At 41.0% G+C, this 144,179-nt stretch overlaps 1 protein-coding gene across 3 annotated transcripts; it reads right to left on the reverse strand.

The window, feature by feature from the left end:
* Positions 1 to 33,650: 33,650 nt before the first annotated feature.
* VAMP7 (vesicle associated membrane protein 7) lies at positions 33,651 to 115,030 on the reverse strand. Of its 3 annotated transcripts, none has more exons than XM_061137908.1 (8): positions 114,895 to 115,030; positions 98,123 to 98,277; positions 91,877 to 91,934; positions 86,408 to 86,545; positions 72,827 to 72,917; positions 56,952 to 57,019; positions 44,501 to 44,593; positions 33,651 to 33,957 (listed from the first exon to the last, which is right to left on the reverse strand). In XM_061137908.1, exons 2-8 carry the CDS (start codon positions 98,266 to 98,268, stop codon positions 33,892 to 33,894), a joined length of 660 nt encoding a protein of 219 aa, XP_060993891.1. In that variant the 5' UTR covers positions 98,269 to 98,277; positions 114,895 to 115,030; the 3' UTR covers positions 33,651 to 33,891. The 3 variants fall into 3 exon arrangements, with proteins under 3 accessions (XP_060993891.1, XP_060993890.1, XP_060993889.1); XM_061137907.1 differs by lacking the exon at positions 33,651 to 33,957 and adding an exon at positions 36,892 to 40,707; XM_061137906.1 differs by lacking the exons at positions 33,651 to 33,957; positions 44,501 to 44,593 and adding an exon at positions 47,716 to 48,759.
* Positions 115,031 to 144,179: the final 29,149 nt, after the last annotated feature.

The raw sequence follows: 144,179 nt of genomic DNA on the forward strand, positions 1-144,179 counted from the left end.
TGCAGCAGATAAGAGTCTCATTGCGGTGACTTCTCTTGTGGCAGAGCACAGGCTCTAGGTGCTCCAGCTTCTATAGTTGCGGCTGTTGGGCTCTAGGGCATAGACTCAGCGGTTGTGGTGCTTGGGCTTAGTGGCATTTCAGCTTGTGGGATCGTCCCTGTGCTCCCTGCATTGGCAGGTATTGTCTCAACCACTGGACAACCAGAGAAGTCCCTGATGAGCTGATATTGAAATTTATGTGAGACCAGAAGCCCGATGATAGCCTGAAGAATTGTGACTATGCGCAAATAAAAAAGACTAACACAGCCTGGTTTCATAGCTTACTGTACATGTTCGGTACTGGAGCTGTGGATCCATGGAACAGGACTGACAGTCCAGAAACATTTCCAGACATTTGTATGTGGTCAATGGATATTCGGTAGAGCAGTTTAGATAATTCAGTGGAGGGAGGATAGTCTTTTGTTGACCAAATGGTTGTGGAATATCCATATGGGGAAAAGACAAACCTCCATTTCCTTGTGTACTTACCGTCCATCATTCACAAAGATTACATTCAAATGCTCAGAGCTCTACATGCAAAAGCTATAAAAGGATAAAAAATTAAGGACTCAGATGAGAACTTTGTGACCTTTCAGTAAGCAAGTCTTTCACGTTTGAAGTCAATATCGATAAGCATGAAGAACAAAAAGAACAATATGAACCCAGACTTCACCAATCAAAATATCAGTCAGATGATATCACTACTCTGTTGATAATTGTATGAGTTTCCTAGGGCTTCCATCCTAAGGTACCACAAAGGAGATACCTTCAGAAAAGAGAAATTTATTCTCTCACGCTTCAGGAGGCCAGGAGGCCTCTGAGAGAGTGATGTTGGCTGGGCTGATTCCCTCTGGTGGCACCGAGGGAGAGTCAGTTCCAGGCCTCTCTGGTAGGTTCTGGTGGTGGCCTGCAGCGCCTGGACTTCTCTGCCTTGTAGACACTTCACTCCAACTCTTCCTCTTTCTTCACACAGCCTCTCTCTGTGTGTGTTCACATGGCTTTCTTATAAGTGCATCCAGTCATTTGATTAGGGCCGCCGTAACACAGTGTGACCACATCTTAACTAAGTATATCTGCAAAACCCTATTTCCAAATCAAGTCACATCCACAGGCTCGAGGGGTTGGGACTGCAACATCTTTTTCAGGTGGACACAATCCAACCCACAGCCACCCTCCACCACCTCACACTTCACTCTCAGCACAAGCCCTCAGCATGTCCCCTGAGGCCTCCACATCCAGTCCCTGTCAACTCTCAGCCCCCTGTCCTGCTGCTCTCCTCTTCTCCCACTCTGCTCTGGCCACGCTAGTCTCCTCACGCTCCCAAACCTCCTCCAGGTTCACTCAGTCTCTGCTTCACAACGAAGACAACCCCGACCACCCGGTTGAAAATGGAAAACCACTCCTCCAAGTGCTCCCTCTCCTTTCTCTTGTTGCACTTCCTACCAGAGTTCTCATCACCTTACCATAGGTTACATAGTGTAGTTGTTTTTTCGTTTCTTTTTTCTCACTTTTTTTTTTAAATTTTATTATTTTTTTCTTGAAGGATAAATGCTTCTGAGCCTGTGCTCTGGAGCCCAATAGCTGCAACTACTGAAGCTGGAGCACCTAGAGCCTGCCAATGCAGGGCACATGGGTTCGATCCCTGGGCCAGGAAGATCCCACATTCCCGGCTCGACTATGCCCGTGTGCCACATCTACTGAGCTCACCACGATCTAGAGTCTGTGCTCCTCGACAATGAGGAGCCTGAGCACAGCAAGTAGAGAGTAGCCCCCGATGGCTGCAAGCACAGAAAAACTGCACACAGTTAACAAGAGGCGGCACAGCCAAAAGTAAACGAATAATTTTCATGAAAAAAAATTTTTTTTAAAGAGTCCTTGTTTCCAGCTATAGCCTTCTCAGACATGGACGATTTCAGTTCATTAAGTTCATCCTACACTAAGATCTGCTCTGGTCCTAAAGAGCCAACCTGAAAAAGTAAGACCCAAAAGGATCAAACTGTTTCCAAGCATCTTAACAGGATTTCACAATAAAGCTCAAGAATAAGTCTAGGAATAGAAAAATATCAAGCATGCAAGGGAAATTCGATAATGCTTGGCATCCAATGTAGAATTACCAGGAGGCAAAGAAGCAGGAAACTCCAATCCATTATAACAGAAATCAGTGTGTTGTTGTTCAGTCGCTCAGTCAAGTGTAACTCTCTGCGACCCCACGGACTGCTCTCGCTAGGCTTCCCTGTCCTTCACCATCTCCCAAAACTTGATCAAATGCATGTCCGTGGAGTCGTGATGCCATCCACCTATCTCGTCTTCTGTCATTCCCTTCTCCTCCCACCTTCAATCTCTCCCAGCATCAGGGTCTTTGGCAATGAGTCGGCTCTTTGCATCAGGTGGCCAAAGTGCCGGGGATTTAATTTTAACAGAAATCAGTTAAAATGCATCAATTAGAAAGGAAGAAAGAAATGTGTATTTCTTTACAGACAAAATGATTGTCTATGTAGGAAGGTCAAAGGGATCGACGAAAGAGCTATTACAATTAGTTAATGAGTTTAGCATGATTTCAGGATACAAGGATACTCTTGAGAGTGCCTTGGACTGCAAGATCCGACCAGTCAATCCTAAAGGAAATCAGTCCTGGATTTCCATTGGGACTGAAGCTGAAGCTGAAGCTTCAACCCTTTGGCCAGCAGATGCAAAAAGCTGACTCACTGGAAAAGACTCTGATGTTGGGGGAGACTGAAGGCAAAAGGAGAATGGGATGACAGAGGATGACATGGTTTGACAGCATAACCCACAGAATGGGCATGAACTTGAGCAAACTCCAGGAGACAGTGGGGACACAGAGCCTGGTTTGCTACAGTCCATGGGGTTGCAAAGAGTTGGACACTAGTTAGAGACTGAGCAACAACAGCGACGTTCTGGTATTATATCTTAATATATAAATGTAACTATAAAACTGACAAAATATTCCAAAATCAATAGTGAATGGCAATACACAACATTCTTATTCTCCCACTTCTTACATTGTCTTCACTTATGTTGTGCTCCTTGAATATCTGGATCTCGGAACCTCCCCTCCAACCGGAAGATGAATGCAGTATTAGGAAGTGAACAAGCTAAAACTAAAGTCAGAGACAGCACAGTAGCTCACTTTTATTTTCTGCAGTTAGCAATCACCAAACAAACCATGTGGACCCTGAGCCCCTCCCCCACCCCCGCCCAAAACAGCACCACAGGCACAAGCTGAAGCCTGATCAGACTACTGCAGAAAGCAATGCCCTCAGGAAGGACACTTGAGGCTAGGGCACATAGGCTAGGTTTAAAGCCCTCTTCTGTGCTGAGGCTGGGCGGGCACAAAGTTCAGCAAGGTCCACATCACCACGGAAAGCTGCTCCTGACAGAAGGCGATGGCCGTCTGGAGCAAGGCTTGGTCTTCAGCAGTCAATCGGCTAAAAGGGAGGGAAAATGAAATTCAGGTTCCCGCCGAGAAGGAAGAAGAGGAGCATGTCCTCCCTCTGTCCCTGCACACCGAGACGCCCAGAGCACCACACTTCTCCTCTAGGCTTAACCCTCCATTATGGCTCCTCCCGGGCCGAGACTGGTCACCACCCACCACTCTGTCCCTCACCCCAGACCCCTTTAGAACTGACAGAACCAACATGCGGCCATGAACGTAGAGCTCCCTCTGAACCGGCCATCGCAGTTGAGTAAGTCGAGTCAGGAGGTAGCGGGCGTTGTCCGCCTCCGCGTACGATGAGAAAGGCACGGCGAGGTTGCTGGTGGAGATACAGTTAAGGCACCATCCACACGAGTCATTTTGCCTGTACGTCAGGCTTCCTGCTCACGGAGACCTGCCTTCTCCCACAAGGCAGCCGCCGGACACCAGGGACATCACCGCCCGATCCTTTGGCTCCCTTCAGATTGTTTTTCCTCACCACCTTCCCCTGGCAGCCAGACCAACTCTGACCCATACCCTCCAGCCCCCCAGAGTACCCTCCTCCTACACTTTAGGCCCCGCTGCCTGCAACCTCCAAACCACCCCTAGCCCACCCCCCACACCCTCAGCCGCCCGGCCCACCAGGGCTCCTGGAATAGGATACAACTGGAAGACTCGGTTACTCAGAACTCCAGCTCCGGGTGCAGTGTCTCCGCCAGGCCCTGGTGCGTGGGGTGCCCCCGGGGTCTGCGGAATGGCAGCGGCTGCGCCACCTGACTCTCCGGCAGTGCTGGGGTCTCTGGGATCAGCCATGTCGCCGGAGCCGGCAGGGACTCCTCGACTGACGGCATCTCCAGGGCCAGCTGGGTCACCAGGGCCATGGCGGCCACCAGCACCACCCGGCACGCCTTGGCCACCATGTGCTGTGCCCGTTGCAGAGGCCACGGCGCCTGCGTCTTCATCGGCTGCCCTCATGGCTCCTCCACCGTGTGCCTCAGGCTCCATCTTGAACCGCTCTCCCCTGCCCTCCGTGGCGGGAAAGTCTGAACCGTCCCTACAGAACCCAGCCCTGTGATGAGACCTGCAATTCAGGATCGGCAGAGCGCCTGAGGAAACACATCCTGGTTCTGCCTCACGATTGGTTCCCACCGACCGTTGGTTCCCGCGATGACTGCAGGCTCTCGGGCAAAACGGCGCCCCCTGCTGAAACGTCACATGTTTGCGCGCCATGTCGCCCCAATGTGCGTGCACAGACGCCCACCCACGTGGTCTGGGCCCTCTGTGTCAGCCCTGCCTCAGGCCTGAAAGCTGGTAAACCACTCAGCCCTGAGGCCTCTGGGTGGCGCTCCACCCTTTAGTGTGGGGGCAGCTTCTCAGTGCGCATGCTCAAACAGACCCCGCCCCACTCCTCAGGCCCCTGACTGTTTCCACTCCAAGCCTGCAAACCCCAAGTGAGCCCCGGTCCCTGTGCACCTCCAAGTCTGTGTTGCTGCCAGCCTGGCGTCGCTCACAGGTGACCATCCTGCTGAGCGCAGGCCCTTGTCATCGACTCCCAGAAGGGAGTCGGGAACCCCTGGGTCAGGGCCGGTCTCTCCCTCTGGTGTCTCACACATAGCTCACGTGCATGTATGTGCGTCTGTGTGCGTGAGCGCATGGGCAGGTGCATGCATATGGGCACGTATACACGTGTGTTTGTGAGAGAGAGCACGTGCCCAGATGCATGCACATAGGTGTGTGTATCTGTGTGTGCGCCCAAGAGAGTGCCCTTAACACAGGTGCCTGCCCGTCGGCGTGTGCGTGGGTGTGTTTCAGAGAGAGAGAGCACAAGCACAGATTCGTGCACATAGGCGTGTGCATGTGTCTGTGTGTGGAGGTGCTTGCACATGGGCAGGTATGTGTGGTCACGAGAGAGCGTGTGGTCAGGTGCATGCACATGGGTCTGTCCCTGTGTGCAGGTGTGTGTGTGTTCGCGTGTCAAAGAGAGCACGGTTGAGTTGCATTCACATGGGCATGTGTGTCTGTGTGCATGCTTGCACAGGTGTCTTCACATGGGAGTGGGGTGGCCTGGCCCTGGAGGCATGATAGCAGGGATGTGGAGCCTGCCGTGCCTGCCTGCCTGGGGAGGGAAGCGGGGACTGCTGTTGGACACACTGGGGACGGCATGGGGCTGGGCTGCCTGGGGCTCCAAGCACACAGACTGCAGGGACTCCAGGCTGGGGGCTTGCCCGGGGCCCCTCAGAAGCACCGGAGGAACCGGATACACTCAAGGACTGGGGGAAGGGCAATGTTCCCCGGGACCCCGCCCAGTCTGTTGCCCTCTCCTGTCCCTGGTCCCCATCCCCTGGGCTGGAGAGTCCTCTCAACCCTCACATCTAAGGCCTGCAGCATTCCCCCTCCACCAGCGCAGGGAGAGAGGCCCCGGGAGTGGCTGCCCAGGGGTGGGGCATCCCTGTCCTGCCTTCCCACCCACCCAGTTTCTCTCCATTCTGGCTCCGAGTCAGTTTTAGGGTGTGGGTAGATCCTGTCTACTGCCTGTGTCTGTGCCCTGCTCCGTGGCCTAGAGGACCCCAGCGGGGAGCCTGGACACATCTCTCCCTCAGGGGCCCACTGTCAGGTTGGGGGGACATTTGTAAGGGCAGTCGTGCTGTAGAAGGGATCTCACAAGACTACGATGGACTAGAGGGCGAGGGGCTAAGCCACATGACCCACCAGTGTCCTCCCTCTGCCCTCTCCACATCTGCACCTGTGCTCTTCATCCATAGTGATAGCTAACACTTGCTACAGTCCATGCACTGTTTCATGTGCTTTCCATGTGTTCGTCCATCAGGTCAGCTTTCAGACAGTATTGCCATGTCGATATCCTGTCTCCCATGATGCAGGTCTCCTCCACACAAATCACACACACCCACTCTCTCCCCAACACCAGTGGCTCAAAGTCTTGGGCATTTTGGTTTCTGCATTTCTCAAAATATGATGACTGTAGTGCTCCAGCAGGCACTGGGCTTAAGTTGGGTCTGAATGGTGAGATCTGCAAATGAAAATGATAGTGCCAATGACAAATAATGTGTGTGACAAGAGAGTGACAGAAGTATGAAGGAAAGACACTGTATGATAGAATGAGTTTCTCAGAGAGTTTACCACTGTGACAGGTGCATGGTTTTGAGTGAGTGTGAGAGAGGGAATGTGTGATTGGGACAGGGATTTAAAAGGACAGAATGCGACGGGAAGAAACTAAGATGCAGTGATAGCAGTAGTGAGCGCCCAAGATGATAGATGATAACTTAACGTGTACGGAGAATGGTGAACAGTGCCGCCGGATTTGTGGTCTCCAAAGGAGAACTTTTAATTCTGGAACCAAGAGACGCAGTTTCAGTCACTCAGTGCTTTGTGTAGTAGAAATTTTATTAAAGTGAAAGGGATAGAAAAGGCTTCTGACATAGATATCAGAATGGAGTAGAAAGAGTACCCGGTTTGTTAGTTTAAGCAGAGCATTATATACGCTTCTGCTAGCTGCTGAGAATAGGTAAAAGGATGACTCAAGGCTACGAAAATGTTGCCGAGACCCTTTCCCATAACATACATCCCAGGATGATATCAGCAGGATATTAACCAGAAGAAATGGGTTAACCCAGAGCTCAAGGCCATGGAAGTTTTACCCAGACCTTCTCCCATAACATAGGTTCTGAGCTCAAAAAAAAAAAAAAAAAAAAATGCATGTCCTTGAGCAAGAGATTCTGCTGCCTACCAGGCCTCCGTGTCTAAGGAAAAAGAATGTGAAAAAGAAAGAATGTTCACCTCCTCCTTAAAGAGCCTTGGTCTCCCTAGCAACCTGACGAAAATAACTCTCTCAGAGATACCGTGAGAGCAGAAGTGTGTGGCCCACAGAGTGTCAGAGAGAGAGAGTCTAGGAGAGATCGGGTGTAGGGTTAGGGTTAGGGATAAGTGTGGTGGAAAAGGCATTATAGAGTGACACGGGAATATGCCAGAAAGAGTGTGTGTGACAGATAATCTGACTCAGTATGAGAAAGCAAATCTGAGAGATAATGTGTACGGAAGAAAATGGGTCTGTCACACATGGCAGAGTGTGACAGGGAATGAAGCGGACCACGGGAGGCAGCAGCCTGGGAAAGTGGATCAATCCTCCGGGCCCATGTTTTCCTGAGGCCGGCCATCCCCAGGTCTCCGCCAGTCTGGAGGAAGTCAGCAACTTGACTTGGCTCAGATGCCCAAGCCACGTTCTTCCCAATCAGCTTCATCAGTAATAAAGCTGATATTTAGGTTGAAACACATGCAAGGGGGGTGTGTCAGAGGCTGCAGATGCTAAGCTGGACCTGTTTGAAAGGAGTGGGAAAGGACTCGCAGCAGGCATGAGTGGGTGGTGTCGGTGAACTTGTCGAGGAAATGATTCAGGTGGCCCAGTTTGTAAGTCATTTCAGTTCAGTCGCTCAGTCGTGTCCTACTCTTTGTGACCCCATGAATCACAGCACGCCAGGCCTCCCTGTCCATCACCAACTCCCAGAGTTTACCCAAACTCATGTCCATCAAGTCGGTGATGCCATCCAACCACCTCATCCTCTGTCATCCCCTTCTCATCCTGCCCTCAATCTTTCCCAAATCAGGGCCCTTTGCAACGAGTCAGCTCTTCGCATCAGGTGGGCAAAGTCTTGGAGTTTCAGCTTCAACATCAGTCCTTCCAATGAATATTCAGGGTTGATTTCCTTTTGGATGGACTAGTTGGATCTCCTAGCAGTCCAAGGGACTCTCAAGAGTCTTCTCCAACACGACAGTTGAAAAGCATCAATTGGCATAAGGCTTTGGTGTAGTCAATAGAGCAGAAGTAGATGATTTTTTGTAACTTTCTTGCTTTTTTGACAATCCAGCAGATATTGGCAATTTGATCTCTGGTTCCTCTGCCTTTTCTAAATGCAGCTTGAACATCTGGACATTCACGGTTCACATACTGTTGAAGCCTGGCTTGGAGAATTTTGATCATTACTTTGCCATGGTGTGAGATGAGTGCGGTTGTGTTATAGTTTGAACATTCTTTGGCATTGCCTCTCTTTGGGATTGGATTGAAAACTGACCTTTTCCAGTCCTGTGGCCACTGTTGAGTTTTCCAACTTTGCTGGCATATTGAGTGCAGCTCTTTCGCAGCATCATCTTTAAGGATTTTAAAAAACTCAACTGGAATAGCATCACCTCCATGAGCTTTGTTTGTAATGATGCTTCCTCAGGCCCACTTGACTTCGCATTCCAGGATGTCCAGCTCTAGGTGAGTGATCTCACCCTCGTGATTATATGGGTCATGAAGATCTTTTTTTGTATAGTTTCTCAGTGTATTCTTGCCACCTCTTCTCAATACCTTCTGCTCCTGTTAGTTCTGTACCATTTCTGTACTTTATTGTTCCCACCTTTGCATGAAATGTTCCCTTGGTATCTCCTATTTTCTTGAAGAGATCTCTAGTCTTTCCCATCCTGTTATTCTCCTCTATTTCTTTGCATTGATCACTGAGGAAGGCTTTCTTATCTCTCTCTCTCTATTGTTTGGAACTCTCCATTCAAATGGGTGTATCTTTCCTTTTTCCTTTGCCTTTAGCTTCTCTGCTTTCCTCAGCTATTTGTAAGACCTCCTCAGACAACCATTTTGCCTTTTTTTGCATTTCTTCTTCTTGGAAGTGGTCTTGATCATTGCCTCCTGCACAATGTCAAGAACCTCGATTCGTAGATCTTCAGGCACTCTCTCTATCAGATCTAATCCCTTGAATCTATTTCTCACTTCCACTGGATAATCATAAGGGATTTGATGTAGGTCATACCTGAATGGTCAAGTGATTTTCCCTACTTTTTCATTTGAAGTCTGAATTTTGCAGTAAAGAGTTCATGACCTGAGCTCCAGTCAGTTCCCATTCTTGTTTTTCCTGACTGTCTAGAGCTTCTCCATCTTTGGCTGCAAAGAATAGAGTCAATCTGATTTCGATTCTGACCATCCAGTGATGTCCCTGTGTAGAGTCTTCTCTTGTGTTGTTGGAAGTGGGTGTTTGCTATGACCAGTGCATTCTCTTGGCAAAACTCTGTTAGCAGGGCAGAGGTGAACAGGAAAAACATCAGGGACTCTGATTCAGCAGCAGGATATTACTTAGGGCCAATAACAAACAGGGCGTTAATTAGAGACAGTGTTAGGACCTCAGAGGTAACTTCATGGCCTGAGTAAGAGATAGTTCAGGCTGGTTAGATGCACTGCAGTGACTTTCTTAGGCACATAGTCAGGGCCTTCGTAATAAGATCAGGGTGTTATTTTTTGACAGCTTAGGCTATAAGGGACAGTATCATGGCCTCAGTTAGGGGCAGTGTCAAGGTTAGGGGCAGGCTTAGGGCCTTCATATAGCATAGTTCATACCTTAGCTAGGGACAGTGTCTGAGGCTTAGTTAAAGACAGTTTCAAGGCTTCAGTTAGAGATAACTTGAGGGCCTTAAAGAAGTTCAGGCTGTTGCTTAATAGCATCTCAGGACCTTAATAGGGCTAGCGTCAGGTCCATAGTTATGACCTATGTTGGGGTGTTAATTTGGGACAGCATCAGAGACCTACTTCAGGACATATTCAGGGCCTTAGTTTTGGACAGGATCATGGTAAAAGTAGGGATTTTGAGGGCTATTAGGGACATCATCAGGGCATTATGATGAGTCTCAGGGTGTTATTTAGAGGCAAAATGAGTATGTTAGTTAGGGAAAGCATCAGAGAATTAGTTACAGACAGTATCAGCCCCTCAGGTAGAGACTTTGTCAAGGCCTTAGTGCCTTGAAGTGAGGGAGTGCATCAGGAGTGCATCTTCAGTGCCTGAGTGAGGGAGGGCATCAGGCCTTCACCTAAAGACAGAGTTAACGGCTTAATTTGGGAGAGTTTCAGGGCCTCAGGGAAAACTCGAAGACCTCAGTTAAAGACATATTAGACCATTTCTCCCAGGGACATTGTCAGGGTGCTCGTTACAACAAGCATCAGGGCCTTAGTTAGGGACAGAGTTAAGAGGACAGTTTTGGAAATCTAAGGCCATCACAGACAACTCAGGGCCTTAGTGTAGGGCCAGAGCCTGGTAGTGAAGTCGAGCAGGAACCTATGGGGCTCCTGGGCCCAGAAGCCTTTCCCATGTCTCCTGTTTCTTTGTTGAGAATAGACTTCCAGCTCCATGACCTACCCTGAGCTCCAAAGGGCAGATTGGAGGAGGTGCTAATCAGGGAAGGGAGGGGATGCAGGGAGAAGGAAAGAGCACTCAAGATAGAGTATTGTGTCTTGGTTCAGGGTCCTGTTTGTGTCAAAAGGGATACACATAAAAAATGTCTCTAAAGTCTTTACCCAACTAAACATCATCTCCAGCAACATGGAAAACTGTAGCATTCTTCATTCCAGAGAAGCTCACCAAGAGACCACCTGAGGACAGATGAAGGGAGTTCAGGCCCTGTACACACCCTAATCCTTCTCAACAGCTCTGCCCTTTAACCATTACTATAAAGTGAAAGTCACTCAGTCTGACTCTTTCTGACCCCGTGGACTATAGAGTCCATGGCATTCTCCAGACCAGAATACTTGAGTGGGTAGCCTATCCCTTCTCCAGGGAATCTCCCCAAGCCAGGAATTGAACCAGAGTCTTCCAGATGTTCAAGCTGGATTTATAAAAGGCAGAGGAACCAGACATTAAATTGCCAACATCTGTTGGATCATGGAAAAATCATGAGAATTCCACAAAATAAAATCTGCTTTGTTGACTACACAAAAGCTTTTGACTGTGTGGATCACAAAAAACTGAGAAACATTCTTACAGATTCATATACCAGACCACCTTACCTGTCTCCTGAGAAACCTGTATGCAGGTCAAGAAGCAACAGCTAGAACTGGACATGAAACAACTGACTGGTTCCAAATTGGGAAAGGAGTATGGCAAGGCTGTATATCATCACCCTGTTTATTTAACTTATATGCAGAGTACATCATGAGAAACCTTGGGCTGGATGAAGCACAAGCTGGAATCAAGATTGCTGGGAGAAATATCAACAACCTCAGATATGCAGATGACACCAGCCTTATGGCAGAAAATTAAGAAGAATTAAAGAGCTTCTTGATGAATGTGAAAGAAAAGAGTGAAAAAGTTGGCTTAAAGCTCAACATTTAGAAAACTAAAATCATGGGATCCAGTCCCATCACTTCATGACAAATAGATTTGGAAACATTGGAAACAGTGAATGACTTTATTTTAGGGGGCTCCAAAAATACTGCAGATGATTACTGCAACCATGAAATTCAATGCAGCTTTCTCCTTGGAAGAAAAGCTATGACCAACCTAGACAGTATATTAAGAAGCAGAAACATTACTTTGCCAATAAAGGTCCGTCTAGTCAAAGCTATGGTTTTTCCAGTAGTCATGTATGGATGTGAGAGTTGGACTATAAAGAAAGCTGAGTGCCAAAGAATTGATGCTTTGGAACTGTGGTGTTGGAGATGACTCTTAAGAGTCACTTGGCCTGCAAGGGGATCCAACTAGTCAATCCTAAAGGAAATCAGTCCTGAATATTCTTTGGAAGTACTGATGCACTATGCCCTGACACTGCCTCTGACTATGCACTGACGTTTTCCTTGCTCTGTGCCCTGAAGCCACATCTCACTATGCCATGATGCTTTTCCTCTCTCTCTGTCCTGGCACTTTTCTGCTATCTATGCCCTGTCACTGCCTCACACGTTGCCCTGCCACCTCTTCTATGTCTTGACACTGCCTCACACTATGCCGTGACGTCTCTCCACTCTCTATGCTGTGATACCATCTGTCACTACACCCTGACACACTTTCTCTCTCTATGCCCTGACACTCTCATTACTATGCCCTGTTTTCCTCTCTCTATGCCTGACTGCCTCACCACAACTAATGCATATTCTTTCTCTATGCCCTGACATTATTTGTCACTATGCCCTGATGTATAACCTCTCTCTATATAGGCCTGACCCTGCCTCTCACTATTAGTTCTCACATTAGCTCTCAATACACACTGACACCTGTCCTCTCACTGTATCCTGACACCTTTCCTCTCTATATACTCTAACTCTTCCTCTCACTACTCACTAACATCTTTCCTCTCTATGCCTGACACTGCCTGTGACTAGCCCTCATAACTTTCCTTTCTCTATGCCCTGAGACTGCCACCTCCCGGGTCTGCTCCACAGACCCCCGCCCTGTCCCCCCAGGTCCTCTCCACAGACCCCGTGCCCCGTTGCCTCATCCAATTCCAATGCCCCTCTTCCAGGTCCACTTGACTGCTTCCCTCAGGTCACCACCCCCACCAGATCCTCTCCATGGACTACCATCCCAGGTTATCTCTGCTAGTGCCCCACTCCCAGGTCCTCTCGTTGGCCAGATTCAGGACCCAAGTCCTCTGCTTGCCTGCTGCTGGTCCTCTCACTGGCCCGTTTCTGGTCTTCAATACATCCAGACTATGAATTCACTACATCCTGACCCTGGTCCTCACTACACCCCAACATTGGTCCTCACTATGGCACATCTCTGGACCTCACTATGATGTGACTATGCTCCTTGCTATGCTCTTACTCTGCACCTGACTACACTTTGATGCTGGTTCTATGTCCTGACAGGTTTCTGCTTAATTTCTGACACTGCTTCTCACTTTTTCCTGACTCTGGGCTCACTACATCCTGAATTAGTTTACTCTACATCCAGACTCAGGCCCCACTGTGTCCCTTATTCTTTGCCTCATGTGGACATGACTCTGACCCTCACTCAACCCTGACTCTCTAACTACAGTCCTGATTCTGATCCTCACTCAACCCTGTGTCTGGTCCTCACTTGGGCCTGGCTCTAAAAGTACTGTTCAGCTCAGTTCAGTTCAGTTGCTCAGTCATGTCCGAATCTGTGACCCATGAACCACAGCATGCCAGGCCTCCCTGTCCACCACCAGCTCCCAGAGCTTACCTAAACTCATGTCCATTGAGTCAGTGATGCCATCCAACCATCTCATCCTCTGTTGTCCCCTTCTCCTCCTGCCTTCAATCTATCCCAGCATCAGGGTCTTTTCAAATGGGTCAGCTCTTCACATCAGGTGACCGAAGTATTGGAGTTTCAGATTCGACATCAGTCCTTCCAATGAACACCCAGGACTGATGTCCTCTAGAATGGACTGGTTGGATCTCCTTGCAGTCCAAGGGACTCTCTAGAGTCTTCTCCAACACCACAGTACAAAAGCATCATTTCTTCAGTGCTCAGCTTTCTTTATAGTCCAACTCTCACACCCATCCATCCAAAATATGCCATACAGTACCTACATAAACAGAGTGAAGAGTTATTTGAAACACAAATGCAGATCACTTCAAAGCAAAGGAATTCAGAAGCACCTACCAGATGAGATTTCCTGGAATGAACAACCACCGAAATGGGAACTAAGATTACCCTAAGTCTACAGAACCACAGAGTGTATGTCGGAGACATCATACACTTAGTTCTCACAACATCTCAAGTGCTACTTTCCTGGTTTCCCAGATTAATCCCTTGGAGTAGGACATTCAGAACAGTACAGGCAGGATTACGAGAGAATCATCCTCAAGGCAAAGTTGGATGTGGCAGCTGCTACGGCAGTCCCTCTTATGCTGTCTGCTCCTGCCCTGGAGTTCCAAATGTCAGATGGGGTATGACTAGGTCTCGATCTTTCCAGGCATGAATGCCAGGGGATCTGCCCTCTAATTGAATTCTCCAACCCTTCACTCCCTTGAAAACGGCTGGCATGGAGAAAACCTTGGAGCATCTGATGAAGTCAGAGCGCCCAGAGGGGCCATCCCCAAGTCAGCCCCACACTGAGCACCAAATCTGATCCCAAAACGCCATCTCTGTGCACCTGTGCTAAACCAAATCCCAGAGACAGAGTTTCAGGTGAAGTAGAAATCCATAGCTTTGCTGCTTTGCCAGCAAAGAGGGACACAGAAAACTCATGCCCTCAAAAACTGTGCCCCAAGGCAGGAGGATTTGCTTAGGAGTTTTATAGCTATAGTTATATAGTTTTCCCTGGTAGCTCAGTTGGTAAAGAATGTGCCTGTAATGCAGGAGACCCTGCTTCAATTCCTGGGCTGGGACAATTCCCTGGCAAAGGGATAGGCTAGCCATTTTAGTATTCTTAAGGCTTCCCTGCTGGCTTAGCTAGTAAAGGATCTACCTGCAATGTGGGAGACCTGGGTTTGATCCCTGGGTTGGGAAGATTCCCTGGAGAAGGGAATGGCTATCCACTCAAGTATTCTGGTCTGGAGAATGCCATGGACTCTATAGTCCACGGGGTCAGAAAGAGTCAGACTGAGTGACTTTCACTTTATAGTAATGGTTAAAGGGCAGAGCTGTTGAGAAGGATTAGGGTGTGTACAGGGCCTGAACTCCCTTCATCTGTCCTCAGGTGGTCTCTTGGTGAGCTTCTCTGGAATGAAGAATGCTACAGTTTTCCATGTTGCTGGAGATGATGTTTAGTTGGGTAAAGACTTTAGAGACATTTTTTATGTGTATCCCTTTTGACACAAACAGGACCCTGAACCAAGACACAATACTCTATCTTGAGTGCTCTTTCCTTCTCCCTGCATCCCCTCCCTTCCCTGATTAGCACCTCCTCCAATCTGCCCTTTGGAGCTCAGGGTAGGTCATGGAGCTGGAAGTCTATTCTCAACAAAGAAACAGGAGACATGGGAAAGGCTTCTGGGCCCAGGAGCCCCATAGGTTCCTGCTCGACTTCACTACCAGGCTCTGGCCCTACACTAAGGCCCTGAGTTGTCTGTGATGGCCTTAGATTTCCAAAACTGTCCTCTTAACTCTGTCCCTAACTAAGGCCCTGATGCTTGTTGTAACGAGCACCCTGACAATGTCCCTGGGAGAAATGGTCTAATATGTCTTTAACTGAGGTCTTCGAGTTTTCCCTGAGGCCCTGAAACTCTCCCAAATTAAGCCGTTAACTCTGTCTTTAGGTGAAGGCCTGATGCCCTCCCTCACTCAGGCACTGAAGATGCACTCCTGATGCACTCCCTCACTTCAAGGCACTAAGGCCTTGACAAAGTCTCTACCTGAGGGGCTGATACTGTCTGTAACTAATTCTCTGATGCTTTCCCTAACTAACATACTCATTTTGCCTCTAAATAACACCCTGAGACTCATCATAATGCCCTGATGATGTCCCTAATAGCCCTCAAAATCCCTACTTTTACCATGATCCTGTCCAAAACTAAGGCCCTGAATATGTCCTGAAGTAGGTCTCTGATGCTGTCCCAAATTAACACCCCAACATAGGTCATAACTATGGACCTGACGCTAGCCCTATTAAGGTCCTGAGATGCTATTAAGCAACAGCCTGAACTTCTTTAAGGCCCTCAAGTTATCTCTAACTGAAGCCTTGAAACTGTCTTTAACTAAGCCTCAGACACTGTCCCTAGCTAAGGTATGAACTATGCTATATGAAGGCCCTAAGCCTGCCCCTAACCTTGACACTGCCCCTAACTGAGGCCATGATACTGTCCCTTATAGCCTAAGCTGTCAAAAAATAACACCCTGATCTTATTACGAAGGCCCTGACTATGTGCCTAAGAAAGTCACTGCAGTGCATCTAACCAGCCTGAACTATCTCTTACTCAGGCCATGAAGTTACCTCTGAGGTCCTAACACTGTCTCTAATTAACGCCCTGTTTGTTATTGGCCCTAAGTAATATCCTGCTGCTGAATCAGAGTCCCTGATGTTTTTCCTGTTCACCTCTGCCCTGCTAACAGAGTTTTGCCAAGAGAATGCACTGGTCATAGCAAACACCCACTTCCAACAACACAAGAGAAGACTCTACACAGGGACATCACTGGATGGTCAGAATCGAAATCAGATTGACTCTATTCTTTGCAGCCAAAGATGGAGAAGCTCTAGACAGTCAGGAAAAACAAGAATGGGAACTGACTGGAGCTCAGGTCATGAACTCTTTACTGCAAAATTCAGACTTCAAATGAAAAAGTAGGGAAAATCACTTGACCATTCAGGTATGACCTACATCAAATCCCTTATGATTATCCAGTGGAAGTGAGAAATAGATTCAAGGGATTAGATCTGATAGAGAGAGTGCCTGAAGATCTACGAATCGAGGTTCTTGACATTGTGCAGGAGGCAATGATCAAGACCACTTCCAAGAAGAAGAAATGCAAAAAAAGGCAAAATGGTTGTCTGAGGAGGTCTTACAAATAGCTGAGGAAAGCAGAGAAGCTAAAGGCAAAGGAAAAAGGAAAGATACACCCATTTGAATGGAGAGTTCCAAACAATAGAGAGAGAGAGATAAGAAAGCCTTCCTCAGTGATCAATGCAAAGAAATAGAGGAGAATAACAGGATGGGAAAGACTAGAGATCTCTTCAAGAAAATAGGAGATACCAAGGGAACATTTCATGCAAAGGTGGGAACAATAAAGTACAGAAATGGTACAGAACTAACAGGAGCAGAAGGTATTGAGAAGAGGTGGCAAGAATACACTGAGAAACTATACAAAAAAAGATCTTCATGACCCATATAATCACGAGGGTGAGATCACTCACCTAGAGCTGGACATCCTGGAATGCGAAGTCAAGTGGGCCTGAGGAAGCATCATTACAAACAAAGCTCATGGAGGTGATGCTATTCCAGTTGAGTTTTTTAAAATCCTTAAAGATGATGCTGCGAAAGAGCTGCACTCAATATGCCAGCAAAGTTGGAAAACTCAACAGTGGCCACAGGACTGGAAAAGGTCAGTTTTCAATCCAATCCCAAAGAGAGGCAATGCCAAAGAATGTTCAAACTATAACACAACCGCACTCATCTCACACCATGGCAAAGTAATGATCAAAATTCTCCAAGCCAGGCTTCAACAGTATGTGAACCGTGAATGTCCAGATGTTCAAGCTGCATTTAGAAAAGGCAGAGGAACCAGAGATCAAATTGCCAATATCTGCTGGATTGTCAAAAAAGCAAGAAAGTTACAAAAAATCATCTACTTCTGCTCTATTGACTACACCAAAGCCTTATGCCAATTGATGCTTTTCAACTGTCGTGTTGGAGAAGACTCTTGAGAGTCCCTTGGACTGCTAGGAGATCCAACTAGTCCATCCAAAAGGAAATCAACCCTGAATATTCATTGGAAGGACTGATGTTGAAGCTGAAACTCCAAGACTTTGCCCACCTGATGCGAAGAGCTGACTCGTTGCAAAGGGCCCTGATTTGGGAAAGATTGAGGGCAGGATGAGAAGGGGATGACAGAGGATGAGGTGGTTGGATGGCATCACCGACTTGATGGACATGAGTTTGGGTAAACTCTGGGAGTTGGTGATGGACAGGGAGGCCTGGCGTGCTGTGATTCATGGGGTCACAAAGAGTAGGACACGACTGAGCGACTGAACTGAAATGACTTACAAACTGGGCCACCTGAATCATTTCCTCGACAAGTTCACCGACACCACCCACTCATGCCTGCTGCGAGTCCTTTCCCACTCCTTTCAAACAGGTCCAGCTTAGCATCTGCAGCCTCTGACACACCCCCCTTGCATGTGTTTCAACCTAAATATCAGCTTTATTACTGATGAAGCTGATTGGGAAGAACGTGGCTTGGGCATCTGAGCCAAGTCAAGTTGCTGACTTCCTCCAGACTGGCGGAGACCTGGGGATGGCCGGCCTCAGGAAAACATGGGCCCGGAGGATTGATCCACTTTCCCAGGCTGCTGCCTCCCGTGGTCCGCTTCATTCCCTGTCACACTCTGCCATGTGTGACAGACCCATTTTCTTCCGTACACATTATCTCTCAGATTTGCTTTCTCATACTGAGTCAGATTATCTGTCACACACACTCTTTCTGGCATATTCCCGTGTCACTCTATAATGCCTTTTCCACCACACTTATCCCTAACCCTAACCCTACACCCGATCTCTCCTAGACTCTCTCTCTCTGACACTCTGTGGGCCACACACTTCTGCTCTCACGGTATCTCTGAGAGAGTTATTTTCGTCAGGTTGCTAGGGAGACCAAGGCTCTTTAAGGAGGAGGTGAACATTCTTTCTTTTTCACATTCTTTTTCCTTAGACACGGAGGCCTGGTAGGCAGCAGAATCTCTTGCTCAAGGACATGCATTTTTTTTTTTTTTTTTTTTTGAGCTCAGAACCTATGTTATGGGAGAAGGTCTGGGTAAAACTTCCATGGCCTTGAGCTCTGGGTTAACCCATTTCTTCTGGTTAATATCCTGCTGATATCATCCTGGGATGTATGTTATGGGAAAGGGTCTCGGCAACATTTTCGTAGCCTTGAGTCATCCTTTTACCTATTCTCAGCAGCTAGCAGAAGCGTATATAATGCTCTGCTTAAACTAACAAACCGGGTACTCTTTCTACTCCATTCTGATATCTATGTCAGAAGCCTTTTCTATCCCTTTCACTTTAATAAAATTTCTACTACACAAAGCACTGAGTGACTGAAACTGCGTCTCTTGGTTCCAGAATTAAAAGTTCTCCTTTGGAGACCACAAATCCGGCGGCACTGTTCACCATTCTCCGTACACGTTAAGTTATCATCTATCATCTTGGGCGCTCACTACTGCTATCACTGCATCTTAGTTTCTTCCCGTCGCATTCTGTCCTTTTAAATCCCTGTCCCAATCACACATTCCCTCTCTCACACTCACTCAAAACCATGCACCTGTCACAGTGGTAAACTCTCTGAGAAACTCATTCTATCATACAGTGTCTTTCCTTCATACTTCTGTCACTCTCTTGTCACACACATTATTTGTCATTGGCACTATCATTTTCATTTGCAGATCTCACCATTCAGACCCAACTTAAGCCCAGTGCCTGCTGGAGCACTACAGTCATCATATTTTGAGAAATGCAGAAACCAAAATGCCCAAGACTTTGAGCCACTGGTGTTGGGGAGAGAGTGGGTGTGTGTGATTTGTGTGGAGGAGACCTGCATCATGGGAGACAGGATATCGACATGGCAATACTGTCTGAAAGCTGACCTGATGGACGAACACATGGAAAGCACATGAAACAGTGCATGGACTGTAGCAAGTGTTAGCTATCACTATGGATGAAGAGCACAGGTGCAGATGTGGAGAGGGCAGAGGGAGGACACTGGTGGGTCATGTGGCTTAGCCCCTCGCCCTCTAGTCCATCGTAGTCTTGTGAGATCCCTTCTACAGCACGACTGCCCTTACAAATGTCCCCCCAACCTGACAGTGGGCCCCTGAGGGAGAGATGTGTCCAGGCTCCCCGCTGGGGTCCTCTAGGCCACGGAGCAGGGCACAGACACAGGCAGTAGACAGGATCTACCCACACCCTAAAACTGACTCGGAGCCAGAATGGAGAGAAACTGGGTGGGTGGGAAGGCAGGACAGGGATGCCCCACCCCTGGGCAGCCACTCCCGGGGCCTCTCTCCCTGCGCTGGTGGAGGGGGAATGCTGCAGGCCTTAGATGTGAGGGTTGAGAGGACTCTCCAGCCCAGGGGATGGGGACCAGGGACGGGAGAGGGCAACAGACTGGGCGGGGTCCCGGGGAACATTGCCCTTCCCCCAGTCCTTGAGTGTATCCGGTTCCTCCGGTGCTTCTGAGGGGCCCCGGGCAAGCCCCCAGCCTGGAGTCCCTGCAGTCTGTGTGCTTGGAGCCCCAGGCAGCCCAGCCCCATGCCGTCCCCAGTGTGTCCAACAGCAGTCCCCGCTTCCCTCCCCAGGCAGGCAGGCACGGCAGGCTCCACATCCCTGCTATCATGCCTCCAGGGCCAGGCCACCCCACTCCCATGTGAAGACACCTGTGCAAGCATGCACACAGACACACATGCCCATGTGAATGCAACTCAACCGTGCTCTCTTTGACACGCGAACACACACACACCTGCACACAGGGACAGACCCATGTGCATGCACCTGACCACACGCTCTCTCGTGACCACACATACCTGCCCATGTGCAAGCACCTCCACACACAGACACATGCACACGCCTATGTGCACGAATCTGTGCTTGTGCTCTCTCTCTCTGAAACACACCCACGCACACGCCGACGGGCAGGCACCTGTGTTAAGGGCACTCTCTTGGGCGCACACACAGATACACACACCTATGTGCATGCATCTGGGCACGTGCTCTCTCTCACAAACACACGTGTATACGTGCCCATATGCATGCACCTGCCCATGCGCTCACGCACACAGACGCACATACATGCACGTGAGCTATGTGTGAGACACCAGAGGGAGAGACCGGCCCTGACCCAGGGGTTCCCGACTCCCTTCTGGGAGTCGATGACAAGGGCCTGCGCTCAGCAGGATGGTCACCTGTGAGCGACGCCAGGCTGGCAGCAACACAGACTTGGAGGTGCACAGGGACCGGGGCTCACTTGGGGTTTGCAGGCTTGGAGTGGAAACAGTCAGGGGCCTGAGGAGTGGGGCGGGGTCTGTTTGAGCATGCGCACTGAGAAGCTGCCCCCACACTAAAGGGTGGAGCGCCACCCAGAGGCCTCAGGGCTGAGTGGTTTACCAGCTTTCAGGCCTGAGGCAGGGCTGACACAGAGGGCCCAGACCACGTGGGTGGGCGTCTGTGCACGCACATTGGGGCGACATGGCGCGCAAACATGTGACGTTTCAGCAGGGGGCGCCGTTTTGCCCGAGAGCCTGCAGTCATCGCGGGAACCAACGGTCGGTGGGAACCAATCGTGAGGCAGAACCAGGATGTGTTTCCTCAGGCGCTCTGCCGATCCTGAATTGCAGGTCTCATCACAGGGCTGGGTTCTGTAGGGACGGTTCAGACTTTCCCGCCACGGAGGGCAGGGGAGAGCGGTTCAAGATGGAGCCTGAGGCACACGGTGGAGGAGCCATGAGGGCAGCCGATGAAGACGCAGGCGCCGTGGCCTCTGCAACGGGCACAGCACATGGTGGCCAAGGCGTGCCGGGTGGTGCTGGTGGCCGCCATGGCCCTGGTGACCCAGCTGGCCCTGGAGATGCCGTCAGTCGAGGAGTCCCTGCCGGCTCCGGCGACATGGCTGATCCCAGAGACCCCAGCACTGCCGGAGAGTCAGGTGGCGCAGCCGCTGCCATTCCGCAGACCCCGGGGGCACCCCACGCACCAGGGCCTGGCGGAGACACTGCACCCGGAGCTGGAGTTCTGAGTAACCGAGTCTTCCAGTTGTATCCTATTCCAGGAGCCCTGGTGGGCCGGGCGGCTGAGGGTGTGGGGGGTGGGCTAGGGGTGGTTTGGAGGTTGCAGGCAGCGGGGCCTAAAGTGTAGGAGGAGGGTACTCTGGGGGGCTGGAGGGTATGGGTCAGAGTTGGTCTGGCTGCCAGGGGAAGGTGGTGAGGAAAAACAATCTGAAGGGAGCCAAAGGATCGGGCGGTGATGTCCCTGGTGTCCGGCGGCTGCCTTGTGGGAGAAGGCAGGTCTCCGTGAGCAGGAAGCCTGACGTACAGGCAAAATGACTCGTGTGGATGGTGCCTTAACTGTATCTCCACCAGCAACCTCGCCGTGCCTTTCTCATCGTACGCGGAGGCGGACAACGCCCGCTACCTCCTGACTCGACTTACTCAACTGCGATGGCCGGTTCAGAGGGAGCTCTACGTTCATGGCCGCATGTTGGTTCTGTCAGTTCTAAAGGGGTCTGGGGTGAGGGACAGAGTGGTGGGTGGTGACCAGTCTCGGCCCGGGAGGAGCCATAATGGAGGGTTAAGCCTAGAGGAGAAGTGTGGTGCTCTGGGCGTCTCGGTGTGCAGGGACAGAGGGAGGACATGCTCCTCTTCTTCCTTCTCGGCGGGAACCTGAATTTCATTTTCCCTCCCTTTTAGCCGATTGACTGCTGAAGACCAAGCCTTGCTCCAGACGGCCATCGCCTTCTGTCAGGAGCAGCTTTCCGTGGTGATGTGGACCTTGCTGAACTTTGTGCCCGCCCAGCCTCAGCACAGAAGAGGGCTTTAAACCTAGCCTATGTGCCCTAGCCTCAAGTGTCCTTCCTGAGGGCATTGCTTTCTGCAGTAGTCTGATCAGGCTTCAGCTTGTGCCTGTGGTGCTGTTTTGGGCGGGGGTGGGGGAGGGGCTCAGGGTCCACATGGTTTGTTTGGTGATTGCTAACTGCAGAAAATAAAAGTGAGCTACTGTGCTGTCTCTGACTTTAGTTTTAGCTTGTTCACTTCCTAATACTGCATTCATCTTCCGGTTGGAGGGGAGGTTCCGAGATCCAGATATTCAAGGAGCACAACATAAGTGAAGACAATGTAAGAAGTGGGAGAATAAGAATGTTGTGTATTGCCATTCACTATTGATTTTGGAATATTTTGTCAGTTTTATAGTTACATTTATATATTAAGATATAATACCAGAACGTCGCTGTTGTTGCTCAGTCTCTAACTAGTGTCCAACTCTTTGCAACCCCATGGACTGTAGCAAACCAGGCTCTGTGTCCCCACTGTCTCCTGGAGTTTGCTCAAGTTCATGCCCATTCTGTGGGTTATGCTGTCAAACCATGTCATCCTCTGTCATCCCATTCTCCTTTTGCCTTCAGTCTCCCCCAACATCAGAGTCTTTTCCAGTGAGTCAGCTTTTTGCATCTGCTGGCCAAAGGGTTGAAGCTTCAGCTTCAGCTTCAGTCCCAATGGAAATCCAGGACTGATTTCCTTTAGGATTGACTGGTCGGATCTTGCAGTCCAAGGCACTCTCAAGAGTATCCTTGTATCCTGAAATCATGCTAAACTCATTAACTAATTGTAATAGCTCTTTCGTCGATCCCTTTGACCTTCCTACATAGACAATCATTTTGTCTGTAAAGAAATACACATTTCTTTCTTCCTTTCTAATTGATGCATTTTAACTGATTTCTGTTAAAATTAAATCCCCGGCACTTTGGCCACCTGATGCAAAGAGCCGACTCATTGCCAAAGACCCTGATGCTGGGAGAGATTGAAGGTGGGAGGAGAAGGGAATGACAGAAGACGAGATAGGTGGATGGCATCACGACTCCACGGACATGCATTTGATCAAGTTTTGGGAGATGGTGAAGGACAGGGAAGCCTAGCGAGAGCAGTCCGTGGGGTCGCAGAGAGTTACACTTGACTGAGCGACTGAACAACAACACACTGATTTCTGTTATAATGGATTGGAGTTTCCTGCTTCTTTGCCTCCTGGTAATTCTACATTGGATGCCAAGCATTATCGAATTTCCCTTGCATGCTTGATATTTTTCTATTCCTAGACTTATTCTTGAGCTTTATTGTGAAATCCTGTTAAGATGCTTGGAAACAGTTTGATCCTTTTGGGTCTTACTTTTTCAGGTTGGCTCTTTAGGACCAGAGCAGATCTTAGTGTAGGATGAACTTAATGAACTGAAATCGTCCATGTCTGAGAAGGCTATAGCTGGAAACAAGGACTCTTTAAAAAAAATTTTTTTTTCATGAAAATTATTTGTTTACTTTTGGCTGTGCCGCCTCTTGTTAACTGTGTGCAGTTTTTCTGTGCTTGCAGCCATCGGGGGCTACTCTCTACTTGCTGTGCTCAGGCTCCTCATTGTCGAGGAGCACAGACTCTAGATCGTGGTGAGCTCAGTAGATGTGGCACACGGGCATAGTCGAGCCGGGAATGTGGGATCTTCCTGGCCCAGGGATCGAACCCATGTGCCCTGCATTGGCAGGCTCTAGGTGCTCCAGCTTCAGTAGTTGCAGCTATTGGGCTCCAGAGCACAGGCTCAGAAGCATTTATCCTTCAAGAAAAAAATAATAAAATTTAAAAAAAAAAGTGAGAAAAAAGAAACGAAAAAACAACTACACTATGTAACCTATGGTAAGGTGATGAGAACTCTGGTAGGAAGTGCAACAAGAGAAAGGAGAGGGAGCACTTGGAGGAGTGGTTTTCCATTTTCAACCGGGTGGTCGGGGTTGTCTTCGTTGTGAAGCAGAGACTGAGTGAACCTGGAGGAGGTTTGGGAGCGTGAGGAGACTAGCGTGGCCAGAGCAGAGTGGGAGAAGAGGAGAGCAGCAGGACAGGGGGCTGAGAGTTGACAGGGACTGGATGTGGAGGCCTCAGGGGACATGCTGAGGGCTTGTGCTGAGAGTGAAGTGTGAGGTGGTGGAGGGTGGCTGTGGGTTGGATTGTGTCCACCTGAAAAAGATGTTGCAGTCCCAACCCCTCGAGCCTGTGGATGTGACTTGATTTGGAAATAGGGTTTTGCAGATATACTTAGTTAAGATGTGGTCACACTGTGTTACGGCGGCCCTAATCAAATGACTGGATGCACTTATAAGAAAGCCATGTGAACACACACAGAGAGAGGCTGTGTGAAGAAAGAGGAAGAGTTGGAGTGAAGTGTCTACAAGGCAGAGAAGTCCAGGCGCTGCAGGCCACCACCAGAACCTACCAGAGAGGCCTGGAACTGACTCTCCCTCGGTGCCACCAGAGGGAATCAGCCCAGCCAACATCACTCTCTCAGAGGCCTCCTGGCCTCCTGAAGCGTGAGAGAATAAATTTCTCTTTTCTGAAGGTATCTCCTTTGTGGTACCTTAGGATGGAAGCCCTAGGAAACTCATACAATTATCAACAGAGTAGTGATATCATCTGACTGATATTTTGATTGGTGAAGTCTGGGTTCATATTGTTCTTTTTGTTCTTCATGCTTATCGATATTGACTTCAAACGTGAAAGACTTGCTTACTGAAAGGTCACAAAGTTCTCATCTGAGTCCTTAATTTTTTATCCTTTTATAGCTTTTGCATGTAGAGCTCTGAGCATTTGAATGTAATCTTTGTGAATGATGGACGGTAAGTACACAAGGAAATGGAGGTTTGTCTTTTCCCCATATGGATATTCCACAACCATTTGGTCAACAAAAGACTATCCTCCCTCCACTGAATTATCTAAACTGCTCTACCGAATATCCATTGACCACATACAAATGTCTGGAAATGTTTCTGGACTGTCAGTCCTGTTCCATGGATCCACAGCTCCAGTACCGAACATGTACAGTAAGCTATGAAACCAGGCTGTGTTAGTCTTTTTTATTTGCGCATAGTCACAATTCTTCAGGCTATCATCGGGCTTCTGGTCTCACATAAATTTCAATATCAGCTCATCAGGGACTTCTCTGGTTGTCCAGTGGTTGAGACAATACCTGCCAATGCAGGGAGCACAGGGACGATCCCACAAGCTGAAATGCCACTAAGCCCAAGCACCACAACCGCTGAGTCTATGCCCTAGAGCCCAACAGCCGCAACTATAGAAGCTGGAGCACCTAGAGCCTGTGCTCTGCCACAAGAGAAGTCACCGCAATGAGAATCTTATCTGCTGCAACTAGAGCATAGCCCCCACTCACCACAACTCAAAAAACCCCGACGGGTGCAGCAGCGAAGACCCAGCCAAGCCAAAATTACATAAACAAACAAACATATCTTTTAAGAAAGAATCTGCCTCACAATGTGGGCAATATCACTTTGATCTCTGGTCTGGGAACTAAGATCCTACATGCAGTGGAGCAACAACTGAGCCTGGGCATCGCCACTGGAGTGTCTGTGCACTGCAACAAAAGACCCCGTGTGACACAATGACGTGTCCACATTCCCCAAATAAGGCCTGATGGATCGAAGTAAAGAAAGAAAGAAAGTATTTGTTTAAGAAATCAGCTCATCAATTTCTACAAAAATGTTTGCTGGCATTTTGAGGCACTCTATAGGTGACTTTTGGGGAAACTGAGCCTTGAGCAATATCAATTCTTCTCATCAGACATGATTGAAGAACATGCATATGATACATCTCTGCATTTTTAGGTCTTCCTTCAATTTCTCCATGGTGGTGTCTGACAAATTTTCTTAAATGTACCCTAATGTTTCATAAAGGGCAAGGAGCCCTGTGTGTCTGGATCCAACTAGGCAAGGGGGTACTGGAAAGGGAAGTTGAGCTTTAAGCCAACTTTTCACTTTCATCAAGAGGCTCTTTAGTTCTTCACTTTATGCCATATGGGTGGTGTCATCTGCATATCTGACTTTATTGATATTTCTCCCAGCAATCTTGCTGCCAGCTTGTGCTTCATCCAGCCCAGCCTTTCTCATGATGTACTCTGCATATAAGTTAAATAAGCAGGGTGACAATATACAGCCTTGACATACTCCTTTTCCTGTTTGGAGCCAGTCTGTTGTTCCATGTCCAGTTATAACTGCTGCTTCCTGACCTGCATGCAGATTTCTCAAGAGGCAGGTCAAGTGGTGGTATTCTCATCTCTTTCAGAATTTTCCAGAGTTTATTGTGATCCACACAGTCAAAGGCTTTGGCATAGTCAATAAAGCAGAAATAGATGTCTTTCTGGAACTCTGTTGCTTTTTTGATGATCCAGCAGATGTTGGCAGTTTTTATCGCTGGTTCCTCTGCCTTTTCTAAAACCACTTGAACATCTGGAATTTCATGGTTCACGTATTGTTGAAGCCTGGCTTGGAGACTTTTCAGCATTACTTTGCTTAGTAAATCTTTAATCCAAAATGACAAAATGGCAGAGTAGAAGGACATGTGCTCAACTTCTTCTGTGAGAACTCCAAAATACAACTCACTGTGAACAACCATCGACAGGACAATGTTGGATCCCACCAAAAAAAGATACCTCACGTTCAAGGGCAAAGGAGAAGCCCCAGCAAGACGGTAGGAGGGGCAAAATAGTGTTTAGAATCAAACCCCATACCTGCCAGAGACACTCAGAGGGCTGAAACAGAACCTTGTGCAACCAGGAGACCCCACAGAGACTGACCAGACCTGCCTTTGAGTGTTTGAGCATCTCCTGTGGAGGGACAGGTCAGCAGTGGCCTGCCACAGGGGCAGGGACTCTGGCTGCAGCAGACCTGGGTGTGGCATAAGCCCTCTTGGAGGAGTTCACCATTAACCCCACCATAGAGACACTAAGCAGATGACCCGCAAACTGCAGAACAATTATACCAAAGAAATTCTCACGCTGTTAGGAAATTTGTAGGACCCACAGCGGATTTCCCAACCTGGGGATCTGGCACAGGGACTGAGAAGTCCCAGGGAATTAGACTTTGGAGCCCAGTGGGATTTGATTACAGAATTTCTACAGGACTGGGGAAACAGACACTTGGAGGGCACAAACAGAACCTTGTGTGCACCAGGACCCAGAAGAAAACAGCAGTGTTCCCAAAAGGGACTGACCCAGACTTGCCCGTGAGTGTCCAGGAGTCTCCAGCGGAGGCGTGGGTCAGTAGTGGCCTGCTGCAGGGTCGGGGGCACTGAGGGCAGCAGTGTGTGCACGGGATCTTTAAAATGAGGTCGCCATTGTCTTCATTACCTCCCCCACAGTTTGGTCTCAGGTCAAACAACAGGGAGAACCACAGCCCCGCCCATCAACAGAAAGCCACGTTATGGGGCATTTAATATTCACAAGGTCCAAGGGTTTCTAAGTAAACAACAGGTTTGCAAGGTCCTCTGGCCACTGTATGTCCCCTAGGCTGGGGTTCCTACCTCCAGCCTCCATCCTTAGGGTCACCCCGCCTACAGATGACAGCACCCTCTGCAGAGTGATCTTCCAAAAAACTGGGATGTGTCCTGGGGACACTGGGGAAGGGGGAAGGAGAAGAGACTCAAGCCTTGGGTGTTTCTTCTGGCACATTCCACTCTAGCTGACAATCCATGAACAGAGTTTTCCATGAGACTCAATGCCTGTGGACCAGAGTGGGGCAGGAAGCAATGCTGCTTCCTTAGGGCCATCTTCCAGAACGACAACGTTAAACCTAGTGCTGTTGGGCTCTTCATACTCACAAGGCCTACGGGACTATAAATGACACCTGCCATCCAGTCATGTCCCAGGGTAAATCATCAGACATGAATTCAAACAGGGCCACCTTTCAAGAAGACAATTTCAAGAGGTAAACTGTTATCACACTGTACAATATCGAAAAGCACCAGGAAAATTCCTCCAGCTCACTATGTATTCAGCTCAGTCTCTCAGTCACATCCTACGCTTCGCAATCCCATGGACTGCAGCACACCACCATGTATTACATCCACGCTAATCAAAACTCCCATGAAAAATCCCCTCACACAGGTCAGAATGGCCACCGTCTAAATATCTACAGAGAATACGGGCTGCAGACGATGGAGGCAAAAGGGAATTCTCCTACACTCTTGGTGGGGTTGAAATGGGTGCAGGAAATATCAAAACAGCAAGGAGGTTCCTTATCAACTAAACATCCAGAAACCACAAGGCCCAACAAGCCCATGTCTGGGCTCAGACCCAGAAAAAATCAGAATTCACAGGGACCCGTGCACCCTTGTTTTCAGGGCAGGTCGACTGACAATGGCCAAACTAGCATTTCTGCTGGTCGAAACCTTGGCTTTCTCTGCCCAGTGAAGCCAAATAAAAAAATACAGAGACAGGGTTGGAAGGAAATACGAAGGTGGCTTTTATTCTCAAGCCAGTGGAGAGGGGAACACAGTAGGGTCATGCCTCAAGGACTGTCCCCCCACCCCACCCGTGAAGAGTCTAAGGGCTTATATAAGGCAAGGGCTCACAGTCAGGAGTCGGTGATGAGGAATAAAGGGGATAGGATCTCCATTTCTTCCCCCTGCATGTTTTCAAAGACAGTCATAGACTGAAGTCAATAACCCAGTAACTGACTGGTAGTTGGGGTGGCTCTGCGGCCTTCTTCCTGATATGTAAGTACAAGGGGAAAGGTGTTGTAAAGGTAAACACCAGATAGGGGATGTATTTAGTATAGAGTCCAAGAAAAAAATGTTAATCGTAGCTCCTGCAGAGTAAGGGGGCAGAAAAGCAAACTTAGTTACAGACATTCAGATTTAAGAGCAGTTAAAGAGAAAAAAAACAAAACAAAACAAAACATAAAACCAAACAAAACTCGGAATATTCAGGCCTGCTCACTGTTCTCTTTATCCCCATTGTTCTCAAAAAAAAAAAAAAGGAAAGAATAAACTCACTCCTCTTTTTTTTTTTTTTCCCCTTTGCACGCATTCTCAGTCACTTCAGTCGTGTCCAACACTTTGTGACCCCATGACCTGTAGCCCACCAGGCTCCTCTGTCCTTGGGATTCTCCAGGCAAGAAGACTGGAGTGGGTTGCCTTTCCCTTCTCCAGAGGATCTTACCCACTCAGGGATTGAACCTGCATCTCCTGCATTGGCAAGCAGATTCTTTATTGGCTGAGCCACCAGGGAAGCCCTTTTTTTCCTTCTCCCTGCAACAAATTCAACCAAGTGATCCATAGACAGGAAAATGAAGACAGAATGGTACACCTCTATACTGCAAAGCTATCCAGCCCTGAATCAGAATGTTATAATGCCAGTGACAACAGCGTGGATGGGTAGAGTGATTACCATACTAAGTAGAGGAAGGCCGAGAGAGAAAGACAAACATCACAAGGTATCACTGACAGATATCTTCTTGAAACTGATGCAAATGTAGGAATTTACGCAGTAGAAACAGACTCACAAACTTAGAAAACCAACTTCTGATTATTAAAAAAAAAAAAGTTAGGGATGTAGGATAAATGAAGAGTTTGCAAGGAACAAACAGACATTAATATACATCAAACAGATCATCAGGAAAAAAGAAACTGTTGAACAGCAAAGGCAGCGTACTGGAGACACTGTAAACCTCTATCTTGGGAAAATGAACCCAAAAAAGAATTGATAAACGTCTGTGTATCACTGAATCAAGCTCCCATACTTCTGAAACAAACACAGTATCGGAAATCAACCCTACTCCAAAATAAAACAAGGAATGCACAGAAAAAGGAATAAAAAGAGGGACATGAAGACATGCTGACACCTTGTGGCCATTTTTTATAACAGCAACTCTACGGTTGTGTTCAGTGCAGTTCGAATGCTCAGTCGTATCTGACTCTTTGCGACCCTATGGACTGCAGCATGCCAGGCTTCCCTGTCCATCACCAACTCCCGGAGCTTGCTCAAACTCATGTGCATTGAGTCGGTGATGCCATCCGACCATCTCATCCTCTGTCGTCCCCTTCTCCTCCCGCCTTCAATCTTTCCATGCACTTAATATTCACAAGGTCCGGGGGGCTATAAGTGAAAAACAACACCCCTCAAGAAGTCTCCTGGGGTGGTCAACGAACAAGAATTCAAAACTTGGCAGATGATCACAGAGCCAAGTTCAACAGGTACCCTTATAAGAGATGAAAGAGGACACAGACGAGAAGCCTCGTGAAGATGGAGGCAGAGTTGGGAAGGAGAGGGCCACAAACCCAGGGACCACTGGAGCCCCCAAAGCTGGAAAAGGCAGGAGACACCCTATTCTGGAGCCTCTGGAGGGATCTCAGTCCTGAACCACCTTGATCTCGGGTGTCTGGTCTCCAGGAGTTTTAGGATGAACTCCTATTGTTTTAAACCACCCAACATGTGGTCATTTGTTAGAGAAGCCACAGAGAACTCACACAGCTTCTGCTCTGTAGGATCCTAGAAGTGTGGGTCTCACGAAAGGCAGATGGGGGCTGGATTATGGAATCCTTAGAGTCAACACTGGGCCCTCAGAGATGCTAAAGCTGTGGATGGACTCCAGAATGTTGAGGGGTCAAGTCTGAAGCATGTCACTAGGGTACCGGCTGCACATGCCTCCCCAGGTTCTTACACATGTACACGTGGCTTTGTAAGTATCTAGTACTGACAGGACATTTAATGTCACTGTTCACATTGCTCATTAAGAACCCACCAGGTACACAGGTGAAAACCCAAGTAGGACACTAGGATGAACAATTCTGAAGATGTTCGGGGTGGGGACTTTCTCCCATGCAGCCAGCAGACCCTGTATCCCTGCCCCTGCAAGCAATGTCCTCACTGGGACGCTGGTGGGCCATAAGCAGCATCTGGGAGTAAAGGTTAGCTGCCCCCAGGCCAGCTGCTCCTGAACCTTATCCATCCTTCCCAAGTAAAATGCTGAAATATGTGGAAAGAACTTATGGGCTGGAGGAAAGTGTTGGGAGTCACACTAGTGACAGCTCCCTTGCTGAGTTGGTGCCTGCAGACCAGGCAGGATGGTCCTGGCCTGGGTGCTCTTCTGGAAGCTGTCACTTTACCTGAGTTGCCCCTTCCATTGTGGCCCCCACTGCCTTTTTTTCTTGCATCCTCACTTCTGCCTGGAGAGGCTTCAGAGAGCAAGCATGGGCAGCACATTCTCTTTCTCAGCAGGTGGCAGCCTTGCAAGTCCTGTGGAAGGTCCAGCAGAGCCCCACTCACCTCTTGCTGCCTGGATGGGGTGTTTATATAGACCCCAACCCAGGAATACCTGAGAAGGGCTGGCAAGCTAGGTCAGGCTGCCCAGGTCAGCCAATCTTCACCCATCAGGGGCTCACAGTTGCATAAAACAGGCCTTGCTGCACAGGTCAGGACCAAGGAACAGGTGTGGGGTCCTGAAGGTCAGGATGGACATGTGGCTGCAACTCTGGTTTCTTTTCTCATAATTTTAACTGGCCCATGAGTAGGGAACAACTTCACAAAGACCATCTCTGCACAAGAGCAATCCAGGACTCAGGGAGAAACGGGGTGGGGGGGGGTGGAGTGGGGCAGAGATAGGAGCCCAGTGGCCTGGGTGCAGTGAAAGCCTTTAGAAGACTTGCTTCACTGGAAGGAGGCTGCAGAGTGAAGCCCTGGGCCATGGACCTGTGCAGGAGACTCCTAGTTCAGGTCCTGCTCTGAAGTGCCCAGGGTCAGCTCCGACCAACAGGTGGGCTGGGGGTAGCCTGCAACAAGCACTATGTGCATGCTTCCTGTGTGTGAAGCTGGAGGCCCCGTGGCCTGGGAGGAACCTGCCCTCGTGAGCCCTCCATGGCCTTTGGGGGACCGGTGTCCTGAGCTGCCATGTGCCTGCCCAGGAGATCCCTGGGCCCTGAAAGTGTGTGCGAGCAAGCTTCTTCTCTTTGCAGCTGGCGCAGAGTTGGTTAGGAGGCAGGGTAAAAGCAGCCAAGGGCAAAGGTCAGGAGAAGGGTTGGGGGTCCCTCAGGTGTGGCCCCCTGAGTCCTGAGGTGCAGGGTTCATTGAGTCCGTCACATCCACCTGGGGACCACCACGGGCCTGACCTCGGCCTCGAGCCCCTGACCCGTGGCATCAGCACAGACCAGCCTGATGCAAGGCCCACAAGTTCAGACACTTCCATCAGGACTCAAGGTGACCTCCTGGAGCCCGGAGCAGAGGCCTGACCTCTGTGCACAGGCGAACCCGCCCTGCAGAAGTCCTGGTGCAGTGCCCATTTGGTGCAGTCAGCGTGGGTGCCCTTGGGGTAGCCAGTGTCTGCGTCCCTCCCCCCATGACCACAGACCACGCGGCCCTGCTTGGCTCACAAAATCAGAGGCAATGGAAGGCCCACGGGGACATGGGGTCCAAGGAGTGAGGACTCAGCTACGCTTGCCTAGTGACCCAAGCCATGCTGTCCACCCTGGGGTTGGTCAGACCTTCCCACATTCTGCAGGAGGGCTGCCTCTCCTGCATTTGGGGCAGTGTCACAGCTGGGTGAAGCATTGCATGGTGACTAGAGGGGGCCATCACCTGTCAGCCCAGGTGGATTGAGGACACCAACCAAGAACAAGCGTGTGAGTCAGGAGATTGGCCTGGGTCAGCCCTGAGGCTGGACGGAGGCTGTGGAGGGGGCAAGGGTCAGGGGATAGCAGTTGGAATGCAGAGCTGACCACCCTGTAGCAGACAAGACAGCAAGGCAGCAGGGGGAGGTGAAAATAGTACCCTATGGGAATATGGAGACACCAGCAGGCCTAGCCATGAGCGTGGGGATCCAGGTTGTTCCTTCCTGGCCTGCACCCAGAGCGCCACCAGCATCCACCCAGGACCGCTGGAAACCACCTCGTGTCCAGCTAGACCTCAGCCAGGAAGGCAGGAAACCTGCAAACTCAGTTGGACCGTGCAGGAGTTGAGATGGGGAAGTGTGGGCACTTGGAGCCTAGAAATCAAGGTTTCCTGGAGAGGGAGAGATGGACACGGACAGGGTGGTGGGCCTTGGATAGATGGACAGACGAGGGGACCATCGGTGAGTGTCCCCCACTAGTGCACGTCCATCCTCCCTCAGGCAGGTCCCCTCCCCTCGAAGGTGGGTCCATAAACACAGAGACAGGCAGCTCCAGGTAATCAATGGATCAGTTTATTATCCAGTAATTTACATGGTGGAATCAGGATCCAGGGACGATCAGAAGTATTTGCAGCTACTCTTTGCATGGCCGAGGGTCACTGGGACTGTTGATAGTTGACACGGCAGCAGGCAGTGCTTGGAAACAGGGCATACAGTCCTGAGTCAAGGTTCATGAATAGTTGACTGGTCTCATGGGTGCCAGGAACACTTCAGGGAAAGTCTTCATGGGTTGGGGACTAACAAGGCAGAGGGGCCACCTGGCCCTAATGATTATTCAGTTCAGTTCAGTTGCTCGGTCGTGTCTGATTCTTTGCCACCCCATGGACTGCAGCATGCCAGGCTTCAACAGCCTTTATTAGATAGAAATGGGTTTGTTTAGGATAGTTGTTGAGGGAATATAAAACCTTTCCAGGGAAGTATTGATAATGCATGATGACTAACTCCTCCCAAACAAACCAAAACACAATGAAGCAAAAGTTTTGTGATGTCTATCTAAATAAAGGCAACCAGAGAAGAGGGCGGCAGAGGATGAAATGGTGAGATAGCATCATCAACTCAATGGACATGAATTTGAGCAAACTCCAGGAGATAGTGGAGGACAGAGGAGCCTGGCATGCTACAGTCCATGGGGTCACAAACAGTCAGACGTGACTTAGTGACTGACCAACAAGAAAGTGAAATGCAAGAAGGCAGAATGGTTGTCTGAAGAGGCTTTACAAATAGCTGAGGAAAGAAGAAAGTGAAACAGAAGGGAGAAAGGGAAAGATACACCCAACTGAATGCAGAGTTCCAGGGAATGGCAAGAAGGCCTTCTTCAATAAACAGTGCAAAAAAAAAAAAAAAAAGGAAACAATATAATGAGAAAGAGTAGAGATTTCTTCAAGAAAACTGGAGATATCAAGGGAATATTTCATGCATGGATGGGCATGCTAAAGGACAGAAATGGTAAATAAGGACCTAACAGAAGCAGAAGAGATTAAGAAGAGGTGGCAAGAATACACAGAACTACTATACAGAAAAGGTCTTCATGACCCAGATAAACACGATGGTGTGATCACTCACCTGGAGCCAGATGTTCTGGAGTGTGAAGTGGGCCTTACAAAGCACTACAACAAAGCTACTGGAGATGATGTAAGTATTTCAGATCCTACAAGATGATGCTGTTAAAGTGCTGCACTCAATAAAAGAGCAAATTTAGAAAACTCAGCAATGGCCACAGGAATGGAAAAGGTCAGTTTACATTCCAATCCCAAAGAAGAGCAATGCCAAAGAATGTTCAAACTACTGTAAAACTGCACTCATTTCATATGCTGGCAGTCATGCTAAAAATCTTTCAAACTAGGCTTCAGCAGAATGTGACCCGAGAAATTCCAGGTATACAAGCTGGGTTTCAAGGAAGCAGAGCAATCAGAGATCAATTTGCCAACATTCATTGGATTATGGAGAAAGCAAGGGAGTTAAAAAAAATTGACTTATGTTTCAGTGTCTACACTAAAGCCTTTGACTGTAGGGATCACAACAAACTGAAAAATTCATTTTTTAAACTTATTTTTAATTGGAAGATAATTGCTTTATTCTGTTGGTTTCTACCAAACATCAACATGAATCAGCCATAGTTTTATCTATGTCCCCTTCCACTGTGCAAAATTCTTAGAGAGACACCAGACCACCTTACCTGAGAAACTTGTATGTGGGTCAAGAAGCAACAGTTAGAATTGGACATGGAATAACTGACTGGTTCAGTACTGGGAAAGGATATGACAAGGCTGTATGTTGTCACCCTGATTATTTAACTTCTATGCAGAGTACATCATGCAAACACCAGGCTGGATGAATCACAAGTTGGAATCAAGATTGCTGGGAGAAATATCAACATCCTCAGATATGCAGATGATACCACTCTAATGGCAGAAAGCAAAGAAGAACTAGAGTCTCTTGATGAAAGTAAAAGAGGAGAGTGAAAAAGCTGGCTTGAAACTCAACATTCAAAAAACTAAGATCATGGCATCTGGGCCCATCACTTCATGGCAACTAGAAGGGGATAGAGTGGAAACAGTGACAAATTTTATATTCGTGGGCTACAGAATCACTGTAGACAGTGACTCCAGCCATGAACTTAAAAGATGCTTGCTCACCGAAGAACTGATGCTTTCAAATTGTGGTGCTAAAGACTCTTGAGAGTCCCTTGGACAGCAAGAAGATCAAACCAGTCAATCCTACAGGAAATCAACCCTCAATACTCATTGGAATAACTGATGCTGAAGCTCCAATGTTTTGGACAGCTGATGTGAACAGCCAACTAATTGGAAAAGACCCTGATGCTGGGAAAGATTGAAGGCAGGAGGAGAAGGGGACAACAGAGGATGAAATGGTTAGATAGAATCAATGACTCAATGGACTTGAATCTGAGCAAACTCCAAGAGATGGTGGAAGACAGAGGAGGCTGACATGCTGCAGTCCATGGAGTTGCAAAGAATCAGACATGACTGCACAGCAACAGTAGCTAGTTTTGTAGGCCAGTGGTTCTTAGCCAAGGTTGATTTTGCTCCCCTATTCCAACTTGGCAGGAACATTGGGGACATTTTTGGTTGTCACAATTGGAGAATGCACTCCTGACATTGAGTGGTTTGAGGTTAGGGATGCTACTGAACATCCTACAATGCACAGGACAGTCTCAAAGAACACCTGGTCCCAAACATCCACCGTGCAAAGACTGAGAAAGCCTGGTTTATGCAAGACTCTTCTGACTACTCTACCAAATACCCTGGGTTCCTTCTCATTCTATTGTGACCAGAATATTCTCTCAATATAAGCTGGGGCAATAACTGGGTTCAGCCCTTTGAAACATCACTACCCCTTCATTGCCTGGAATCCAGTGTCTTAAAAACGATCCCTTTAGTGGGTTATTTCAGGCAGGAGGGTAAATATACTGTTACTCCATCTTATCCAGAAGTGAAGTCTTTAAAGGGTATTACTGAATTTAATGTCCTCTCTATGTGCATGATACTTTTATTTTAATTGGAGTATAACCACTTTACAAGGTTGTGTTGGTTTCTGCTGTACAACAACACGAATCAGCCATTAATATGTATGTCTGTGTGTGTGTGTATGTGTGTGTGTGTATGAACCTCCTCTCCTCTTGAGCCCATGAGACTTTTATTAGTTTTATGTTGGTCCAAACTTGGAATGTGAATTTTAAAAAGGTAAATCAGGGTGTCAACCTGCGCATACAAATTTTCTTTCACAGCCATTCCTCTTTTTGGAAGAAATGTAACAAGTCACAATATATTTTGAATATAGATGTTTAATAAACAGTTTATTAAACAGTTTAATAAACAACATGAATCCACCAGTTTAATAAACAACACAAATCCAAAATAATCTTGTACAATGTACCATGACCAAAAGAATGCTTTAACTTCTCAAGTGGTCTTTCTCTGTAAGATGAAACAGCTGAACCATTCTTTAGAATGAATCCAGGAAGAGCTTGGCTGGGCTAGATTGGCAGCACTGTTCTGGCTAGAAGCTGGGAATTTCGTTCAAACTCCTTTCCCTATATGCTTTTAGAATTCCATTTTGCCAGTGAAATGAACTCACGTGAGACTCGGAAAGCGGAAGGAAAGTGGAGGCCAATATTCTTTGTAGGTCAAGGCACTCAGACATGAAGATGCTAAGGCACCTGGCATATCTCCCGGCTTTGTCTCCATCTCCTCCATCCTGCATCCAGCTCATCCTCTTGACTACTGGCCCTCCTCACCAACTGGGGACACAGTAGGGCACTTGGCATCAAGTTTACTAAGACCATTGCTTCTTTGCCACAGTCTTTGTCACACACCTATTTTGGCAGACACATAGGGCTTTTCAGGTTTTCCAACTGTTCACCAGCACTAGTACATTAAGTGAAAATATTTAGGACTCTTCCTCTTATCCCCTGGCACCTCATTTCCAGACCATCTCTTCCTACTTTGTCATACACCTGTGTACTAAACCCCTTATTTCCATCATCCTTGTCTTGGCTGTTTTCCTCACTGAATTCAAACTGAATCATAGGCCAACCACCACCACCACAATGCCCCATTTATTATTACCACTCTACCCTATTTATTATTTTTCAAAAGAAAGAGTGGTCCAAACACTTCTGCTTCTAATGTAAAATATCACACAAGGGTCTACGGCTGCTATTTTTGTTGTTATATAAATTTCCATTAAGACTCCCAGGCAAGCAACCCAATTTCTATGTCCATCTTGAGGCTGGGAAGGCAGAGTTAGACAAGGAAGAATCATTATCTGATGGAAGTCCTGCCCATTTATTCTGAAAGAAACATACGAAGTGCAACACTATTTGACCTTATGGCCAACAGTCTAAAGAGAAATAATTAGCTTGTGCCACTTCTTTTTCTGTTCATAACAACAAATAATGGCATCACCAACTCAATGGTCATGAGTTTGAGTGAACTCTGGGAGTTGGTGATGGACAGGGAGGCCTGGCGTGCTGTAGTCCATGGGGTCGCAAAGAGTCAGACATGACGAGCGACTGAACTGAACAACAAATAAACAGCATTCCCACAGCCCATCTCTAAGTGTCTGCCTCAAGGAGGCCTGGGGAAAGCTAAATGGGCTGTTTCTGAGTTGCTTTACAATGAACTAAAACATATTTTATCATTCTTTACTTCAGTTACCAAATTCAAAGGCCCCAAGTGACCCATTATTATTTTGCTATGGCCCAGCTTTTTGTATATTTGATCTTTGCCATTCTATCTCTTTTTCTCTTTCCCTAAATCTGTTTTGCTATAACAAATTATTCACTCTCACCCTTGTATGCCTTCCTTTGAGTCATCTATTTCAGAACCAGTCAGAGTTGAGTTGAAATGGATTACAATCCCTAGGGTTCTTTTGCTGTTCTGTCTCAACCATGGTCTCAGGATGATGGTTGTAAAGGCTGTGTGGTCATTTCATGATCTTTTTGTTGGTTACAGTATGGCCTACATATTTTTTTTAACTTTTGTGTCTGTTGATTTTGAAGAAAATTTCATACACCTGAGACATTGCTATAGCTCTTTAAGGCTCCAGGTCACATTTTTAAATGTATTTTCATCACAAGTAAAACACTTTTGTTCTGCAAACTATGGCAAAATGTCATCAGAAGAAATTAGATTCCATGAAGAAATTCTCAAACAAGCAATTCACTGTATTACTCTTAAATTTTTATTAATGTCTTCAGTTTGTGCATCATTTAAAATAAGGTATGTGCTTCAAAAAGCATTCCTATACATAAATAGACCAAGAGATGGTTAAGGAATTTATCCCTAAAACATGCACATCATTTTTATTCAGGTGTGTATAAGAAAGGGAAATGAGCTTTCAGTCTTTTTCGTTGAATTAGACATTTTGAAAATAACAACGCCAAATGTTTTCATGGAACAAACGCTTTCCAATACAAAATGCTAATGGAATGAAAAGACATTAGTGTTGATCAAGAGAACTGAAAAAACATTTCCATTATACATGATCACAAGGAAAAGGGTTCCAGTGGGTTGAAAACGTTATGTCAAATAAAGGAATCAGCATGAACTGAAAGGTTTAGATGGAAGAACAGGTAGCAGGATCCAGATTATGTGACATATATATATATATATATATATATATATATATATATGTATATATTCAAGGCACATGACTAGGCTAAACAGGTGGCTAGGTTTCATAGACCAATTTGTTCTTTCATTGGGAAAATAGTCAAATGTAATATAATTTCCATTTACTGGCCTTTATTGATAAATAAATGCAATTAGATCTACAGAGCAAATGTTGTCCTTTCAGATACACACCAAAAGTACACACTAGCTAACAGATGCCAGAGTAGCCAAAGCAGTATGATTACATTCCAGTTTTTTTTCACACTACAGTTACATGGATGTTAGCTAAAATGTCTTTACATTGTTTCTAGATATCATACTGTCTACTCTCAAGTTACACAAAAAATAATCTTCAAAACTAGGCAGGTTAAAGAACTTACTAAACCACAAAGGATGTTCAAACTATTGTTCAACACCAGTTAAACCCAAACCCCGGAATTGATCGTTGATTATATTCAGCCTGGGCTTTTCCCAGGCTGAGAAAGTTCTCCTGCACTACCTCCCTTCATAAAGCGAAAATGCTAGCATGTTGGCTATGGTTCTCTTCTTTTTCTTTGGTGAATCAGAGGAATGCGCCTACCCACGCCCTCTACTGCCCATTCTATTATCTATACAATTGCCCTAAACATCCACCAAAGGAAAAGGAATATATAATAAACCCTAGCCTTCAACAATATTTAAACCACCATCTTCTGAAATCAACTGCAACAGGGAAAGAGAGGATATCAAGCTTTGTCAAGTTTGTGAATGATCAAAACTCTCTTCCTAAAAGTTAGTAATATGCAGACAAGGATAATTCTGTGTGCTTCTAACAGTCTAGCAAAACATTCCCCGTTTGACTGAGATAAATTGTTTAATATCAATATTTTACCTGCTTGGGTTCCTTGAAACACCAACAATTGCATTACAATTCCCCAAATAACAACAATTCTCCATGAACATTGTTTTCAAGCACCTAAAACCCTTCAAAATCAAAAGACATTGAGACGAGCTGTTAGCAACACTATCAGTCTTTTCAACTTTTGTGTGCATAAAGGTCATCCAGAATTTTAGCCAACAGCTCATAAGACAGGTGGTTTCTACCTTGGTGATAGCTTTGTGCAATTACAAACAAAATGTTTCTGCAAGTAGATGACACTAGTTTACAAACCAAAGAAACACAATGCTTTTTTTAAGGCTACTGCTACAATAAATGGTTCAGTCTGAAGTGCAATAAAATAAACAGGTTGACAGGACAAAGATAAATCTGGAGGCGTGGAACAAGATTTCAAAAAAGAGAGAAAGAAGCAGGTTGAAGAGACTGGCAGACACCATCTCTCAGTATTAAAAGGCCTGAATTACACGGATTGCTTTTAACTCCTTGGTCTCTCATATCCTTGGTTAATGATAACTTTTTTATTTCTTCACACAGCTTGGCCACGTAAATCCACCACAGAGAGGTGACACAATAATATAGATGAATACCTGGGGTGGGGGAGAAGGCAATTTTATTTTCTTGAATCTATCACAGGCTCCTAAATAATATATAAAGGCAAGACCAATGAACAAATTTTGGTTCCATCAGAGTAGCAGTGGTATAATAATACAACACACGAATCAAGTATTTTCAAACATAGTAGTAGAATTAAAATGATCTTTTCTGATATAACTCACATCCACTTGAATTCCACTGTTTTTTTTTTTTTTATTGGTAAACAGCAGTGGGGTTGTTTCTCTTCACTGGGAAGTGAGCAGACTAAGAACTATATAAGCCACTCTACTGATAACATCATTGTCATAAGAATCACAAATTAACATAATTCCCTTGAGGTACGATTTTGTATTAAGTACATTTTTAGATTTTGCACATGGATTTATTTTTCATTATTAGGATGATTAAAAATAATAAAAAGCATGAGTAGACTCTATATCTATACCACCTATGAGCAAGAATGTTGCCATGAACCTTTCAGTGGATGCCACTAATTGTAATTATTCAATTGTAAGTAACACAGTAAAAATACGAGTCCTATAAAGATGTATTCACTTTTTAATTATGATATTATAATTGTAAATTATGCTATTTTAATGGTGTATGTTTGCTCACATTACTATATTCCAAAAATAGGTTTACTATCAAATTTAGGTTCACTGCATTGTCAGTCATTTTGTTTTGATTTAAATTATAACCTTCTAAGATCTTTAAGTAACTGATTTCATTACTTACATGCTTAGAAAAAAATATGGATTTTTTTTCTCTACAAATGTTGGGGAAAATTATGGTTATTAATGAATACAGTAAAGTGCTCAAATTACATTCACACACACAGATATTCCAACTTGATATAAAGCTGACATCTGCCACAGCTAAAATATAAGGATTTTTAAAGCTGAAGTGCAATACTTGAGGTGATAGCACTTTTTGTCAAAGAGGTGGCAAAGTCCTCCAAATGTAACAAGTAATCAACAAAAATAATCAGTAATCGATTAAAATAATATGAATGTAACAACTATCTACTTTTATAACTCAACCTAAATTCCTAGATCATGGAAGGAAGAGGAAGCTAGGCTGAGAAGCCAAGAATGTGCCAGCCTTGGATACCATGGATCCTGAACAAGAAGACACGCAAGGCGATAGCACAATTTCTAGGATAACATGAATAGATCTAGGGCTGCCCTTCTCGGTTAGGCAGGTCCAGCTGTCTAAGGCGGAAAGACCTTCAATAGAGGTCAAGGAGAATGGGAGTTGAGTCAGAGATACCTGCTCAGAGTTACCTTTGAGCCTCTGTAAATGACAAGAGGATGAGGAGGAAATGCTGCTTTGCCCAGACACCAACTACCCCCAAAGGAAACCGTTCCTCCCAAACTCCTTCGAGCAGCAGCTCTGGAGCTTTTGGTTCAGGACTTCTTTACCCTCTTAAAAATGAAGACTCCAGAGAGCTCCTGTTTAGAGGGGTTTATAACTACCAACCCCTGGAGAAGAGAATGGCAATCCACTGCAGTATTCTTGCCTGGAGAATTCCATGGACAGAGGAACCTGGTGGGCTACAGTCCATGGGGTCACAAAGACTTGGACACGGCTGATTAACTCACACACACACACACACACACACAACTATCAACACTTACTATATTATAAATAAAATTTTTAAATATACCTATTACACATAAACATAACTAACTACATTTCTGTGAAGTCTATTTTGTATGTCAACTTCGGGAGGCTACAATGTACTGTTACCCAAACACACACTAATCTAGGTGTTGCTGTATTCTGTAGATGTGATTCAAGCTCATAATCACTTGACTTTAAGTAACTGGGCTTCTCTGGTGGCTCAGAAGGCAAAGAGTCTGCCTGCAGTGCAGGAGACCTGGGTTGAACCCATGGGCTGGGAAGATCCCCTGCAGAAGGAAATGGCAACCCACCCCAGTATTCTTGCCTGGAAAATCCCATGGACAGAGGAGCCTGGCAGGCTACCGTCCATAGGGTCACAGTCGGACCCAACTGAGCACCTTCACAACAGCCTGCTCTGTGGATTTTGGACTTGCCTAGCCAGTTCCTGCCATTGCATAAACTAATTCCCTGTGATATATCTTTTAATATATATTCAAAAAATTCAAGAAGAGAGAATATCTGTTAACAAGTATAAAAGTTCCATGAAAAAATGTTAAAATATAATAAGCATCCCTAGAAATTTAAAACATGGCTTCCCTTGTGGCTCAGTTGGTAAAGAATCCACCTGCAATGTGGGAGACCTGGGTTTGATCCCTGGGTTGGAACAATTCCCTGGAGAAGGGAAAGGCTACCCACTCCAGTATTATGGCCTGGAGAATTCCATGGACTGTATAGTCCATGGGGCTGCAAAGAGTTGGACACAACTGAGTGACTTTCACTTCACTTACAAAAATAAACATTTTAAAATTAATCAATTAATTTTTTAAATGAAGACCTGGAGAGCAGAATGAACAGGGCTGGAAGAGTTAGCTGAATGATTCATCCAGAATGTGATACAAGAAAGGAGCTTAAACATATTAAAAAGGCTACCAAACATGCAGGATAGTTCAAAGTGATCCAATATCTGTTTGTATTAGAGTTCCAAAAGGAGAACAGCATATAGACTATATTTACGCACTAGAGAACTATTGCATTATAGTAAGTAAATACTAGGAAATGGAACTCACCATGCATTAAAAAGTACTTCTCAGTACTTATTCCAGAAATTAAAGAAAAGTTAATTATTACTGCTTTCATTAATGTCATTCAATATATTAATAGTAAATGTAGTTTTATTATCAATTCATTGGGTGGAGAAATATCATTTCTTAAACTGAAATGCCTATTCCTGATTAAAAACGAAAACTTTTAGTACTCTAGATATAAAAGGTTCTTTCACTTCACAATGAAAGTCTAATATGAATTCATAGTAAATATCACTCATAAATATTAGAAGCATTCCAATTAAAACCAGGAACTAAATAAAAATTCTCAGTGATACTGTAATTATTCAACACTGCTAGTAACTATGTGATAAGGTCAAGATTATTAACAGACAGCACTAATCTAATTAATTAACCTGAGATAATTAAGCTACAGCAGGAGTCAGTAAACTATAGCCTTCACGTGAGCTAAGAATGGTTTTTATAATTTTCAACATTTAAAAAAAAAAAAAAGAATATGTGACACAGACAGTATGTGACCTGCAAAGCCTGGACCTCACAGAACATTTGCTGACTCCTGATTTACAGCACACAGAGAATCAACTGACAAACTATTACAACTGATACCTGGTGCACTGGGAAGACCCAGAGGAATCGGGTGGAGAGGGAGGTGGGAGGGGGGATCGGGATGGGGAATACGTGTAACTCTATGGCTGATTCATATCAATGTATGACAAAACCCACTGAAATGTTGTGAAGTAATTAGCCTCCAACTAATAAAAAAAATTAAAAAAAAAAAACATACAAGGTTGCCAGAAACAAAAAGAGGAATTAGAAAAGAAAAAACAGAAACAAATAGATAAATAGAATTAACTAGAAAATAGAGAACATGGACTCAACTAGAAAATGTAATTTGAAAAGAATCCCATTTTAATAGTGAGAAAACCATGAAATAACCAGGAATATCATAGTAACTTCAGAGGAAAGTAAATGCCTAGTCATACATTTCACTATTAAAAGTTATGCGTAGCTCATTTCAGAGTGCTAATCATTGAGAAGGAATTCCAACACCTAATTTCTTAGAGACTGAAAGATAAAATCACTAAAGGACAAAACTTACAACTGATATGATGATGATGATGATAGTGAGCTTGAGATTCTTCATGCACATGGCTCGGGCAAGATTTCTGCTGGTTGTTTTGAAGGTGACAGACTAGAAAAAAAAAAGCATGAATTGTTTGATCCCTGGCAATGACTACATGACGGATTTGCAATAATACCTACAAAACTTTTACTTTCAATAATTCTGTTCCAACGTTCTTTACACCTTCCCTCTCTTCACATGTAGACTGGCCACTTGTAATCTCTAGTTTCCCAAAGCAGGACTCTGCCATATATATGGTAAGCAGTAAGCCCATTGTGAAGGGTTCCCTCCTTTTTCTTCTGCACTGTAGCAGTGCATGTAACAATGACCACTAGAAGTAGTTCTCCCTACTAGCAGAAAAGCCTTTTTCTCTTTATGCTTCCAATAAGAAAGTTTCTTTATGAGCCAGTTGGCTGGAAACACATTTGCCTATTCTGCCCCGTTTAATCCTGCTATTGTGAAGCATAAGAACTGTTTAATTCCCACAGGAAGATACGTATTTACTCATATCAGGGCCCAAACCCAAAGAACTTCACTCCTTCAGTTATCCATTTTCTTTTGCAGCATCAATTTCTCAATATATACCGAACCATTCCCACCAGGGCAAATGCAGTTTCTAACAAACAATAATCACTAATAATTCAGAAGTTCCACTCCTAGATATATACCCAACAGAGAGGTATGTACAAGTTCAGCTAAAGACATATATAGAAATGCTTCCAACTGCATTATTTGTTTCATTTCAAAACTGGAAACAACCCAAATGCCTACCAACTGTATTGTAAAGAATTTAACCTTGCCTGAAAAGGGATCTGACCTTTGCCCTCAGCTCCTGATAGACAACCTTTTCTTGCTTGGGAGCCATGGGCCCGCCAAATAGTAACTAGCTCAGTGCAGGGACTAGTCACTCCAGGAAGACCAACTCTATGATTTAGGATAGGGGTTTAGGTCAGACCTAGAGGAGCTTAGACTGGAGACTGAGATTAAGCAAGTAGGCAATCATAAGTCGATCATGCTTATGTAATGAAATTGCAATGAAAAATTAAACAACAAAGTCCTACTGTAGCACAGGGAACTATATTCAATATTCAATAATTAAACTGCAATGGAAAAGGATATGGAAAAGAACACATGTATATATACATATATGTATAACTGAATCACTTTGCTATATACCAGAAACTAGCATAACACTGTATATAAATAAACTATGCTTCAAAAAAAAACAACAACGAAACTGAGCAATGAAGCCTGGGCAAGCTTCCATGTTGTACAATACCCTGCATATGTTGTGAAATAAATTTATTTGATGGCAAGATAGGAAAAATTTAAACATAAAACATTTTCTCAATACTTTGACTTCTTCCCTTCCCTCACTGTGCATTGTATATCTGCATTAGGCATCGACCAAATCTTCTCCATCAGCAAAATACCTGCTCAACCATAAAGACCAACATTCTACCAGCACCAACAAGACAACTTAAAGATAACATTCTTTCTTAATCTTGTAAGCGGCCACAATCTGGATTGTGTAAACTGTCAATAATACGTCATTTAATGTCCAGCCCTGTCTCAAAAAAACTTATAGAACTGTGCCTTGACTTCCAACGGGTGGAACAGTTCTCAGAACTTTCTGAGATGCTGTTCCCAGGTTATAATCCTCAAATTTGGCTCGAATAAAATTTTCAATTTCTTTGATCAACAGATTAATTTTCTGTTGACAGTGTCACCACACATCTATGCTGGGAGAGTAACAAGCCCACGGGGAGAGAACAACAGAAACTCTGGGTTTGGTAACTCCCCTGAACTCCACCCCAATGTGCTTCTGCTCTTGGTTGAGCTTAATCTGTAACATTTGCCTGTAAAACACCATAACTGTAGGAATAATAGTTTTCACAAAGCCCTTCTAGTGAGTTATCAAACCTGAGAGTGGTTTGGGGAATTAACAAACCTGCACTTGGTGTCAGAATTGAGGGCTGTTTAGGGACTGTGGCCTCTAAACTGTTTATAGTTGGTGAACTTCTCAGTTGCCTAAACTCTTTAGAATTACTCACAAAGTCACAATAAAGAATTCAAGGAGGAGGAAGATAATATGAAGAAGTAGTAACAGTGAGCAATGAGCTTCCCTGATGGCTCAGTCAGGAAAGTATCTGCCTGCAATGCAGGATACGCAAGAGACATAGGTTTGATCCCTGGGTCAGGAAGATCCCCTAGAGGAGGAAACGGCAACCCACTCTAGTATTCTTGTGTGGACAGTCCCACAGACAGAGGAGCCTGGCAGGCTACAGACCACGGGGTCACAGAGTCGGACACAACTTAGTGACTACACCACCACCAGTGAGCAGTAAAACTAATATAGGTTAAGTGATTCAACGGATTGAAGATTTCTCCACAAGCCTCAGGTTCATATCTGAACACTAATAAGTCACCTACTTAAAACCAGTTCAACTAAACAGAACAATTGTTACGTCTTACCAAAGTTTTCCATGGAGACAGGTAGGGGTGGGTATAAATAGAAAAGAACAAGAATATATTAAAAAAGAAAAAAAAAAAAAAACCCTGTGAAAATGACAAGGGCAAGCTGGCAAGCCCATGGCCTATCCACTCCATGTTGATGATTTCATTAGCAGCTGATGATGCCCTAAAATTGGGCAAAGGACTTGACTAATTTCTCCAAAGAAGATACACCAATAGCCAATAAGCACATAGCTTCCCTGGTGGTTCAGATGGTAAAGAATCTGCCTGCAATGTAGTGACCCAGGAAGATCACTGGAGTTAGGAAGATCCCCTGGAGAAGGGAATGGCTATCCACTCCAGTATTCAAATTGGGAAAGAAGTATGTGAAGGTCATATATTGTCACCCTGCTTCTTTAACTTGTATGCAGAGCACATCATGCAAAATGTCAGGCTAAATGAATCACAAGCTGGAATCAAAACTGCTGGGGGAAATATCAATGACCTCAGATATGTAGATGATTCTAATAGCAGAAAGGGAAGAGGAACCAAAAGCCTCTTGATGAGGGTGAAAGAGGAGAGTGAAAAGGCTGGCTTAAAACTCAACATTCCAAAACCTAAGATCATGGCATCTGGTCCCATCACTTCATGGCAAATATTAGCCTGGTGAAAAAGTAACTGCAGTTTCAGATTGTGAATTTTAAATCATTATAACTAGGCTTAAACACATTTTTATTAATCAAAATAGGAACCATTACAATCAACACATTTTTGCCATGTGAAATAAGCTTCTTTATTCCCGTGGCATAAAAATCTGTGCTTTGGGATTCACTGAATTCTTGGGAAGTATTTTCTGCCTCCTGCTGGTTGTGGAAGCATTTTCCCTGCAAAAAGTTGTCAAGATGCTTGAAGAACTGGTAGTCAGTTGATGAGAGGTCAGGTGTTGAATATGACTGATTAGGCAACGCTTCGTAACCCAGTTGATTCAATTTTTGAAACACTGATTGTGTGGCGTGTGGTTGGGCATTGTCATGAAGAAGAACCAGGCCCATCCTGTTGACCAATGCCGTGTGCAAGAGTTGCCAATTTTAGTGCATCTCATCGATTTGCTGAGCACACTTCTCAGATGTAATGGTTTTCTTGGGATTCAGAAACCTGTAGTGGATCAGACAGGCAGTAGACCACCAAACAGTAACCAAGACCTTTTTTTTTTGGGGGGGGGTGCAAGTTTGGCTTTGGGAAGTGCTTTGGAGCTTATTCTCAGTCCAACCACTGAGATGTCCATCACCAGTTGTTGTATAAATCCACTTTTCATTGCATGTCACAATCCAATCAAGAAGTGGTTCATTGTTGTAGTACAGAATAAGAGAAGACGACACTTCAAAACAATGATTTTTTTTTTTTATTTACGGGCAGTTCATGAGGCACCTACTTATCAAATTTTTTCACCTTTCCAATTTGCCTCAAATGCCAAATGACCATAAAATGGTTGATGCTGAGTTCTTGGGCAACCTCTTGTGGTGTTTTAAGAGCATCAGCTTCAACAATGCTCTCAATCAGTCATTGTCAACTTCTGATAGCCAGCCACTGTGCTCCTCATCCTCAAGGCTCTTGTCTCTGCAAAACTTCTTGAACCACCACTGCATTGTATGTTCATTAGCAGTTCCTGGGCCAAATGCATTGTTGATGCTGTGAGTTGTCACTGCTGCTTTATGACTCACTTTGAACTCGAATAAGAAAATTGCTCGAATTTGCTTTTTGTCCAACATCATTTCCCTAGACTAAAATAAATATAAAATAAATAGCAAGTAATAAGTCATTAGCCAAAAAAAAAAAACAAAGAAATAAGTGTGCATTAAAATGATGTATAACATAACCACATTTACTTAAGAATGTATTCAGTATCAAACAGCAAAGTGCAACAATGTAAAACCATAAATACTTTTGCACCAACCTACTAGAAGGGGAAAAGTTGGAAACAGTGATAGATTTTATTTTCTTGGGCTCTAAAATCATTACGGATGGTGACTGCAGCCATGAATTTAAAAGAGACCTGCTCCTTGGAAGGAAAGCTATGACAAATCTAGACAGCATATTAAGAAGCAGTGACATCACTTTGCCAACAACGGATCGTATAGTCAAAGCTATGGTTCTTCCAGTAGTCAGGTATGGGTGTGAGAGTTGAACCATAAAGAAGGCTGATTGCCAAAGAACTAATGCTTTCAAATTGTGGTATGGAGAAGACTCTTGAGAGTGCCTTGGACTGAAGGAGATCAAATCAGTCCATCCTAAAGGAAATCAGTCCTGAATATTCATTGGAAAGACTGATGCTGAAGCTGAAGCTCCAGCCACCTGATGCAAAGAGCAAACTCAATGAAAGAGACTCTGATGCTAGGAAAGATTGAAGGCAAAAGGAGAAGGGGGGTGACAGAGGATAATATGGTTGGATGGCATCATGGACCCAACGGAAATGAGTTTGAGCAAACTCTGGGAGATAGTGAAGGACAGGGAAGCCTGGCATGATGCAGTCCATGGGGTCTCAAAGAGTCAGACACGACTTAGTGACGATACAAAAACAAAAAGCACATGGCAAGATGATTAACATCACTAGTCATTGTTGTTGTTTCAGTTGCCAAATCCTGTCTGACTCCGTCCCCATGAACTTTAGCCTGCCAGGCTCCTCTGTCCATGGGATTTCCCAGGCAAGAATACTAGAGTGCGTTGCCACTTCCTTCTCCAAGGGATCTTCCCAACCCAGGGATCAAACCTGTGTCTCCTGCATTTCAGGTGGATTCTTTACTGTTGAGCCACCAGGGGAAGCCCCATTAGTCATTAGGGAAATGAAAATCAAAAACACAGTGATACCACTTCATACCAATGAGCATGGCTATAACAAAAATATGGAAAATAACAAGTGTTGGTGAAGATGTGGAAAAACTTGTATCCTTGTACATTGACAGTGCGACTATAAAATGGTGCAGCACTTAAGAAAAAAATGTTTGGTAGTCCCTCAAAAAGCTAAATACAGGATTACCATATGATCCAACAATTCCACTCCCCCAGAAATACCCAAAGTAACTGAAAGCAGGGACTTGAATGAATATTTGTAATGCCAGTGTTCATAGAAGCATTATTCACAAGAGCCCAAAGATGGAAATAACTCAATGGTCAATCAATAGATGAATGGATTAAAAAAAAAAAGTGGTATATCCATATGATGGAATATTATTCAGGCATAAAAAGAAATTAAATTCTGATACATGCAACGATACGAATGAAACTTGAAAATATGATGCTAAGTGAAATAAGCAAGGCACAAAAGGACAAGTAACTATAGGATTCCAATTATAGGTGCCTAGAAAAGGAAATTAATAGAGACAGAAAGAGATAAGAGTTTATCAGGGGCTGAGGAGAGTAAGAATGGGAAGTAATTGGTTAACAGTTGCAGAATTTCTGTTTGGAACAATGACAAAGTTTTGTACATTGATAGCTATGATAGTTGCGCAACACTGTAAATGTAATTAATGTCACTGAATTATACACTAAAATAGTTAAAATGGGAAATTTATTATATATATTTCAAAATTAGAAAAATATAATATGCCGAAGCCCACTGAACTGTATACTTTAAATGGGTCAACTGTATGGTCTGTGGTTTATTTATAAATAAAGAAATTTAAAAAGCTGTTAAAAAATCAAGAGGTGATAAAATGAAACTATTTTTTTAAATACTTGAATAAAAAAAATAAAAAAGAGGAACAAAGAAGACGAAGCAAATAAAAACCAAAGCACAACATAGCTTACTTAAACCCAACTCTCCCAAATATTTACATTACATGTAAGTGGAATAAACATTTCAATTATAAGCACACTTTATATATTCAAGAACATAAAGGAAAGCTTGCAAATGTTTAAAGAGATAACATAAAAAAGATCCTTGTAGAGACAAAAAATACATAAAATGGGAGTAACAGATTATAAACTGCAGAAGAAAAAGACAAGTAAACTCAAAGACATAGTAACAGAAACTATCCTAAATGAAACACAGAAAGAAAAAAGACCAAAAAATAATGAACAGAGCATCAGTGAGCTGTGGGACCTTCAAATAGTTTAATGTACATATAGTGAGACTACTAGAAGGAAAGAAAGACAGAAAAATATTCAAAGAAATAATAGCTGACTATTTTCATAATTTGATTAAAAACTACAAACTCACACTTCAACAAACCAAAAGCTAAAGAAACATGAAGAAAACTACACTAAAGTATATTATAATCAAATATCTTAAAACCAATGATAGAAAAATGTTAAAAGGACCCAGAGGGGAAAAAAGACACATTATATATGTAAAAGCATCAGTGGAATTTTTGCCAGAAACAACATAAAAGACAGGATGAAATATCCTTAAAATATTGAATGAAAAAATTAATGCAAAATTCTGTTCTGTGAAAATACCTTTTAAAAAAAGGAAATGAAAGACTTCAGATATACAAATACTGAAAGAATTCATTATTAGCAGACCTACAATGCAAGAAATTTTGAAAGATGTCCTACAAGCAGAAAGAAAATATCACCAGACGGAAATCTGGACCTACAGAAAAGAATGAAGAGAGTTACCAGAAATATTAACTACATGGGTAAACAGAAGTGATGTTTTTTTAAAACTATTTAAATCTCTTTAAAAGATAATCAACTGCTTAAACAAATAAAACAACAGAAAGAGAAGGTGAGGGGAAGAAAGAATAGATGGTACAAACAGGAAACAAATAGTAACATGGTAGATTTTAAATCTTCCCACACAGAAAACTCCAGGCTGGGACTGCCTCACATTTGAATTCTTCCAAATAACTAAGGAATAGATAATTTCAACAGTACTAGCACAAAAACTCTTTTGGAGGACAGAGAGATGCAGGTAACACTTTTCAACCTGTTTGTTGGGGCCAGCATATCTCTGATACCAAAGCACCCAAATAAAAGTAAATGACATACCAACATCCCTCATGAACAAAGATGCAAAATTCCTGAATAGGTCAATGGCAAATCCAGTAAGATATTATATAAAAAAGGATAATGGATCATGACCTTGCAGGAATGCAAGGCTGGTTTAACATTCAGAAATAAATATTAATTTAGTAAGTTAAGTTCAATAATATTAACTGAATAAAAGAGAAAAACTATATAATTCTCTCAGTAGGTAGAGAAAAAATATTTGATAAAATTCACGAATAAAACTTTCAAATGAGGAACTGAAAGAACTTCTTTCATCTGATAAAGTGTACCTATAAAAAATCTACAACATCATAACTGAAAATACTGAATCTTTCCCCACAAGATGTGCTCCATGCAAGAATGTCTATTCTTATGACTTGTCTTCACTATCATGTAGGTTCTAGTCAGTGTAATAAGACAAGGAAAAGAAATAGAAAGCAAGCATCTACCAAAAATGTTAGTAGAATAAGTGAATTTTGCAAAGTTGCAGGATATAAACCAGGTCAACATATAAAAATCAACTTCATTTCTATATACAAGAATAAATATTGGAAAACAAAATTTTAAATTTACAATAGTACACAAAACCATGAAATTCTCAAAGGTAAATTTCACAAAGTATGTGCAAGACTTGTATACAAAAAACTAAAAAACACTGGTAAGAAAAATTAAAGAATATGGAAAGCAGAGATATGCCAGGTTTATGCATAGAAAGACTCAAAGCTGTCAAGATTCCCAAATTTCCCTAAATTGGCCTATTAAATGCAATCACAATCAAAGACACACTTTTTTAAAAAAAAAAAAAGGATGGAAAATAACAAGCTTATTCTGAAACATAAATGGAAATGCAAAGGACCTAAAATGGTGAAGACAATCCTGCAGAAGAACATAGGGAAGGACTTAGGGAATTCTATAAAGCCACAGTTAGCAATACAGTGTGGTACTGGCATAAAGGCAGACAAACAGAACAATGGAACAAAATACAGAATTAAAGCCCAAAGAGAAGAATGGATAAACAAACTGTGGTTGGTAGATTTATACAAAGGAATATGTAGTACAAAAAATAAAAATAATAAATTATTACTGCACTCAACAACATGGACGAATCTCACAGGCATACTGGTGAGTGAAAGAGGCCAGACAGAAAAGAATATGTAACATATGATTCCATTTTTCTATACATTCTAAGAACAGGAAAAAACACTATCTAGGGTGATGTAAGTCAGAAAAATGACCTCTGTTAGGGATTGTTAACTGGAAGAGGCATGAGGCAGCTTTCTGAGGTGTTGATGGTGTTTTATATCTTGATGTATGTCTTGATCTAGGTGGTGTTTGGGATTCCCTGGTGGCCCAGTCAGTAAAGAATCTGCCTGCAATGAGGGAGACCTGGGTTTGATCCCTGGGTTGGAAAGATCCCCTGGAGAAGGGAAAGGCTACCTACACCAGTATTCTGGCCTGGAGAATCCCCAAGGACAGAGGAGACTGGCGGGCTGCAATCCATGGTGTCACAAAGAGTCGGACATGACTGAGCAACTAAGCACAGCACAACAGAGGTGGTATTTACATGGGTGTGTTATTGTTGTTTAGTCGCTAAGTTATGTCTGACTCTTTTGCAACCCCATGAAACAGTAGCCTGCCAGGTTCTTCTGTCCATGAGATTTTCCAGGCAAGAGAACTGGAGTGTGTTGCCATTTCCTTCTCCAGGGGATCTTCCCTACCCTGGGATCGAATTTGTGTTTCCTACATTGCAGGTGGATTCTATATCATTGAGCCACCTGTGAATCCTGCTCAGTTCAGTTCAGTTCAGCTCAGTCACTCAGTCGTGTCCGATTATGACCCCATGGACTGCAGCACACCAGGTTTCCCTGTCCATTACCAACTCCCAGAACTTATGCAAACTCATCCACTGACTCAGTGGTGCCATCCAACCATCTCATCCTCTATCCTCCCTTTCTCCTGCCCTCAGTCTTACCCAGCATCAGGGTCTTTTCAAATCAGTCAGTTCTTCACATCAGGTGGCCAAAGTATTGGAGCTTCAGCTTCAGCATCAGTCCTTCCAATGAACACCCAGGACTGATTTCCTTTAGGATGGACTGGATGGATCTCCTTGCAGTCCAACGGATTTTCAAGAGTCATCTCCAACACCACAGTTCAAAGGCATCAATTCTTTGGCACTCAGTTTACTTTATACTCCAACTCTCACATCCATACATGACTACTGGAAAAACCATAGTTTTGACTAGATGGACCTTTGTCAGCAAAGTAACGTCTCTGCTTTTTAATATGCTATCTAGGTTGGTCATAGCTTTTCTTCCAAGGAGCAAGCATCTTTTAATTTCATGGCTGCAGTCGCCATCTGAAGTGATTTTGGAGCCCAATAAAATAAAGTCTGTCACTGTTTCCACTGTTTCCCCATCTATTTGCCATGAAGTGCTGGGACCAGATGCCATGATCTTAGTTTTCTGAATGTTGAGTTTTAAGCCAACTTTTTCACTCTCCTCTTTCACTTTCATCAAGAGGCTCTTTAGTTCTTCGCTTTCTGCCACAAGGGTGGTGTTATCTGCATATCTGAGGTTAGTGATATTTCTCCCGGCAATCTTGATTCCAGCCTGTGCTTCATCCAGCCCAGCATTTCGCATGATATACTCTGAATAGAAGTTAAATAAGCAGGGTGATGATATACAGCCTTGATGTACTCCTTTCCCAATTTGGAACCAGTCTGTTGTTCCATGTCCAGTTCTAACTGTTGCTTCTTGACCTGCATACAGATTTATTCGGACGCAAGTCAGGTTGTCTGGTATTCCCATCTCTTGAAGAATTTTCCATAGTTTGTTGTGGTCTACACAGTCAAAGGCTTTGGTATAGTCAGTAAAGTAGAAGTAGATGTTTTTCTGGAACTCTCTTGCTTTTTTGATGATTCAACGGATGTTGGCAATTTGATCTCTGGTTCCTTTGCCTTTTCTAAATCCAGCTTGAACATCTGGAAGTTCACGGTTCATGTACTGTTGAAGCCTAGCTTGGAGAATTTTGAGCATTATTTTACTAATGTGTGAGATGAGTGCAATTGTGCAGTGGTCCGAACATTCTTTGGCACTGCCCTTCTTTGGAATTGAAGTGAAAACTGACCTTTTCTAGTCCTGTGGCCACTGCTGAGTTTTCCAAATTTGCTGGCATATTGAGTGCAGCACTTTCACAGCATCATCTTTTAAGATTTGAAATAGCTCAACTGGAATTCCATCACCATGTACAGTATGAACCCCATGAACAGTATGAGAACCCCATGAGCAGTATGAAAAGGGAAGCCTGTTACAGGGGTATAAGCACATATATAAAAAATAACTGAGCTACACATTATTAATAGTACACTTGCTGTACTTTGCTGTATTTGTTATTCTTCCATAAAAAGAGGCAGCAGTTAGTTAATTAATACCTTTTTTTATTCTGGGTCATTCAATCAACAAACTTAAGAAGGGGTTTTTTTTTTTTTTTTTTTTTTTTTTGAAAACTGCAGACTCTACTAGTACTGGTCAAACACAGGCAACTCTGGTTAAATAGGGTCATCTCCAGGGATTAAGGGGGCTTCCCAAGTGGCTCAGTGGTAAAGTATCTGCTCACCAATGCAGGAGACACCAGTTTGATCCTTGGGTCAGGAATATCTCCTGGAAAAGGAAATGGCAACCCACTCCAATATTCTTCTGTGGGAAATCCCATGGACAGAGAAGCCTGGTGGGGCAATAGTCCATAGGGTCGCAAAGAATCAGACACGACTGGGTGACTAAATAATAACAACCAGGGATCAGGAATAACTAAGAGATGGACTGAGTGAGTGAGTGAGTGAGTGATAGTCACTCAGTTGTGTCTGATGGACTGGAAGTACCAAAAAATCTGCCAGCAGATTTACAATCAGATAACGTGTCTTCCCTCTTTGTCCCCAAGCAATGGTTTACAAAGTGAGACATTACAGAACCCTGGTGTTTTGACTTCCTCTATGGTTCCACCCTTCCTTCAATTTCCATGTACTTTGGCTAAAGACCACACTATTCTCCTAAGACCCACTGTTAACAGATGTCCCTATAAAACTAACAATGAACCTTTAAATAGCTCTTACTATATATATGACACTGTGTTACGGACTTTGCATGCATTGTGTGCTATAATCCTCAAAATACTATGAAAAAGCTACATCTCCATTTTATATATGATGATTGGAGGCACAGAGAGGTTAAGTAACTTGCCTAAGGTCACACAACTAGCAAGTGGCAGAGATGGGATTCAGTCTCAGGCAACAGACTCTAGAGCTTGTGCTGTAAACCACTACAATCTAGCTGTCAGTAAGAATGAACAAGATCACTCGTTTATATCTGTTTCAAGGTACAAACTTCTACTCTTCATGCAAATTTGTAGATTCAAACTGTGACTGATCTCTGCCCTCCTTCTATTCACTATCTATTCACTCTTTCTATATCTATCATCTTTCTTCAAAACTTTCATCTGCTAACCAAATGGAAAATGCAGAGACACACATTAACTGCAGCAAGAGTAGGTTATAGGGACATGTCAATCTCTGCCTCTTGCTTAATACAGGGAAAAGTCAAGCTCTCATGGTAAGCAAGAAAGTGACTTTACTGTCTGGTTTTCAGCATTCATCATGGGTCACAAGTGGCCTGTACTTTTGTTCTGTGTGTTACAAAATGTACACTTCTACGCAGATGAAGTGCTAAGTTATGTAGGCACCAATCCAAAGCTTTAAAAAAAATGTTCTTTTACACTGAGTATATTTTCCAAACAAAAGCTTCCTTAATGGCTATTAATGAGTTGTGGGTTTTTCTATGCCTCATTGTTATCCTCATCTTCACAAAGTAGTCACGTAATGGGGGTTAGAAAGGAAAAAAAACTCCACTAAAGTATCAATTTTAAGACATTTCCCTATTATTTTAGCCATTAACCACAGTATCTCTACAATACTATCATATTCCATACTTACCGAATCCACAAGATTTTCTGTTTTATCTATTAGCAATTCCAATCTTTCGCCTCGCTGAGCTACCAGATCTGAAAATGTCAGGAAAAGAAAAAATATCATGTTTATATTACAAAATTGCTAATTCTGGCTTTAACACAAATCTGATTTTAATTATAGCTGGTATTCATGACAACTCATATTTACTAAAAAAGCACTTAAATCTTCAAGAAATAAAAGATTGTACTCAACTCTGGCAGACATAAGGGTTTCCCAGGTGGCTCAGTGGTAAAGAATCTGCCTGCCAAGCAGGAGATGCTGGTTTGATTCCTGGTTAGGGAAGATACCCTGGAGGAGGAAATGGCAACCCACTCCAGTTTCTTGCCTGGGAATCCCATGGACAAAGGAGCCTGGTGGGCTACAGTCCAGAGTTGCAAAGAGCCAGACAAGACTGAGCAAAGGGGTGTACACATTAGACACAAACAGATAAATGAATGGGCATGATTGTGTTTCAGTGAAACTCTATGTAAAAAGACAGGCCAGATTTGATGCAAGAGCTGTAGTTTGCAAACACCTAAATGAAGGGTACGATCTGAGAGTAAAAACAAATAAGAGGTGGACATTTCCAGAATCACAGTGTGAGGTCCTGCCCAGAGTGTCTCTCCAATAAAACCATCACAACTGGTAAAAATTAGGAAAAAACAAAAACAATTCAAAGTCTGTGAAAACTGTGACTGTCCTAAGGGCATACAGCAAATGGAGAAACATTTATACAAGAAAATCAATGAACTCTCAGTGAGAACAGTGAGAGTCTCGGGCATTTGAGCTACGATCTACTTCATCCTTCAGTTCAGTAAAATGGCAGCTCTACTTCTGGCAAATAAAGCCTGGGAGCTCTCTTTTCCCTCAGGTCCCATTCAAAAGCTATGCTTTCTCCCCATGAGGGGCAACTCATCAACATTACTCCTCCTTCCTCACCCCAGCCCCAGGTCCGTGAGGCAGAAGCTCTATTCAAGCATGGCATGGATGGTAGGTGTGAGGGCTCCTCCCTCTACCAAGCCCCCCCAACACACAGGGCAGAAGCTCTTCCACAGGAGGTAGGACAAGAACTCTGGGCTGTGAGTGCCCCTGCCCTGACATAACTCATAGAGCAGAGGTTCCACACTGGAAGGGGGCAAGCCAAGAAGACCGGGTTTACCCAGCACTCCAATGGCAGAGCAAGGGTGTCACTCTAGGAGAAGCACTTTGCTGCCCGTATCCACAGCATGAGAGCAGTGGTTCATAGATTGTTCCCAAGGGGAAAGGCAGGCCTTAGGAACAGATCTTCCCTGAGAGTTCAGACTTTATTTGGAACAGAGTATGGGCAAGTTCAAGCCTAAGGGTGCTGTCAAAAACAATGTTGTACACCCATGGCTGATTCATGTCAATGTATGGCAAAAACCACTACAATACTGTAAAGTAATTAGCCTCCAATTAAAATAAATCAATTAATCAAAAAATAAAAAATAAAAATTTAGAAAAAACAATGGAGATTTTGGATGTAAGCAATGATAATGAAGCTGGTAGCTTCATGAGAATAACAAGTTAAACTATGGGATAGCTGGACGTTAACAGAGAGTATTGGGGGAAGAATCAGCTAAGAAGAACCCTCCTGAAGTCAAAACAAACACCTAAGACTAGCTGCAAAGACAAAGAAACACAAACCTAATTAGATCACTGGAGGAATTTATGTCTGGGGAACTGTGAGAAAAATAAAAATAGAGCAACTAGCCTGCAATTAGTGGAGGCTAACAGCTGGGTGAGATACTACAAAGGCAGGCTTAATAGTGAGATCAGGAAAAGAAACCAAGAGAACTCTGCCATTCCAGGGTGACTGTGGGCATGCCCAAGGCTGTTCCCTCTGAGAAGTGACATTGGAGGCTGCACACTGTGGGAGAAACAGACTTCAAAGAAAAACTCCTACACAAGTAAACAACAAACCCTGAGAGTTGGGAAATAGAGCCCAGAGTTGCTACATTATCTAAACTGTCCAATTTTTCAAAAAAAATATGAGAGATGAAAAGAAACAGGGAAGTGTGATCCAGACACAGAAAAAAGAACAGACATGGGGGAGCTCAGCTGTTTCACTCAACAAGAGAATGAAATTAGAAATCAGTAACAGAAGAAAAACTTATGAGATGAAGTAAAAGCAGTGCACAGAAGGAAATTTATAGCAGCAAGCACCTACATTAAAGAGAAAATGTTATAGACTGAACTGCATCCCTACAAATTCATATAATGAAGCCCTAACCCCTAATTCAGAGATGGGGCTTTTGGGAAATCATTAGGTTTAGATAAGGTCATGCAGGATTATGATGAGGTTCATGTCCTTCTAAGAAGAGACACCAGAGAGCTTGTTCCCTGTTTTATTTCCAGCCATCTGAGGACACAGTGATAAGGCGCAATCTGCAAGCTGGGAAGACAGTTCCCACCAGAACCCAACCATGCAGGCACCCTGATCTTGGATTTCCAGTTTCCAGAACTCTGAGAAAATCACTTTCTGTTGTTTAAGCTACCCAGTCTGTGGTACTTTTTATAGTACTCTAAGTTGACTAAGACAAAAGATCTCAAATTAATAACCTATCTTTTTACCTTAAGGAACTGGAAAAAGAAGAGCAAACTAAATCCAAAGCTAAAAAGGAGAAGCAGATAATAAACATTAGAGCAGAAAAAATATCAGCAAAACAACAGAGAAATCAATGAAACCAAAAGTAGGTTTGAAAACATCAACAAAACTGACAAATATTTGCATAAACAGACCAAAAAAAAAGAAAGCAAATTATCAAATTACTGAAATAATCACTATCAACTTCACAGAAATGAAAGGGATCCTAAGAGAATACTATGAACAAGAGTATGTCAACACATTAGAAAAATGAAATGGATAAATTCCTAAGAAGACACAAACCACCTAAACAGACTCAAGAAGAAATAGAATATCTGAACAGAGCTACAACAAAGAAAGATATTCAATCTGTAATTCTTAAACTTTGCACAAACAGAAGTACAGGCACAGATGGCTTTAAGGGTGAATTCTACCAAACATTTCAAGAATGAATACCAATTTTCACAAATTTTTATAAAAATAGAAGAAGAGGGAATACTCACAACTTATCCAATGAAGTCAGTAACAGTCTAGTATCAAAACCAGACAAAGATATTACAAGAAAATAATACATCAATGTATCTTATGAATATACATAAAAAAGCCCTCAGTTAAGTACTGGTAAAATGAATCCAGCAAGATATAAAAACGATTATAAACCATGATGAAGTGGCATTTGTTTCAGAAATGCAAGGTTACTTTCATATTCAAAAATCAATGACTGCAATGTATTAATAAAATAAAGGACAATACAACATGAACATCTCAACAGATGCAAAAAGCACTTGATAAAATCCAACACCTTTACATGATAACTCAACAAACAAGAAATAGAAGGAAATTTCCAGAATCTGATGAATGGCACCTATGAAAGAACCACAGCTAACATCATACATAACTGTGAAAGTCTTCCTAAGATTAGGAATAAGACAAGCATATCCACTGTTGCTGCTTTTATGCAACACTGTACCAGAGGTTCTAGTTAGGGCAATTAGACAGGAGAAAGAAATGAAAAATTATCAAGATTGGAAAGGAAGAATTAAAACTATATTTTCCAATGGTATGATCCTGTACATATAAAATCATAAGGAATGATTAAAATAAATGAGTTCAACAAGGTTGTACAAGATCAAAATACAAAAAACCAACTGTATTGCTATACAAAAGCAATGAAAAATCCAAGAATGAAAGAAAAATTCCATTTACAATAGCATAAAAAATGGAAACAAGGCAAGAAAGATGATGGAAGAGAAATATTATTAAAAAGAATTAATTCTGCTCATCAAAAATGGTAAGAAAGACTTTATTCAAGACTACTGCAACAGGGACTTCCCTGGCAGTTCTGTGGTTGAGTCTATGCTTCCAATGACAGTGCATTGGTTTGATCCCTGGTAGGGGAACTAAGATCCCACACACCATGTGGTGCAGCAAAAAAAAAAAAAAAAAAGCACTACTGCAATAGAGGAGAGAGAGTGAGCTCAACTCTGAATACAACAAGGAAAAGTGGGGTGATGTCAGCAACATAGTGGCATAAGACATTCCTTCTTTTCTCCCTCCTTTTAAGCAACTAATTAGACATCTATCCATGAACAAGAGTCTCTCTGTTAGAATTTTAGGGTCCAACATCATATGCCAAGAGCCCTGGGAGGATTCTCATCCACCTATACATTGGTAACAGGCAGACAGACCATCACATGGGCTGTAGAATCAGCAGGACTGGTGATTTGCCCCAACCCCTCTTGGTCATGGTGGGGTTAGGGAAAATCTGAATAGTGCTGACTTGGGCAGGCACCCAAGGACAAAAGAGAATTTGTAGAAGTTCGGCCTTGCTGAGGGAGAGTCCAGCATGCCACTTGAGCAAAACAAAACAAATTTGAGGCTGGATTTCCATGACTGTGGGGAGGGGGAATGGAGGCGATCAGGAAAGAAGCAGGTAAGAATATCAAACATTATCAAAGGATATGGTTCCTCATGATTGTGTTCAGGACTTCAGCAGAAAGTCCATTCACAAGTTTATGGGAAACCCTCACCCCGTGATCCCTTCACCAGTCCCATAATCACCTTCAATGCCCAGAGTGCAAGACTCACACCTCTCCCCCCTCTCCAGCTATCTCCTTATATATACTCCTGAGTTCAGTGGCAAGAGCAAGCTCCAATAAAAAGAGTGCTCTCAAAGTATCTGACCAGGGTCTGTGTGCAACGGAGAAACCATAAACTTGAGTTGTAGTGCTACCTTCGGCAAAACAAAAGAGATGTTTCTAGCAGACACCCTGGTGAGCTGTAAGACCAGAGAAGACACAAAAGCTTAAAAATTATGCCACAAGAGGGAGCAAGAAGCATGGAGCATGGTATGTCAACACAAAGTCAGAGAACATCCCAGATATAACAGGATTTATGAATAGAATTTCCCACCTGAAGGGAACTAATAAAGATGTGAGGAGATGTCTGATACTTCGTATATGAAAGCAGTGACACAAAACTCCAAGGAAGATGAAGAATTAAGAAAACACATGACATCACCAAAAGATAATCATTCACCAATAACCAAAATCAAAGACATGAAATTTTGTGATTTAGCTGATAAAGAATTCAAAACAGCAGTTTTGAAGAAACCAAAGAGCAGCAAGAAAACACAGAGAGACAATTCAACAAAATAAGGAAAACAGTACATGAACAAAATCTGAAATTTAATGGAGAGATAGAAATCATGCAAAAGAACTAAACAAATTCTGGAGCTGAAGAATTCAATGAATGAGATGAAAAATGCAATAGAGAGCATCTATCTCAGAATAGACTGAGTGGAAGATACAACAAATGAGCTAGAGGACAGGAAATCTGAAGTTAAAGGATAACAAAGAAAAAATAATGGAAAAGGATGAAGAAAGCCTATGTGATCTATAGGATTCCATCAAGCATACACATATTAGAATAACTGGGGTTCCAGAGGGAAAAGAGAGGGATAAAAGGCAGAAAAGTAGCTGAGAACTTCCCAAACTTGAGAGACTTGGACATCCAAATTCATGATGCTAATCACCCTTTTATCTTAATGCAAAAAGACTTTATTAAGATAAATCATAATGATATTGTCAAAAAAACAAAGATAAAGAGAAATCCTAAAAGCAGCCAGAGAAAAAGACTGTTACCTACAAAAGAATCCCCATTAGGTTATCAGCAGTTTTCTCAGCAGAAACCCTACAAGCCAGGAGAGAGCAGAATGACACATTAAAAATGTTGAATGAAAAACATTGCCAGCCAAGAATAGTACAGAAAAGTTATCCTTCAGATATGAAGGAGGAAAACAGACATCCCCAGACAAACAAAATCTGAGGGATTTCATCACCACCAGACTCGCAATGCAGAAATGCTGAAAGGAAAAGATGCTAAATAGTGACATGAAGACATATAAAAATATATAATACACTGGTAAAGGTAAATACGCTGATTTAGAAGACTAATTCTGTAATATGATGGTGTGTTAAAAAACTATAGCATAAAACTTAAAGCAAAAGAGTATTAAAAATAACTACAGCTACTATATTTGTTAATGAATACACAATATAAAAAGAGGCAAAGTGTGATAGCAAAAATATAAGAGGGACAGAAAATGGGTGGAGCTTTTGTATGCAAAGTTAAGTTGCTATCAGTTTTTTTTTCCATTTATTTTTATTAGTTGGAGGCGAATTACTTTACAATATTGTAGTGGTTTTTGTCATACATTGACATGAATCAGCCATGGATTTACATGTATTCCCCATCCCGATCCCCCCTCCCACCTTCCTCTCCACCCGATTCCTCTGGGTCTACCCAGTGCACCACAGATCACCAGCCCAGGCTGGATACATGAGACAAGTGCTATCAGTTTTAAATGGGCTGCTTCATCTATAAGATTCTTTATTTAAGCCCAATGGAAGCCATAAAACAAAAGTCTATATCAGACTCACAGAAGACAAAGAAAGGGGAAATAGAGGACACTACTACAGAAAATCACCAATTTTTAAAAATTAAGCAGAAATAGATGAAAAACGGAACAATAAAACTATAAAACAGCCAGAAAGCAATGAATTAGATGCAATCAGTAAGGCTTTTCATATCAATAATTAATCAAACTATAAATAGATTGAATTCACCAATCAAAAGGCACAGAGTCGTTGGACAGATTAGAAAAAAAAAAAGGAAGACCCAACTATATACTGCCTCCAAGAGACTCATTTCAGACTGAAGTACACACACAGACTCAAAGTGAAGGAATGGGAAAACATATTCCATGCAAGTTGAAACCAAAAGAAAGTGGGGATAACTATACTTAGTCAATTAGTCAGTTCATTCACTCAGTTGTGTCCGACTCTTTGCGACCCCATGAATCGCAGCACGCCAGGCCTCCCTGTCCATCACAAACTCCTGGACTTCACTCAAACTCATGCCCACTGAGTCGGTGATGCCATCCATCCATCTCATCCTCTGCTGTCCCCTTCTCCTCCTGCCCTCAATCTTTCCCAGCATCAGGGTCTTTTTAAATGAGTCAGCTTTTCACATCAGGTGGCCAAAGTATTGGTGTTTCAGCTTCAGCATCAGCCCTTCCAATGAACACCCAGGACTGATCTCCTTTAGGATGGACTGGTTGGATCTCCTTGCAGTCCAAGGGACTCTCAACAGTCTTCTCCAACACCACAGTTCAAAAGCATCAATTTTTCGGCGCTCAGCTTTCTTCACAGTCCAACTCTCATATTCATACATGACCACTGGAAAAACCATAGCCTTGACCAGACAGACCTTTGTTGGCAAAGTAATGTCTCTGGCTTTTTAATATGCTGTCTAGGTTGGTCACAACTTTCCTTCCAAGGAGTAAGTGTCTTTTAATTTCATGGCTGCAGTCACCATCTGCAGTGATTTTGGAGCCCCAAAAAAAAAAAGTCTGACACTGTCTCCACTGTCTCCCCATCTATTTCCCATGAGGTAATGGATCCAGATGCCATGATCTTAGTTTTCTGAATGTTAAGCTTTAAGCCAACTTTTTCACTCTCCTCTTTCACTTTATAGTATTAACTATACTTAAGATCACACAAAATAAGATTGTACATGGAATTCTCTAGGCCAGAATACTGGAGTGGATAGCCTTTCCTTTCTCCAGGGGATCTTCCCAAACCAGGGATCGAACCCAGGTCTCCCACATTGCAGGCAGAGTCTTTACTAGCTGAGCCAAAAGGGAAGCCCCCCAAAATGGTATTAAGAGACAAATAAGGTCATCATAAAATAATAAAGTGGTCAATTCATTAAGAAGATATTAACAATCACATTGATATGCTCATACAACATCAGAGAACCTAATTATTTCTGGCTAATATTAAAAGATCTGAATGGAGAAACAGACAATACAATAATATCAGCGGACTTCAATACCCTCCTCAGCAATGAATAGGTCATCCAGACAGAAAATCAAAACAGAAATACTGGATTTGAAACATACATTAGACCAAGTGAACCTAACAGACATGTAAAAAACATTCCATCCAACAGCAGCAGAATACACATTCTTCTCAAGTACACACAGAACATTCTCCAGGATAGACTACATGATATGATACAAAGCAAGTCTTAACTAATTTAAGAAGATTGAGCCATACTATCTTTTCTGTCCACAATGGCATGAAACTAGAAATCAACACTAAAAGAAAAGTAGAAAATCTTCAAATATGTGGAACTTAAATAACACACCTAAACAACCAATGGGTCAAAAAATAAATCAAAATGGAAATAAAAAAAAACTTCAAACAAATAAAAATGGAAAGACAACACACTAAAACATATAGGATGGTGCAAAAACAGTATGAAAGGGAAATTTATAGTGATAAATGAATATATTAAAAAATTAGAAAGCTTTCAAATAAGCAACTAAACTTTACAATTCAAGGAATCAGAAAAAGAACAAAGTAAGCCCAAAATTAGCATAAGAAAGGAAATAACAAAACTTATGGTGGAAATTAACTGAAATAGAGGCCAAAAAATGCAACAGAAAATACCAAGAAAACTACGAGCTGGTTTTCTGAAAAGATAAACAAAATTGACAAAGCTATGGCTAGACTAAGAGGACCCAAATAAATAAAACCAGAAATAAAAGAGAAGACATCACAACTGATAGCTCAGAAATACAAAGAATCATTAGAGACTACTATGAATAGTTATACGCCAACAAACTGGATAACCTAGAAGAAATGAATACATTCCTAGAAACATACAGCCTACCAAGACTGAATCAGAAAGAAAGAAACTATGAACATTCTAATAATGAATAAAGAGACTGAAAGTGAAAGTTGCTCAGTCATGTCCGCCTCTTTGCCACCCCATGGACTATACAGTCCATGGAATTCTCCAGGCCAGGGTACTGGAGTGGGTAGCCTTTCCCTTCTCCAGGGGATCTTCCCAGCCTAGGGATCAAACCCAGGTCTCCTGCATTGCAGGCGGATTCTTTACCAGCTGAGCCACAAGGGAATCCCAAGAATACTGAAGTGGGTAGCCTATCCTTTCTCCTGGGAATCTTCCCAACCCAGGAATTGAACCAGGGTCTCCAAAGGAGACTGAACCAGTAATCAAAATCCTAGTACCAAACAGCTTCACTGGTGAATTCTACCAAATATTTAAAGAAAAATGAATGGCAATTCATCTCAAACTCTTCGAAAAAACTTAGAAAGGAACACTCGCAAACTCATTTTACAAGGCCAGCACTATCTTGATACCAAAGACAGATAGGGACACTATGAGAAAAGGAAACTAAACCAATACTCTTGATGAATATAGGTACAAAAATTCTAAAAAAAAAACACCAAATTGAATTCGACAACACATCAAAACAATCACCATGACTAGGTGGGATTTATCCCTAGGAAGGAAGGATAGTTCAACTACACAAGTAGTTCAACATACACAGGTCAATACATGTGATATACAATGTTAATAGAATGAAAACTATTTATGATCATCTCAAAAGATGCAGAAAATACAACTGACAAAATACAGCATAATTTCATGACAAAAACTCTCAACAGCTTGAATATTGAAAGAACTTACTTCAATATAATAAAGGCTATATATGTCAGACCCAGAGCTTAACATCATGCTCAATGGTGAAAGATTGAGTCTTTCCTCTAATATCAGAAACAAGACAAGAGTGCCCACTTTCTCACTGTTACTCATAAAGTACTAGAAATCCTAGCTAGAGCAATCAGACAAGACAAAGAAATAAAAAGGATCCAAAATGAAAAGGAAGAAGAAAAATTGCCATTATTTAAGATAATATGATATTATACATCAAACATCTCAAAGATTCAACCAGAAACTAATCCATGAATTCAGTCAAGTTGCAGGATGTAAAATCAACATACAGAAACCAGTTGTTTCTATATAACAACAAAATATCAAAAAAGTAATAAAACTATCCCAATCACAATACCATAAAATAAAAAATATTTAGGAATAATTTTAACCAAGGAAATAAAGATCTGTGTGCTAAAAAACTACAAGACGTTGATTAAAGAAATTAAAGAAGATACAAACAAATGGAAATATATCCTATGTCCATGGATAAGAAAAATTAATAGTTAAAATGCTCATATTAGCCAAAGTCACCTACAGATTCAATGCAATCTCCATCAAAATTCTAATGGCATTTTTGACAGAAATAGAAAAAAAAAATCCTAAAATGTGTACAAAACCGAAAAAGATCCCAAATAGCCAAAGAAATCCTGAGAAAGAAGAACAAGGGCAGAGGCATTAGACTTCCTGATTTCAAACTATACTAATAAAGCTAGAGTTATTAAAATAGTATTACCGGCAAAAATAGATACATGGACCAAAGTAACAAAATTGAAAGATCAGAAATAAACCCCCATGCATATGGTCAACTAAGATTTGACAAGAGAGTCAAGAATACTCAATAGAGGAAAGGATAACTTCTTCAAAAATGGTGTTCAGAAAACCACATGGATAACCACATGCAGAAACTGGAAATTGGACCCCAATATACATCACTCAAAAATTAATTTGAAATGGATAAAAGACTTAAACGTAAGACCTGAAGCCAATACACACCTAGAAGAAAATATAAGAAGAAAGCTCTTGACACTGGTCTTTGCAATGATACTTAGGATATCAAAAGCACAAGCAATGAAAGCAAAATCAGTAAGCTGGACTACATCAAACTAAAAAGCTTCTGGACAGGAAAAGTAACAATCAACAAAATGAAAAGGTAACCTATAGAATGGGAGAAAACATTTATAAACCATATACTTGATAAGGGTTTATCATCCAAAATATATAAGGAATTAATACAACTCAATAACCAAAAAAAAAATCTGATTTAAAAATAGGCAGAGGAACGGAATAGAATTTTTCCAAAGAAGATATACAAATGGCGAGCAGGTACATTAAAAATGCTCAACATCACAAATCAACAGGGACATGCAAATAAAAACCACAATGAAATATCAACTTTATACCAATTAGAATGGCTATCAGCAAGAAGATAAGACATAAGTATTGATGAGCATATGGAGTAAAGGGAAGCCTTATGAACTGCTGGTGGAAATGTAAATTGGTTCAATCATCATCAAAAACAGCATGGAGTTTCCTTAAGAAATTAAAACTATAACTAACACATATATCTAGCAACTGCATTTCTGGGTATCCATCTAAAGGAAATGAAAGCAGGATATTGAAAGGATATCTGTACTCCCATGTTTAGTGCAGCATTATTCACAACAGTCTAGATATGTAAATGAACTAAGTGCCCATCAATGGATGAATAGATAAAGAAGGCGTGGTGCATATATATAATGGAATATTACTGAACCATGAGAAAGATGGAAGTCCTGTCATTTGCAACAGGGATGAATATTGAGGGCACCATGCTTAATGAGATAAGTTAGTCAAAGAAAGACAAATTTTGTATGACATTACTCATATGTGGAATCTAAAAATGTAAACCTTGTTGAACCAGAATGGTGAGTACCAAGACTGGGGGGAAAAGGAATCGGAGAGATGCTGTGAAAGGGTATAAATTTGCAACTAGAAGATTAATAAGTTCTGGACATCTAGTGTACAGCATGCTAATCATCATCAATAATATTGTATTATATACTTCAAAATCACTAAGGCCATATTTTATATAACTCCATTTATATGAAATGTCAAGAACAGGCAAATACATATACAAAGAAAGGAGATTAATTGCTGCTTAGGTCTGGAGGTTGAAGAGAAAAGAGGAGTGACTGTAAATGGGTACAGGATTTCTTTTGGGGATAATGAAAATGTTCTAAAATTGATTGTGAGATGATTGTCACACAACTCTGTGGATACAGTAAAAACAGTTGGATTGTATAGGTTAAAAGGATGAATTGTATGGTATGTGAATTGCATCTCAATAAAGCTGCTAAAAAGAGAAAAGGAGAAGATTTGACATGTTTTTCCTACATTTTAAATTTGCTATTTCTATAATTCTAAAAATAAGTCATTTAAGAGGAGTTGATTAAAAGGGTTCATTTTCTGGGAACATTACACATCTGCAATAAATAATATTTCAGCAGTTGGCTGCTTCCACTTTCAAGCAAAATAAATATATTTGGTGACCAAAAAGAAAAATATTAGTAGTTTTTCATGAGGTTCTCTAGTCTGCATCTAGACATACAATCAAAATTAATATCAATGAAAGAAAATCCCTTCAAATAACCAACAGACATACATATTAAGAAATGCAAAAATGTTTCTGGCTTTTGATTATTAATCCCATTTCTTGGAATTAATCTCAACAAAACAACAAGAAAAATAAGCATGATGCTCAGTTGTTAAGCTGTGTCTGACTCTTTGCAACCTCATGGACTGTAGCCCACCAGGCTCCTCTGTCTATGGGATTTGTCAGGCAAGAATACTGAAGTGGGTTCCCATTCCTCCTCCAGGGGATCTTCCCAACCCAGGGATTGAACCTGTGTCTCCTGAATCTACTGCATTTACAGGCAGATTCTTTACCCCTGTGCCACCTGAGAAGCCCAAGAAAAAATCATAGGCATAAAAATATTTATAACAGTACTGTTACTATAATAGAAACCTCTAAATCAGTGCTACCTAAGAGTGTCTGCTACTGCTCAACTAAGCCTCAAATACACTGTTCAGTCGAATTAATGATTTCATAGAAAGATGTTCTCAGTGAAGGAAGCAGAGCATTGACTTACATTCTGGAGCAAGCTCCTTAAATTTTGAGTAATACTACTCTGCACCAAAGTGTCCAACATAAAGACATGATTGGCAAACTGTGATATAACTCAAAGAAATACTGTACAAGCATAGAACAGACTAACAACCAATAATAATTCAGCTCTTACTATGTACCAAGCACTGTACAAAGTATTATATATATATATATTACCATTTTTTATCCTGGTAAACTTAGGTTTTATTATCTCCTTTTTTTGCAGATAAAGGTCAGAAAGGTTAGAAGATTGATGAAGGCCTACCAGAAGGTAGGAAGTGAAATAAGGATTCAAACTCAGGCATATATGACTCCAAATCTTGATTACTATATTACACTGCCTCCATAAAACTGAATATAAAATATGACTTTCAACTATGTAAACATATGAATAAAAATTTAAAGTAAATGGAAATAAACTTTAGGATGGTGAGACAATAAATTTTTTAAAACATCTTTTCATTACTTTTAAGTGTTCTAATAGTAAGTGTAAAAGTAATTTAAATTGTAAATTCAAAATTTTAAGCAGATATTTGTAAAATGACATCGAAGGTAAACATTTTATAAAGCATTTATGTACTAATTTTTGTTCAATTTTATAAAAGAATTTATTGTATGTAAGATATTCCTTTACAAGATATATTTAACAGTGGTTCTATAACTTGAGTATGCATTTGAATCCTTTGGAGGGCTTGGAAAACACGGATTTCCCACTCTAAGAGTTTCTGATTCAGTTGGCTTGGGGTGGGGCCTGAAAATCTGCATTTCTAACAGGTTCCCAGAGGATGGGATTAATTTCTAGGTTGTCTTTGGCCAGTCATTCTGACTCAGAATCCTTCCCAGTGGTGCAGGCATTGCTCAGCCAAGATGGATGCCAGTGAGAAGGATTCTAAGGAGGTTGTTGGACACATGCTGTCCCCTTTCCTGAACTATTCCAGCTAGTGGTGGCATATTAGTTCCATGTTCCTTACCGGGACCTCATGTTGTAAAACAACTCCTGCAAACAGTTACTCTGGTGCCTGGCCAGGGTGGGCAGTTTCAGTCACTGTGCTTCCCCTAACAGAAAGGAGGTGGGAAGATGGTGGCCAGTGGTAGAGTCCAGCCACGAGGAGCAGAGGGAGTGAGATGAGATGGCACTGGAGGCAGAGCCTGAGACCAAAAAAAAGCCAAGGAAGAGCCTGAAGCTTTGGGAGCCATTTTACCTTTCACTGTTCACCTCAGTTCATTTAAAAATTTTATTTTAGAGAGGCAATTTTTGGGAGACTCCTGATAATCTTGGGAAGCCCCAAAATACCAAATGAAATAAGCATTCCACTCAGGTCTGGAAATTTTTGAGCTATTGTAATTAAATCTGGCTTTGAGGATATTAAGTTTGAGAATTTCAAAAGTTCCCCATTGGCCATTGGTATTCTAAATTGCCTTTGGGCAAGTCAGTCCATTTAGTTAGAAGGCGCATGAGCAAGGACCATTGCTTTTAAACATAAGATCAGCTGAAACCCTGTTGGGGAGAGTACCCTCAAAATATTTAGATAACTGGGATCTCAATTCTTAGAGGTTTTTCCCTAGAGTTTAAGAAATGATTTTAAACAGCTCAAACATTTTACTATTCAGACAGCTCAATTCAAACTACTTGCAAGTTAATCACAATCAACTCTAAGGAAACAGATTGATCCTGGATAAGTCAGGTGATATGCTTCTTAAAGCCAGTTTCCAGCTGTAAAAACCTGGTACATGAAGCCAACAAAGGTCTGTCTAGTCAAAGCTATGGTTTTTCCAGTAGTCATGTATGGATGTGACAGTTGGACCATAAAGAAGGCAGAGCACTGAAGAATTGATGCTTTTGAACTGTGGTGTTGGAGAAGACTCTTGAGAGTCCCTTGGACTGCAAGGAGATCCAACCAGTCCATCCCAAAGGAAAGCAGTCCTGAATATTCATTGGAAGGACTGATGCTGAAGCCGAAACTCCAATACTTTGGCCACCTGATGCAAAGAACTGAATCAATGGAAAAGACCCTGATGCTGGGAAAGATTGAAGGAGGGAGGAGAAGGGGGTGACCGAGGATAAGATGGTTGGATGGCATCACCGACTTGATGGACATGAGTTTGAGTAAGCTCCAGGAGTTGGTGACAGACAGGGAAGCCTGGTGTGCTGCAGTCCATGGGGTTGCAAAGAGTCAGACATGACTGAGCGACTGAACTGAACTGAACCCAGAGGATACTGATGCTGCTAGCCCAAGAACTACAATGTGAGAACTGGAGCTAGTAAAAAAATTAACATCATCCTAAATCTAAATACCATCATTATAATCAATCAAAAAATAAACTTGATGTATTTTATTGGATTATTTTAATGTGCTATATAGGTTCTTGACAAAACACAGGCCAATGGAATTTATGTCACAGTTCATTCTCTTGAAGAATACAACAGTCAGTTTTCTGATCCAATTATTTCTTTCAGTCAAGAGCTACAAACTTTATAAGGAGGTCAAAGAGTTATACTCTAAGTATCTATACCAATAATATCAACTATCTAGGTATTTCTAGCCCAAATTGACTGAATTATTCTAAATTGCTGCACTATTTAAGGGTCTTAGACATAAGTCTTGCTAAGTAAACTAACATATTTATTTTTAAAAAACATCTTTACGGAATTTGTTACAACACTGATTCTGGTTTATGCTTTGGTTTTTTTGTCTCAAGGCATGTGGGATCTCAGCTCCCCAAACAGGGGTTGAACCCTCATCCATTGCATTGGAAGGAGAAGTCTTAACCACTGGACCTCCAGGGAAGTCCCTAAACTAACCAATTTAGAATGAAGAAAGTAATAAATGCTAAAAAAAGAAACTATTCATATAGCAGGCAGTATTAGAGGTAAGAAATATCCACAACTCACCTGATAATTAGCTTCCAATATTAAGAATAAAGAAGTGCTATTTCAGTTTCTCTAGAATGATCTGACCCCAATCAAGTAATCTAATATCATTTTTGCCCACATACATGCAGAGTATGTATGAAACATACCTATGTTTCTGACCATGATTCCTTTAAGTTCATCCACTTGGGCTTGAGTCTCCATCACTTTATCTAGGCCCTTATTCTCAGAGTGATGCTTCTATAAAAAAAAAAATATATGATTTAACTTATGATACCCAGACGCTATTCACAATACAAAAACAAAAAGAAGAGGAATGACACTGAGGAAAGCTACAACATAGGCACAAAAGAGATGTTACCAGACCTAGGGAAAAAAAAAAAACACAAGCATAAAATTTGCTACCATATGAAATATAAGTGTTATAAAAAGATCACCTTATTTCAAATGAAATAAAGCTAAGTATATTATATCAAATATATATCTGAGATTCCTGGGCAGAAGTAGGGTGTTATATAATCTGTGTTCAGACAAGGAAGAAAGGAAAAAAGACTGTAGTTGAAGCAGAGGTAACAGGTTAGGGAAAAGGTACTCTTAATCTTTTCCCATTTCTTGGGTGTGATGAGGTAGGGACTGGCCCAGCTTCTGGGCATCTATTTTTGTATCTGTTGGGATCAGAGTATGCATGCTATTTTCATTGGCTTCTTATGGGATCTAAAAATGTAAGACATTGATGACAGTATATATTTTGAAGTTATTATCTATAGCAAATAATTGTGGACTTCTTAATACACAATATTCCAGTCACTTCACTGTGCTAAGTGCTTCAAATATGGGATATTATTTAAACCATGCAAAAACTCTATGAAGATACCATTATTATTATTTTATTATTTCCATTTATAGACAAGATCCTGGCACAGATTTGTTTAGAGGTTCACACACATATCTGGAGCTAAAGACAAACTGGCTAAATTGAAAGTTTTGCGGCCAGCTGAACCTATATAACTTTTTTCCCCTTATGATGTGAACTGTTAGGATTTACTCTCAATGATGTTCATATATAACATAAAGCACTGTTAATTATATTTATCATGTTGTCCACTATATCCCTAGTATTTATTTATAACTGGAAGTTTGTACTTTGTGACCACTTTCATCCAATCATCCCTCCCCACAACCCCAGCTCTCTGATCTCTTTTTCTATGAGTTTGTTTTGAGAGTATGATTGACCTACAAGAGTTTGTTAGTTTCTGTTGTACAACACATTGTTGTTCAGTCACTAAGTCATGTCTGACTCTTTGAGATCCCATGGACTGCAGCACACCAGGTTCCCCTGTCCTTCACTATCTCCAAGAGTTTGTTCAAACTCATGTCCATTGAGTAGGTGATGCTATCTATCCAACCATCTCATCCTCTGTCACCCCTTGTCTTTTTGCCTTCAGTCTAACCCAACATCAGGGTCTTTTCCAGTGAGTTGACTGTTTCCATCAGGTATCCAAAGTACTGGAGCTTCAGCTTCAGCATCAGTCCTTCCAATGACATTCAGGGTTGATATCCTTTAGGACTGTCTGGTTTGATCTCCTTGCAGTCCAAGGGACTCTCAAGAGTCTTCTCCAGCACCACAGTTCGAAAGCATCAGTTCTTCGGCACTCAACCGTCTTTATGCTGTGCTTAGTCACTCAGTCATGTCTGAACCTTTGAGACCCCATGGACTACAGCCTGCCAGACTCCTCTGTCTATAGTGACTCTCCAGGCAAGAATACTGGAAAAACCATAGCTTTGACTAGACGGATTGTGCCAGAAAAGTGATATCTCTGCTTTTTAATACACTGTTTAGGTTTGTCATAGCTTTTCTTCCATGGAGCAAGCATCTTTTAATTTCATGCCTGGAGTCACTGTCTGTAGTGATTTTGGAGTCCAAGAAAGTAAAATGTGTTACTGATTCCACTTCCCCCCACCTATTTGGCATGAAATGATGGGACTAGATGTCATGATCTTTGTTTTTTGAATGCTGAGTTTTAAGCCAGCTTTTTCACTCTCCTCTTTCACTTTCATCAAGAGGCTCTTTAGTTCTTCTTCACTTTTTGTCATTAGGGCAGTATCATCTGCAATATCAGAGGTTTTTGATATATCTCCCAGCAATCTTGATTCCATCTTGTGATTCATCTAGCCTGGCATTTCACATGATGCAGTCTTCATGTAAGTAAAATAAGCAGAGTGACAATATACAGCCTTGACGTACTCCTTTCCCAATTTGGAACCAGTTCATTGTTCCATGTCTGGTTCTAACTGTTGCTCTTGACCTGCATACAGGTTTCTTAGGATCCACACAGGTAAAGGCTTTTAGCACAGTCAATGAAGCAGAATTTTTTCTGAAATTCTCTTGCTTTTTCTATGATACAACGGATGTTGGCAATTTGATCTCTGGTTCCTCTGTATTTTCTAAATTCAGCTTGTACATATGGAAGCTCTTGGTTCATGTATTGTTGAAGCCTAGTTTGAAGGTTTTTGAGCATTACCTTGCTAGCATGTGAAATGAGTGCAACTGTGCGATAGTTTGAATGTTCTTTGGCATTGCCTTTCTTTGGGATTGGAATGAAAACTAATGTTTTCCAGTCCTGTGGCCACTGCTGAATTTTCCAAATTTGCTAGCATATTGAGTGCAGCACTTTCACAGAATCATCTTTTAGGATTTGAAATAGCTCAGCTGGGTTTTGTCCCACTACAATATTGTAAAGTAATTAGCCTCCAACTAATAAAAATAAAGGAAAAAAAAAAGGAAAAAAAAAAAGAAATAGCTCAGCTGGAATTCCATCACCTCCACTAGCTTTGTTCAGAGTGATGCTTCATAAGGCTCACTTGACTTTGCATTCCAGGATGTCTGGCTCTAGGTGAGTGATCACAACATCATGGTTATCCAGGCCATTAAGACCTTTTTTATACAGTTCTTCTGTGTATTCTTGCCACCTCTTCTTAATATCCTCTGCTTCAGTTAGATCCATACTGTTTGTCCTTTATTGTGCCCACCTTCACATGAAATGTTCCCTTGGTATCTCTAATTTTCTCGAAGAGATCTCTAGTCTTTCCTATTCTATTGTTTTCTTCTATTTCTTTGCACTGTTCACTTAAGAAGCCTTTCTTACCTTCCATTGCTATTCTTTAGAACTCAGTATTTCTATACATTTCAAAATGATCACAACAGTAAGCTTAGTTATCATATGTCAAAATTCAAAGACATTATACAGTTACAACTATATATTTGCAACATGGCATATTTCATACCTGTGACTCTTTTACACTGCAACTCGAATTTTTTACTCAGTCTCCTTCACCTCTTTCTGTCCTACCCCCCCAACATTTTCCCTCCAGCAATAATGTATTTCTTCTCTGTATCTGTATTTCTGTTAGTGTTTTATTATGTTTCTTTTTTTGATTCTACATATAAGTGAAATCATACATTACCTGTCTTTCTCTGACTTTTTTTCACTTAGCAAGACATCCTCTAGATCCATCCATGTTGCTGCAAGTGACAAGATTTCCTTCTTTTTTATGGCTGAGTAATACTCGTGTGTGTGTGTGTGTGTGTGTGTGTGTGTGTGTGTGTGTGTGTGTGTGTGTATACACATATCACATCTTCTTTATCCATTTATCTATTGATGCACATTTAGGTTGTTTCCATATCTTGTCTGTTGTAAATAATGCTTCGATGAACATAGGGGTGCATGTGCCTTTTCTAATTAGTGTTTCTGTTTTCTTCTAACAAATATCCAGGAGTAGAATTGCTGATAATATGATAGTTATATTTTTAATTTTTGGAGGAATCTCCTTATTGTTTTCCATAGTGGCTGCACCAATTTACACTCCCATAAACAGTGCAGGAGGGTTACTTTTTCTCTACATCCTCACCAACACTTGTTAATTTCTTGCCTTTTGGACTACAGCCATCCTGACAAGTGTGAGGTAATATCTCTCACTGTGGTTTTGATTTGCATTTCCTTGACAAATAGTGATATTGTGCATCTTTTTCATGTGCCTGTTGGCCATCTGTCTTCTTTGGAAAGACAGCTATTCAGCTCTTGTGTCCACTTTATAGTTGGTTTGTTTTTTATATGTTGAAGTTTTATCAGTTCTTTGCACATTGTAGGTATTATCCCCTTATCAGATATATTGTTTGCAAATATCTTCTCCCTTTCAGGAGGCAGCCTTTTCATTTTGTTGCTAATTTCCTTCACTGAGCAATAGCTTTTCAGTTTGATGCTTATTTTTTTTTTTTTTTGCTTTTTTTTTTTGATGCTTATTTTTTTTTTTTGCTTATTTTTACTTTTGTTTCTCTTGTCAGAGACATATCCAAAAAAACTATCAATACCAATGTCAAAGAGCATACTATGTTTTCTTCTAGATGTTTTATGGTTTCAGGTCTTATATTTAAATCTTTAATCCATTTTTAATTTATTTGTGTCCACAGTGTGAGAAAGTAGTCCAGTTTGATTCTTTTGCATGTAGCTGTCCAGATTTCCCAACACCATTTAGTGAAAAGGGAAAAAAACAGCTTTTTTCCCCCACTGTATATTCTTGCCTCCTTTGTCATAGATTAACTGACCATATAAGCATGGGTTTACTTTGGGGCTCTCTATTCTGTTCCATGGGCTTCCCAGGTGGCTCAGTGGTAAAGAATCCACCTGCCAATACAGGAGATACAAGAGACACAGATTCGATCCCTGGCTTGAGAAGATCCCCTGGACGAGGAAACAGCAATCCACTCCAGCATTCCTGCCTGGAAAATCCCATGGACAAAGGAGCCTGGTACAGTCCATGGGGTCACAAAGAGTTGGACAAGGCTGAGCATGCATGCATTCCATTCCACAGATCTATGTGTCTATTTTTTCTTTACAGTAGCATACTGTTTTGACTATTGCAGCTTTGTAGTATAGCTTGAAATGAGGGAGTGTAATACATCAAGTTTTGTTCTTCTTTCTCAAGATAGTTCTGGCCATTCTGCCATCTTTTATGTTTCCACACAAATTTTAGAATTATTTGTTCTAGTTCTTTAAAAAAGAAAACCCGTCATTGGTATTTTGATAGAAATGGCATTACCTCTGTAGAATGCATAGCATAGTCTTTATTTTTAGTATAATCATTTTTAACAATATAAATTCTTCAAATCTATAAGCACAGTATATCTTTCCAACTTCTTCAATATCATTCATTAGGTTCTTAAAGTTTTCAGAGTACAGGTCTTTTACCTCTTTAGTTAAATGCATTCCTAAGTATTTTATCCTTTTTGATGTGATGGTCAGTGGGATTGTTTTCTTAATTTCTTTTTCTGATAGTCTGTTGTTAGTATATAGAAAGGCAATAGGTTTCTGTATAATTTTGTATCCTGTAATTGTACTGTATTATTTCTAATAATTGCTTTTTTAGTGGTATCTTTAGGATCTTCTATAGATAGTATGATGGTTACCTACAAAGAGAGACAATTTTGCTTCTTCCTTTTGAATTTGGATTCCTTGCATTTCTTTTTTGCATCTGATTACTGTAGCTAGGGGTTCCAACACTATGTTGAATAAAAGTGGCAAGAGTGGCATCCTTGTCTTATTCCTAATTTTAGCGGGAATGCTTTCAGTTTTTCACTACTTAGTATGATGTTAGCTGTAGGCCTGTCACATGTGTGTGTGTGTGTGTGTGTGTGTGTGCGTGTGTGTTAGTTGCTTAGTCATGTCCGATTCTTTGCAACCCCATAGACTACAGCCCACCAGGCCCCTCCATCCATGGAATTCTCCAGGCAAGAACACTGGAGTGGGTTGCCATTTCCTTCTCCAAAAGAAACTATAGAAAGAAAGAAAGTGAAGTCACTCAGTCGTGTCCTACTCTTTGCGACCCCATGGACTGTAGCCTACCAGGCTCCTCCATCCATGGAATTTTCCAGGCAAGAGTAGTGGAGTGGATTGCCATTTCCTTCTCCAAGGCCTGTCATATATACCCTTTATTATGATGGGGTGTGTTCCCACTTTATTGAGAGGTTTTATCATAAATGCATGTTGAATTCTATTAAAAGCTTTTTCTGTACCTATTGAGATAATCATATGGTCTTTATTCTTTAGTTTGTTATCATGGTGTATCACATTGATTTCCAGATATTGAACCATCCTTGCATCTCTGGAATAAATCCCACTTGATCATGTGTATAATCCTTTCAATGTATTGTTGAATTCAGTTTGTTAATATTGTGATTTCTAAATCTATGTTCATTAGCTATAATGGCCTGTAATTTTCTTCATTTGTGATATCTTTGTCTGGTTTTTGTGTCAGGGTGATGCTGACCTACAGAATGACTTTGGATGTGTTCCTTTTGCTGCAATTTTTGGAAGAGTTTAAGAAGGATAGGTGTTAACTCTTTTCTAAATGTTTGGTAGAATTCACCTGTGAAGCCATCTGGTCCTAGACTTTTGTTTGTTGAAGTTTTAAAACTTCAATTTTCAATATCATTACCGGTAATTGTTCTGTTCATGTTTTCTATTTCTTCTTGGTTCAGTCTCGGGAGACTGTGCATTTCTAGGAATTTGTCCATTTCTCTTAGTTTGTCCATTTTATTGGCATATAGTTGTTCATAGTAGTCTATTATGAACTTTCCATTTCTGTGTTATCTGTTTAATTTTTCCTTTTTCATTTCTTATTTTATTGATCTGAGCCCTATTTCTTTTTTCTTGATGAGTCTGGACAAAAGTGATCAGCTTTGTTTATCTAATCAAAGAACTAGCTCTTAGCTTCACTGATCTTTTCTATTGTTTCCTCATCTCTGATTCACTTATTTTTGCTCTCATTTTTATGATTTCTTTCTTTCTACTAATTTTGGGTTTTGTCTTTTCTTCTTCTCCTGGATCCTTTAGGTGTAATGTTTGTTTGATATTTTCCTTGTTTCCTGAGGTAAAATTCTATTACTATAAACATCCCTCTTAGAACTGCTCTTGCTGGGTCCCAGAGTTTGAATCACTGTGTTTCCATTTTCATTTGTCTCCAAGTATTCTTTTTCTCCAAGTATTTTTTGATTCCCTCTTTGGTTTCTTCGGTAATCCACTTATTGTTTAGTAGCATATTGTTTAGCCTTCAAGTGTTTGTGTTTTCTGCAGTATTTTTTTTTCTTATAGTTGATTTCTAGCCTCATAACACTGTGGTCAGAAAAAAAACGCTTGACATGAGTTCAATTTTTCTTAAATTTACTGAGGCTTGTTTTATGCCCAGCATGTGATCTGTCCTGGAGAATGTGCCATGTGCACTGGGAAAGAATGTGTATTCTGCTGCTTTTGGACAAAACGTTCTATATATGTCAATTAAGCCCAATTGGGTGTAATGTGTTGTTTAAGACCAGTGTTTCCTCACTGATTTTCTGTCTGGATGTTCTGTCCATTGAGGTAAGTGTGGTGTTCAACTCTCCTACTGGATGTGAGAGTTGGACTGTGAAGAAAGGTAAGCACTGAAAAATTGATGCTTTTGAACTGTGGTGTTGGAGAAGACTCTTGAGAGTTCATTGGAATGCAAGGAGATCCAACTAATCCATCCTAAAAGAGATCAGTCCTGGGTGTTCATGGAAGGACTGATGCTGAAGCTGAAATTCCAATACTTTGGCCACCTCATGCGAAGAGTTGACTCATTAGAAAAGACCCTGATGCTGGGAGGGATTGGGGGGCAGGAGGAGAAGGAACAACAGAGGATGAGATGGCTGGATGGCATCACCAACTTGATGGGCATGAGTTTGAGTAAACTCCGGGAGTTTGTGAGGGACAGGGAGGCCTGGCGTGCTGCGATTCATGGGGTTGCAAAGAGTTGGACACGACTGAGCGACTGGACTGACTGACTGACTATTATTGTGTTGCTATCATTTTCTCACTTTATGTCTATTAATATTTGCCTTATATATTTAGGTGCTCCTATGCTGGGTGCATATACATTTACAGTTGTTGTATCTTCTCGGATTGATTCCTTTATTATTAAGTAATGTCTTTTTCTCTTACAGTTTTTGTTTTAAAGTCTATTTTCTCTGATATAAGTATTGCTATCCAGTTTCCCTTTCATTCCTATTTGCATGGAATAACCTTTCCCATCCTTTCACTTTCTGTTTTTGTCTTTATAGCCACAGTGAGTCCCCTGTAGGCAGTATATATATGGGTTTTGTTTTGTTATCCATTCAGCCACTCTGTGTCTTTTGATTGGAGCATTTAGCCCATTTCCATTTAATTATTGATAGGTATGTACTTACTGCCATTTTGTTAATTGTTTTTCAGTTGTTTTTGTACTTTTCTTTTGTTCCTTTGCTTTCATCCCTTATGATTTGACTAGTATCTTTTGTGTTATATTTGGATTTCTTTCCCTTTGTGTGTATCTAGTAAAGGTTTTCTGGTTTATGATTATCATAAGGTTTGTATATAACAATCTGTATATATATACATGATTACTTTAAGTTGCTCATCTCTTAAGTAAAAATGCATGTTAATAACCCTACATTTTTTATGCCCCCTCCCACAGTTACTGTTTTGACATCATAATGTATACCTCTTTTTGTTTTGAAATCCCTTATTGTGGTTATGGGTGATCTTAGTCCTTTTGTAATCCTCTTCATAGCTTTATATGTGGTTGGTTTAGTACCTTTACGGTGTATTTGCCTTCACCAATGAGATTTCTCCTTTCATAATTTTCATATTTCTTCTTGCAACATTTTTTCCAGCTTGGAGAAGCCCCTGAAACATTTCCTTTAAAGCAAGCCTGGTGGTGATTAACTCTTTTAGCTTTTGTTTATCTGTAAAACTTTCTATTTCTCTATCAAATCTGAGTGAAAGCCTTGTTGAGGATTCTTGGTTGTCAGTTTTTCCCTTTTACCACTTTAAAAATATCATGCCATTCCCTTCTGGCCTTCAGGGCTCCTGTTGCAAAGTCAGTTGATAGTTCTATGGGAATTTCCTTGTGTGCAACATTTTGCTGTTCCCCAGCTGCTTTTAATATTCTCTCTTTAATTTTTGCCATTTTAATTACAATGTCTTGGTGTGGTCCTCTTTGGGTGGATCCTTTGGGAACTCTCTGTCCTTCCTGGACCTGGATATCTGTTTCTTTCCCCAAGTTAAGGAAGTCTTCAGTTAATTTGCTTTCAAATATGTTCTCTGCCCCCCTTTTCTCCCTTCTTCTGGGAGCCCTATCATGCAAATGTCAGTACATCTGATGTTGTTTCAGAGGTTTCTTAAACAGTACTCATTTCTTTTTATTCTTTTTTCTTTTTTTCTGTTGAGCTTCAGTGATTTCCACTACTCTGTCTGACAGCTCACTGATCCGTTCCTCTGCATCATACAATTCACTGTTGATTCCTTCTAGTGTATTTATTTCAGTTATTGTATTCTTCATCTTTGCTTGGTCATTCTTTACATATTATAACTCTTTGTAAGAAATTCTAATTTCTCACTCTGTTAATCCAATCATTTCTTAGGTTCTTTGACCATCTTACAATCACCACCTTGAGTTCTTTATTGGGTAGGTCGCTTATGTCCACTTCACTTAGCTCTTCGTATGGGCTTTTCTCATTTGCAACATGTTCCTCTGTCTCATATTGCCTAATTTCCTTTTTAATTTCTATGTATTTGGTAAGTTGATTACATTTCCTGACCTTTAAGTGGCCTTTTCTAGGAAACGTCCTATGAATCCTAGCAGTGCACTTCCTTCTGGTCACCAGAGCTGTATGCTGTAGGGACAATATCTACACAGGCTGTGTGGGTCCTTATGTTGTGGACAATCTGGTAGGCATGGCTGGCCCCCAGTCTGGTTGGTTTCCAGACCTTACCTTGTGCAGAGGCTATCAGCCACTGGTGGGCAGGGCCAGGTCACAAGGCAGCTGGCTACAGAGACCCAAGGGGTCCTGGGATCTCTGGCTGAAGGCCCTTGGGGGGTCCCAGAGCTGGTGTTGGCCTGCTGCTGGGCAGGGCAAGCGCCCAGTGGGTCCTGGGACTTCTGCTTGTCCACTGGCTGGTAAGACCTACTGGTTTGTGGAGCTGGGCCCTGGGATCTCTGGCTGAAGGTTTCTGAAGGTCCCAGAGTTGATGTGCCAGCCTACTGGTGGGTGAGGCTGGGGTCCAGGGGGTCCTGGGGTGGTGCTTGCTCACTGGTAGGTGATCCTGGCCCTGGGATAGTGCTGGCTTACTGGTGGGCAGATCCAGGTTACAGGATCTCTGGCTGCAGGGCCTAAGTGGTGGTTCCCAGGGCTAGTGCACACACACTGGTGTGCAGGGCCATGTCCTGAGCCCCCTGTAGGTTCAGGGATTCTTAAAGCAACCAGCCTGCAGTGAGTGAGGCTGATTCCCTGCTTGGCTAGTTGTTTGGCTTAAGATGTCTCAGTATTGGTGCAGATAGGCTGGTGGGTAGGGCCACGTCCTGGCATTAATATGCTAAAGGAAAGATTCCTAAATTGTGCTTATGGGCTCCACTGGTAAAGAATGGCAGAATGAGCTCCCAAAAATGCCTACCACCAATGTCTATGTCCCTAGGGTGAGCTCCAGTGGCTTTCCACCTTTCCATGAGACTCTCCAAGATCAGCAGGTGGATCCAATCCGGGCTCCTTTCAAATGACTGCTTCTGCCCTCATTTCCTGAGCATGTGGATTTTATGCACGCTCTTTAAGAGTAGAGTCTCTATTTCTCACAGTCTTTCAGCACTCTTGAAATTAAGCCCTGCTGGCCTTCAAAGCCAAATATTCTGGGGGCTCTTCTTCCCAATGGAGGACTCCAGGGCTGTGGAGCCTCATGTGGAGCTTGAGCCCCTAGCTGCTTGGAGAGCACCTCTGCAATTGTAATTATCATTCCACTTGTGGGCCACCAACTCCAAGGTATGGATCTTGATTATACTGTGTGTCTGCCCCTCTGTCTTGTTGTGGTTTCTTCTCTATATCTTCAGTAGTATAAGATCCTTTCTGCTAGTCTTCTGATCTTTCTCATCAATAGCTGCTCTGTAAATAGTTGTAATTTTGGTGTGTCCACGGAAGGAGGTGAGCTCAGGGTTTCCTAAATCACCATCTTGGCCATCAACCTGACCCTATTTATTTTCAAATGGGCATTGGTATATATTTTGCTGATGGTGTTTTACATAGATGTATGTATATAAGTATTTCCTAGTGGAAGTATGAAACAAACCAACTGAATAATAAAGACTCATAACTATTTAAATGAACTTCATCCCAACAGGATGCATATTTAGAAGTATAATCCTCAAAAAGGTATTAAAAACAACACTTACAGGAGAAATAAAGAGGAAATTATTCAATGACAGTGAGTCCTTTTTTCTCATTCACAACACTATCATTGATAAAACTTATGTCTTTGCACTCATACAGTTTGATGAATAAAGAGTAAGCATTCTTTAATACAAAATAAGACCACAATGAGATATCATTACACATCCACAAGAATGAATAACATTAAAAAGACAGACCATAACAAGAGTTGGCAAGTATGCAGAAACACTGGAAGTGCTAGTGGGAATATAAACAGTACAACCACTTTCGAAAAAAGTTTGATGATTTGTTATAAAATTAAACATCATTCACCATATGACCCAGCAATTCCACCCCTAGGTATTTACCAAAGAAAAATAAAAACACATGTCTGTGCAAAGACTTGTACATGGATGTTCATAATAATTTTGTTGGTGATAGCTGAAAACTGGAAGTAACTCAAATATCCAGCAACAGGTGAATGGATAAACAAATTGTGTTATATGCATACAATACTACTCAGAAAAAAAAGGCAACTACTGATTTATACAATATGGATCAATATCAAAAAGTTTACACTGAGCAAAACAGGGAAGATACAAAAGGGTATATAATGTATGATTCCATTTATAAGAAATTCTAGAAAAGATAAAACTAATTTGTGGTGACAAAAATAGAGCAGCAGTTGCCTCAGGGAAGGACCTGACTGCATAGGAACATGAGGAATCCTTTAGGGTCATGAGATGTTTTGTATCTGAAAAAAGTATATACATATGTATAAATTCACCAAACTGAGAATTAAGTATTCATACAGATAAACAGACTTTCAAATGACTAACTGAGCTACCCAAAAATTAAATTTACCTTGTGGGAGGGTAGAGGTTAATGTACAGGTTAAGACACCATTTGGCATGTTGAGTGGATTTACACATTAAATGGGTAGTTGAAGGAAACGATCTTTAATCTCCTTCCCAATCATGAGATACTCTGACCACCATTTATAGAGAATATCACTTTCCATCCTAAAATGGCCCATTCCAAAATAGGAAAGTGTTTTATACTATGATTATTTACCTTGGACATTAATGAGAAGGTTTCATGACATTTTTTTTTTCCAATCAGACTGCTTTTTATATAATTTCACGCACACTCTTTCAATGTGGTTTCACTGAGTATGAAACTTTCCAAAAGTTCCTGTTATTATTAATAAGTGAGGCTATTTAATGGCATTGTGGGTAGCACTGAACATTTTTTACAATTTAATTGCCTTGTTTTTGCTTTAAAACTTTTCTAGTATCTCTAGCAGTACAGGCCAAAGGCCCAGAAGATGGCTAGAGAAACCAGGGTTTCACACCTTTAAGAGGTTTTGTGTTTTAAGGGACCATTAAAACCTGTAGAATTCTTTTTGTGTGTGTTTATTCTAATGATTTTTCCATTTTTTTGTGTGTGAAAATACCTATTTACTAGTTTTATCATTTTAGTAGCTTTTAAAACAAAGAATGGTTTTATATAAGATAAATTGATGGCTCACAGAGAAAAATTCCAGAATGTAAAGTATTACAAACATGATTTTATTATTTTTTAATTTATTTATTTTAATTGGAGGCTAATTACTTCACAATATTGTATGCCAAAACATGACTTTCAGTTCAAAAAAGAAACAATGTCTTTAGGTCCTATGCCTTTTCAGATGACTATATGAGTATAAGTCATAATAGCACATTGAAAATCAGAATGCAAATAGCCCAAGTGAATGTTTAGCAACAGAGGATTCTCTCAGCTGTTTATTAAGTGCAATCCAAAATCTAAAGCAGCTGAGACAGGTGCTTATTTCATTCCTGTTATTAGTAATTAGTGATGAAATTTAATGGTGTTTGTAAGTAGCTCTCGAGCATTTGCCCTATTAAATAGGGTTTAAATATAAGGGGCCATTAAAATGTAGTTTTTAAGCCTAACAGACTTGGACAAACAGGTATTTTGAATAATCAACACCTCTGGAGCATATGCCAAGTCTAAATGGCAAAATTGCTCCATTTATTGTGGGCACAGAGGTGACCTTGTAACTGCTGAATACACTGCATTTATGGAGATTGAACGGTATCCAGATGGTAGATAACTATTCTGTTTACTAAACTGTGGATACCTGATACTCCTGTCATTGTTTTGCCATGACATAACTATGTTTTTAGTCTCCTATATTCACAAAAATTGCCATTATCAAAGCAATTGTCTGTTGACAGACAGCTATCAAGTGAATGAATATTTCATCATCCCACACCTTTCCTATGAATTAAACAGACATTTATAAAAAAAATAAAATAAAATGGCCCATTCATATATTTTTTTAAATCTGGGAAGTTTTACTATCTTGGCATATAATAACAGTCAGAAAAATACACTGCAGGTCAGGGTCCCCAACATCCATGGTTCTTTAAAGTAATAAAGAAGATATGAATCAAATACTATATTCCGAGAAATATCTTACCAGCTGTGCAGCCAAGACACTTGAGAACTCACTATTCATGGCATATGGGAGTGCTGTTTGTGCTCTTGAACCATATGTAGTCTGGAACCTCTTCTTTATCTCATTCAGAAAATTAAAGGCTCGTGAACGCTCAAAATCCTGAGGAGATGAATACAGAGTTAACACTAAACAAAAATGATATGGATGATTAACAACAACCATAAGAACAGCTAATATTTACTGAGCAATGATTCTATGAGGAGGAACTGACCTCATTTTACAGATAAAGAAACAAAGGCTCTGAAAAGAAACTAACTTGCTAAAAGTGAAACTAGTAAATGAAAGAGCTGAGTTGAATCCAAATGTTAAATTACTGCCAACTAAGATAACAGTACCTAGGTTACCGTCTTAAGAGAAGGAATTGGGTTTTACCCCATCCATATCTTTCACAGGATCTATTAGAAAGCCCAGCACAAGAAGATGCTTGAGAAATCCATAGTAATAGTACAGTCTTTCACACACAAAGATAACACTATTGACATAAATTTTTAATTAACTTTTTTCAATAGTGGTGGTATATTTGAAAAGATCAAGGAATGTATTCTTGTCTAGTTCCAGTCAAAAAGTGTGTGTGTAACCTATACACAAAAGTACAATTATAGATTAAGAAATGTAAGACTCAACTCTGACCATCCCAAATTCAGTGCTATTTCTCACCTACTCCCAGAACTCAAATCAGTCATTTCAGATATAACTGGATTTTTAAAATAATTTTAGAAGATACTGTGAAACCAGGGAATATAAGTCATTGTGATAATCACTGTGGTTGACACACATCTCCATTTCACCTAAGATGAGTAGTCTGAGCCAAAAGTTCTTAAAGTTGGGTCAATGGTCCAAATTCAAGGGGCCAATGTACTTGGATTAAAAAAAATTCTCATCATTATTTTCACCAATCTTTAACTCAAATTTCAACTGTGAATGTAGTAACAAAATAGAGTAGTATTAAACAGTACCTGGGACTCTGTCACCAAGAGAAGTCTTTTTTGCATATATCATCAGTTACAGACATCTCTCAAAATATCATTAATACTTATCACCACATCAAAACTATGTTTATTAAACCCATGACTATATCTTGTTATTAGTGAATTCATAAAGAAGTATATATTACTAAATCAATATTTATACTATTTTGAATACTGTGAAAATGAAAGTCACTCAGTTGTGTTCGACTCTTTGCGACCCCATGGACTGTAGCCTGCCAGGCTCCTCTGTCCATGAAATTCACCAGGCCAGAATACTGGAGTGAGTAGCTGTTCCCTTCTCCAGGGGATCTTCTCAACTCAGAAATGAAACCCAGGTCTCCTGCATTGCAGGCAGATTCTTTATCAACTGAGCCACCAGGGAAGCCCTGAATACTGAATTTGATTATAACTGTTATTACCAGGTTGGTGCAAAAGTAATTTTGATTTTGCATTGTTGAACTTTGCCATTTGATTTTGAAATACATTTTTAAATACATGTGGTCATGTTATATATCATTTTAATGAGCATTTCTTGCTTTATGATTTTTGCTAATTAATTATTACTTGCTAACTATATGTATTTTAGACTATGGAAATGATATTAGGCAAAAAGCAAATCTGAGTGATTTTCTTATTTGAGTTCAATATGGATCATAGCTGCAGAGACAACTCACAACATCAACAACGTGTTTGGCCTAGGAACTTCTAACAAATGTACAGTGCAGTGGTAGTTCAAGAAGTTTTCCAAAGAAATCAAGTCTTGACAATAAGAACCACAGTGGCTGGCCATCAGAAGTGGACAATAACTAACTGAGAGCATTATCAAAGCTGATCCTCTTACCACTACATGAGAAGTTACCCAAGAACTCAATGTTGATCATTCTATGGTCATTTGGCAATTGAAGGAAATTGGTAACATGAAAAAGTTTGATAAGTGGTTGCGTACTGTGGTTGTTGTTCAGTCACTCAGTTGTGTCCGACTATTTGCAACCCCATGGACTGCAGCACGTCAGGCTTCCCTGTCCTTCACCATCTACCAGAGCTTGCTCAAAATCATGTCCATTGAGTCAGTGATGCCATACAACCATCTTGTCCTCTGTCATCCCCTTCTCCTTCTGCCTTCGATACTTTCCAGCATCAGGGTCTTTTCTAATGAGTTGGCTCTTTGCATTAGGTGGCCAAAGTATTGGAGCTTCAGCATCAGTCCTTCCAATGAATAGTCAGAGGTGATTTCCTTTAGGATTGACTGGTTTGATCTCCTTGCAGTCCAAGGGACTGTCAACAGTCTTCTCCAACATCACAGTTCAAAAGCATCAGTTCTTCAATGCTCGACCCTCTTTATGGTCCAACTCTCACATCCATACATGACTACTGGAAAAACCATAGCTTTGACTATATGAACCTTTGTTGGCAAAGTAATGTCTCTGCTTTTTAATGTCTAGGTTGGTCACACTTTCTCTTCCAAGGAGCAAGGTCCTTTTAATTTCATGGCTGCTGTCACCATCTGCAGCAATTTTGGAGCCCAAGAAAATAAAGTCTCACTCTTTTCATTGTTTCCCCATCTATTTGCCATGATGTAATGGGAACAGATGCCATGATCTTTGTTTTTTCAATGTTGAGTTTTAAGTCAGCTTTTTCACTCTCCTCTTTCACCTTCATCAAGAGGTTCTTTAGTTCTTCTTCACTTTCTGCCATAAGGGTGGTGTCATCTGCATATCTGAGGTTATTGATATTTATCCCAGCAATCTTGATTCCAGCTATTCTTCATCCAGTCTGGCATTTTGCATGATGTACACTGCATGCAATTAAATAAACAGGGTGATGATATACAGCCTTGACATACTCCTTTCCCAATTTGAAACCAGTCTGTTGTCCCATGTCCTGTTCTAAGTGTTGCTTCTTGACCTGCGTACAGGTTTTGCAGGAGGCAATTAAGGTGGTTTGGTAGTCCTATCTCTTTAAGAATTTTCCACAGTTTGTTGTGATTCACAGAGTCAAAGGCTTTAGAGTAGTCCATGAAGCAGAAGTTGATGTGTTTTTTTTTTTTAATTTTCTTGCTTTTTCTATGATCCAACAGATGTTGGCAATTTGATCTCTCTCTGGTTCCTCTGCCTTTTTTAACTCCAACTTGAACATCTGGAAGTTCACAGTTCATGTACTGTATAAGTCTGACTTGGAGAATTTTGAGCATTACTTTGCTACATGTGTAATGAGTGCAACTGGGCAGTAGTTTGAACATTCTTTGGCACTGCCCTTCTTTGGAACTGGAATGAAAACTGATCTTTTCCAGTCCTGTGGCCACTGCTGAGCTTTTTAAATTTGCTGGCATATTGAATGCAGCACTTTAAAAGCATCATCTTTCAGGATTTGAAATAGCTAAGCTGGAATTCCATCACCTACACTATCTTTGCTCATAGTGATGTTTCCTAAGGCCCACTTGACTTTGCCCTCCAAGATGTATGGCTCTAGGTGAGTGATCACACCATCGTGGTTATCTGGGTCATGAAGATCTTTTTGTATAGTTCTTCTGTGTACTCTTGCCACCTCTTCTTAGTATCTTCTGCTTCTGTTAGGTGCCTACTGTTACTGTCCTTATTGTGTTCATCTTTGTGTGAAATGGTCCCTTGGTATCTCTAATTTTCTTGAAGAAATCTCTAGCCTTTCCCATTGTATTGTTTCCTTTTATTTCTTTGCATTGTTCACTTCGAAGTCTTTATCTCTTGTTGCTATTCTTTGGAACTCTGCATCCAGATGGGTATATCTTTCCTTTTCTCCTTTGCCTTTTGCCTCTCTTCTTTTCTCAGTTATTTGTAAGGCCTCCTCAGACAACCTTTTTGCCTTCTGAGCTGACCACAAATCAAAAAAAAAAAATCATCATTTTGAAGTGTTATCTTCTCTTATTCTACACAACAACAACAAACCACTTCTTGGTTGGATTGTGATGTGTGACAAAAACTGGATTTTACACAACAACCAGCTCAGTGGTTGAACTGAGATGAAGCTCCAAAGCACTTCCCAATGCCAAACTTGCACCAAGGAAAAAAAAAAGGTATTAGTCACTGTTTGGTTGTCTGCTGCCCATCTGATCCACTACAGCTTTCTGAACCTTGGCAAAACCATTAACATCTGAGAAGTGTGCTCAGCAAATTAAGGAGATGCACTGAAAATTGCAATGCCTGCAGCCGGCATCAATCAACAAAAAGGGCCCACTTCTCTGCAACAATGCCCGGCCAGTCACATAAACAATGCTTCAAAAGTTTAATGAATTAGGCTATGAAGTTTTGCCTCATCTGCCATATTCACTTACCTCTTGCAAACTGACTACCACTTCTTCAAGCATTTCAACAACTTTTTGCAGGGAAAATGCTTCCACGACCAGCAGCACACAGAAAAAGCTTTCTAAGAGTTCATCAAATACTGAAGCATGGATTTTTTTGCTACAAGAATAATCAAGCTTATTTCTCATTGGCAAAAATGTGTTGACTGCAATGGTTCTTATTTTGATTAATAAAGATGTGTTTGAGCCTAGTTATAATGATTTAAATCTCAGGGTCCAAAACTACTATTACTTTTGCAGCAACCTAATAAAATCATGCATTCAAAAAATTCTGGGAGAGATCCACAAACAGCAAAGAGGTCTGTGATACAATAAACGTTAAGAACCATGACCTATGGCAATCATGACAATTCCATGCCTCTTGTATGTGATCAATTTAAAAATAAGTACATAACCTAGTACTAGCCAATAAGGCATGAAAAGTCCACTTTGAAAGTGGGAGAAGAGAAAGGTGTGCCTCTGGGGAGTTTCCTCATTCCTGTGGGAAGAGACTTGGGAAGACATAGCCCCTCTTTTTGGGACACAAATAAATAAGCACATAGCTCTTTGAAACCATAAGGGAAATGTGTCCAAGAATAAGTCGACACTAGGATTGCAGAGAGGAGAGAGGACCTTGATGACATTATTAAGGTATTGAGCATTTTGCATCAAGCTACGAATACTCAAAAAACAACCTATCAATGTAAACTATGGGTTTACAAAGTTGATTATAATGTGTTGTGATTTTATTTTCCCAAAGTCCACATACATTAAAAAATTCACTAACTACTGATTAAAGGAATGAAATAACCTATTTACTATTTCAGATAAATTTTGAGAGGGTCTGATACTGAAGAATCATAATAATGAACACCAATTCTCACTACACAATAAATCAAGTGTAGAAGTTATAATAAAAGGTTCAGTTAAAACTCTACAAAACCAAACTGATTGGTGTATACCCAGATATCAACTTTTTTCTGTGATTTGCTGCTCTATATGACAAATGCAAAGCATAAAAAACAATTCTGAGCTACAGAAAGTTATATTTGCATCAACTTTACCCACCACAGATACATATAATTAAGAACTAACTCTACTAATATTACACACAGTTAAAGAGCAACATGTCCTCAAATTACTTACATCATCAGTGATACAAAGATATACAATCCTGTCTTGGCAGATGTAATGAAACAGATAACTGTAGAATAAAAGATATAAAACTTACTGTGGTTATGAGCAATATCTCTTTCACTTCTATCTTCTATCTATGTATAAGAAATTTTAGAACTGCCAACATGACCATATTATTTACAAATACTGTCTATTTTCCCTCTCCCCTATAGTCAAACTTGATAGAAATAAATAAGAAATTAAAACAAGGTCTCTATCTTATCTAAGTAGTGCAACATCATGCACATTATCCATAAAAATAATATCTAAGAAAGCACACTTGGACTGTTTTTGCTCTGCTGCATGGCATGCCAGATCTTAGTTCCCTGACCAGGGATTGAACCCAGGCCCTAGCAGGGAAAGCACTGAGTCCTAACCACTGTACTGCTAGGGAAGTCTCAGATTCTTAAGGTTTGAACAAAAGATGACATCTGAAGGACACATAATTAAGATAAACACCCAAATGGGCCACACAGAGCAAACATTTTTTTCTACCAGATATTCAACAATAACATATATTTGGCATCAACTAGGAGCCAGTTACTGGGCTAGGTGCTGAGGATACAAATAAGCAAAATCATCAGTCCCTGCCTTCAGAGAGTGAAAGTGCAGGCAATTGTGGAACTGCATAGTAAAGACAATGATAAAGAGTTAGAGGGGAGGGGAAGAGTTAAAGGCAGTACATGGTGCTATGGGGATATAGAAGAGACACCTATATCTATATAGAGGCGTTTGGCAAAGTGTAACTGGAGGACATCCCGGAGCACATGTCTGAGCTGAACCTGAAGACTAAGTAAGAGATGGCAAGAAGAAGAACAAGTGAAGAGAGTTCTGGAATGAGAGACCAACAAGCTTAAGGGCTTTGAGGTAAAACAGCACATAATGGGTTTGAAAGTAAAATTAATTAACATGGCTAAAATATAGAATGTACAGAACAAAAATAAATGGCTTCCACAAAGGAGGCTGTAAGTAAGCAAATACTTTCAAATCTTGTATAAGGTTTTCAAGTCTCACTATATCTATATAATCCTAAGAACAATGATCAAGCATCAGACGGTTTTAGCAAGGGGACAGTGTGATCAGAACTGCCACAGAAAAGGATGCTTTGGCTAGAGTATGAGAGCTGACCAAAAGGAGGAGCAGACAGGAGACTACTGAAGTAGAACATTGAAGGAAACAAACTAAAGTACTATGGGCAACAAAGAAGGAGGAACAGAGAAAAGAACTTGAGGACTGGCTACTGGGGCTGAGGCAGAGGGATAACTCGATTTTGCTTCCCAGATTTCTGCCCTGGTCAAGTAGATAGACAAGAGTAGCTGATGAACTGTATCATTAATGTTCACGTAGAGGTTTGATGCGAATTATAAGGAAATATTGGAACTCAAATGTCTTCCTCCACCACTCTGAAACTGTTCACATCAACTCCACCAATGATTTCCACACTCCACATCCAGTGGCTCTCTCTGATACATTTGATACTGCTGACCACTTCCTCTAGAAACTGCTCTCTCTTCACTAGATTTCTTGACACCAGGCTTGCCTGGTTTATATGGTAATCTCTTTCCCTCTCTGTTGATGCTTTCCAGCATCCTCAGCCCCCTGCTTTTCTCACAAAGACTCCTTGGAGGGTGGCACCCACTTTCATGTTTTGCTGTCAATACCTGTTTTCAGCTAATACAATTACACTGATTTCCAAAACTAAATTTGACCTATCTCCTGAGCTCAAGGCTTGAATATGCTACTGTTGGCTAGACATATCTAACTAGACATACCATAGACAAACTCAGCAGGTGCAAAAATGAAAGTCGTCATTTCCCCCACAAAATTTGTTTCTGCTAAACCACACATTTTGCCTTTTCATACTGTTCATGGGGTTCTCAAGGACTTTGGAAGTTCTTTGAAAGGATGGATGCTGAAGCTGAAGCTCCAATACTTTGGCCACCTGATGCAAAGAACCAACTCATTGGAAAAGACCCTGATGCTGGGAAAGATTGAAGGCAGAAGGAGAAGAGGACGATATAGGATGAGATGGTTGGATGGCATCACCGACTCAATGGACATGAGTTTGAGCAGGCCCCGGGAGCTGGTGATAAAACACGGAAGCCTGGTGTGCTGCAGTCCATGGGGTCGCAAAGAGTTGGACACGACTGAGCAACTGAACTGACTGAACTGAAACCACACTTAGAATTGATGCTTTAGAACTGTGGTACTGGAGAAGACTCTTGAGAGTTCCTTGGATAGCAAGGAGATCAAACCAGCTAATCTTAAAAGAAATCAATCCTGAATACTCATTGAAAGGACTGATGCTAAAGATGAAGCTCCAATACATAGGCCACCTGATGCGAACAGCTGACTCATTGGAAAAGATTCTGATGCGAGGAAAAATTGAAGGCAGAAGAAGAGGTCGACAGAGGGTGAGATGGTTGGATGACATCACTGATTCAACGGATGTGAACTTGGGCAAACTCCAGGAGATGATGAGTGACAGGGAACCTGGCATGCTGCAGTCTGCTGGGTCACAAAGAGTCGGACACAACTTGGTGACTGAACAACAACAACAAAACCACACTTGGCAGTACCTTGGTGCAAAGACCATAGGAGGTAATGACGTATAGTTGTTGCCATCAAGGAGCCTATAGTCAGAGGACAGAGACAAAAAATGAAGACTGCAATTATAACACAGTGTCAGAAGTGCTATAATGGATAAACACAGGATATGATGGAGACACATAAAAATGGGGCACCTGGCACAGTCTTGGAGTTTTCAGAGGTTTATAGAAGAGGAAACATAAGCTCAGGAAGACTAACTCAAATTTTGAAAAAGTAACAGCTATTGCAGAGGATAGAAAGAGAGAACGAACCCAGAATTGATATGCACATAGCTAAGTATGGCTGAAGAACAAAACTGAGGGCTCAAGTAATGAGAGATGAGGCCAGAAGAGGCAGATTTTGAGAAATTTTTCAAGTTGTGTTAAGACACTTTACCCTGAGTACCTGCTGAAGGAAGGGACATTATTAGAATCACCCTTTTAGAAGGATTAAAGTGAAAATTAGAAAGTATTTCATTTGGGACCTGTAAAATGAGCAAAAATGTACCAGGGGGCCTAGGAGGGGAAGGACATTCCAAGGTGCAAAATAAAGAAAAAAAAAATATACCAAAGCTTAAAATAACATAGATAGGTCTGGGAATGACAAAGATATCTATAGAGACAAAGATAGAAAAGTCAGAAATAGACAAAATAATGAAGGCTTAGTTTGGGTTTTAAGCAAGAAAGTATCATCTTAGGAATGTTGAATACAGATTTAAGGAGGGACAAACTAGAAGCAGAAAAACCAGTTGTGGTTTAGTCACTCAGTCATGTCCAACTCTTTGCAACCCCATGGACTGCAGCCTGCCAGGCTCCTCTGTCCATAGAATTCTCCAGGCAAGAATACTGCAGTAGGTTGCCATTCCCTTCTCCAGGGGATCTTCCTGACCCAGGGATCAAACCCGTGTCTCCTGTGCTGCAGGTGATCTGCATTGCAGGTGGATTCCTTACCGACTGAGCCACAAGGGAAGCCAAAAAAAAACAGTTAGGAGGAGGTCATTAGGAATGAGAAACAATGAAAGCCTGAACAAATACTATGATGAATGTGGAGAGAGGAGACTGAAATACCTCTTGTAGCAGAATGGCAAAGATTTGGTGAAGAAGTCAAATGTGATTCTGAAGTTTTAAGGTCAGCCAGCTAAATGACTGGTGATGCTATTAATGAAAGAAAGAAATAGCAAGAAGGTCAGATTTCAGGAAGAAATGATTTTCATACAGTAAAATGGAACTTTTTCTTTTGGTATATAGTAATAACACTGGAAAAGACCCTGATGCTGGGAAAGATTGAAGGTGGGAGGAGAAGGGGATGACAGAGGATGAGATGGTTGGATGGCATCACCAACTCGATGGACAAGAGTTTGAGTAAGCTCCGGGTGTTGGTGATGGACAGGGAAGCCTGGCGTGCTGCAGTTCATGGGGTCACAAAGAGTCGGAAATGACTGAGTGAACTGAACTGACTAAAATAAAAGATATCTTTGATTGGGATGACAGAACATGATTATAGGAAAGAAACCAAGGTAGAAGCTTAAAAAGAAAGAAACAACTCAGTGATGGATACTTACTCCAAATGAGACCAGGTAGGACTGGGTAAGGGTGCAGGTAGAAAGACATAGCAGATGAGTAACACTGCTTTCTTGCAGTATAACCACATTTTCACTGGATTACATAGTCTATCTTCCCTTAGAGTTAGATATGGCTATGTGATAAGTTCTGCCTGATAAAATGTGAGTAGAAGGTATATACCCTGCTTCCCAGTCTTGCCTCTAAAAAAATGACACATGCTTTCCTTGAGCATTTTCCTGGGAACTGACTAGAAACATGATTGTTAAGCCCAGCAAATTTTTTAAGAAACCCTAAAGCCATACTCACAAGCAACTGGGGTCATTTAACCCCCAGGAAACTTCTCAGACCCTAAACTACACCAGCAAGTAGTAGACTATAGAACCTGTACAGTTCCCAAAGATGACAAACTCACTAATACCCATTTTGGACGTGGCCACCGAGGATAATGTACCAGGAAGAGTCTCCAGGAGAACAAAGGGAGAAAAGATGAAGAAATTCTTCCAGCAAAGCAGAACCACTCCTGGGTCAGAACAGGAGTCTCTGAAATTGCTGTGGGGTAGTTATTTGAATCCTGCTGGGAAGCAGTGACATCTACATGTCAATAGGCCACAGGAGTCACCCCTGGGTATGATGGAGAGGACTGTATCATCCAGATTGTCTGGACCTGGAGTTGGACAAAGTGATAAGATAAATTTTGGGGGCCACTTCCTGCAGAGAGGAAGTGTGTTCTTTCGGAAGAAGAGTACATCCAAATATTTTGGAGGCCCAGAACAGTAGACTGGGAGATTGTGAGCTGTCTCCTGATACCCTATAACTTCTTCCAGAGTAATTGAGTTTTAGCTGAGCACATGGCTACATAGCTACAAATGACAAATTCTAGTCTCCATTTCCAGCTAGGTCAGCTACATAATGATGTAGTGAACAATACTATCAGCCACTTCTGGACTGTACCTTAAAAAATACCAGAACTGAAGAAGCTGCCTTGGCCAGAATTGGAAGGCACTAATTAAAACTGGCAGAGCCACTCCAACAGTCCCGAAGTCCTCATCTCTGGGTTATCTCATAAATTAACATGGTCTTTTAGGATCTCTCTGTTGCAGTAGCTTACACTAAATCCTAAATGATACAAGGAGTTAGTTCTGGAAACCAGCAAGGACCTCCTCCTGAGATAGGGTCTAAAGAAATTAGGATGAGTTAGGTAGCAAAAGATTTTTTAAGTATTAAGGAGGAAGGCTGAGGCAATATTTATGATTACTAAGATTTCCCACCTATGCCCCCTTCAATTCATTCTCCAACCAGCCACAACAGTGATCTTTCTAAAGCAAAATCTTACCATGTCATACCCCAGCTGGAAATGTTCAATGCCTTCCCATTGCCCATTGTGTAATGTACAACCCCTTAACATGGCCTATGAGGCCCTATAGGACTTCTCTTCTGTCAATCTCTCTAGCTTTATTTTCATGATGTTGGGCACCAGTCACAGACAATCACCCAAAGTTCGCTAAATATGCACTATGAGCTCATGTCTCCATACTTTTCTACCAGCTGTTCCTTCTACCTGGAATACCACCCCCCTACCCACTACCTACTACTCTCTACTATAATTATCTATGAATTTGACCACCTACTTCATTAAACTATAACCTCCTTTAAACAACAAGGACAAATACTGAGTAATTTCTTGTATCTCCAGCACCACCAAAGTGTCTGGTGACAGTCAAGTGCTCAGTAAATATTTACAGAAAGAATGAACAAATAATTATTATTTATCATAACTATATCAAGTTTTACATACCCTAGAGCTCTATAGCAGAGTCACTTTTACATCTAACATTTCCATATTGTTCTTTAAAATACGAGTATCACTTAGGTGACAGAATAAAATAATTTTTAGTTAAATTTAAAATTAATAGAACCAGACATTTTCTAAGCTGGTAAAGATTATTGTTCTGTCAGCTTATTCAAATTATCTACTGAGAAGCTTGCTTTTCTAGTTTTCTACTGTTCTGAGTATAATAATATAATTCACTTCTTTTACCCACTACCCACACAGAGCAGAACTCACTTGCCGTGTGAGTACGTTAGTTTGTTATTTTCAGAAGGTATCTTGGCCAGAATCTGCTCTGTCACCTCCAGGAAGTTGCCTCCACACCAAGCATGTTTGGCAAGGATAGTGGTTCCCCTGGCAACGACAGCAAAAAGAATGGCCATGGCTTCAATCTATCAAAAAAAAAAAAAAGACACATAAGACTTAGAATATTTCTTTGACATAATCTTTCAAAAGTAACTTACTATCATTTACCAACATCCATCTGGAGACAATATTGAACAGACTTAACAAGGTCACAGTCTTGTACAAGCCTAAAACACACTGATGTGCATTCAAATATAGAGACAAATCAAATGGATACACATATATACTTTTATGTATATGTGTGTATATACACAATGCAATGCACATGATACATATATATACACACAATTACATTGATAGATAGGCTGCATTTGCAAATTATACAGCACAGATATCACCCCCTGAAAAGCAATGACTATAGATGGCAAAGGGACAGAAAGATATCTTCATCCTTTAATGAAGTGATCTCATCTTGAAAATTTTATCCTAGGGAAATAGTTCAATAAAAGTTAGAATCTAGATTCACAAATACATGTATTATCAACAATAATATCCCATATTATTAAGTACTTACTATATACCAGGCACAATTTTAAGCACTTTACATTTATTAACTCATTTAATCCTTACATCAATTAAATTAATACCCTATTATGACACTTACAGTAAAATGAGGAAACTTAAGGATAGATGACTTAGATAATTTATCCAGAATTACAGAACTAAAATTACAGTGGCAAAAGCTGTGATTTAAACTGAGGAAATATGATTCTAGAACCCACAATTTTATCTATATACTGTATACTGCCTCTACTATGAAGGCATTAAACATCACAGAAACAAAGTGAAAATAACCCAAATCTTCCACAAGAGAGGAATGGTTCTATAAATTATTGTAAGATCTTTTATAAACAAAATATTTCAAAAAAAATACAGCATGAGTTTAACACTATAGTAATACCTCGGAGATAATGAAGATTCAGTTCTAGACTACCACAATAAAGCAAATATAACAATAAAACAAGTAATATGAACGTTCTGCTTTCCCAATGTATACAGAAGATATGTTTATAATATGCTGTAGTCTACTAAGTGTCCAATAGCATTATATCTAAAAAAATAATATACATGTCTTAAATAAAAATACTTAATTGTTAAAAAATGCTAACCATCATGTGAGCCTTCAGCAAGTCATAGTAGTAACATCAGAGATGACTGATCACAGATCACCATAACAAATAAAATGAAAAAGTTTGAAATATTGTTAAGAATTATTAAAATGTTACACAGAAACATGAAATGTGCAAAATATCATTGGAAAAGTGATGCTGACAGACCTGTTCAATGCAGAGTTGCTACAAACCTTTGATTTGTTTAAAAAAAAAAAAGGCAATATCCATGAAGCACAATATAGCATACTTCAATAAAAAGAGGTCTGCCCATATTTTCCTCACGTTTATGAATTTATACTATCTTTCCCCATACAACAGTCAGGTTTCTCTTATTTAATGCCATAAACTTATAAAAGGGATGAACAAATGTCTTCCTATTCTTCAACTAACTCTTCAACCTAATGCTATTTGTTAACATGTTCCATTTCATCCAATAAGCCAGAGTCATCCTGGGTGGCAGAGTGAGAATCCCTTATTAAAACTTCAAATCCCTGGTATAATCTGAAATTCTGATTCAAGTAGGCCTGAGGTAGGGCCCTGAACTATACATTTAAGCCAACCCAGTCTAGATGCAGGTGATTCACAGGACCACATTTTGTGAAACACAGCAATTATATTGAGGTGAGGGAATCCACTGATTCCCTCTTGGAATGTCCTTGGTAAGAAGGACACTATACAGAAGTGCTCATCTGTCTCTTGAGCTGAACTCCTCTTGAGGTCTCTTCATTTCACTCTCTATATGAAAGTGTTTCCAGGGTTGTGTTCTCAGCCATCTTCTTCCTGGGTTTCTCCAAACACATATGTAGTAGCATGTCTTAATTTCCAAATGACTCGCTCATACATTATATCCCTTGATTCTAAAAGCCTCAACTGGTGGAGGAATAGGAGGGGGAAACCACTTTCTCCCCCACAAATTCATCAAAAGATCATTTGAATGCTGAGCAACTTCCACAAAACAACTTCTGAACGCTGGCAGAGGACACCAAGCACCCAGAAAGGCAGTCCATTCTCTATGAAAGGAGGTAGGACAAAATATAATAGAAAAAAAGAGAGACAAGAGTCAGGGATGGAGACCCATCCCGGGGAGGGAGTCGTGAAGGAGGAGAAGTTTCCAAACACCAGGAAACCCTCTCACTGGCGGGTCTGTGGGGAGTTTGGAATCTCAGAGGGCAACATAACCAGGAGAAAGAAAAAGAAAACCCACAGAATACAAGCCTAACTGCAACTGCCAGTGGAAGAAGTAGCCCAGATGCTCGCGTCTGCCAGCAGCGAGGAGGTGCTGAACAGGGAGGTGCGGGCAGCATTGCTTAGGGTAAGGACAGGGCCTGAATGCCCTGAGGGCAATCTGAGGGAGCTAAGGTGAGATAGCAACCCAAACCATGGGATAGCCAGAGAGAGGAAAAAAGAGAGAGAGAGAACTTCCCCACAAAAAGCTCTAACCTAATGCACAGCCTGGCCAGCCCACAGAACAAAGGACTGAATGATCACCAAAAGAGAGCTGGCTGGCTGCGGACCAGCCCCTCACCCTCCAGAGGCAGAGAGGCAGGAGTGCAACAGCCATAGCCTGAAGGCGAGGGGCCATCTCAGTCCCAGAGACGGCATCCTCCACCAAACTGTGAGCAGGCTCCCAGTTGCTAACCACATCTTCCTGGGATCCTGGACAGTTGACATCTCCCAGGAGGGTCACAGCCTAACATCAACCCCCCAGAGGAGACACACGGCACACCTGAGATGGTGCTCTCACGGTGCACCCGGGAAACCAAGGCACCAGGACCAGGGAGGAGATTAAGATGAACAGCCCACATGGGACAGTGCGCTCACTAAGAACCTGGTCACCTGAGCTGCTTGGACCTGGGAAGGGCACAAAACGCAGGGCCTGCTTTGGACAGTTTCCCTGCAGAGCAACCTGGAGCCTGAGCAGTGTAGACTGGGAAAGCACAGGCCATCGCAAGCTGGGGCAAACCCAGTGTGGTACATACACTGCGAGCACTCCCCACACACACCAGTGATATCTGTTTGCCATGTTCCTCCCTCCCCACAACACAACTGAACAAGTGAGCCTAAATAACTGACCACCTTCACCTCCTTCTGTCAGGGCGGAAATTAGACACTGAAGAGACTTACAGACAAACAGAAGATGCCAAAATAAAGAAAGAACAGGGAGCCACTCTAAAAGTTACAGGTGCAACAGATTAAAACCCTGTAGTTAGCACTGACTAAGCATTGGAAGGGGCCTATAGACCTTGAGAAGAAATATAAGCTGGGACAAGGAACTATCTGAAACTGAATTGACCCCACACTGCCCTCAGCAGCTCCAGACAAATTCCTAGATATATTTTACTATTAACATGTTTTAACTTTTTAAAAATCTTTTATTTTTAAATTCTTTATTACTCCCTTAATTTTCATTTTTATAATCTACCATTACCTTGCAAAAAAATACTCTATTTTTAAAGCAAATTCCACATATATATTTTTTTATAATTTTTGTGCTTTTGTTTAGTATTTTTAATATTGTTTTTTGAGAGTCTAACCTCTACTCTAGATTTTTAATCCTTGCTTTTTGTTATTTGTTATCAATTTTGTACCTTTAACAATCTAATCTTCCATACCCGTTTTTACTTAGGGGTGTGATTACTGGCTTGATTCCTCTCTCCCCTTTAGACTCGCCTTTTTCTCCCACAGGTCACCTCTATCTCTTCCCTCCCCCTTCTCTTCTCTACCTAAATCTGTGAATCTCTTTGGGTATTCCAGGCTGTGGAGAGCACATGGGGAATTGATTACTGGCTAGATTGCCCTCTCCTCTTTTGACTCCCTCCATTCTCCTCCTGGTCACTTCTGTCTCCCTCATCCCTCTTCTCTTCTCCATGCAACTCCGTGAATCTCTCTGGGTGTCCCCCACTGTGGAGAATCTTTTCACCATTAACCTAGATGTTTTATCATCAGTGCTGTGTGGATGGAGAAGTCTTGAGGCTACTGTAAGAATAAGACTGAAAGCCAGGGGCAGGAGGCTTAAATCCAAAACTTGAGAACACCAGAGAACTCCTGACTTCAGGGAACATTAATCGACAAGAGCTCATCCAAAAGCCGCCATACCTACACTGAAACCAAGCTCCACCCAAGAGCCAACAAATTCCAGAGTAAGACATACCGCACTGATTCTCCAGCAATGCAGGAACATAACCCTAAGCATTAATATACAGGGGGCAAAAAGTCACACCAAACCCATAGACACCTCGAAACTCACTACTGGACACTTCATTGCAGTCCAGAGAGAAGAAATCCAGCTCCACCCACCAGAACACAGATGCAAACTTCCCTAACCAGGAAACCTTGACAAGCCACTAGTCCAACCCCACCCACAGGGAGGAACCTCCACAATAAAAAGGAACCACAAACTTCCAGCCTACTGAAAGGCCACCCCAAACACAGCAATCTAAACAAAATGAAAAGGCAGAGAGGAATAGTCAGCAGGTAAAGAAACATGATAAATGCCCACCAAACCAAACAAAAGAGAAGGAGACAGGGAATCTACCTGAAAAAGAATTCAGAATAATAACAGTAAAGATGACCCAAAATCTTCAAAACAAAATGGAGTTAAAGACAAATACACTAGAGACAAGGATTGAGAAGATGCAAGAAATGTTTAACAAGGACCTAGCAGATATAAAAGAGAGTCAATCAATAATGAATAATGAAAACTGAGGTCAAAAGCACCTGGAGGGAACCAACAGTAGAATAACTGAGGCAGAGGATAGAATAAGTGAGGTGGAAGATAGAATGGTGGAATTAAATGAAGCATAGAGGAAAAAAGGAATAAGAATTAAAAGAAATGAGGACAACCTCAGAGACCTCTGGGACAATGTTAAACGCCCCAACGTTCAAATCACAGAAGTCCCAGAAGAAGAAGACAAAAAGAAAAGCCATGAGAAAATACTTGAGGAGATAATAGTTGAAAACGTCCATAAAATGGGGAAGGAAATAGCCACCCAAGTCCAAGAAACCCAGAGGGTCCCAAATAGGATAAACCCAAGGCAAAACACCCCAAGACACATATTAATCAAATTAACAAAAATCAAACACAAAGAACACAAATTAAAAGCAGCAAGGGAAAAGCAACAAATAACACACAAGGGGATCCCCATAAGGATAACAGCTGATCTTTCGATGGAAACTCTTCAAGCCAGAAGGGAATGGCAGGATATACTTAAAGTGATGAAAGAGAAAAACCTACAACCCAGATTACTATACCCAGCAAGGATCTCATTCAAATATGAAGGAGAAATCAAAGCTTTACAGACAAGCAAAAGCTGAGAGAATTCAGCACCACCAAACCAGCTCTTCAACAAATGTTAAAGGATCTTCTATAGACAGGAAACAAAGAAAAGGTTTATAAACTCAAACCCAAAACAACAAAGTAAACGGCAAAGGGATTCTACTTATCAATAATTACCCTAAATGTAAATGGGTTGAATGCCCCAACCAAAAGACAAAGACTGACTGAATGGATACAAAAACAAGACCCCTATATATGCTGTCTACAAGAGACCCACTTCAAAACAAGGGACACATACAGACTGAAAGTGAAGGGCTGAAAAAAGATATTTCACACAAAGGGAGACCAAAAGAAAGCAGGTGTAGCAATACTCATATCAAATAAAATAGACTGTGAAATAAAGATCATGTAAAGAGACAAAGAAGGACACTACATAATGATAAAGGATCAAACCAAGAAGAAGATATAACAATTATAAATATATAGGCACCCAACATAGGAGCACTGCAATATGTAAGGCAAATGCTAACAAGTGTGAAAGGGGAAATCAACAGTAATACAATAATAGTCAGAGACTTTAATACCCCACTCACACCTATAGATAGATCAACTAAACAGAAAATTAGCAAGGAAACACAAACTTTAAACGATCCATTGGACCACTTAGACCTAATTGATATCTATAGGACACTTCACCCCAAAACAATGCATTTCACCTTTTTCTCAAGTGCACACGGAACATTCTCCAGGACAGATCACATCCTGGGCCATAAATCTAGCCTTGGTAAATTCAAAAAAATTGAAATCATTTCAAGCATCTTTTCTGATCACAATGTGGTAAGATTAGATGTCAACTACAGAAAAAAAAAACTGTTAAAAATACAAACATATGGAGGCTAAACAACATGCTTCTGAATAACCAACAAATCACAGAAGAAATCAAAAAAGAAATCAAAATATGCATAGAAACAAACAAAAATGAAAACACAACAACCCAAAACCTAAGGGACTCAGTAAAAGCAGTGTTAAGGGGAAGGTTCTTAGCAATACAAGCTTACCTTAAGAAAGAAGAGAAAAATCAAATAAACAACCTAACTTTATACCTAAAGCAACTAGAAAAAGAAGAAATGAGAACCCCAGGGCTAGTAGAAGGAAAGAAATCATAAAAATTAGGGCAGAATACTGTATTGGTGTTTTTCGTTCTGGCTTACTTCACTCTGTATAATGGGCTCCAGTTTCATCCACCTCATTAGAACGGATTCAAATGAATTCTTTTTAATGGCTGAGTAATATTCCATTGTGTATATGTACCACAGCTTTCTTATCCATTCGTCTGCTGATGGGTATCTAGGTTGCTTCCATGTCCTGGCTATTATAAACAGTGCTGCGATCAACATTGGGGTACACATGTCTATTTCAGATCTGGTTTCCTCGGTGTGTATGCCCAGGAGTGGGATTGCTGGGTCATATGGCAGTTCTTTTTCCAGTTTTTTAAGGAATCTCCACACTGTTCTCCATAGTGGCTGTACTAGTTTGCATTCCCACCAACAGTGTAAGAGGGTTCCCTTTTCTCCACATCCTCTCTAGCATTTATTGCTTGTAGACTTTCAGATAGCAGCCATTCTGACTGGCGTGTAATGGTACCTCATTGAGGCTTTTTTTTTTGCTTTTTTTTTTTTTGTTTTTTTTTTTTTTTCTCACTGAGGTTTTGATTGGACTCCATGGGAGAAAGTGAGGGTGGGATGATCTGAGAGAATAGTATTGAAACATGTATATTATCAAGTGTGAAACAGATCGCCAGTCCAGATTGGATGCATGAGACAAGTGCTCAGGGCTGGTGCACTGGGATGACCCAGAGGGATGGGATGGGGAGGGAGGTGGGAGGGGGGTTCAGGATGGGGAACACATGTAAATCCATGGCTGATTCATGTCAATGTATGGCAAAAACCACTACAATATTGTAAAGTAATTAGCCTCCAACTAGTAAAAATAAAGGAAAAAACAAAACCAACAAAAAAAATTAGGGCAGAAATAAATAAAAAAGAAACAAAGGATAATATAGCAAAAATCAACAAAACTAAAAGCTAGTTCTTTGAAAGGATAAATAAAATAGACAAGCCATTAGCCAGACTCATCAAGAAAAAAAGGGAGACAAATCAAATCAACAAAATTAGAAATGAAAATGGAGAAATCACAACAGACAACACAGAAATACAAAGGATCATAAGAGACTACTATTACCAACTATATGACAATAAGATAGACAACTTGGAAGAAATGGACAAATTCTTAGAAAGTATAACCTTCCAAAATTGAACCAGGAAGAAATAGAAAATCTTAACAGACCCATCACTAGCACAGAAAACAAAACTGGAATCAAAAATCTTCCAACAAAGAAAAGCCTGGGACCAGAAAGCTTCACAGCTGAATTCTACCAAAAATTTAGAGAAGAGCTAACACCTATCCTACTCAAACTCTTCCAGAAAACTGCAGAGGAAGGTAAACTTCCAAACTCATTCTGAGGCCACCATCACCCTAATACCAAAACCAGACAAAGATGCCACAAAAAAAGAAAACTACATGCCAATATCACTGATGAACATACATGCAAAAATCCTCAACAAAATTCTAGCAAACAGAATCATACAGAAACAACATATTAAAAAGATCATACATCATGACCAAGTGGGCTTTATCCAGCGATGCAAGGATTCTTCAGTATTCACAAATCAATCAATGTGATACACCACATTAACAAATTGAAAGATAAAAACCATATGATTATCTCAATAGATGCAGAGAAAGCCTTTGACAAAATTCAACATCCATTTAGGACAAAAACCCTCCAGAAACCAGGCACAGAAGGAATATACATCAACATAATAAAAACCATATATGATAAACCCACAGCAAACATTATCCTCAATGGTAAAAAAATGAAAGCATTTCCCATAAAGTCAGGAACAAGACAAGGGTGCCCACTCTCACCACTACTATTCAACATAATTTTGGAAGTTTTACCCACAGCAATCTGAGAAGAAAGAGAAATAAAAGGAGTCCAGATTGTAAAAGAAGAAGTAAAACTCTCACTGTTTGCAGATGACATGATCCTCTACATAGAAAACCCTAAAGACACCACCAGAAAATTACTAGAGCTAACTAATGAATATAGTAAAGTTGCAGGATATACAATTAACACACAGAAATCCCTTGCATTCCTATATACTAACAATGAAAAAACAGAAAGAGAAATTAAGGAAAAATTCCATTCACCACTGGGACAAAAAGAATACTTAGGAATAAATCTACATAAAGAAACCAAAGGCCTATATATAGAAAACTATAAAACACTGATGAAAGAAATCAAAGATGACACAAATAGATTGAGAAATATACCATGTTCATGGATCAGAATAATCAATTAAGTGAAAATGAGTATACTACCCAAAGCAAACTATAGATTCAATGCAATCCCTATCAAGCTACCAACGGTATTTTTCACAGAACTAGAACAAATAATTTCACAATTTGTATGGAAATACATAAAACCTCAAATAGCCAAAGCAATCTTGAGAAAGAACAATGGAACTGGAGGAATCAACCTGCCTGACCTCAGACTATACTACAAAGAAAGCTACAGTCATCAAGACAGTATGGTACTGGCACAAAGACATAAATATAGATCAACGGAACAAAATAGAAAGCCCAGAGATAAATCCATGCACCTATGGACAACCTATTTTTGACAGGCAAAAATATACAGTGGAGAAAAGACAATCTCTTTTAACAAGTGGTGCTGGGAAAACTGGTCAACCACTTGTAAAAGAATGAAACTAGAACACTTTCTAACACCATACACAAAAATAAACTCAAAATGGATTAAAGATCTCAATGTAAGACCAGAAACTATAAATCTCCTAGAGGAAAACATAGACAAAACACTCTCCGACATAAATCACAGCAGGATCCTCTATGACCCACTTCCCAGAGTAATGGAAATAAAAGCAAAAATAAACAAATGGGACCTAATTAAACTTAAAAGTTTTACACAACAAAGGAAACTATAAGGTGAAAATACAGCCTTCAGAAAGGGAGAAAATACAGCAAACGAAGCAACTGACAAAGAATTAATCTCAAAAATATACAAGCAGCTCCTGTAGCTCAATTCCAGAAAAATAAATGACCCAATCAAAAAATGGGCCAAAGAACTCAACGGACATTTCTCCAAATAAGACTAACAAACACATGAAAAGATGCTCAACATCACTCATTATCAGAGAAATGCAAATCAAAACCATAATGAGGTACCATCTCAGGCCGGTCAGAAGGGCTGCTATCAAAAAGTCTACAACGAATGCTGGAGAGCATGTGGAGAAAAGAGAACGCTCTTTCACTGTTGGTGGGAATGCAAACTAGTACAGCCACTATGGAGAACAGTGTGGAGATTCCTTAAAAAACTGGAAATAGAATTGCCATACGACCCAGCAATCCCACTGCTGTGCATACACACCGAGGAAACCAAAATTGAAAGAGACACATGTACCCCAATGTTCACTGCAGCACTGTTTACAATAGCTAAGACATGGAGGCAACCCAGATGTCCATCAGCAGATGAATGGATAAGAAAGCTGTGGTACACAATGGAATATTACTCAGCTATTAAAAAATGCATTTGAATCAGTTCTAATGAGGTGGATGAAACTGGAGCCTATTATACAGAGTGAAGTAAGTCAGAAAGAAAAACACCAATATAGTATATTAACACATATATGTGGAATTTAGAAAGATGGTAACAATGACCCTATATGCGAGACAGCAAAAGAGACACAGATGTAAAGAACAGACTTTTGGACTCTGTGGAAGAAGGCGAGGGTGGGATGATCTGAGAGAATAGCACTGAAACATGTATGTTATCATATGTGAAATAGACCACCAGTCCAGGTGTGATGCATGAGAGAGGGAGCTCAGGGCCAGTGCACTGGGATGACCCTGAGGGATGGGATGGGGAGGGAGGTGGGAGGGGCATTCAGGATGGGGAACACATGCACACCCATGGCTAATTCATGTCAATGTATAGCAAAAACCACTACAATATTGTAAAGCAATTAGCCTCTAATTAAAATAAATTAATTAATGTTTTTCAAAAAAGCCTTATCTGACCCTCTAACATGCTCCAGGTACTGCTCCATTTCTTAAAATCATTTACACACTATCACTGCATCTCTATCTCCTTGTAGTTCTTCAGCTTCCTATAATCTGGCTTTTGCTCTCAACACTCTAGAAAACCATGCCTGTGAAGATCACCGACAGTCTCTACATAGCAAAATTCTGTATTCACGTCTCTATTCTCACCTCAATTGATCTCTCAAGAGTACTCAACAAAGCTAAATAACCCTCCTTCTGGAAACACTCCTACAGGTCTGGCTGCTCCTTCTGTCTCCCTGCTGAATCCTCCTTTAACTGACCTCTAAATGCTGACTTCCCATGGGGATTGGTTCTGCACTCTCTTACCCCTAGATAAGCTCATCTAGACCTGCCATATTAAACATGCATTCTCTGCTGAAGACACATTGCATACAGAAAAAAACAAAAGGCATAACTAAAGCTGAGGGAAAAACCGAAGACAAAACCCAAGGTATACCAAATAGTTGAGGCAAAGGTAGATGAATAGAGACCCACAAAGAAGACAGAGGAGGACCAACCAGGAAAGTGAGAGGAAAGCCAGGAAAGTGTGGTGATCTTGAAGCCAAAGGGGGAAAAAAAAAAAAAAAAACTTCAAGAAGGAACAAGTGTCACCTCCCAGCTCTGTTCACTGATAGACAGTATTAAGACTGTAAAACAGTAACTGAATTTTTACAAGGAAGGAGTCCATTGGCAAGGGTCAAAGATACATGCTGTGGAGTGGAACAAAAACACAAAAGATAAACAGAGATGACAAATCATATGGTTCCTGAGACAAAGATTAAAAAGTAGCAGCCTTCAAGAAGAAAACTGAGTTTAGCAACAATACAAAGATATCTAGGGTCTTAGTGGACCATAAGTTCTTTATGAAGGGTTATGAGGTAATTGCTTAAAATGTTTATGCTTATGAAATCTTAAAATTACATTAAGTAACAGAGTGTCTTGATCTCTTTAAGTACTCTTGCCATTATACCCTGTGTTGGTTAGAACGCATGCGTAATACTGAGTTCAATTCTGGGACAGTCTATTAAGACTAGACAGAAGTGCAAAGTATGGTGAGACACCCGAAAAATGGCTAGAGGAACTAGAAATATTAAACATAAAAAAGACTTAGATGGAATGTGACAGCAATCTTCAAGTTTATATAAAGTGTGATCCAATGGCTCTGCAGGTAAAGAATCCATCCGTAATGCAGGAGACACAGGGGATAAGGGTTCCATCCCTGGGTCGGGAAGATCCCCTGAAGGAAGACATGGCAACCCACTGCAGTATCCTTGCCTGGGAAATTCCATTGACAGAGGAACCTGGCAGGTCACAGTCCATATGGTCGCAAAAGAGTCGGACATGACTGAGCAACTAAGCACAAGCATAACAAATCACCTAGAAGGGGGATGACATTATTTGGAGTATAACTAGGAACAGTGAATATAAGGATAGCTATGGAAGCTATGCATACAGCATTTTAGTCAATTAAAAAAGTCCTCAATTTTAAAAATGCCTGACTATTACATACTGGGTAGAAAGCCACAGAAACTTTTTTTCCTCTCAGATGTCACTAACAAGCATTTCTTATTCTCTCCTATATTGCTAAAACTCACACCTATAATCAAGTCTCACTTGATTGTACCCCCACTACAATCCTCTTTCAACAGAATCTGTAATATCTAAAGGAATACTGGGATAATGGAAACAACTATGGTACAAAGAATATTGCATATGAAGTCAGAAAACATGGTTCTGCTAATAATGAGGAGTATGTGAATGACCGATAAATGATAAAGCACTATATAAGATCATAGTCAAGAAGAAAAAGAATTAAATTCTAAGCCATAGAAAGAAGAGAAAAAAAAAGATAATGGAATATAAAGGAAAGTCGTCTTACCACAGTTCTCCCCTGTTCTCTTACTCACTCCTTGGTTAGTCCCACAGCCATTAACCCTATTCCACTACATTTCTGCTAAGAATCCTGAATGAGTTTCCTGGGGCTTCTGTGACAAAATACCAAAAGATGCAAAGTTGAAAACAACAGAAATTTATTGTCTTATAGTTCTAGACACCAGAAGCCCCAAATCAAGATGTTGGCAGGTGCACGTTCCCTCTAAAATCTGTAGGGGGGAATCCTTCCCTGTCTCTTCCTAGTTTCTGGTGGTTTGCCAGAAATCCTTGGTGTTCTTTGCTGCATCCATGTCTTCACATGCGAGTCTCTGTATCTCTTCTCATAAGGACACCTACTTCAGTATGACCTCATTTTAACTTACATCTTAATTATATCTGCAAAGACCCTATGTCCAAATAAGGTCCCATTCACTGGTAGCAGGGGTCATCAGGATTCAACACATGTTTTTTGAGGACACAACAAACCCGCATCTTGGAAACTCACCATTCCTCCCAAATCATTCCTAGTCTCCCCCCTCTACATATTCATTATCACCCCAACTTGCCTCCCTGACCTCTCAAAAACCTCTATCTAATCCCTTTCCTTAATCATATTAGTGGCATGTCCTTAGAACAATGGACCAGAAGGGCAACCTCCAATTAAAAAGACCTGTTTCTTCTGCCTAGAAAGTTCCAAGGAAAGGACATTTTTGGTTCAGTTGCTGGGGTTACCCCCCCCTCCCAAAAAAAAGATATACTATTGGGGAATCCAAGTGAGAATTCTGAATGCAGTTTTTTCTCATAGAGGAATTATTAGAAATTGTGGTGAAGGTCTTTCAGTCCATTAAATTAAAGGTTATATTAGATGCAACTGGTTGACCTAACAAGCGAAATGTCATGAATACCCTTATGTATAGAAAAAAATGCATCCAGACTTTCAAAAATCTTACAAAGGAATTTTTGGGTTATATCAATTTATAAGTAAGAGGCTGCTTGTATTTTTAAAAAATGCTAACAAAATAGCACAGCAACAATATAAATGCTCCACCTCAGTGGAAGCATCTTCAAATTGAAGTTGAAGTTGTTTTCAGAGAACTGAGTATTGAAAAAGGATCAGTCGGTGTTTCTCACACTCAAATCTAGGTGTTAGAGAATTTTTTTAATTCTCTTATTTTTATTTTGATAACATTAAAAATATATAAAGTATCCTGGATTATCTACACATATACCCATTAAATGAGTGATGGCACACAATTCAGTGCTGCGTTTGAATTACAAAGGCATAGGTGCCAAGAAATTCCCTAAAATAACAGTGCTTAATTTTTAATGTACTGGAAGCATGTCTGGCTGCTATTAGGTTGGCATATCCTAAAATCATAATGACAATCATGACTCAAGCACTCTTGTATTCCTGCTGTGTTTTTAAATCTGTTATAGAGACAAAATTTATCTCTTGCAGTAATGATTTACAAGAGCTGAGACTTTTATCTGATAGTCTGAAAATGACAGTGTGGAAAAATAACATTAACACATAAACTATCTCAAGCTAAGCAGAAAATAATACTGAAAGGTGTCTGTATCAAGTGGAAACCAAGTAATTACAATGTGCTATATGAATAAAGGTAGTGCAACTATTCAAACAGAACAAAGAAACAGAAAAATTAACTTGCCACATAGTGCCTGGTAATGGCCAATGCTAAATCAAAAGAAAGCATTCCATATCATTAATTGTATTACTGCATGGAGATGTATTATGTTTAATCCTTACAACAGTTTATTAGCAGGATGTTTCACAGAGTATATGTTAAGAAAATTAAATTTTCCACCCTTGTATCATGTGCCATACTGTTAAACTGGCCCATTAAATTAAATGCAGGGAGACATGGAAGGTGCTCAGGAAGGTGGTGCTAGTGGTAAAGAACCTGCCTGCCAATACATGAGACACAAGAGGCCCGGATTCGATCCCTAGGTGGGGAAGATCCCCTAGAGGAGGGTATGGCCACCCACCCCGGTATTCTTGCCTGGAGAATCCCATGAACAGAGGAGCCTGGTGGGCTAGTCCATGGGGTCATGAAGAGTGGGATGCAACTGAAGCGACTGAGCACACTGCATGGAACAAGAGAAGGCAGAGAAGTGAGAACATGCTAGAGAAGGTTCATGAACTAGCTGGATGAGATGGAACGGTCGGCATTTGGCAAATGAGATGATTTAGGGATAAGGATAATGGCCATATGTAAAAACAAGGCCTTGCATAAATTAAGTACTTTGTATTTGCTCAAATAGTCTTTTGATTTCAGTTCAACACATGTTCTAAGCACTCAGTATAGCAGACATTGGAGGCATGAAGACCAGTGAGAAAGGATAGCTATACTCAACGGAGCCAGAGTACAATATGGAAGACAGAAAGAAACAAATAAATGCAATAAAATTTAAGAGTGAATAATCTAAGAACGTACACAACTGCTCAGAAGATTTCTTGTGATTATCTCATCTTGGACAATGAAAAAAAAAATGCAGCTGTCAGAATGTATATTGGGAATTTCCTCAGTATACAATTATTTCTTCTTGGAAGAGAGGTCAAAGTGTATGTTTTATCCTAACTAGGTTCTCAAGACCCAGCACAGTGCCTTACATATAATAATCCCTCAAATAGTTAATAAATTAATAAACACTGAGCATCTTTTGGTTTTATGGGGGCTTCCCTGGTGGCTCAGATGGTAAAGAATCTGCCTGCAATGCTGGAGACCCAGGTTCAATCCCTGGGAGGGGAAGACTCCCTGGAGAAGGGAATGGCTACCCACTCCAATATCCTTGCCTGGAGAATTCCATGGACAGAGGAGCCTGGTGCGCTTCATGGGGTCACAAAGAGTTGGACACATCTGAGTGACTTTCATACACACACATAAATGGTAGATAACTTTATATCCAGTAGGACCTGGCAAGAACAATATTTTGATTATCAAGCTATCTCCCTAAGTAAGATAAATGAGTTGAGCTGAGAGTAATGCAGTCCTCAACTCTTCTCAGGGAGGAAATAAGCAAATGACAGAAAATCACCAATTGTGATGCAATAACCTTGGAAGAGACAGAAGAATGAAGAACAATCATTTATATGGGAGAAAAAGAAGATATGTTTATGAAAATCCTGAAATCTGGTCTCAGATCAAGAATATTCTTGTTGGTATTGCAAATATTCTTTTGGGCTAATGCTCTGAGACCCAACCTAATCCTTGTCACTTTCTTAAGACAGGAGATTACCCTGTCAATTAAAAAATACCTGTTCTATTTTGCATTCACCACCACCACCATATAACATCATCTTGATTCTTCCTGTTTGCCCCTTCCACACACTCACAAATAAGTAAGCTACTGAGAGTAGCGATCTATCTTATTACCAGCTATATCTCCTGCAGTTAGAACAGCGTCTAGCTCATATTAGCTGTTCAATAAATGTTTGTAAAACATATGAGTGGCTCTGCTTTCAGTCACAGTTATTCAAAGTGAAAGAATGTCCCAAACATGACAGTATCCTCTGGGCTCAAGGATGAGACCATGAAGTTACAGGTAGCTGAAAGCAATTCATAAAACATAAAGGTAACTGTTTGTGAGGGTTATGGAGGAGGGAGGTGTAAAGCATTTCCTCAAAAGTCTAGTATGCGTTTGGTTTGTTAAATATCGGCCAATAGTAATAACAAGAACGTCACCATACAGGTCTGACGCTGAGGAAATAAGTCTGGGCAGAGAGAGAGTTCCTATTTGAACTGAGGAAGAAGAAATGACAACACTGGGCCTTGGAGGAAGGGCTCGCAGAGGGTTACAAACCCAGAAGTAAAAGGTAAGGCAGAAAGTGACGTCATCGAAACTAGGGCGTAGAGAGTTTTTAGAAGATTCAAGAATCTCAAGAGATTCGAAAGCTACAAAGGGGTCTTGTGGAATACAAAGTGAGGGAAAACTTAACATTTTTTTTTTCCCTTCTGTAACAACTTGTGACGCATTCGGACTCTTTCGCTCGAGGCCTTTTTGGCTGCATAAAACGCACTTCACCCAAAGTGGACCTGTCTGACCATTCGAACTGTCGACACCAGAGAAGCCCTAGTCACCCTTCCATTGCCTCCTAATTCCACCTTCCCGTGGGCATCTCTGCGGTCCCCCTGCCGTCGTCTCCCCGCCTTCCACCCCGTTCTCCCCGCTGCTTTTACCTCTCCGGGTACCGTGCGAGAACTCGCCGCGTCAGGACAGAGCCGCTCGGGTCAGCACTGGGTCGCAGGCTACCCGTTCCCAGAGGAGGCTAGACCTGACGCCGCCGGCTTCCGCAAAAAAGCGCCCCGCCCGCGCGCGGCCCCCTGGGAATGTGAGCGTTCGTCCAATGGGAGCGAGAGGCGGGGCGGGGCCGGCGGTGTTCCCCGTCCTCGTACTTCCCAGGAACCGCACTGCATCCTGGGAGTGGTAGTTTCGGCTGGCCTATCGCCTACGCTGTCAGCTGCTCCATCAACAATTCTCATCATCAACCACATCAAGCGCTATTCCGTTGAGAAAACGAGAGAAGGTAGGGCCACTAAAAGCCCAGCATTGAGTTGGTAGGATTAATGAAGAGCTGAGCTTTACCAACCGTCTCCCTGCTTAGTCGCAGCAGGTAGCGTCACCTGTTACTTCATAGACAAGAAAGAATTCATCTGACAGGAATTCCCTCTACTTTTGCCACATTTTTTAACCGCTTTGGGTCGCTCAACAATCCTTTCTCCCATTCCTTTCAATGATAGTTGTAGAGGAGTAGTAGTAGTAATAATAATCAACTACTCTCATTGGCTGTAAACTCCCTCATCCCTTTTATATCCCTATTCCTTCTTACCAACTTGAGCTCCACTAAGAAACTCGTCTGTCTCATGTCTCAATGGCTCTCTGCTGACTTGCTCTTTGTTGTTGTTCAGTCGCCAAGTCGTGTCCAACTCATTGCAAGCCCATAGACTGCAGCACGCCAGGCTTCCCAGTCCCTCACCATTTCCTGGAGCTTGCTCAAACTCATGTCCATCGAGTCGGTGATGCCATCCAACCATCTCATCCTCTGTCGACCTCTTCTCCTTCTGCCTTTAATCTTGTCCAGCATCGGGGTCTTTTCCAATAAGTCATCTGTTCCCATCAGATGGCCAAAGTATTAGAGCTTCAGCTTCAGCATCAGTCCTTCCAGTCCTTCCAAATCAATTCAGGATTGATTTCCTTTAAGATTGACTGGTTTGAGCTCTTTACTTTCCAAGGGACTGTCTAGAGTCTTTTCAAGCACCACAGTTCAAAGGCATTAATTCTTCCATATTCTGCCTTCTTTATTGTCCAGCTCTCACATCTGTACATGACTACAAGAAAGATCATAGCCAGATAATATGGACTTCTGTTGGCAAAGTGATGTCTTTGCTTTATAACACATTGTCTAGATTTGTCATAGCTTTCCTGCCCAGAAGCAATTGCCTTCTAATTTCATGGCTGCAGACATACAAGATGAGAGAAACCGCCCCAAGCCTCTAACTGCACACAAACTTAACCTCCCCTTTCCAGTCAAAATTCTCAAAGGTGTTGTTAAAACAAATAGATATTTTCCAACCAACAGTGAAAGATATTATTTTCTTGGGCTCCAAAATCACTGTGGATGGTGACTGCAGCCAGGAAATTAAAAGACACTTGCTCCTTGGAAGAAAAGCTATGACAAACCTAGACAGTGTATTTAAAAAGCAGAGACATTACTTTGCCAACAAAGGTCCTATAGTCAAAGCTATGGTTTTTCCAGTAGTCTGTGTGGATGTGAGAGTTGAACCATAAAGAAGGCTGAGTGCTGAAGAATTGATGCTTTTGAATTGTGGTGTTGGAGAAGATTCTTGAGAGTGCCTTGGACTAAAAGGAGATCAAACCAGTCAATCCTAAAGGGAATCAGTCCTGAATATTCACTGGAAGGACTAATGCTGAAGCACCAGTACTTTGACCACCTAATAGGAAGATCTGACTCATTGTAAAAAACCCTGATGTTGGGAAACATTAAGGGCAGGAGGAGAAGGGGGTGACAGAGGATGTGATGGTTGGATGACATCACCAATACAATGGACATGAGTTTGAACAGACTCTGGAAGATAGTGAAGGACGGGGAAGCCTGGTGGGCTGCAGTCCATGGGGTCACAGAAAGTTGGACGTGATTCTTTTTTTGAAGTACTTCTGGATATCCACACTAGAGTGTATGCAGAACCACTTAAATAGGTGGCTTTATAATTTTATAATTTTCAAATTTAGAAGTTCTGTTACCGTTTCTCCAAGTTATTGAAGAGTGGAATCTCTTTTTATAATACATGATTTTAGATAGTTTGAACTTCTGTAGTAAAGATTTCAATTTCCATTTCAGTTCCTGCAGTTAACAAGCCTAGAATTATAGAACTGATGATTTATATAATCTAATGTAATCTCCCAACAGTATGGACAACAAAGATTACGAAGCCAAGAAGAGATGGAGCCTGGATTATGAACTATCTTTCTTACACTAGAGGCTCAAGAAGTGTCTGTTGGGCTAAAATAAGATACATATATCACACAGAACTCTAGTCATATCTGAGAGATCTTGGATTTACATTCTGCTTATCAGGATTGGATCCTGATATATTATTTTGTAGTTCACAAACAAATTCAGTGACTGTTGCTTTGGCAACATCAAAATCATTCACATTATTGCAATGTATCACTGATAATCTGTTTATGCTTCTTTTTTCCTGGATATGTGGACTTGGGGACATTTTCCTCCTTTTCGTGCTCAAAATAGAATTACCTCGAGAATGCCTGTTCTCCTTCAAAATTCACAGTCACTAGAGGGAGCGAACACATTATCAATATCTACAAAATCATTGCCATTTAAGTATGGAACAGTTTCTCTTTGCAGCTCATTCCAGTCAGTGTCGCGACATATCCTGTTCTGCTGGTCTGAGCCATCAATGATTCCAACATCAGCTTGGGCGAAGCAGCTGTGAATTACTTCTAAGCTGTCTATCCCATTTGCAAAAAAGCAAAATGGCTGTCTAAGGAAGCCTTACAAATAGCTGTGAAAAGAAGAGAAGCTAAAAGCAAAGGAGAAAAGGAAAGATATACCCATTTGAATGCAGAGTTCCAAAAAATAGCAAGGAGAGATAAGAAAGCCTTCCTCAGTGATCAATGCAAAGAAACAGAGGAAAGCAGTAGAATGGGAAAGACCTCTTCAAGAAAATTAGACATACCAAGGAACATTTCATGCAAAGATGGGCTCAATAAAGGACAGAAATTGTGTAGACCTAACAAAAGCAGAAGATATTAAGAAGAGGTGGAAAGAATACACTGAAGAACTGTACAAAAAAGATCTTCACGATGCAGTAATCATGAAGGTGTGACCACTCACTCACCTAGAGCTGGACATCCTGGAATGTGAAGTCAGGTGGGCCTTAGGAAGCATCACTACAAACAAAGCTAGTGGAGATGATGGAATTCCGGTTGAGCTATTTCCAATCCTAAAAAACGATGCTGTGAAAGAGCTGCACTCAATATGCCAGCAAATTTGGAAAACTCAGCAGTGGCCACAGGACTGGAAAAGGTCAGTTTTCATTCCAATCACAAAGAAAGGCAATGCCAAAGAATGCTCAGACTACTGCATAATTGTACTCATCTCACATGCTAGTAAAGTAATGCTCAAAATTCTCCAAGGCAGGCTTCAGCAATATGTAAACCGTGAACATCCAGATGTTCAAGCTGGTTTTAGAAAAGGCAGAGGAACCAGAGATCAAATTGGCAGCATCCACTGGATCATCAAAAAAGCAAGAGAGTTCCAGAAAACATCTATTTCTGCTTTATTGACTATGCCAAAGCCTTTGACTGTGTGGATCACAATAAACTGTGGAAAATTCTGGAAGAGATGGGAATACCAGACCACCTGACCTGCCTCTTGAGAAACCTGTATGCAGGTCAGGAAGCAACAGTTAGAACTGGACATGGAACAACAGACTGGTTCCAGATAGGAAAAGGACTACGTCAAGGCTGTATATTGTTACCCTGCTTATTTAACTTATATGCAGAGTACATCATGAGAAACGCTGGGCTGGAGGAAGCACAAGCTGGAATCAAGATTGCCAGGAGAAATATCAATACCCTCAGATATGCAGATGACACCACCCTTATGGCAGAAAGTGAAGAACTAAAGAGCCTCTTGATGAAAGTGAAAGAGGAGAGTGAAAAAGTTGGCTTAAAGCTCAACATTCAGAAAACTAAGGTCATGGTATCTGGTCCCATCAGTTCCTGGCAAATAGATGGGGAAACAGTGGCTGACTATTTTTCTGGGCTCCGAAATCACGCAGATGGTGATTGCAGCCATGAAATTAAAAGACGCTTGCTCCTTGGAAGGAAAGTTATGACCAATCTAGACAGCATATTAAAAATCAGAGACATTACTTTGCCAACAAAGGTCTCTCTAGTCAAGGCTATGGTTTTTCCAGTAGTCATGTATGGATGTGAGAGTTGGACTATAAGGAAAGCTGAGCACCAAAGAATTGATGCTTTTGAAGTGTGGTGTTGGAGAAGACTCTTGAGAGTCCCTTGGACTGCAAGGAGATCCAACCAGTCCATCCTAAAAGAAAGCAGTCCTGGGTGTTCATTGGAAGGACTGATGTTGAAGCTGAAACTCCAATACTTTGGCCACCTGATGCAAAGAGCTGACTCATTTGAAAATACCCTGATGCTGGGAAAGATTGAGGGCAGGAGGAGAAGGGGACGACAGAGGATGAGATGGTTGGATGGCATCACCGACACAATGGACATGGGTTTGGGTGGACTCCGGGAGTTGGTGATGGACAGGGAAGCCTGGCAAGCTGCGGTTCATGGGATCATAAAGAGTCAGACACGACTGAGCAACTGAACTGAACTGTTTATCCCATATAGCAGTGAAATTTCTCATCACACCAAGGACAGGCCATTTCTTTCCACCTGCAATAGAACAGTGTTTCTCATAACGTACCAAGCATTTGCAGCATCCAACTTTTGATGATTTATTATTTTTCAGTCAAATGGCTACACATAGCCATGGGGCTGCTGGTAGGCAAATGAAAGATTTTGTTGTCGTTTAGTTGCTAAATCATGTCCCACTCTTGGTGACCCCATGGACTACAGCATGCCAGGCTCCTCTGTCCTCCACTATCTCTCAGAGTTTGCTCAAATTCATGTCAATTGAATCGGTCATGCCATCCAACTATTTCATCCTCTCTTGCTCCCTTCTCCTTTTACCTTCAATCTTTCAAAGCATGAGGGTCTTTTCCAGTGAATCAGCTCTTCCCATGAGGTGGACAATGTATTGGAGCTTCAGCAAAACTCCTTCCAGTGAATATTCAGGGTTGATTTCCTTTAAGATTGACTGGTTTGATCTCCTTGCAGTTCAAGGGACTCTCAAAAGTCTATTCCAGTACCAAAATTTGAAAGCATCTATTCTTTGGCCTCCAACCTTCTTTATGGTCCAAGATACACATCCACACATGACTACTGGAAAAACCATTGTTTTGACTATATGGACCTTTGTCAGCAAAATGATGTCTCTGCTTTTTAATACACTGTCTAGGTTTGTCATAGCTTCCCTGGTGGCTCAGATGGTAAAGAATCTGCCTGTAATGCAGGAGACCTGGGTTTGATCCCTGGGTCAGGAAGATCCCCTGGAGAAGGGAATGGCTACTGACTCCAGTATTCTTGCCTGGAGAATTCCAAGCAGAAAGGAGCCTGGTGGGCTATAGCCCATGGGGATCACGAAGAGTCAGACACGACCAAGAGACTAACACTTCCTTCCAAGGAGCAAGTGTCTTTTTATTTCATGTTACCAGTGATTTTGGAGTCCAAGAAAACAAAATCTGCCACTGCTTCCATTTTTTTCTCTTCTAGTTGCTTTGAAGTGATGGGACCATCTGCCATGATCTTGTTTTTTAATTGTTGAGTTTTAAGCCAGCTTTTTTACTCTCCACTTTCACCCTCAAGAGGCTCTTTAGTTCTTCTTCCCTTTCTGTCATTAGAGTGGTATCATCTGCATGTCTGAGGTTGTTGATACTTTTCCCAGCAATCTTGATTCCAATTTGTGATACATCCAGCCTGGCATTTCTCATGATGTACTCTGCACATAAGCTAAATAAGCAGGGTGACAACACACCACCTTGATGTACTCCTTTCCCAATTTTGAACCAGTCCATTGTTCTATGTCCAGTTCTAACTGTTGCTTCTTGATTTGCATACAGGATTTTCGGGAAACAGATAAGGTGGCGGCACTCCCATCTTTTTAAAGAATTTTCCAATCTGTTGTGATCCAATATTACATAGGGAACTGAAATGATAGGTCCATGAATCAAGGTAAATTGGAAGTGGTCAAGCAGGAGGTGACAGGAGTGAACATCAACATTTTAGGAATCAGCGAAGTAAAATGGACTGGAACGCACGAATTTAATTCAGATGACCTTTATATCTACTACTGTGGGCAAGAATCCCTTAGAAGAAATGCAGTAGACCTCATAGTCAACAAAAGAGTCCAAAATGCAGTACTTGGGTATAATCTCAAAAACGACAGAATGATCTGTTTTTTTCCAAGGCAAACCATTCGATAGCACAGTAATCCAAGTCCATGTCCCAACCAGTAATGCTGAAGAAACTGAAGTTGAACAGTTCTATGAAGACTTACAAGACCTTCTAGAACTGACACCAAAAAAAAAAAAAAGATGTTTATTATTTTTTATCATAGGGGACTGGAATGAAAAAGTAGGAAGTCAAGAGATACCTGGAGTAACAGGCAAGTTTGGCTGTGGAGTACAAAACAAAGCAGGGCAAAGGTAACAGAGTTTTGCCAAGAGAACGCACTGGTCATAGTAAACACCCTCTTCCAACAACACAAGAGAAGACTGTACATGTGGACCTTTGTATTTCTGATGTATTTGACATCATCAGATGGTCAATCGCAAAATCAGATCAGTTATATTCTTTGCAGCCAAAGATATAGAAACTCCATACAGTCAGCAAAAACAAGACTGGGAGCTGACTATGGCTCAGATCATGGAATCCTTATTGCCAAATTCAGACTTAAATTGAAGAAAGTAGGGAAAACCACTAAACCATTCAGGTATGACCTAAATCAAATCCCTTACGATCATACAGTGGAAGTGACAAAAAAGATTCAAGGGATTAGATCTAATAGATAAAGTGCCTGAAGAACTATGGACAGAGCTTTGCAACATTGTACAGGAGGCAGTAATCAAGATCATCCCCAAGAAAACAATGCAAAAAGGCAAAATGTTTGTCTAAGGAGGCCTTACAAATAGGTGACAAAAGAAGAGAAGCTAAAGGCAAAAGAGAAAAGGAAAGATATACCCATCTGAATGCAGAGTTCCAAAGAATAGCAAAGAGAGATAAGAAAGCCTGTCTCAGTGATCAATGCAAAGAAATAGAGGAAAACAATAGAATGGGAAAGACTAGAGATCTCTTCAAGAAAATTAGAGATACCAAGGGAATATTTCATGCAAAGATGGGCACAATAAAGGACAGAAATGGTATGGACCCAACAGAAGCAGAAGATATAAAGAAGATGTGGCAAGAATACACAGAAGAACTCTACAAAAAGGATCTTAATGACCCAGATAACCACGATGGTATAATCACTCACCTAGAGCCAGACATCCTGGAATGTTAAGTCAAGTGGGCCTTAGGAAGCATCACTATGAACAAAGCTAGTGGAGGTGATGGAATTCCAGTTGAGCTATTTCCAGTCCTAAAAGATGATGCTGTGAAAGTGCTGCACTCAATATGCCAGCAAAGTTGGAAAACTCAGCAGTGGCCACAGCACTGGAAAAGGTCAGTTTTCATTCCAATCCCAAAAGGAAGGCAATGCCAAAGAAAGTTCAAACTACTGCACAATTGCACTCATCTCACACGCTAGTAAAGTAATGCTCAAAATTATCCAAGCCAGACTTCAACAGGACTTGAACCATGAACTTCTGGATGTTCAAGCTGGATTTAGAAAAGAGTCGGACATGACTGAGCAACTGAACTAAACTAAGTAGTGAGAGCACTGAATGCTATCGAAGTGAATAATGAGGGCATGATGTAGTCTTCAAGGGACCAGAGCCATAAGTTATAGTTAACATATCTAAAGAATGAGCTGGAGTAAGCTATGTGAAGAGGATTGATTAGATAGTCCAACATGGGCAAATGCCTGAGCAGGAGAAAACTTAGCATGTTCAAGGAAATGAAAGAAGGCCAAAATTCCTGGAATAAAGTGAGGGGAGAATGTAAGACATGAAATAGGAGAGAACTAGGCAGTGACGTGACAATGTTAAGAAATTTGATATAGTAATTAGGGGGCCACAAAGAAAAATGAAAATCAAGTTAATGACATAATCAAATTTGAATTATTTTTTTTAACTTTTTGCTATGTAGAGGAAATATTGGATGGAGACAAAAGGTTTTATGTTAAGAACTAGTTAAGAAAGTATTGGAGTAGTACAATTAAGCATTATTAATAACTTTGTGGTTAGTAGGTATGGTTTTGGAGACCTAGGAAAGTTAATAAATTGGAGAGTTTTTTAAAGAGTGCAAAATTGACAGAATTTTTTGATCCATTGTATATATGGGATAGCCATTCCCTTCTTCAGGGGATCTTCTCAACCCAGGGAGAGAACCCGGGTCTCTCACACTGCAAGCAGATATATGAGATGGGCTTCTCTTGTGGCTCAGATGGTAAAGAAACTTCCCGCAATTTAGGAGACCCAGGGTCAATCCCTGGGTCAGGAAGATCCCTTGGAATAGGAAATGGCTACCCACTCCAATGTCCTTGCCTGGAGAATTCCATGGAGAGAGGAGCCTGACAGGCTACGGTCCATGATGTCACAAAGAATCAGACAGGGCTGAGTGAATAACATAAATACACACATATGGGATGAAGAAAAAGGAGAAAATAAGACTGATTCATAAGCTTATGGCTTAAGCAGTTGAATGGACAGTATTGCCATTTATGAAGCTTCCCTGAAGGCTTAGCAAGTAAAGAATCTGCCTGCAATGCAGGAAACACTGACAAATGCAAGTTCCATCCTTGGGTCTGGAAGATCCCCTGGAGGATAAAATGGCAACCCAATCCAGTATTTTTGCCTGAAAAATATTATGGACAGAGAAGCCTGGTGGGCTACAGTTCATGGAGCTGCAAGAGTCAGACACGACTAAGTGTGCTCACAGCACCATTACCGTTTAATGAGTTTGGAAACCCCAGAAGATGAGCAGCTTTCAGGGGAAAAAAAGTTCAATTTTCAACATATTGAACTTGAAATATGCAGATGTAGAGTATGCAATTAGATATATTATGGAGCTTAGAAAATGGTGTATGCTGGAGATACAAAGGGGGAAGTCATCAGCATATCAGGTGGTAATTAAAGTCAAGAGTGGATGACATTTCTTAAGACATGTGTGTAAAACTGAAAAGCAAAGTGTCCAGAAGAGTTCTGGGTACTCCAACATTGAAGGATCAGGTATAAGAGAGGGACCTAGTAAAAGAGACTGGGGAATAGACACATTGATAGGAGGGAAACCAGGAAAATGAAGTTTGATTGAGGCTAAGGTAGGAAAGAACTTCAAGGAAGGAAGGGTCATTTGTGTTGAAAGCTCCTGATCTGGTATAATAAAATGAAAAGATGTGTTTAATTTTCATACACATATTCTACACGGATATAATTAACAAAGAAGGTGGCATTATAGAGTGCAAAGAAAATGACATTTGGTTGAGACAAACCAGGTTTAAAAGCCTAGCTCAGCCTCCATATGTTTGAATTTTTAACAATTTTTTTCCTGTAATTGAGATCTAATCTTACTGCACTGTGGTCAGAAAAGATGACTGGAATGATTTCAATTTTTTTGAATTTTCCAAGACCATATTTATGGCCCAGGATGTGATCTATTCTGGAGAAGTTTCCGTGTGCACTTGAGAAAAAGGTGAAGTTGATTGTTTTGGGGTGAAATGTCCTATAGATATCAATTAGGTCTAGCTGGTCCATTGTGTCATTTAAGAATATAACGTCAACAAGACAGTGAAATAGGGGTTTTAGCTCTCCTCCCTCCAACAGAAACACAGATTTTTGACAATCACCCATGACAAGAATACCTTTGTGGTCATGCAGAAGTCCATAGAGAGGTTCCAGCACCTCATTGGAGCAAAAATCCAAGAATCAAGTCATTGATGAGAATAGGAACAGTTTTACTTTATCTGTGTATCACTCCCCTAAAGGGAGCACAGCTCAGTGCCAAGAGAGATCCCCTTGGCCTGAGAGTTTTCTCATGGAGGGGAAGTGAGTATCTGGCTTCTCTAGCTGCTCCAGAGGACCACTTTATTTTCACTCCACCCATAACATTTAGGATTTTGGCAGAGTGAGTAGTCAGGAGGCAGCAAGGAGCAGGGCAAAGGAATAGGGACTCAGAGGAACTGATGTATAGAATTCAACAAAAAGTCTTGGAGTCTACTAGCCACCTCATGGAATCCACCAAGAGGCCTATACACTAACCTAGGAGGATACATCACCTGCAGACTCCACCAACTGGTCCACAGGTACCTCCAGAACTCTATGCATCCCTCATCCTCCCCAGAACTAGTGCCCTGTGCCTGCCCCATAAAAGGTACATGTAAGCTTCTGCAGACCATGCACAAGTACATGAATTTAGCTGGCTCAACTCTGCTGGTTTGAGAGAAGGTACATAATCTTGAAAGCTTCAGAGCACTGCTCTAGCGAAATAAATGGGAGACCCTCAGTACTTGGCCTGTCTTTGCAGGATTGAGACTAAAACTCCCCTACCCTCCAGAAGGAACTAGAGGAATGGAGTGGATAAATCCATCAGAAAGATCCGAGAGGGCCCCAGAGTCCCTAGTGAGGCTAACTGGTGAAGATCTTTTTCTCCCAGAGTCAGTTAGTAAAGACCAGAAGAAGTGATGGTTTCTTCAAATACAAAGAAGGCAATGCAAGTATTCAAGGGAATATAAAAAAAAAATCATGGAAACATATCACCACCAAAAGAATGCAATAATTTCCCAGTAACCTGCCCTAAAGAAATGTAGATAAACAAATTTCCTGACAAATAATTCAAAATAATTGTTTTAAGGAAGCTTAGAAAGCTATAAAAGAACATAGACAACTCAACAAAGTCAGAAAAACCATAAGAACAAAATGAGAAATTCAACAATGAAGGAAAAGATCATAAAAAGAGAACAAAACAAATTCTGGGGCTGAAGAATATGATGAATGAAATGAAAAATGCAATAGAGAACTTCAATAGCAGGTTTGATCGAATGAAAGAAAGAATCTGTGAACTCAAAAACAGACCATTTGAAATTATCTAGTCAAGAGGAAAAAAGAATAAAAAAGAGTGAAGAAGAAGTGAAGTGAAGTAAAAGTCACTCAGTTGTGTCCGACTCTTGTGAACCCATGGACTATACAATCTATAGAATTCTCTAAGCCAGAATACTGGAGTGGGTAGCCTTTCCCTTCTCCAGGGGATCTTCCCAATTCAGGGATTGATCCCAGGTCTCCCTCATTGCAGGCGGATTCTTTACCAACTGAGCCACCAGGGAAGCCCAAGAATACTGGAGTGGGTAGCCTATCCCTTCTCCAGCAGACCTTCCTGACCCAGGAATCAAACCGGGGTCTCCTGCATTGCAGGTGGATTCTTTATCAACTGAGCTATCAGGGAAGCTTCATCCTGTAAAACATGAGGCCTCATCAAATAAACTAATAAACACATTGGACTCCCTGAACAAGAAAGAGAAAAGGTGGAAGATGTTTTATTTAAAAGTATAATAGCTGAAATTCCAAATCACAACATCCAGATCTAGGAAACTCAGATCATCAAACAGGATCAACCAAAAGAAGATTAAACCCAAACATACTATAATTTGGCCACCTGATGCGAAGAGCCAACTCATTGGAAAAGACCCTGATGCTGGAAAAGATTGAGGGCAAAAGGAGAAGGATGAAATGGCTAGATAGCATCACCAACTGGGTGGATATGAATGTGAGCAAACTCCAGAAGACAGTGAAGGACGGGGAAGCCTGGTGTGCTGCAGCCCATGAGATCTCAAAGAGCTGGACATGACTTAGCCATTGAACAACAACAGCAAACATATTATAATCAAATTCTCAGAAGTCAAAGACAGAGAATTTTGAAAGAAGCAAGAGAAAACAACTCATAATATACAAAAGAAATCTCATAAGGATATCAGTGGATTTCTTAGCAGAAACCTTATAGACTAGGAGAGAGTGAGATGATATATATTCAAAGTTCTGAAAGAAAAAAAAAAAAAAACCCTGCAAACCAAGAATAGTATACCTGGGAAAGATGTCCCCCAGACATGGAGAGATAAAGTCTTTCTCAGGCAAACAAAAACTGAGGGAGTTTATCACCACTAGACCTGCCTTACAAGAAATGCTAAAGGGTATTCTTCAAGTTGAAATTAGAGAATGCTCATTAATAGCATTAATACATATGAAAGTATAAAGCTGAATGGTAAAGATAAGTATGTAGTTAAATTCAAAATACTCTAATACTGCAGCAGTGATGCTTAAATGACTTTTAAAAGTTAAAAGAGTTAAAAATAATTACAGCTACAATAGTTGACAACAGATACACATTATAACAATGATGTAAATTGTGTTATCAATAACATGAAATATGGGTTGAGGAGTAAAAGCATAGAACTTGTATGCAGTTGAAACTAAGTTGCTATCAGCTTAAATTAGACTTTTATAATTTTTATAAATTGTTTTATATAATCCTAATAGTGGGTGGCTCAGTTGTAAGGAATCTGCCTGAAATGCAGGAGACATGGGTTTGATCCCTGGGTTGGGAAGATCCTCTGGAGAAGAAAATGTCAGCCCACTCTAGTATTCTTGCCTGGAAAATCCCATGAACAGAAGAGTCTGGTGGGCTACAGTCCATGGGGTCACAAAAGAGACACTACTTAGCAACTAAAACAACAACAATAGTAACTAAAAGGAAAAAAAAAAAAAAAAACTCTAGCAGAGTCACAAAAGATAAAGAGAAAGGAATCAAAGCACTGCACTGTCAAAAGTCATCAAATCATAGAGGAAGACAGCAAGAGAGAAACAAAGGAACTTTAAAATCATCACAAAACAATGAACAAAATGGCAATAGTAAGACTCTGTGCATGCATGTGTGCATCCTGAGTTGCTTCAGTCACGTCCTACTCTCTGTAATCCTATGAACTGTGGCCCACCAGGTTCCTCTGTCCATGGGATTCTCCAGACAAGAATACTGGAGTGGGTTGCCCTGCCTTCCTCCAGGGGATCTTCCCAACCTAGAGATCAAACCCGAGTCTCTTACATCTCCTGCATTGACAGGTGGGTTCTTTACCACTAGTTCAGTTCAGTTCAGTTCAGTTCAGTTGCTCAGTCGTGTCCAACTCTTTGCAACCCCATGAATCGCAGCACGCCAGGCCTCCCTGTCCCTCACCAACTCCTGGCGTTTACTCAAACTCATGCTCATCGAGTCAGTGATGCCATCCAGCCATCTCATCTTCTGTCGTCCCCTTCTCCTCCTGCCCCCAATCCCTCCCAGCATCAGGGTCTTTTCCAATGAGTCAACTCTTCGCATGAGGTGGCCAAAGTATTGGAGTTTCAACTTCAGCATCAGTCCTTCCAATATTACCACTAGTACCACCTGGCAAATCCAGAAAGTCCTTACCTATCTATAATTAACTCTAAATAGGTTAAATTTCTCCAGTCAAAAGACTCAGAGTGCCTGAATGGATTTTCTTAATGTTATGTGGCAGCCTGGATGGGAGGGGAGTTTGGGGGAGAATGGATACATGTATATCCAAAAAAAAAAAAAATAGACTTTAAGTCAAAAACTGCCTGAAGATTAGAAGTAGGCTAATTATAAATGGGTCAGTTCATCAAGAGGATATAGTTTTTGTAAATATATAAGCATCTAACCCTGGAGCACATAAATATGTAAGGCAAATGTTACTGAAATGAAGATAAAAGAGAGAACGTTTATGGCTGAGAGAGGACTACAAAAGCAAGGTCTGAAAATTATGCTAAACAGAGACTGCTGCTGGGTTAAGAGGCTTTGTGTCTTAAGATGTGTCTGTGGAGCAACACATACCAAGCAGGTTAGAAATATGTGAAGCAGGGATTGGTCTCAAGATGGCAGAGTAGAAGGATGCTCACCCTCTTCTTGATGGAGCACCAAAATCATGACCAAGTGCTAGACTGCCACCAACCAAAAATGCTGGAACAAAAAAAGACTGACTCATTGGAAAAGACCCTGATGCTGGGAAATATTGAGGGCAAGAGGAGAAGGGGACAACAGAGGATAAGATGGTTGGATGGCATCATTGACTCAATGGGGATGAGTTAGACCCCACAGTGTGCTCCAGCCCATGGGGCTGCAAAGATTCAGGGTGACTTAGCGACTGAACAACAACAGCACTTACAATGAAAGGTCAGAAAGAGAAATTAAGGAAACAATCCCATTTACAAAAGCATCAAAAAGAATAAAATATCTAGAAATAAACCTACTTTAGGAGACAAAAGATCTATACTCCTGCAGTTAGAAAGTAAAATGGCTCATGAGAATGTGAACATTCTATTACCACTAGCTGCACATAGACACCAAAAGCTTAAATTAAAATATTTGTATTCAATGAAGCTATGAGTCCTGCCTTGCGGGGCCACCCAAGACAGGTCATAGTGGAGAGTTCAGACAAATTATGGCCCACTGGAGGAGTAAATGGCAAACCACTCCTGTATTCTTGCCTTGAGAACTCCATGAATAGTATGAAAAGGCAAAAATATATGACGCCAGAAAGTGAGCCCCCTAGGTCAGAAGGTGTCCAATATGCTACTGGGGAAGAGCAGAGGGCAATTACTAATAGCTCCAGAAAGAAAGAAACGGCTGGGTCAAAGCAGAAATGATGCTCAGTTGCGGATGTGTCTGGTGGTGAAAGTAAAGCTGATGCTGTAAAGAACAATATTGCACAGGAATCTGGAATGTTAGGTCCATGAATCAAGGTAAATTGGATGTGGTCAAGCAGGAGATGACAAGAGTGAACATCAACATCTTAGGAATCAGTGAACTAAAATGGACGAGAATGGACATATTTCATTCAGATAATCATCATATCTACTACTGTGGTCAAGAATTCCTTGGAAGAAATGGAGTAGCCCTCAGAGTCAACAAAAGAATCTGAAATGCAGTACCTGGGTGCAATCTCAAAAAGAACAGAATGATCTCGATTTGTTTCCAAGACAAACCATTCAACACCACAGTATTCCAAGTCTACACCCCAACCACTGATGTCAAAGAAGCTGAAGCTGGTTCTATGAAGAAATACAATGCCTTCTAGAACAAACACTAAAAAAAAGATGTCCAGTTCATCATAGGGGGTTGGAATGAAAAAGTAGGAATTCAAGAGATACCCAGAATAACAGGAAAGTTTGGCCCTGGAGTTCAAAATGAAGCAGGGCAAAGGCTAATAGAGTTTTGTCAAGAGAACATGCTGATCATAGCAAACACCCTTTTCCAACAACCCAAGACACAAGTCTACACATGGACATCACCAGATGGTCACTACTGAAATTAGATTGATTATGTTCTTTGCAGCAGAAGATTGAGAAATTCTGTACAGTTAGCAAAGGGGAAAAAAAGATCTGGAGCTGACTGTGGCTCAGATCATGATCTCCTTATTGCAAAATTCAAGCTTAAATTGAGGAATACAGGAAAATCACTAGGCCATTCCAGCACAACCTATATCAAGTCCCTTATGATTACACAGTGGAGGTGATGAATAGATACAAGGGACTAGACTTGATAGACAAAGTACCTGAAGAACTAAGGATGGAGGTTCATAACATTGTACAGGAGGAGGTGGTGAAAACAATCCCAAAGAAAAATAAATGCAAGAAGGCCAAGTGATTGTCTGAGGAGGCTTTCCAAATAGCTGAGAAAAGAAAAGAGGCCAAAGGCAAGAGAGAAAGAGAAAGATATACCCAACTGAATGCAGAATTCCAGATAATAGCAAAGAGAGATAAGAAAGCCTTCTTAGAAGTTACTAGGCTTCTGGTTCAAGATGGAAGAGTAGAAGAATATGCACTCATCTCCTGTGAGAGCACCAAACTTGCAACTAACTGTTAAACAACCATCAACATGAGGATGCTGTGTGTGTTAGACACTTACTCATGTCCCACTCTTTGTGACCCCATGGATTATAGCCCGCCAGGCTCCTCTGTCCATGGAATTCTCTAGGCAAGAATACTGGAGTGGGTTGCCATGCCCTTCCCCAGGGGATCTTCCTGACCCAAGGTTTGAACCCAAGTCTCCTGCACTGCAAGCAGATTCTCAACCAGTTGAGCTGACTGGGGAGAAGGATGCTGGAACCCACCAAAAAAGGCTAGCCCACATCCAAAGACAGAGATGAAGCCTCAGCAAGATGGTTGGAGGGGCACAATCATGGTAAAATCAAATCCCATACCTGCCAGGGTGACCCACAGACTGGAGAACAATAATACCAAAGAAATTCTCATACTACTGTGAAGGTTCTGAACCCTATGTCAGCTTTCCCAGCCTGGGGGTCCAACAAGGGGACTGGGATTCCCCATGGAATCTGGCTTTGAAGGCCTGTGGGATTTGGTTATATGCTTTCCATAGGACTAAGGGAAACAGAGACTCCAGTCTTGGATGGCACAAAACAAATTTGCATGCACCAAGACCCAGAGGGGAGGAGCAGTGACCCCATAGGAGACTGAACCAAAATTATTTGCTAGTGTTGGTGGGCTTCCTGCAGAGGCATGGGTCAGGAGGGTCTCAACACAGGGACAGGGACACTGGAAGGTCCCCCTTGGTGTAAACCCTTTTGGAGTTCACCATTAACCCTACCATAGAGCCCATAGACCCCAGGGCTGGGTCGCCTCAGGCGAAACAACTACCAGGGAAGGAGTGCAACCCCACCCATTAGCAGATAACTGGATTAAAGCTTTACTGAGCAAGGCCCTGTCTGCCATAGCAAGACCCAGTCTTTCCCATTGCCAGTCCCTCCCATCAAGAAGTTTACACAAGCCTCTTAGCCTCATCCATCAGACGGCAGACAGAAGAAACACAGTCTCACAGTGGCTAAAACAAAAACCATATTGCAGAAAGTCAATCATGATTAAAAAAAGCAGAAAGTTAAGTCCCAGATGAAGGGACAAGATAAAACCCCAGAAAAACAAGTAAATGAAGTGGAGATAGGTAACCTTTCAGAAAAAATATTCAGAGTAATGATACTGAAGATGATCCAGGATCTTGGAAAAATAATGGAAGCAAAGATCGGGAAGACATAGGAAATGTTTACCAAAGACCCAGAAGAAATGAATAATACACTAGAAGGAATCAATAGCAGAATAACTGAGGCAGAAGGACAGATAAAAGACCTGGAGGACAGAATGGTGGAAATCACTGCCATGGAACAAAATATAGAAAAGAATGAAAAGAAATTAAGACAGCCTAAGAGACTTCTGGGGCAACATTAAAAAACACTAACATTCACATTATAGGGGTCCCAGAAGGAGACGAGAGAAAGAAAGGACCCAAGAAAATATTTGAAGAGATAATAGCTGAAAACTTCCCATACGTGGGAAAGAAAATAGCTAACCAAGTCCAGGAATCACAGAGTCCCAAGCGGGATATACCCAAAGAGGAACACATTGAGACACCTAGTAGTCAAACTGACAAAAATAAAGACATACATAAAATATTAACAGCAACAAGGGAAAAATGACAAATAACATACAAGGGAACTCCCATCAGGCTATCAGCTGATTTCTTAACAGAAACTCTACAAGCCAGAAGGGAATGGCATGATGTATTTAAAGTGACAAAGGGGAAGAACCTACAACCAAGAATACTCTACCCAGCAAGACTCTTCTTCAGATTTGATGGAGAAATCAAAAGCTTTCCATACAAGCAAAAGTTAAGACAATATTGTAAAGTAATTAGCCTCCAACTGATAAAAATAAATGGAAAAAAAAAAGACAATTCAGCACCACCAAACCAGCTTTACGACAGATGAAAAAGGAACTTCTCTAAGCAGGAAACACAAGAGAAGGAAAAGATATGCAGGAAATAAACCTAAAACAATTAAGAAAATAGTAATAGGATCATGTGTGTTTGCATGTGCTCAGTCATGTCTGATTCTTTGAGACCCCATGGACTGTAGTCCACCAGGCTTCTCTGTCCATGGGAATTTCCCAGCAAGAATACTGCAGTGGGCTGCCATTTCCTTTTCCATAAAAGCATCATGTGTGTGGGTATTGGTTGCTCAGCCTTGTTGAACTCTTTAAGACGCCATAGACTGTAGCCTTCCAGGCTCCTCTCTCCATGGGATTCTTCAGGCAAGAATACTGGAGTGGGTTGCCATTCCCTTCTCCAGGGGATCTTCCTGACCCAGGGATTGAACCTGTGTCTCCTGCGGCTCCTGCATTGCAGGCAGATTCCTTGCCATCTGAGCCACCTGGGTACATATCGATAATTATCTTAAATGTAAGTGGATTCAATGCACCAACCAAAAGACAGAGACTGACTGGGTGGATGAAAACATGTGCATGTATGCACTTCCACTTACCACATTACTCTGCTTGACACCTCTCCAAATTGTATGTACTTATCTTATATTGTTAAGTTAATCATGCTCCCATAATGGATTGAAATTTTAATTACCTTTGACTTTTTGTCTGGCTCTTGATTGTCAAAACTGGTAAACACCTTTTACTATTGTGATTATGTAACTATTACTCACTTAATACCATTTTATTATGATTGGTCAACAGAAACATAATAGAACTCTGTATCACCAAAACTAAGATCTAATAGAAAAACTTGTAATGAGTTTTTAAAGTAGAGATGCATATCAGAATTATCTTGAAATTTTTTGAAAAATATAAATGCTCAGGTATTACTTTTTTCTCCAGAGGTCCAGATATGTTTCTAATGAGCAGTCATGTCTAAAAACAACTAGACTATATGAGGATCTTTTACTTTTATCTACTTTGTTTCACTTTTTTAATTTCATATACTGTGCTCCCATTTCATTTAGTTTATATTCTCCAGTTTCTCCATCTTTTCTTTTTTTGATGTTCTTTTTCAAGCTTTTATCAAGTATAGTAGAAAAGCTTTTATATACATATATACATAAGTATGTATAACATATATACTTTAGAAAACATATGAATTTTTGCCTAACAAAAAAAATGACATTTTGAGTCTACTTGTTTGACTCAGTATGAATAGGATGCTAGACTTTTAATTAAAAAATAGATATTCAACAAACAACAAAGGTTTACTGTATAGCTGAGGGAACTATAGTGAACATATTACAACAACTTAGGATGGAAAATACTTTTAAAAATAATATATGTGCTTTTGAATAACTGAATCACCTTGCTGTGCACCTGAAACATTGTGAGTCAACTATACTTCTAAATATATATATATATATATATATATATATATATATATATATATAAAGAAAGAAAAGACTTCAAGTTTCTAAAAAGATTTTGGAAAATATTTTAATTAAATGTACCATAAACATAAAAAAGAAAGCATTCTTTTTTTTCATTTATTTTTATTAGTTGGAGGCTAATTACTTTACAATATTGTAGTGGTTTTTGTACATATACACCATGGAAAAGAAAGCATTCTTAAATGAAGGATGCAAAGAAATACAGAGAAACAATAGAGTGGGAAAGATTAGAGATCTTTTCAAGAAAACTGGAGAAGTCAAGGGAACATTTCATGAAAGGATGGGCATGATAAAGGACAGAATAGTAAGGACCTAACAGAAACAAAGGAGATTAAGGTAGGTTGGCAAGAATACACAGAACTATACAAGAAAGATTTAATGACCCAGATAATCATGGTGGTGTGGTCACTCACCTAGAGCCATGTATCCTGGAGAGTGAAGTCAAGTGGGCTTAAGGAAGCATTACTGTGAACAAAGCTACTGTAGGTGATGGAATTCCAACAGAGATATTTCAAATCCTATAAGATGATGCTGTTAAAGTGTTGCACTCAATATGTCAGCAAATTTGCAAAACTCACAGGACCACAGGACTGGAAAAAGTCAGTTTTCATTCTAATCCCAAAGTAGGGTAATGCTAAAGAATGTTCGAACTACCACACAATTGTGCTTATTTCACATGCTAGCAAGGTCATGCTCAAAATCCTTCAGACTAGGCCTCAGCAGTATGTGAACAGAGAACTTACAGACATACAAGCTGTGTTTTGAAGAGTCAGAGGGACCAGATCAAATTGCCAACAGTCATTGGATCATAGAGAAAGCAAAGTAGTTCTAGAAAAACCTGTACTACTTCTGCTTCATTGACTAGGCTAAAGCCTTTGGTAGTATTCAGTTAAGTTCAGTTGAGTCACTCAGTCATGTCCGACTCTTTGCGACCCCATGGACTGCAGCATGCCAGGCTTCCCTGTCCATCACCAACTCCCAGAGCTTGCTCAAACTCATGTCCATTGAGTCGGTGATGCCATCCAACCATCTCATCCTCTGTCATCCCCTTCTCCTCCTGTCTTCAATCTTTCCCAGCATCAGAGTCTTTTCCAATGAGTCAGTTCTTCACAACAGGTGGCCAAAGTATTGGAGTTTGGCCTTCAGCATCAGTCCTTCCAATTAATATTCAGGACTGATTTCCTTTAGTTGGATCTAGTTGGATCTCCTTGCAGTCCAAGGGACTCTCAAGAGTCTTCTCCAACACCACAGTTCAAAAGCATCAATTCTTCAGTGTTCAGCTTTCTTTATAGTCCAACTCTCACATCCATACATGACTACTGGGAAAACCATAGCCTTGACTAGATGGACCTTTGTTGGCAAATTAATATCTCTGCTTTTTATTATGCTGTCTAGGTTTGTCAGAGCTTTTCTTCCAAGGAGCAAGCGTCTTTTAATATTGTGACTGCAGTCACTATCTGCAGTGATTTTGGAGCCCCCCCAAAATAAAGTCAGTCACTGTTTCCATTGTTTCCCCATCTATTTGCCAGGACCTGATGGGACCAGATACCATGATCTTCATTTTTTTAATGTTGAGTTTTAAGCCAACTTTTTCACTCTCCCTTTGGACTTTCATCAAGAGGCTCTTTAGTTCTTCTTCACTTTCTGCCATAAAGGTGGTGTCATCTGCGTGTCTGAGGTTACTGATATTTCTCCTGGCAATCTTGATCCACCCTGTGCTTCATCCACCCCGGCATTTCACGTGATGTATTCTCCATATAATTTAAATAAGCAGGGTGACAATATACAGCCTTGATGTACTCCTTTCCTGATTTGGAACCAGTCTGTTGTTCCATGTCCAGTTCTAACTGTTGCTTCTTGATCTGCATACAGATTTCTCAGGAGGCAGGTAAGGTGGTCTGGTATTCCCATCTCTTTCAGAATTTTCCACAGTTTGTTGTAATCCACACAGACAAAGGCTTTGGCGTAGTCAATAAAGCAGAAATAGATGTTTTTCTGGAATTCTCTTGCTTTTTAGATGATCCAATGGATGTTGGCAATTTGATCTCTGGTTCCTCTGCATTTTCTAAATCCAGCTTGAACATCTGAAAGTTCACAGTTCATGTACTGTTGAAGTCTGGCTTGGAGAATTTTTAGCATTACTTTGCTAGTGTGTGAGATGAATGCAAATGTGTGGTAGTTTGAACATTCTTTGGCATTGCCTTTCTTTCTAATTGGAATGAAAACTGACCTTTTCCAGTCCTGTGGCCACTGCTGAGTTTTCCAAATTTGCTGGCATATTGAGTGCAGCCCTTTCACTGCATCATCTTTTAGGATTTGAAATAGGTCAACCCAAATCCCACCACCTCCACTAGCTTTGTTCATAGTGATGCTTCCTAAGGCCCACTTGACTTCGCATTCCAGGATATCTGGCTCTAGGTGAGTGATCACACCATCATGGTTATCTGGGTCATTAAGCTTTTTTTTGGTATAGTTCTTCTGTGTATTCTTACTACCTCTTCTTAATATCTTCTGCTTCTGTTTGGTCCATACCATTTCTGTCCTTTATTGTGCCCATCTTAGCATGAAATGTTCCCTTGGTATCTCTGATTTTCTTGAAGAGATCTCTAGTCTTTCCCATCCTATTGTTTTCTTCTCTTTCTTTGCATTGATCACTGAGGAAGTTAATTACATGTACTTACATATTTCAGTCTTCCTTCTGCTAAAATAGTAATTGTGTTGTTAATTGTTGTGCACTACCTATCTGGTATATTTTTAAACTGCTGGAAAAAAATAACACATATCAATGTGCTATAGTCTATTCCACTGATAAATCAAGTTTTAGATTTCTCATTACAGGTCGTTGATATCTTTGCTCCCTTATACTAAGGCATAACATGAAGAGATATCTGTGTTTCAATTGTGTCTGTGACTTAGACCTATACTTCATTCTCTAATGCAACCTTGTTATAAAATGTGCCTGAGATGTTGACTCAAAATTTTTAATTTGTATTATATGCTGCTTGAAAGTCATACATTATTCATTCAGTGTCAAAATGCCCAGAAGCATTTTTAATTTTTCCTTATTTCTTACTGTGATTTTTTAAATCCTGTTTGGTCAGGTGGCATTGACTCATCTTGGAAAACATACTGATTTGACTTCACTTACTTTGACTTTCAAATAAGAGTTCCTTATATTATAAAGGAAAAGATATATTTTCTCCTCTCTTAGATCTAAAATCAAGATGCAGTTATATGTTGTCTATAAGAGACTCACTTTATTATAAAAACACAGAAAGGTTAAAAGGAAATATGTGGTAAATTGTACATAATCCAAAAATAATTCAAAGAAAGATTGAGTGGCTATATTAATATCATATAAAATAGATTTCAGAGTAAGAAATATTATTAGGAATAAAGATAAACATTTCACAATGATAAACAGTTTCATTCTCTAGGAAGATACAGCAATCCTAAATATGTATGCACATAACAGCAGGGACTGAATGCACATGAAGCAAAAACTGACAGAAATACAAAGAAAAATAGACAAAACATGATTATAGTTGGATATTCCAACCGGTTTTTCTTTGTAACTGATAGAGCAAGTAGACAGAACATCAGTATGGGTATAAAATATTTGAAGAACTAGATCAACCAACATGATTTAGTTGGCATTTATAGAGAACAACAAAACACACAACAGCAAAACACAGATTCTTTTCAACTGTATGTGAACTATTAGCCACCAAAATAGCTATATTGGGGGCCATAAAACAAGTCTCAATAAATTTAAAAGGAGTGAAATCATACAAAGTATGTTTTCTGACTACAGTGGAATAAAATTAGGACTCTATTGCCATAAGCCAAGAGATTTCACAACTAGATAAAATTGAAAATTTGCTTGAAAAAAATCAAATTTTTGAAACTGACTAAAAAAAAGAAAATTGGAATAAGCTTATATTATAGAAAGACACTGAATTCATCAGTTAAATCATTATAGGTCCAGATGGACACGAAAATTCTATGAAACATTTAAGGAGGAAGTATTGATTCCTGGGTCAGGAAGATCTCCTGGAGAAGGAAATGGCAACTCACTCCAGTATTCTTGCCTGGAAAATCTCATCGACAGCCCATGGAGTCACAAAAGAGTCAGACATGACTTAGCGACTAAACAATAATGACAACAAAATATCAATCCTACACAAACTCTTCCAGAAATTAGAAGAGAGGACATTTTAAAAATAATTTTTAGACCAACATAACCTTGATATTAACACCAGACTAAAATAATATAGGAATAGAAAGCTACAAAGCAACCTTTCTTATAAACAAATATATAAAATTACTCAACAAAACATTATCAACTTGGATCCAGAAATATGTATTAAAAAATGTATCACAACCAAGTGGGGTTTATTCTGGGAGTGCAAGGTTGCATTAATATTTGAAAATAAATTGTCATAATTCACCATATGAACAGAGTAACAGAGAAAAACCATATGATTATCTTTATATGCAGAAAAATCATTTGAAAAACTCAAGGCTAATTGATGATTTTTTAAAAAGTCTTAGCTAAAAGAAACAGAAGAGTAACCTGACAAAGGTCATCTACAAAAAAGGCCCTGATGTTTTACCCTTAAAATTAAGAACAATGCAAGGATGCCTACTCTTGCCATTTCTTTTCGACATTGTACTGGGGATCCTAACCACTATAATGAGATCAGTATAAGAAATAAAATCATGAAAATTGTAAAGAAAAACACATCTTTATTTACAAGTGACACTTTGTATAAATGGAAAATCCTAGTGAAAATCCTAATAGTGAAATGCTATTAAATACACAATTGAACAAGGTCACAAGATATAAGATCACACACAAAAACTGATTTTTTAAATAAATTAGCAAATAACAATTGAATATTGACATAAAAACAATTACATTTAAAATAGTATCTAAAACATGACTTACTTAAAGCTACACTTAGCAAAATATGTGAAAACCTGTACATTTAACAGTTCAAATTTTGTAGAGAGAAAAAAGTTAAATAAATGGACAGATCCACCATATTCATAGATTGGAGGACTCAGTTGTGTCAAAGTTGTGTCAAATTTTCATTAACTCATAGATCAGCTCAAGATGATCAATATCTTAACAGGTTTTTAGAAGATATTTATAAGCTGATACTAAAATTCGTGTGGACATTTGAAGGATCTAAATGTCAGAAAGAATTTTCTAAAATAACAAAATGGGGGTGGTGGTACGGTGGAATTGGAAGACTCTGAGATCATCTCCTCACATGGGCATACCAAAATTACAACTATTTACAGAGTAGCTATCTATGAGGATGACTTGAACACTAGCATAAAAGATGTTTCACACACACACATACACACACACACACAAAGATGTTTCACAACTAAAGATATAGAGAAGGAACCATGATGAGATAGGTAGGAGAGATGCAGTATAGTCAAGGCCCATTCCCATGGTAGGCAACCCACAGATGGGAGGATAATCATAACTTCAAAAGTTCTTCACAAAGAGCAAGGATTCTAAGGCCCACATTGGGTTCCTTAGTCTGGGTGTTCTGCACCAGGAAAACAAGCTCCCAAAACAACTGGGTTTTAAAGCAAGCAGGGCTTGAAAATGAGAGAGCTGGAGGGCTAAATAAAAAGAAGACTTCACTCTTAAAGTGAAAGTGAAGTCGCTCAGTCGTGGCCAACTCTTTGCAACCCCACAGACTATAGCCTACCAGGCTCCTCCATCCATGGGATTTTCCAGGCAAGAATACTGGAGTGGCTTGCTATTTCCTTCTCCAGGGGATCTTCCCAACCCAGGGGTCAAACCCAGGCCTCCCACATTGTAAGCAGATGCTTTACCATCTGAGCCACTAAGGAAGTCTTAAGTAGGTATGTCACTCTTAAAGGTATGTATAAAAGCTCACATGCTCTGGATCAGACCCACTCACTGATCTTGGAGAGCTTCCTAGAGAGGCAGGAGGCAACCAGAACTTTCCCTGGTGCACATATATGGTGAGAGCCATTTTGGGGAGCTCATTCTACCACAAGGACACTGGGACTGGCAATTGCTATTTTGGAGTTCCCCCTCCAGCCTAATAGTGATGAGAGCTTATCTGGCCATGAACAGGCAGCGCAAGTTTGGGGACTTTCTTTTTTTTTTTTTAATTTTTTATTTTTTTTTTTTATTAGTTGGAGGCTAATTACTTCACAACATTTCAGTGGGTTTTGTCATACATTGATATGAATCAGCCATAGATTTACACGTATTCCCCATCCCGATCCCCCCTCCCACCTCCCTCTCCACCCGATTCCTCTGGGTCTTCCCAGTGCACCAGGCCGGAGCACTTGTCTCATGCATCCCACCTGGGCTGGTGGTCTGTTTCACCATAGATAGTATAGATGCTGTTCTTTTGAAACACCCCACCCTCACCTTCTCCCACAGAGTTCAAAAGTCTGTTCTGTACTTCTGTGTCTCTTTTTCTGTTTTGCATATAGGGTTATCATTACCATCTTTCTAAATTCCATGGGGACTTTCTAGGCCAAGCAGCCAGTGATGGAGGGACAGGACCCCACTCACCAGTGCAGCAGACCAGCCCTGGGACACTCCCAGCCCCACACCCAGGTACCCAGGTGACACAGTTACATGCCCTGGGACCAGGCCCCATTCACCTGTGGGCCAGTACCAGGCCCAGGTCCCTGAACATCCCATAGCCAGTCACCCCAGAACCCAGCTGTGCCCACCAAAAAGGCAGTATCAACCCCAGGCACCTGCAAGCCCTGCAACCAACCATGATGATTACTGGACCTGCCTACCAGTGGAGCAGCTACTGCATGAGGCAGGTCCTGGCAGCCAACTGCCAGGGTCCAGCCTCACCTACCAGCATGCCCACAGTAGTTGGCTACTCCACCAGAAGGGTACATGCAGCCTGAATAGGTGGAACTCCTAAAGCATATAACTGGTGACCAGGGGAAGTATCTTGCTTAAGTCAACAGAATGTCTTCTACATAAAGCCACTCTTCAAGACTGGAAAATGTAACTGACCTACTTAATATATAGAAGTAAACACAGAAAATGAGGAAAAAGAGGACTATGTTCCAAATGAAGAAACAAGATAAACCCTCAGAAAAAGAACTATACAGAAAGGAGATAAGAAATTCACCCAATAAAGAGTTCAAGGTAATGATTATAAGAATTCTCATAGGAGGAGAACTGATGAACGGAGTGAGAATTTTAACAAAAAGTTACAAAATATGAAAAAGAACTAAACAGAGCTGAAGAATATAATAACTGAAATAAAAAATATACCAGGAGGAATCAATAGTAGATTATGTGATACAGAGAAACTAATTGTTTGACTAGAAGATGGAGTAGTGAGAATTACCCAAGCTGAACAGAAAAAGAATTAAATTTTTTTTAACTGAGGATTTTTTTAGAAAAAAAATAAGGACAGTTTAAGAGACCTTTTGGACAGTACCAAATGTACTAACATTCACATTATAGGAATCCCAAAGGACAAGTAAGAGAGAAAGGGGCAGAGAACTTATTTGAAAAAATAATAGCTGAAAATTTCACTAAACTTGGAAAGGAAATACACATTCAGGTCCAGGAAGCACAGACAGTCCCAAACAAGATTAACCCAAAGAGGACCGCACAAAGACACATTGTAATTAAAATGGCAAAAATTAAAGTGGGAATATTAAAGCAGCAAGAGAAAAGCAACTATTTATGTATATAAGACTCTGAATAGACTTTTCAGCAGAAAAACTGCAGACCAGAAGGAAGTAGCACTATGTATTCAAAGTGATGAAAGGGGGGGAAAAGCTGTCATTAAGAATACTCTAAAAAAAAAGAATACTCTATCCACCAAGGCTAGCATTCAGATATGGAGGAGAGATACAGTTTTCAGACAAGCTAAACCTAGAGGACTTCAGCATCACAAAACCAGCTCTACCAGAAATATTAAAATCTGAATCAAAAAGAATAAAATACTTAAGAATAAACTTGCCTAAGGGACAAAAGTTTTTTACTCTGAAAACTGTAAGACATTGATGAAAGAAATTGAAGATGACACACACAGATGGAAAAATATATTATGTTCTTGCATTGCAAGAATAATATTGCAAAAATGTCTGTACTACATAAGGGAATCTACAGATTGAATGCAATACCTATCAAATAACCAATGGCATTTTTCACAGAACTAGAAAAAATTATTTGTATTGAAACACAAAAGACCCTGAATAGCCAAAGCAATCCTGAGGTGGGGGAACAGAGCTAAAGGAATCAGGCTCCCTGACTTCAGACTATACTACAAAGCTGCAATCATCAAAATATTGGTATTTGTTATTGGCCCCAAAACAAAAATATAGATCAGTGGAACAGGATAGAAAGCCCAGAAATAAACCCACTCAACTATGGTCAATTGATCTATAACAAAGGAGGCAAGAATACACAATGAAGAAAAGACAGTCTCTTCAATATGTGGTGCTGGGAAAACAGGACAGTTACATGTAAAAGAATGATATCAGAATATTCTGTAACATGATACTCAAAAATAAACTCAAAATGGATTGAAGACCTAAATGTAAGACTGCATACTATAAAACTCCTAGAGGAAAACATAGGCAGAACACTTTTGGACATAAATCACAGCAATATCATTTTGGATCCACCTCCTAGAGTGATGAAAATAAAAAATAAGAATAAACAAATGGGACCCAGTTAAACTTAAAAGCTTTTGTACAGCAAAGGAAACCATAAACAAAATGAAAAAAACAATCTATAGAATGGGGAAAAAATTGCAAGTGAAGAGACAAACAAGGGATTGATCTCTAAAATATACAAACAGTGAATGCAGCTCAGTATCAAAAAAAAAAAAAAAACAATAAAAAATGGGCAGAATATCTAAATAGGCTCTTCTCCAAAGAAAACATTCAGTTGGCCAAAAAGCACATTAAAAGATGTTCAACATTGCTAATTATTAGAGAAATGAAACTCAAAAGTACAATGAGGTGTCACTACACATTGGTCAGAATGGCCATCATCAAAAAGTCTAGAAATAAATGCAGGAGAGGGTGTGGACAAAAGGAAAACCTTCTAAACTGTTGGTAGGAATGTAAATTGGTACAGCCACTATAGAGAACAGTATGGAGGTTCCTTAAAACACTAAAAATAGAACTTCAGTATAATCCAGCAATCCCACCCTTGGACATATATTCAGAGAAAACCATAATTCAAAAAGATACCTACACCTCAATGTTTACAGCAGCACTGTAGGAAAGGAAAATATAAAAGAAAACCTTGGGAATATGTATGTGTAGTAGAAGTAGAGGTGCTAATATGTAGGTAGTAAGAGTCTCAGAAGAGGAGAAAAAATTAAAATACAGAAGAGGTAAGTTTTTAAAAAAATAATGTAGATAAATTTTCCAGAATTAGAGATAAACAGCTTCTTATTAGCAGTGCCCTTAAGGAGAATAAAAAATAATAAAAACCACACCTCATGATAGTGGAATTTCGGAATATCTTGAGGAGAAAATTCTAAGAGCTTATAAAGAGAATGAGCCAATTGCCTAGCAGTGGCATACTTAGTGTATTTATCACCAGGAGTAGATCATTTTTTTAGTGTTCTCATCCTTCGTATGAAAAAAATATTTTTAATATTCAACAATATGCAAAAATCACTCTTTTCAGTTTCTTTTTTAGTTTCAAAATGAAAATTAATTTTAAAATACTAAATTTCAATTGCATTGAATACATGTGTATGTATGGATGAGTCCCTTGGCTATTCACCTGAAACTATCACAACATTGTTAATTGGCTATACTCCAATATAAAATAAAAAGTTTTTTTTTTAATTTCAATTGTAAGCATATCAATCCAATATTTTATCTCACAGCTCATACTGTTTGTTTTGAATTTTTAAA

This window comes from Dama dama, chromosome X (assembly GCF_033118175.1).
Source record: "Dama dama isolate Ldn47 chromosome X, ASM3311817v1, whole genome shotgun sequence".
NCBI lineage: Eukaryota > Metazoa > Chordata > Mammalia > Artiodactyla > Cervidae > Dama > Dama dama.

Bases quoted from the DNA above. Each gene is read 5' to 3' on its own strand.
- VAMP7 (XM_061137906.1), bottom strand. From the start codon at position 98,268: ATGGCCATTCTTTTTGCTGTCGTTGCCAGGGGAACCACTATCCTTGCC. The intron at 91,935-98,122 runs GTGAGTTCTGCT...TTTATTCTACAG, and splicing joins CTAACGTACTCACACGGCAA to TTATCTGTTTCATTACATCT. The intron at 48,760-56,951 runs GTAAGTATGGAA...TATTTATTTTAG, and splicing joins CAGAAAATCTTGTGGATTCG to TCTAGGGAAATGATGTTGGA.